Source organism: Phyllobates terribilis, unplaced genomic scaffold (genome assembly GCF_046119375.1).
Source record: "Phyllobates terribilis strain yellow unplaced genomic scaffold, ASM4611937v1 Scaffold_62__1_contigs__length_8034531, whole genome shotgun sequence".
Classification (NCBI taxonomy): Eukaryota; Metazoa; Chordata; class Amphibia; order Anura; family Dendrobatidae; genus Phyllobates; species Phyllobates terribilis.
The window spans coordinates 2,990,953-3,135,131 of NW_027362822.1; positions in this window are offsets into that span (position 1 = coordinate 2,990,953).

Genomic DNA, 144,179 nt, shown 5'->3' on the forward strand with positions numbered 1-144,179 from the left:
AAAGTTGATCCAGAGGAGGGCAAAAACCCCAAATGATTTGGCCAATCTTCACCTGAGGAAAAATTCCCTCCTGACTCTGAAACCAGCAGTCAGAATAAATCCCTGTATCAACTTACTATTTTATTTTATTTTTAAGTATATGCTGAAATCTGCCTGGCATCTAGAAATGCATCCAGTCCCCGCTTGAACTGGTGTAGTGAATCTGACATCACCGTCTCCTCACTCTGTGAATTCCATATTCTCACTGCTCTTACCGTAAAGAACCCCTCTAGTGACGCTTACCCAATCTGAGTATATTCCATTTATAACCACCCTCTGCCTTCTATCCCTTAGCCAGTTAGCTACCCACTTGCAGACATTTTCCCCCAGCCCCATCATTCTCATTTTGTATACCAACCTATTATGTGGCACGCTATCGAAAGCTTTTGAGAAGTCGAGATACACGACATCCACTGGTTCCCCCTGATCTACTCGAGAGCTAATCTCCTCGTAGAAGTCAATCAGGTTTGTTTGGCAGGAGCGATTCCTCATGAATCCATGTTGGTTCGGGATTAAAAGATTATTAGCATCAAGATGCTCCGTAATTGCCTCTTTAATGAAGCTTTCAAAAATTTTGCCCACAACGGACGTCAGACTCACCGGCCGATAGTTTCCGGCGTCACTTTTCGCTCCCTTTTTGAATATTGGCACTACATTCGCCTGTCGCCAATCAAGTGGCACAGACCCAGTCTCAACAGAGTCCTTAAATATAAGATATAACGGTCTGTCTATCACATTACTTAGTTCCCTTAGTACCCGTGGGTGTATGCCATCAGGTTCTGGTGATTTGTTTATTTTAATGTTACTGAGGCGTTTCTGTACCCCAGCTTGGGTTAGATTTGTCATACTTAGTGGAGGATTAAGCTTGTCACTTCTCATTTCTCCTGTTAGTTTGATTTCCTTTGTGAAAGTTGTCGAAAAAAAATTATTTAATAGATTAGCTTTATCCTCATCTTTCTCTATGATTTTGCCTTCCTCACTTTTTATTGGTCCAATATTATCCGATTTAATCCTTTTACTATTTATATACGTAAAGAACAGTTTGGGATTTGATCTACTTTCCCTAGCAATACGTCTCTCTGTTTCCTCCTTCGCTATTTTTATTTGTTTTTTACAGGTTCTCGTTTTTTCCTTGTAACACATTAGTGCCTCCTTACTGTTTTCCTGTTTTAATCTCTTGAATGCCTCTTTTTTGCTATTTAACGCCCCTTTTACGTTCTTGTTCAACCATATTGGTTTCCTCTTATTTCTGGCCCTTTTATTCCCATACGGTATATACCTCTCGCACTGAGTATTCAGAATTCTTTTGAAGGTTTCCCATTTACTATTCGTATTCCTTTGATTAAGAACTTTGTCCCAGTCAATAAGTTGAAGGCTTTCTTTCAGCTGATCAAACTTCGCCCTCCTAAAGTTTAATGTTTTTGTTGTTCCCTTATTGATAACCCTACTGAAGGGCATTTTGAAGTCGATAATATTATGGTCGCTATTACCTAGGTGCCCCCCTATCTGTACCTCAGTTATTCTATCAGGCCTATTAGTCAATATTAAGTCCAACACGGCCTTCCCTCTCGTTGGTTCCTGCACTAGTTGGGAGAGATAATTATCCTTAATATTTGTCAAGAACCTTTTTCCTTTCTGAGATCTACAGGTTTCTGTTTCCCAGTCAATATCCGGGTAGTTGAAATCCCCCATTACAATCACTTCATTATGTTTTGCTACTTTGTCTATTTGTCCTAATAGCAGATTCTCATTCTCCTCTGTTATATTGGGTGGCTTATAGCAGACCCCCAGTAATATTTTATTATTATTTTTAGTTCCCTCTATCTCTACCCACATGGACTCGACCCCCTCTTCTCCCTCTCCTATATCTTCCCTTAGTCTGGGTTTTAGACATGACTTTACATATAAGCAGACTCCTCCGCCTTTCCCCTGTTTCCGGTCCCTTCTAAATAAACTATAATCTAATAAATTTACCGCCCAGTCGTAGCTATCGTCTAGCCAAGTCTCTGTTATACCTACGATGTCATACCTCTCCTCCCATATAAGCGCCCGCAGCTCATCCGCCTTATTGGTCAGGCTTCTTGCGTTGGTCAGCATGCAAGATAAAACTTTGGGGTTATTTAGCATCCTATTCTTCTCTAACGATCTAACTGTACTATCCCCACCCCCCTCTCCACCCTCATTATATTCACTTCTCCCCTTCCCCCTTGCTTGCCTCACATCCCACCTATTTCCTTGGTTTCCCCCCCCGTCTCTAGTTTAAAAACTCCTCCAACCTATTAGCTATCTTCTTCCCCAGCACCGCTGCACCCTCCCCATTGAGGTGCAGCCCGTCCCTACGGTAGAGCCTGTATATGACCGCGAAGTCGGCCCAGTTCTCCATGAACCCAAACCCTTCCACCAACTCTTTAGCCACTTATTCACCTCCCTAACTTCCTGTTGGCGCTCCTGTGTGGCTCGCGGGATTGGTAGTATTTCTGAGAAAACTACCTTGGAGGTCCTTGCCCTAAGCTTCCTACCTAGGTCCCTGAAATCATTTTTAAGGACCCTCCATCTACCACTCACTTTGTCATTGGTGCCGATGTGGACCATGACCGCTGGGTCTTCGCCAGCCCCACCCAGTAACCTGTCAACCCGATCCGCGATGTGCCGGACTCGAGCGCCAGGGAGGCAGCACACCGTTCGGCGATCCCGGTCTTTGTGACAGATTGCCCTGTCTGTCCCCCTAATAATAGAGTCACCCACTACCAGAACCTGTCTTGCCTGCCCTACACTTCCCCCCTCCCCCTCATTACTGGAGCATACACTCCCCCGGCGGTCAGAGGATCTGTCATGCTCCAATAATGCCGGTTCTGAACCAGCCTTCTTATACTTCTTCCCTCTATCCCTCCTTACTGTTATCCAGCTCCCTGGCTGTTCAGCCTGCACTTCCCCTCTATGCTCCACCCCCAGTATTGACCCATTGAGTGTCTGCTCGGTGAGCAGCAAACTCCGTTCTATGTTGTCGATGCTCCTCAGTACCGCTATCTGAGCACTTAGATCCAGAATTTGGGCTTCCAAGTGCACGATATGCTCACATCTCTCGCAGCAGTATGGATCCTCGAGTGGGTGCTCACGGAATGCATACATTGCGCAAGATGTACACTGCACGGCTCCGTCCAACATGGACGTCATTCTAAATATGGGGATACAGTCAGTATATATATACAAGTACAAAACACAATTATTTATATATAGGTGTATGGACGGGGATCAATTAGGGATGTGCAAGTGTATCAATTAGATATTGGCAGGGGATCAGTTAAGTATGGACGGGGGATCAATTAAGCATCAAGTATGGACGGGGGAATCAGCTAAGTAGGTTAGGTGGATTAATTAAGTAAAAAGTAAAGTAAAGAAAGAATGAAATACAGTCAGCAATTCAGTCCTAAGTCCTCCCTTCCAAACTCCCTGAATCCAAAGTCACTGAAAAACAAGTCACACACTTACTTTCGTTCGCACTTACGCTCCGGACACACGCAGCTCGTTCACACTCGCAAACTAAGAGATTTAAAGTGTTTTTTTTTTTTTTTTCCTTTTCCAGCAATGTACCCTTCACCTCAATGCACTTCCAAAGGACTTTATGCCCAACCAGCTGCCCCTTATAAACCCTTAATTATGACCCCTTCCCCTTAATTAACCCCTTGTGAGTAAATCTACACCTCAGGATTTTAGTGCAATGTAGTTAACCTTTAAATACACAGGTAGTAAACTAAGAAACTAAAACTGTAGTGAGAAAATAGATTTTAAAAAGCCCAATAAATCTAAACAGGTAGAAAAGCACTCAGCAGATCACAATGCAGCACTCACCGCAATTCACACAGGTATTTTCTGCAGGATTCCCAATACCTCTTCACGCAATTCACACAGGTATTTTCTGCAGGATTCCCAATACCTCTTCACGCAATTCACACAGGTATTTTCTGCAGGATTCCCAATACCTCTTCACGCAATTCACACAGGTATTTTCTGCAGGATTCCCAATACCTCTTCACCTTCACCTCAATGCACTTCCAGTTCTAGGCTTTATCAGGTAAGTTTTGGCAAACTCCAGCCTGGCTTTTTTATGTCTCGGGGTAAGAAGTGGGGTCTTCCTGGGTATCCTACCATACAGTCCCTTTTCATTCAGACGCCGACGGATAGTACGCGTTGACACTGTTGTACCCTCAGACTGCAGGGCAGCTTGAACTTGTTTGGATGTTAGTCGAGGTTCTTTATCCACCATCCGAACAATCTTGCGTTGAAATCTCTCGTCAATTTTTCTTTTCCGTCCACATGTAGGGAGGTTAGCCACAGTGCCATGGGCTTTAAATTTCTTGATGACACTGCGCACGGAAGACACAGGAACATTCAGGTCTTTGGAGACGGACTTGTAGCCTTCAGATTGCTCATGCTTCCTCACAATTTGGTTTCACAAGTCCTCAGACAATTCTTTGGTCTTCTTTCTTTTCTCCATGCTCAATGTGGTATACACAAGGACACAGGACAGAGGTTGAGTCAACTTTAATCCATGTTAACTGGCTGCAAGTGTGATTTAGTTATTGCCAACACCTGTTAGGTGCCACAGGTAAGTTACAGGTGCTGTTAATTACACGAATTAGAGAAGCATCACATGATTTTTCAAACAGTGCCAATACTTTTGTCCATCCCCTTTTTTAGGTTTGATGTGGAATTATATCCAATTTGGCTTTAGGACAATTCTATTTGTGTTTTTTCATTGAAGACAAATTAAATGAAGATAATAATACCAAAGAATTTGTGATTGCAATCATTTTCAGGAAGAAACTGAGTATTATCTGACAGAATTGCCGGGGTGCCAATACTTTTGGCCACCACTGTATTTCATGCGGCAGAAGTTAGCCTCCAGCAATGGAAGAGGGAACCGAGAAAGTGTAGAAAATGCTCTATCATGGCAGCAGTGGTAAGAGACATTGGAAATGCACGATCAAACCTATCATATCATAGGATTATCTATCATCTATCTATCCTTATATTCTCTATTTCATATCTATCTATCCATCTATCTATCCATATATGTATCTATCTATCTTTCTATCTATCCATGTATGATGGATGGATAGATAGATGGATAGATGAATAAATAGATGGATAGATAGATGGATAGATAGATAAATAGATAGATAGATAGTGTAGGGATTTGTACTCACTGAGCCGCGTTGGAGGTAGGCACAGGTTCACACAGTGATGCAGTCCACGGGTTCAAACAAACTGGTGGCTTATTTTAGTGTCCATACACCAGTTAAGAAACAAAAGTTACAGCCTTTTCCTGGCACAAAAAGGAATAACAGAACAAAGCTCAAAATAACAAGTCCATGCAGCACGGCTTCAGCCGTTTAAACAAGGTGCTTTTCTCTGCCTCCTGCAGAGTCTAAGAAGCACCTGCAAGGTCTGCTCACCTTGCCCAGCAAACACAGACAGACAGAGACAGGCGCAGCTGTCTTAAATTAGCCTTCCAAGACCTGGACTGGAGGTAAGTGAGCAGCTGTTCCCCCCAGCTCTTTCAGCTGCTCATAAAACCCGGCCCTGTAATCCGGACCCATTAAATTCCTCTCAGCACTATGTGTGCTGGAGCCTGCTTCTCCGGATCCTACATCACCGAAGCATGGCACTTCGAGGACACATACCTCCCGTCCACGATCTGTCCGGCAGCAACCTTACATACACCCCCCCTCTGTCCAAAGCCGTAGGGCTTGGCACCTTCTGTCACCATACAATAAATCCTTGACAAGGCAGCGGCATTCCCATGTTGTTTCCCAGGTCTATGCTCTACCCGGAAACTAAAATCTTGTAGAGCCAGGAACCACCTAGTCACTCTGGCATTGTTTCCCTTCTTTTCTCGCATCCACCTCAATGGGGCATGGTCTGACACTAACCTGAACCTTCTACCTAATAGGTAATACCTCAGAGTGTCTAACGCCCATTTAATGGCCAAACATTCTTTTTCTACAATGGAGTAGTCCTTCTCACAAGCGGAGAGCTTCAGACTGAGGTATTTTACAGGGTGTTCTTCTCCGTTAATCTCCTGGGACAAGACTGCTCCCAGCCCGACATCCGATGCATCCATCTGGACCACAAACTCCTTGGAGAAGCTGGGTGCCACCAAGACTGGTTGTTTACAGAGGACCAGTTTCAATTCCTGGCAGGTCGCTTCTGCTTCCGGGGACCACTTGGCCATAGCTGACTTCATCCCTTTCAGAAGATCCATCAGTGGGGCTGCTATCAGGGCAAAGTTAGGGACAAATCTTCGATAGTAGCCCACAATGCCTAGAAACGCCCTGACCTGCTTCTTCGAGAGGGGCTGTGGCCAGTTCAAGATCGCCTCGACCTTATTTATTTGTGGTTTTATTTCCCCTCTACCAACCACGTACCCTAGGTACTTGGCTTCCTCCATCCCCATGGCACATTTCTTCGGGTTGATAGTAAAGCCCGCCTTCCTTAGGGCATCAAGTATGGCTTGAACTTTGTCCAGATGACTTTCCCAGTCCTGGCTAAATATGACGATAGCATCTAGGTAGGCCGCTGCATACTGTTTGTGGGGTGCTAAGATCCGGTCCATGGCTCTCTGGAAGGTGGCCGGAGCTCCCTTCAACCCAAACGGCATCCTGACGTATTGGCGTCGAGAAGGCTGTCTTCTCCTTAGCCTCTTTGGACAGGGGAATTTGCCAATATCCTTTGGTGAGGTCCAGAGTGGTGATGTACCGAGCGGGTCCTAGCCTTTCGATAAGCTCATCTACCCTAGGCATTGGGTAGGCGTCGAACTTTGAGACCTCCTTCAGCTTCCTATAGTCGTTGCAAAACCGCCATTCCCCATCTGGTTTCGGCACTAAGACTATAGGACTGGACCATCCACTTTTGGACTCTTCAATGACTCCCAGGTTTAGCATCCGCCTTACTTCTTTAGAGATCACCTCTCTGCGGGCTTCGGGGATCCGGTATGGTTTTAGATTGACGCGAACATGAGGCTCTGTGAGAACCTCATGCTCTATGACCTGAGTGAGTCCTGGCAACTCCGAAAACATGTCTTTATTTCGCTGTAACAACTCTTTGCACTGTTGCTTTTGGGCATGTGACAGTGACTCTGCCACCTTGACCTCTTTCACATCGGCCTCAGCCTCAGCCACTAAACAGGGAGCTTCCGCAGGCTCTCTATCTTGCCATGGCTTAATCAAGTTAACATGGTAAATTTGGTAGGGCTTCCTCTTCCCTGGTTGGTGGATCTTAAAGTTGACTTCCCCCACTTTCTCTACCACCTCATAGGGGCCCTGCCACTTGGCCATGAACTTGCTCTCCACTGTGGGACTAGCACAAGCACTCGATCTCCTGGGTTGAACGATCTCACCCTGGCCGACCTATTATACACCCTGGACTGTGCCTCTTGTGCCTTGAGGAGGTGCTCCCTCACAATGGGCATCACATGGGCAATCCTCTCTTGCATCTGGGCAACGTGCTCCACCACTCTCCTATAGGGAGTGGTCTCAGCTTCCCAGGACTCTTTCTCCACCTCCAGGAGTCCTGAGGGTGTCGTCCATAGAGTGGTTCAAACGGGGAGAAACCTGTGGAAGCTTTGGGAACTTCCCTCATGGCGAACAACATATAGTCCCAGTCTCGGCCATCCTTTTCCACTGCTTTCCTCAACATTGCTTTCAAGGTTTTGTTAAACCTCTCTACCAGTCCGTCCGTCTGGGGAGAGTACACGGAGGTTCTCAGTTGTGCAATCTGCAGTGTCTTGCACAATTCTCTCATGACCTTCGACATAAATGGAGTTCCTTGGTCTGTTAGGATCTCGTTAGGCAACCCGGTTCTTGAAAACATGTGGACTAACTCCCGGGCTATACACCTGGTGGAGGAGTTTCGTAGTGGTACGGCCTCCAGATACCATGTAGCATAATCTAATACCACCAGGATATACTGATGCCCTTGGGCGGACTTGACCAGAGGCCCCACTAGATCCATTGCTATGCGTTCGAATGGAACCTCGATGACTGGTAGTGGCACTAGGGGACTGCGGAAGTGGGCCACTGGGGAGGTTATCTGGCATGTGGGGCAGGAACGACAATAACTCTATATTTCTCTATAGCAACCTGGCCAGTAGAATCTTTGGAGGATCCGTTCTTGAATCTTGTCTGCACCCAGGTGACCACCCAACACATGAGAATGAGCCATGTCTAACACCCTGCGTCTATAGGGCCCTGGCACCAGCAACTGTTCTATTACCTCACCCCTTGGCTTGGTTATTCTGTACAGCAAATCCCCATTCACAGCAAAATGAGGGAACCGAGTGTCAGCCCCCGGTTCCTGAGGCACCCCATTTAACACAGTAACATTTTCAAAGGCCCCTTTCAGAGTTAAATCCCTGAGTTGGGCAGTTCCAAAGTTTCCCTCGGACACCTCCAGCTCAGGGATATTGGACTCAGGGGATGCTACTTCATCCTCATTGCCCACCAGCACACACATGGGAAACTCATCTACTATGTTCTGCGGGTAAGTTTCCTTAGGGGCGATCTGGCTGTCGTCCAAGCAACCAGGTGTCCCCGCTTTCCCCCACATTTCCCAGAATAATGCAAAGTAACGTCCAATTATTATGGGATGCAATAGGTCCTTAACGACCGCCACTTCATGAGATGTGGTGCCACAGTCTGTGTTTACATCCACCTGGGCCACAGGATAGTTCTTAGCGTCCCCATGGATACACCGGACATCCACCACCTTCCCAGAAACCAGCCGATGAGGGAGTGTGGCCCTTATCAGGGTCACCAAACTTCCTGAGACCAATAGTCCAGAGACTTGTGCCCCGTTAACTGACACTGAGCATGCCTGAGGGCCCTCGCCATGTTGACGAACCGCGCTGCAGGCGGGGTAGGCAAAATAAGAGCAACGCCGGCCCATGTTACAGTCCATTGGTTCAGAGGTTATGGGACACTGGGAGGCAATATGGCCAGGGGTATGACATCTCCAACACACTATATTATGGGGTGGGACCTTGGGCAGCAACTCAGACCCCTCCTGAACTCTAGGATGCCCCCCAGGTGTGGCGCTAGCTCGCTTCTTTTGGGTGTCCGCCACCTTTTGGGAACCCCAGTATTGAGAGGCTACGACCCCTTGTTTTCCCAACGGACTCTCAACCGCCTGGTATCTTTCCACCAACCCCACCAAGTCATCAGCATTATAGGGATCTCCTTGGGCAACCCAGGATTTTACCGACTTCGGGAGAGAGTGTATAAACCTGTCTATAACGACCTCTATCTCATATCATAGGACTATCTATCATCTATCTATTATCTATATGACGCGCCCCCTGGGCCATGGGGCACCCGGGACCGGACTTCAGGGCAATGCTGGGAGTAGTAGTGGCGACCCGGTCCCGTGGCTCAGGGTGGCCAGACCAATATTGTGGCAGTCTCTGTATCAGTATAATGCAATGTCCGACTACGCCACCCGTGGATTGCGGTCAATAAGAACCTCCGCTGCTGAGCAGACCTCTGAGGCTGATGTTGTGAGGGCAGCAGAGTGTAGTATAACTCCCCACGGGAGGAGTATAGCCTCAGGCTAGTGAGTGTGGATGATAGGAGTGATGGTGCACGAGCGCAGCAGGAACGACTCAGAGGCTTTGCAGTGCAGTTCAGGGTCTTTACTGATGGTGATAAGGCAGACCCTCCCGGGAGTACTGGCTAGCATAAGAGGCCTGGTCAGTCTGTGAGCAAACTGGAGTTCCCCTGGCCAGGTGGAGTTGTAGGCCTCCCTGACTATCTGCACTCTTCCTGGCTACCTTGCTGTAAGCGAGTGGAAGTAGCCCACGTCCCTGAGTGTTCCGTGTGGTGCTCACCTGTATGGCTGGTGACTTGGGGCCTTCTGATGGCCCCCGCTCCTCGATTGCAGTGCTGGTCCCTTGCTCGTGACTGAGCCTCCGGGCTTCTATGGCCAGGGGACTTGAAATCCCCTGCCGGCGGGTTTCTGCTGCTGGGTATATATAAGTCCCCGCAACCTCGGACTCCTGTGTCCGGTTCTCAGAGTCTTCTGCCAGGACGAACTCCGCTTAGCTCAAGTCCCTGGTCTTCAGCTCCTGCTCCTACAGAGCTCCTCGCTGTTACTTTCCCTGTGTCTGGAACTAACTCCAGGCTCTGACTTCACTAACCCCGCCCCAGATCCAGTTTATATAGGGCAGGTTCCTCCCCTATCTGGTCTGGGACAGGAGGTGTTGCATGTTTAAGGGCTCCGAACCAGGAAACCTCCCACTTGCTCTCAGACATAATATTTCTATTACAGTGGTAACCAGACCCTGGGGTGCCACATATCCATCTATCTATCTCATATCTATCTATCTATCAATCTCATATCTATCTATCTTCTCCACTTTTTATCTGGTCTCAGGTATGACTTTCATATTACCCACGACTGTTACTTGCCACAGGTGAGTTTTAACGAGCATCACATGCTTGAAGCAAAGTTGTTTTTCCACAATTTTGGAAAAGTGCCAACAATTTTGTCCGGCCCATTTTTGGAGTTTTGTGTGAAATTATGTCCAATTTGCCTTTTTTTCCCATTTTTTTGTGCTGTTTCAATACACACAAAGGAAATAAATATTATAACAAATGTATAACAAAACATGTGTAATTGTAATAATTTTCTGGGAGAAATACTTCACTTTCTGGAACAATCTCAAGGTTGCTAAACACTTCCGGCCATGACTGTGTGTATATATGGGCCCTCAATAAACCATCCCTCTCAACGAAAAGGCCACAGCAAGGGTCAGGAATCGGTGGCCTTCCCTCTCCGAATCTTAGGGAGAGACGGTTGTGCTTCCAGCATCCACCTAGGCTGCCACCCCAGTGGAACTAATAGCAGGGTTGCCAACTGTCCAGAAATTCTTGGACAGTCCATAAAAATAGGGCACTTTTTTCCCTGTCTGTAAAAAAAAATGTGATGCGTCCATAATCTTTCTGAAGCTGGAGAGACTTGTTCAGATGGAGGGAGATGTAGGGGCATCATATTGTGTATAGGGAGATGTAGGGGCATCATATTGTGTATAGGTATCATATTGTGTATCTGCATGTGTGGGGACATCATACGGTGTATATGGAGCTGTGAGCACATCATACTGTATTTAGGGAACAATGAGGGAATCATACTGTATACAAGGAGCTGTGGAAACATAATGCTGTGTAAAGGGTCTGTGGGGTCATCATCTAATATACAGTACAGACCAAAAGTTTGGACACACCTTCTCATTTAAAGATTTTTCTGTATTTTCATGACTATGAAAATTGTACATTCACACTGAAGGCATCAAAACTATGAATTAACACATGTGGAATTATATACTTAACAAAAAAAGTGTGAAACAACTGAAAATATGTCTTATATTCTAGGTTCTTCAAAGTAGCCACCTTTTGCTTTGATGACTGCTTTGCACACTCTTGGCATTCTCTTGATGAGCTTCAAGAGGTAGTCACCGGAAATGGTTTTCACTTCACAGGTGTGCCCTGTCAGGTTTAATAAGTGGGAGTTCTTGCCTTATAAATGGGGTTCGGATCATCAGCTGTGTTGTGCAGAAGTCTGGTGGATACACAGCTGATAGTCCTACTAAATAGACTGTTAGAATTTGTATTATGGCAAGAAAAAAGCAGCTAAGTAAAGAAAAATGAGTGGCCATCATTACTTTAAGAAATGAAGGTCAGTCAATGCAAAAAATTGGTAAAACTTTGAAAGTGTCCCCAAGTGCAGATGCAAAAACCATCAAGCGCTGCAAGAAACTGGCTCACATGAGGACTGCCCCAGGAAAGGAAGACCAAGAGTCACCTCTGCTTCTGAGGATAAGTTTATCCGAGTCACCAGCCTCAGAAACCGCAGGTTAACAGCAGCTCAGATTAGAGACCAGGTCAATGCCACACAGAGTTCTAGCAGCAGACACATCTCTTCAACAACTGTTAAGAGGAGACTTTGTGCAGCAGGCCTTCATGGTAAAATAGCTGCTAGGAAACCACTGCTAAGGACAGGCAACAAGCAGAAGAGACTTATTTGGGCTAAAGAACACAAGGAATGGACATTAGACCAGTGGAAATCTGTGCTTTGGTCTGATGAGTCTAAATTTGAGATCTTTGGTTCCAACCACCGTGTCTTTGTGCGATGCAGAAAAGGTGAACGGATGGACTCTACATGTCTGATTCCCACCGAGAAGCATGGAGGAGGAGGTGTGATGGTGTGGGGGTGCTTTGCTGGTGACAGTGTTGGGGATTTATTCAAAATTGAAGGCATACTGAACCAGCATGGCTACAACAGCATCTTGCAGCGGCATGCTATTCCATCCGGTTTGCGTTTAGTTGGACCATCATTTATTTTTCAACAGGACAATGACCCCAAACACACCTCCAGGCTGTGTAAGGGCTATTTGACCAAGAAGGAGAATGATGGGGTGCTACGCCAGATGACCTGGCCTCCACAGTCACCAGACCTGAACCCAATCGAGATGATTTGGGGTGAGCTGGACCGCAGAGTGAAGGCAAAAGGGCCAACAAGTGCTAAGCATCTCTGGGAACTCCTTCAAGATTGTTGGAAGACCATTTCCATTGACTACCTCTTGAAGCTCATCAAGAGAATGCCAAGAGTGTGCAAAGCAGTCATCAAAGCAAAAGGTGGCTACTTTGAAGAACCTAGAATATAAGACATATTTTCAGTTGTTTCACACTTTTTTGTTAAGTATATAATTCCACATGTGTTAATTCATAGTTTTGATGCCTTCAGTGTGAATGTACAATTTTCATAGTCATGAAAATACAGAAAATCTTGAAATGAGAAGGTGTGTCCAAACTTTTGGTCTGTACTGTATATAATCGTCTTATCCCGTCTGTCTGTCTGTCCTTCTGTCCAGGAAATCCTGCGTCGCTGATTGGTCCAGCCGCGGCCAATCAGCGACGCGGGATTTCAGAAAAAGATGGCGGCCGTTAGCAGCTCATCTGCCGCATGGAGGTCAGCGGCGATGCAGCCGGGAGATGACCGGCGCTAGCCGCTCATCTCCCGGCTGCTCGCAGCAGAAGTACCGCGACCGGCGGCGCCGCTGACCTCCATGCGGCTACCGTCGGGAGATCAATGGCTAGGGCCGCTGATCTCCCGACGGCAAGTGTGAAGCGAGGACCGGGGAGCGGCGCCGCCAGTCGGGATACTTCGGCTGTGAGCAGCCGGCCATCTCCCGGTTCCATGCAGCGGAAGTACCCGCACAGGTAGCGTCGCTGCCCGGTCCTCAGTAATACGATTCGCTGATTGGTCGGAATCAGCGATATTGGCGCCGCGACCAATCAGCAATACTGGCGCCAAATTTAAACACCGCTCTGCTGATTGGTCGTGGCCGGCGGCCGCGACCAATCAGCGATTTTGGCGCCACATTTAAACACCACTCTGTTGATTGCGCCTGGTCGGCCGCATACAGATTCTAGAATACCCGATGCGTTAGAATCGGGCCACCATCTAGTACTGTATATAAAGAGCTGTGGGAGCCATCACACTATATATAGAGACCTGTGAAAAGCTTATATGTTGATCCAGAGGAAGTAAAAAAAAACCATGAGGCAGATGCTGCTTGCCCAAAATTAGGGGAAAAATTCCTTCCCGACTCCACATATGGCAATCAGACTAGTTGCTTGGATCAACGTCCCATAACAAAATCTAGTATGAATAACCTGTAATGTTATTCAAGAAAGTCACACAGGACCTCCTTGAACTTTTTTTTAGAGAATTAAGTATTACAAGGTCATGTGGTAGAGAGTTCCATACCTCACACAATAAAACATTGCCATCTAACTTCCTTTAGACAAAGCGAATTAGGAGCTTGATGCTAGAGTAGTTGAATTAAAACTGAAAAAAATTATTAACACAGCAAAAAAGAGGAACAGTATTTATTCTCCAACCCAGGTCTCAAAACTAATGCACTAATCAGGATGAAGCAAACCATATAATAAAGGCAGGGGCAGCACAGGTGCAAAATACTGATGAGACAACCAACTCATAACCTACCAATTCTTGGAGGGGGTCATTGCTTAGTATTAAAACTGCACACAAAAAATGGCTTGTATAGGTCACTGGTCACACACAGATTGTTAGGGGAATGGTTGCAAACAACTTTATTAAATAATGGAAAGCAAACGAACCCGGGGTCCGTGATGCAGCCTGGAGGACTGCGGACGAACACCTTCCGGGTAAGAAGGTAAAACAACCAACTGAAATAACAATCCCCCCCGTGTTACTGCACACCGGAACGGGAATAGGGATTCGCACTATCTCCGTTAACTGCACGAGAGATGTGCGACAAATAATGGAGCCGTAGCCCTGTTAACTGCACAGAGGCTACGCAGCAGGCGCTCGGATGCGTGTGTGATTCACGCCGGCTTATACGTGCTCCCAGCCGGCTTGCTACCGGACTGAGGAGTATCTCTCCACGTGGTTAACAGGCGGTGCCGGGAATACGAAGTCCGCAGTCTGCTCGGGGTGTATAGCGACCCCCTTGTTGGAGCCAGACTGTCAGACGAAGCTACCTGCCTCCCTCCATCTAAGGCTGTCTATCCCCTGCTAAACCTGCCTGTCAGAAGCTATAACAGCAAAAGCACACGTGGAGCCGAAACGACCAAGCGTCCACACAATAACACCAACTCAGCTCAATGATCAGAGTGCGCAGCCATGTTTGTGGGCGTGCTATTTAAATATTAAGCCCTGCCCATCGTCACATTATTGGTGACGTCACCCGCGACCAATCAGGCGGTGCCAGGTCACCGGATCAGCTGACTCCCAAACCACCAATCACGGTCCGCCATGTCACGGGCATGCTCAGTGCAGTGTATCCTGGACTTAGGCTGTAACAGCCCTGTTTCCCTCCGCAACCTATCCTTCATGTTGCTAGGAACAAAGACCCGAGAGACAGCTTGTACATCTCGTGCACCAGCTAGGCGTTGGGACCAATGACGATGCTGAGCAGCATCTGGACCGGAATGGGAGACCACAGAATCCACTGATGATTCTGAACCCATTTCGGATCCAGAAAACACCTGACGCCTAACACAGATAGTGCTCAATATAGGGCTTACAGCCTATTAGTGACCCTCATACTGTTAGATTAGGCAGGCTGCATTGCACTATCTAAGTGCACCCCATGAGGACAGACCCCCTAGTTTACAAATCCAGCATTGATGGGCTTGTCTGAACCCTGAATAAAAATAACATGCAAAATCTATATATGAGGTTCTGGTAGATATTTTGGCGCTGGTCACACACAGTGTCTGGTTTACAGCCTATTAGTGACGCCCATACTATTAGATTAGGCGGGCTATGCTCCCCTCATACACCTTACCACGGTGTGTAGTGTGACATGGAGCTAAACCCCCTGTCTTCTTAAGAATAAGGCTGCGAAAAACCTTCTCTTTATTGATAGTAGAGAAACCTCCATACAGTAGATGCGGAAAACATACGATGAACCCCAGTATTGTACCACATAGATAGGGCTCTTACCGGCTAAGCTTGGAGCAGGCTGTGTGCACAGAGCCCAAGATACAAAACTGTAGGGATGTGGACTGTCTTACCCTGTTCCTGCCCCTGAAGACAACAAACGCGTCATGTGAATACTGTCTTGCGGTTTTATATGTAAAAGTGATATGTGTCTTATGTAATGTATAATGGTGATGTAACAGCATGTGAAGTGTTAATGCATAATGTGAGTATAGCATAAGATAAGCTTAGGATACCATAAGACATAAGTATAACATAAACCCTAAAATACAAATTTTATTAAATCTCTTTAAAATCGGGACATGCGGCATAAAGATGATCCGCATCAGTATTGCACTTTATCAAGATAAGTTCCTTTTATTGTTTAGTCTTGTGATCATTTATGTCATTGATACCTCTATGGGTGATTAATTCCAGGGCTGGCTAGGGTTATCCAGGGATAGCCGCCGTGGAGCGGGGCACCACAGTGTCAACATTAACTAGGGTGTCACCCTCCACTATAAGGCAGGTAATCAGCATCTAGGGTGTTGAACAGGGCTGATTGTAGCCTTTGTTTGGATGCCCGAATGTATCCTTTGGCTTGGAGGTCCAAAGATATTAGGAACGTTCTTGGGTGTTTTTATAAATTTGCACATTGTCACTTTATTCACTGTTGTCACTTTAATCATTTAGTACACACTGAGGATTGATTGTTTGATGTGATATCTGTACCAGTTTCTGGTAGACTGTCAGATCTTTGGTCTATGTAAATACGAATAAGGGACTTTTAGGGTCTAAGGGCAGCTGCCGTTCAGCAAGGGTGCCATTGTCATCTATATGTAGGATGCCCATCTCCGTTGACATGCAGGTTCAGGCTAGGGTATCTATAGGGTGAGTTTTATTGAAGTACAGTGGGTACGGAAAGCATTCAGACCCCTTTAAATTTTTCACTCTTTGTTTCATTGCAGCCATTTGGTAAATTCTAAAAAGTTCATTTTTTTCTCATTAAAGTCCACTCTGCACCCCATCTTGACTGAAAAAAACAGAAATGTAGAAATTTTTGCAAATTTATTAAAAAAGGAAAACTGAAATATCACATGGTCATAAGTATTCAGACCCTTTGCTCATATTTAAGTCACATGCTGTCCATTTCCTTGTGATCCTCCTTGAGATGGTTCTACTCTTTCATTGGAGTCCAGCTGTGTTTAATTAAACTGATAGGACTTGATTTGGAAAGGCACACACCTGTCTATATAAGACCTCACAGCTCACAGTGCATGTCAGACCAAATGACCAGTATTGAGTAGAAGCCCCCTTTTGAGCTAGTGCATCCATGAGTCTTCTTGGGAATGATGCAACAAGTTTTTCACACCTGGATTTGGGGTTCCTCTGCCATTCTTCCTTGCAGATCCTCTCCAGTTCTGTCAGGTTGGATGGTGAACGTTGGTGGACAGCCATTTTCAGGTCTCTCCAGAGATGTTCAATTGGGTTTAGGTCAGGGCTCTGGCTGGGCCAGTCTAGAATGGTCACAGAGTTGTTCTGAAGCCACTCCTTTGTTATTTTAACTGTGTGCTTAGGGTCATTGTCTTGTTGGAAGGTGAACCTTCGGCCAAGTCTGAGGTCCAGAGCACTCTGGAAGAGGTTTTCATCCAGGATATCTGTGTACTTGGCCGCATTCATGTTTCTTTCAATTCCAACCAGTCGTCCTGTCCCTGCAGCTGAAAAACACCCCCATGATGCTGCCACCACCATGTTTCACTGTTGGGATTGTATTGGGCAGGTGATGAGCAGTGCCTGGTTTTTTCCACACATACCCCTTAGAATTATCACCAAAAAGTTCTATCTTAGTCTCATCAGACCAAAGAATCTTATTTCTCATAGACTGGGAGTCCTTCATGTGTTTTTAAGCAAACTCTGTGCAGGCTTTCATATGTCTTGCACTGAGGAGAGGCTTCCGTTGGGCCACTCTGCCATAAAGGCTCGACTTGTGGAGGGCTGCAGTGATAGTTGACTTTATGCAACTTTCTCCCATCTCCCTACTGCATCTTTGGAGCTGAGCCACAGTGATCTTGGGGTTCATCTTTACCTCTCTCACCAAGGCTCTTCTCCCACGATTGCTCAGTTTAGCTGGACGGCCAGGTCTAGGAAGACTTCTGGTGGTCCCAAACTTCTTCCACTTAAGGATTATGGAGGCCACTGTGTTCTTAGGACCCTTGACTAATGCAGAAATTCTTTTGTAAACTTGGCCAGATCTGTGCCTTGCCACAATTCTGTCTCTAAGCTCCTTGGGCAGTGTCAGGATGCCAGGTTTAATTTTACTTTGCCAGTTGTTTTTCCCTTAGCCAAGATGGCTTCCATTGCCTCACTGGGGTCATGTGTTTCCTGCCTGTGGACCTACTTAAACTGCATGTGTTGCAATCATGCCTTGCCTGAGTATTGTGTGCTTTTAGCTTTCTACTCACCTGTGCTAGCCCTCTGAATAGAGTCTTGCTGACCTTGTGTTTACTCCTAGTCATCCGCTGAAAGGATTGCTGCCTGAATCCTCTGCTAAGGGGACTTCTGCTGAAAGGAACCACTGGCTGTTGTTCACTCACGCTGGGATCTCTGAACTTTTGTCTTCCTGAAGAAAACTTCTCCTGGATCTCTACACCTCTGGTATAGTCACCATCTTGCTCTGTGTTTAAATACCCGGCTCCAGCTCTGCTTAAGACATCGCTGTTTCCTCCGCTGCACCTCCTGCATTCTTCAATATCCAGATCCATATTCCAGTTTGTCTTCTCTTCTGCACTACGTGAGTCCACAATCAACTGAGGAATGCCTACGTCTGCTTACTATCCTTATTTCTGTTTGCATATTACTGTACCTAAGTAAACTTGGACTATCGTTAACGTTTACATACCCTAATAGTAATGAAGGCCGTGCCTTACAGATTAGGTTCTAAGAAGTATTGTTTGGAATGAACTTACCTTCATAAACTGTTTGCTGTGATCTTTTGCACTTGAGTTTAAAATAGACTTTCACACTACTCTTGTCTCAGTCTCTGCTTTTGGCCCACGCCATTGGACTTCAGGGTATCTACTAACATCGTAACAGGCAGTTCCTTTGAGCTCATGATTCTCATTTGGTCTGACATGCACTGTGAGCTGTGAGGTCTTATATAGACAGGTGTGTGCCTTTCCAAATCAAGTCCTATCAGTTTAATTAAACACAGCTGGACTCCAATGAAAGAGTAGAACCATCTCAAGGAGGATCACAAGGAAATGGACAGCATGTGACTTAAATATGAGCAAAGGGTCTGAATACTTATGACCATGTGATATTTCAGTTTTCCTTTTTTAATAAATTTGCAAAAATTTCTACATTTCTGTTTTTTTTTCAGTCAAGATGGGGTGCAGAGTGTACTTTAATGAGAAAAAAAAAAGAACTTTTTAGAATTTACCAAATGGCTGCAATGAAACAAAGAGTGAAAGATGTAAAGGGGTCTGAATGTTTCCGTACCCACTGTATATAGTACTCAATGTTCCAGGCAGTGGGAGGCATTACTGGGATCCAGAGCAGTCGCTCCAGTCACGTCCAGAGCCTAAGGTCTGGCATAGGAGCTGCCGGACACTTTGTGTGCTCTGAAGTACAAAGGAAGATGGACAGGGACCTGCATAGATGGAAGTTGAAGGCCAGTCCCGGGTGCACTGCAGAGGTGGACGAGAAATACAGGATGAGCTAGCAACAGGGCTGAAGAGGAGTTATGCTAAGAAGGAGGATAATGTGAATTGCTGTGCCTTATCCTGTCTGTACCCACCTGTTGAACTAGAACTGTCAAGTATATGTTTGACTGTTACAAAGAACTTCGTGTTCCCTAAATTGTGTGCGGCGGCTTCTGAGGAAAGAAGCCTGAAGGCAGTGGAGGCCTGCGGCCTACAAGAGAGTGTGCTGCACCCCACACCCTAGAGCACACTGGGACTGGGACACCCATTGTCTGTAAAGTGCCAGAGCGAAATCAGACCGACGTTCAGTCACGACTACCGCTCTGTGCCACTTTACAAGATGAGTGATAAGGGAACTTCTCCATCAGAAGAGACGAGGAAATAATGGTCGCTGCCCAAACTGTGACAAGAACAGGACCACAATGCAACAAGAACTGTCTCACAATGCTCTTGGAACTTTCCCATAATGCATTGCAAATTGAAACTAGAGCAAATACATTAAATCACTAGCAGACAGTGCAGTTATCAAACAATAAAAAAGAGACAGGATTCAAATGCAAGCAACATAATGTCAGAACTGATATACACATAAAGTGACTAGATTCCCTGGATAGCTAAATTTCCTGCTGAGGCAAGAACACGGGCTGCCCAGCACTATTTAAGTGCACCCCATGAAGATAGACACTCTAATTTACAAGGCCATAACATATAGGTGCATCTCACAAAATTAGAATATCATCAAAAAGTTAATTTATTTCAGTTCTTCAATGCAAAAAGTGAACCTCATATATTATATAGAGTCATTACAAACACAGTGATCTATTTCAAGTGTTTATTTCTGTTAATGTTGATGATTATGGCTTATAGCCAATGAAAACACAAAAGTCATTAACTCAGTAAATTAAAATAATTAACAAAAAACACCTGCAAAGACTTCCTAAGCATTTAAAAAGGTCCCTTAGTCTGTTTTAGTAGGCTCCACAATCATGACAATCATGATGAAGACTGCTGGCTTGACAGATGTCCAGAGTTCCAATTTTCATTTGAAATCAAGGTCCCAGAGTCTGGAAGAAGAGTGGAGAGGCCACAATCCAAGCTGCTTGAGGTCTAGTGTGAAGTTTCCACAATCAGTGATGGTTTGGGGAGCCGTGTCATCTGCTGGTGTAGGTCCACTGTGTTTTTTCAACACAAAAGTCAGCGCAGCCGTCTACCAGGAAATTTTAGAGCACTTCATGCTTCCCTCTGCCACAGTATCAAGCTACCAGGGGGGCAAAGGGGGCGGTGGCCCCGGGCCCCTCGCTCTTAGGGGGCCCATCCAGGGCTACGCCAGTGTAACTGTATCTAGCATGCCCCTGGTGCCAGCATCGGGCCCCACTGCCCGCCACCGCCGCAAGTTTACTGATGAGAGAGGGAGCGCGGATCTCTCTCCCATTAGTCCCTTCTGTGACTGACGTCTCTGACATCATCACTTGGCGCCCAGCCCGCTGTGCTGAAGATGTGTGCGTGCTGGGTGCTCTGAGCAGCGAGGGAACCAGGAGGAGAGATGAGTACTGTTTATTTATTTTTTGCCGGGTGGGGGGCGGCATTATATTACAGACTCTGCCTATGGGAAGGGGGAGGTGCATTATACTATAGACTCTGCCTATGGGGGAGCATTATCCTAAAGACTCTGCCCAAAGAGAGGGGGGGCATTATACTAAAGACTCTGCCTATGGGGAGGGGGGGCATTATACTACAGACTGTCTATGGGGAGCGGGGGAGCATTATACTAAAGCCTCTGTCTATGGGGGGGCATTCTACTACAGACTCTGCCTATGGGGGACATTATACTACAGACTCTGTTTATGAGCAGGGGAGAGCAGTAGACTACAGACTCTGCCTATGGGGGGACATTGTACTACAGACTCTGCCTATAAGAGGGGGAGCATTATACTACAGACTCTGCCTATGGGGGGTGCATTTTACTACAGACTCTGCCTATAGGTGGGGCATTATACTACAGACGCTGCCTATGAGATGGGGGGGGCATTATATCACAGACTCTGCCTATGAGGAGGGGGGGCACATTATACTACAGACTCTGCCTATGGGGGCGCATTATACTATACGAAGGACTATGGGGAGTGCATTATACTATATTGAGGACTATCTGGTGCATTATACTATATGTACTCTATTTATACAGTGTGGGAGATAATGTGGGTTCTTTGAACAGTGTGGGGGCCATCATACAGTGTGGGAGATAATGTGGGATCTTTGTATGGTGTGGAGGCCATCATACAGTGTTGGAGCCATCAGCTTGTGGGCTACTAAGGGGTCAGTATACTGTGTGGGGGTACTATACAGTGAGGGGGAATTATATAGTGAATAGGAGAACATCATACTGGTTAGAGCGGAGCTCTAGATGGGGGGAGACTCAGGACATTATTAAATCTTAGGTGGGCACTTATTGTTATAGGGGAACTCAGGTTATCGTGACTGTCGAAGGGGCACTATTACTTTCTAGGGGGCACAATGTGGGCACTGTTTTCTAGGACACTTGCACACGGCATTACTTTATTTTAGAGGTTTGTTTTACCATCTAGAGGGCACACAGTAGGTGCAGTAATAGGGACACATTTTGCAGCAGAGGCTCAGTATTGGGGTATCAGCAGGATGAGAAGTTTGTGCAGGTTGGGGATAGATGTGGTCAGTGCCTGAAATGTAAGGAGTCAAATGTGTCTTTGTTGTGATCTCTGCATACCTGAGACTCTGAGTCCTGGCTGGAGAAGTAGTCGTGTCGGTCTGGGCCAGATGGAAAAGACGGGAAAAGTGAACAATTTAATCAGAAAGAACGTCAGCTGTAAGGTACTATATAAAACTGAGCTGTGATCTCTTATATGTTCTGCAGGACTGGCATCTATCAATATATGTCACCATATGGCGGTAATATCAGTGCTGGTCTTTGTATAGAGATTATTTTTAGTAACAGCGCGGTCATCTGCTGAGGTTTTCCTACATCAACTATCTGGGTGCGCCGCTATAGTTGGAATCAGGGTTACCTGGTTAGAGGCCTACTCAGAAGTTTCGGCCCCCTGAACCAAAACCTTAGCTACGCCAAGCTTTTTGGAGATGGAAATTTCATTCTCCAGCAGGACTTGGCCCCTGTCCACACTGACAAAAGTACTAATACCTGGTTTAAAACAACAGTATCACTGTGCTTGATTGGCAGCAAACTCACCTGACCTTAACCCCATAAAGAATCTATGGGGTATTGTCAAGAGGAAAATGAGAGACACCAGACCCAACAATGCAGACGACCTGAAGGCTTCTATCAAAGCCACCTGGGCTTCCATAACCCCTCAGCAGTGCCACAGGCTGATCCCTCCATGCCACATTGCCGCATTGATGCAGTAATTGATGTAAAAGGAGCCCCGACCAAGTATTGAGGGCATTTATTGAACATACATTTCAGTAGGATAACATTTTGGATTTTGAAAACATTTTTCAAGCTGTTGTTATAAGGTATTCTAATTAATTGAAATAATGACTTTTGAGTTTTCATTGGCTGTAAGCCATAATCATCAACATTAACAGAAATAAACACGTGAAATAGATCACTCTGTGTGTAATGGCTCTATATAATATATGAGTTTCACGTTTTGTATTGAAGAACTGAAATAAATTAACTTTTCTGGTGATATTCTAATTTTGTGAGATACACCTGTAGATGGGCTTGGCTGCACCCTGAATAAAAATAGCATGTAAAAAATATATATGATATATATGAGGTATTGGTCGATATTTTGGCCAAAATATACAAGCTCGCAACCTGCTCAAGGGTCCTCATACTTGCGAGTCCCTACACTAACATTAAAAGCAAAGTCACAAAAACAAGGAATTAAAGTTCCCACCAAAATTCAAGAATTAACACAGCAAATACAGCAACAATAATTACAAGGATGCAGCAAACCCATATAATGAAGAAGTCAGCAACACAGGTGCAAAATATTGATGAGACAACCACTCACAACCTACCAATTCATGGAGGGGGTAATAGCTTAGTATTAAAACTGCACACAAATAAGCCTTGTATAGGGCACTGGTCACACATAGGTAGTGCACAATGTCTGGCTTACAGCCTATTAGTGAAGCCCAAACTATTAGATTAGGCGGGCTGCCCAGCACTTTTTAAGTACACCCCATGAAGACAGACACCCTAGTTTACAAGGCCAACATTGATGGGTCTGGCTGCACCCTGAATAAAAATAACGTGCAAAAAATATATATGATATATATGAGGTATTAGTAAATATTTTGGCCAAAATACACAAGCTCGCAACCCGCGTCAAGGGTCCTCATACTTGCGAGTCCCTACACTAACATTAAAAGCAAAGACAAATTTAAATTCCCACCAAAATTCAAGAATTAACACAGGAAAAAAGGGCAACAGTGTTTACCTGCCTAGGTCTCAGTACTAATCATACCATATAATAACGATGACAGCAACACAGGTGCAAAATACTGATGTGACAACCACTCACATATTACCAATTAATGGAGGGGGTGATTACATAGTATTAAAACTGCACACAAAATTATATGGGATTGCTACATCCTAATAGTGCATTAGTTCTGAGATCTGGGCAGGTAAATGCTATATTAATAATTGATTTTTTGGGGAAAGTTAAATTCTCTTTTGTTGGCTTTACTTTTAATCTAACTGAAATACACATAAGCTTTTTTCCTAAACATTAGGATCTGTTTAGAGCCATCAGCTCAAAAAGGCTTCCTTTGACAGACTTGGCATAAGCAGGTCAAAAGGAACCCTGATCTTTACCATTACACCCCTTTACAGGAATGGAGACTTACCACATGCTCAGGGTTGCATCTACAGAGTAGCTGCTGGCCAGAGGAGCGAGCTTGAGGCTATAACTCTAACTAAAGCTTTTTTATTACTAAATGATGGGTTCTGTCTAAGGCCATTGGCTCAAAAAGACTTCCTCGGACAGACTTGGCGCAAGCTACTCCATTCTGCAGATCCCAAGGGAACCCTGGCCTTTACCATTACACCCCTGTACAGGGATAGATACTTACCATAGGCCCAGGGTTGCATCTACAGAGTAGCTGCTGGCCGGAGGAGCGAGCTTGAGGCTATAGTGGTTGATTCAACTCTAACTAAAGCTTTTTTTTCCTAAATACTGGGATCTGTTTAAGGCTGTTGGCTCAAACAGACTTCCTCGGACAGACTTGGCGCAAGCTACTCCATTCTGCAGATCCCAAGGGAACCCTGGTTTTTACCATTACACCCCTGTACAGGGATAGATACTTACCATAGGCCCAGGGTTGCATCTACAGAGTAGCTGCTGGCCGGAGGAGTGCGCTTGAGTAGTTGAGTCAATCCTAACTAAAGAAAAACCTATCTAATGACACTTTCTTGTTAGGACCTGTCTGAGGCCTATGGCTCAAAAAAGCAACTTTGGAAAAACTTGGCAAAAGCCAGTCTATCCTACAGGTTCCAAAGTAACTCTGACCTTCACTCTTACAGCCCTGTACAGTGATAAAGACTTATTACAGGGCCTTGATTGCATCTACATAGTAGATGCTGACTGGAGGGGCAAACTTAAGGTTAGAATGGTTCAGCCAACCCTAACTATTGCTACTTTCTTAAATGTTAGGATATTTCTGAGGCCGTTGGCTCAAACAGGCTTCCTTGGACAGACTTGGCGCAAAACACACCATTTCTGATGTTTCCAAATGAAGCCTGGGCTTCACCCTTGAACCTCTATACAGGGACCGTTTCATAGTTTTAAGGTTGAAAGACACAAGTCCATCAAGTTCAACCTAAAAGCTAATGTGTTGATCCAGAGGAAGGCAAAAACCCCATGAGGCAGATGCTAATTGCCCCATATTAGGGGAAAAATTCCTTCCCGACTCCACATACGGCAATCAGACTAGTTCCCTGGATCAACGTCCCATAACAAAATCTAGTACGGATCACCTGCAATTTTATATTATTCAAGAAAGGCACACACATGCCCTCCTTGAATTTTTTTTAGAAAATTAAGTATTTCAATTTCATGTGGTAGAGAGTTTCATAACCTCATTGCTCACACAATAAAAATTTGCCAACGAACTTCCTTTAGACAAAGTGAATTAGGATCTTTATGCTAGAGTAATTGAATTAACTCTAACTGAAATAGATTAATGCTTTTTTCCTAAATGTTGAAATTTGTTTAAATCCATCAGCTCAAAAAGGCTTTCTCGGACAGACTTGGCGCAAGCTACTCCATTCTGCAGATCCCAAGGGAACCCTGGCCTTTACCATTACACCCCTGTACAGGGATAGATACTTACCATAGGCCCAGGGCTGCATCTACAGAGTAGCTGCTGGCCGGAGGAGCGAGCTTGAGGCTATAGTGGTTGATTCAACTCTAACTAAAGCTTTTTTTTCCTAAATACTGGGATCTGTTTAAGGCTGTTGGCTCAAACAGACTTCCTCGGACAGACTTGGCGCAAGCTACTCCATTCTGCAGATCCCAAGGGAACCCTGGTTTTTACCATTACACACCTGTACAGGGATAGATACTTACCATAGGCCCAGCGTTGCATCTACAGAGTAGCTGCTGGCCGGAGGAGTGCGCTTGAGGCTTGAGTAGTTGAATCAATCCTAACTAAAGAAAAACCTATCTAATGACACTTTCTTGTTAGGACCTGTCTGAGGCCTATGGCTCAAAAAAGCTTCTTTGGAAAGACTTGGCAAAAGCCAGTCTATCCTACAGGTTCCAAAGGAACTCTGGCCTTCACTCTTACAGCCCTGTACAGTGATAAAGACTTATTACAGGGCCTTGATTGCATCTACATAGTAGATGCTGACTGGAGGGGCAAACTTAAGGCTAGAATGGTTCAGCCAACCCTAACTATTGCTACTTTCTTAAATGTTAGGATATTTCTGAGGCCGTTGGCTCAAACAGGCTTCCTTGGACAGACTGGGCGCAAAACACACCATTTCTGATGTTTCCAAATGAACCCTGGGCTTCACCCTGGAACCTCTATACAGGGACCGTTTCATAGTTTTAAGGTTGAAAGACACAAGTCCATCAAGTTCAACCTAAAAGCTAATGTGTTGATCCAGAGGAAGGCAAAAACCCCATGAGGCAGATGCTAATTGCCCCATATTAGGGGAAAAATTCCTTCCCGACTCCACATATGGCAATCAGACTAGTTCCCTGGATCAACGTCCCATAACAAAATCTAGTACGGATAACCTGCAATTTTATATTATTCAAGAAAGGCACACACATGCCCTCCTTGAATTTTTTTTAGAAAATTAAGTATTTCAATTTCATGTGGTAGAGAGTTCCATAACCTCATTGCTCACACAATAAAAATTTGCCAACTAACTTCCTTTAGACAAAGTGAATTAGGATCTTTATGCTAGAGTAATTGAATTAACTCTAACTGAAATAGATTAATGCTTTTTTCCTAAATGTTGAAATTTGTTTAAATCCATCAGCTCAAAAAGGCTTTCTCAGACAGACTTGGCGCAAGCTACTCCATTCTGCAGATCCCAAAGGAACCCTGGCCTTTACCATTACACCCCTGTACAGGGATAGATACTTACCATAGGCCCAGGGTTGCATCTACAGAGTAGCTGCTGGCCGGAGGAGCGAGCTTGAGGCTATAGTGGTTGATTCAACTCTAACTAAAGCTTTTTTTTCCTAAATACTGGGATCTGTTTAAGGCTGTTGGCTCAAACAGACTTCCTCGGACAGACTTGGCGCAAGCTACTCCATTCTGCAGATCCCAAGGGAACCCTGGTTTTTACCATTACACCCCTGTACAGGGATAGATACTTACCATAGGCCCAGGGTTGCATCTACAGAGTAGCTGCTGGCCGGAGGAGTGCGCTTGAGGCTTGAGTAGTTGAGTCAATCCTAACTAAAGAAAAACCTATCTAATGACACTTTCTTGTTAGGACCTGTCTGAGGCCTATGGCTCAAAAAAGCTTCTTTGGAAAAACTTGGCAAAAGCCAGTCTATCCTACAGGTTCCAAAGGAACTCTGACCTTCACTCTTACATCCCTGTACAGTGATAAAGACTTATTACAGGGCCTTGATTGCATCTACATAGTAGATGCTGACTGGAGGGGCAAACTTAAGGTTAGAATGGTTCAGCCAACCCTAACTATTGCTACTTTCTTAAATGTTAGGATATTTCTGAGGCCGTTTGCTCAAACAGGCTTCCTTGGACAGACTTGGCGCAAAACACACCATTTCTGATGTTTCCAAATGAACCCTGGGCTTCACCCTTGAACCTCTATACAGGGACCGTTTCATAGTTTTAAGGTTGAAAGACACAAGTCCATCAAGTTCAACCTAAAAGCTAATGTGTTGATCCAGAGGAAGGCAAAAACCCCATGAGGCAGATGCTAATTGCCCCATATTAGGGGAAAAATTCCTTCCCGACTCCACATATGGCAATCAGACTAGTTCCCTGGATCAACGTCCCATAACAAAATCTAGTACGGATAACCTGCAATTTTATATTATTCAAGAAAGGCACACACATGCCCTCCTTGAATTTTTTTTAGAAAATTAAGTATTTCAATTTCATGTGGTAGAGAGTTTCATAACCTCATTGCTCACACAATAAAAATTTGCCAACTAACTTCCTTTAGACAAAGTGAATTAGGATCTTTATGCTAGAGTAATTGAATTAACTCTAACTGAAATAGATTAATGCTTTTTTCCTAAATGTTGAAATTTGTTTAAATCCATCAGCTCAAAAAGGCTTTCTCGGACAGACTTGGCGCAAGCTACTCCATTCTGCAGATCCCAAGGGAACCCTGGCCTTTACCATTACACCCCTGTACAGGGATAGATACTTACCATAGGCCCAGGGCTGCATCTACAGAGTAGCTGCTGGCCGGAGGAGCGAGCTTGAGGCTATAGTGGTTGATTCAACTCTAACTAAAGCTTTTTTTTCCTAAATACTGGGATCTGTTTAAGGCTGTTGGCTCAAACAGACTTCCTCGGACAGACTTGGCGCAAGCTACTCCATTCTGCAGATCCCAAGGGAACCCTGGTTTTTACCATTACACCCCTGTACAGGGATAGATACTTACCATAGGCCCAGGGTTGCATCTACAGAGTAGCTGCTGGCCGGAGGAGTGCGCTTGAGGCTTGAGTAGTTGAATCAATCCTAACTAAAGAAAACCCTATCTAATGCCACTTTCTTGTTAGGACCTGTCTGAGGCCTATGGCTCAAAAAAGCTTCTTTGGAAAGACTTGGCAAAAACCAGTCTATCCTACAGGTTCCAAAGGAACTCTGGCCTTCACTCTTACAGCCCTGTACAGCGATAAAGACTTATTACAGGGCCTTGATTGCATCTACATAGTAGATGCTGACTGGAGGGGCAAACTTAAGGCTAGAATGGTTCAGCCAACCCTAACTATTGCTACTTTCTTAAATGTTAAGATATTTCTGAGGCCGTTGGCTCAAACAGGCTTCCTTGGACAGACTGGGCGCAAAACACACCATTTCTGATGTTTCCAAATGAACCCTGGGCTTCACCCTTGAACCTCTATACAGGAACCGTTTCATAGTTTTAAGGTTGAAAGACACAAGTCCATCAAGTTCAACCTAAAAGCTAATGTGTTGATCCAGAGGAAGGCAAAAACCCCATGAGGCAGATGCTAATTGCCCCATATTAGGGGAAAAATTCCTTCCCGACTCCACATATGGCAATCAGACTAGTTCCCTGGATCAACGTCCCATAACAAAATCTAGTACGGATAACCTGCAATTTTATATTATTCAAGAAAGGCACACACATGCCCTCCTTGAATTTTTTTTAGAAAATTAAGTATTTCAATTTCATGTGGTAGAGAGTTTCATAACCTCATTGCTCACACAATAAAAATTTGCCAACTAACTTCCTTTAGACAAAGTGAATTAGGATCTTTATGCTAGAGTAATTGAATTAACTCTAACTGAAATAGATTAATGCTTTTTTCCTAAATGTTGAAATTTGTTTAAATCCATCAGCTCAAAAAGGCTTTCTCGGACAGACTTGGCGCAAGCTACTCCATTCTGCAGATCCCAAGGGAACCCTGGCCTTTACCATTACACCCCTGTACAGGGATAGATACTTACCATAGGCCCAGGGCTGCATCTACAGAGTAGCTGCTGGCCGGAGGAGCGAGCTTGAGGCTATAGTGGTTGATTCAACTCTAACTAAAGCTTTTTTTTCCTAAATACTGGGATCTTTTTAAGGCTGTTGGCTCAAACAGACTTCCTCGGACAGACTTGGCGCAAGCTACTCCATTCTGCAGATCCCAAGGGAACCCTGTTTTTTACCATTACACCCCTGTACAGGGATAGATACTTACCATAGGCCCAGGGTTGCATCTACAGAGTAGCTGCTGGCCGGAGGAGTGCGCTTGAGGCTTGAGTAGTTGAATCAATCCTAACTAAAGAAAAACCTATCTAATGCCACTTTCTTGTTAGGACCTGTCTGAGGCCTATGGCTCAAAAAAGCTTCTTTGGAAAGACTTGGCAAAAGCCAGTCTATCCTACAGGTTCCAAAGGAACTCTGGCCTTCACTCTTTCAGCTCTATACAGCGATAAAGACTTATTGCAGGGCCTTGATTGCATCTACATAGTAGATACTGACTGGAGGGGCAAACTTAAGGCTAGAATGGTTCAGCCAACTCTAACTATTGCTACTTTCTTAAATGTTAGGATATTTCTGAGGCCGTTGGCTCAAACAGGCTTCCTTGGACAGACTGGGCGCAAAACACACCATTTCTGATGTTTCCAAATGAACCCTGGGCTTCACCCTCGAACCTCAATACATGGACAGTTTCATAGTTTTAAGGTTGAAAGACACAAGTCCATCAAGTTCAACCTAAAAGCTAATGTGTTGATCCAGAGGAAGGCAAAAACCCCATGAGGCAGATGCTAATTGCCCCATATTAGAGGAAAAATTCCTTCCCGACTCCACATATGGCAATCAGACTAGTTCCCTGGATCAACGTCCCATAACAAAATCTAGTACGGATAACCTGCAATTTTATATTATTCAAGAAAGGCACACATATGCCCTCCTTGAATTTTTTTTAGAAAATTAAGTATTTCAAGTTCATGTGGTAGAGAGTTCCATAACCTCATTGCTCTCACAATAAAAATTTGCCAACTAACTTCCTTTAGACAAAGTGAATTAGGATCTTTATGCTAGAGTAATTGAATTAACTCTAACTGAAATAGATTAATGCTTTTTTCCTAAATGTTGAAATTTGTTTAAATCCATCAGCTCAAAAAGGCTTTCTCGGACAGACTTGGCGCAAGCTACTCCATTCTGCAGATCCCAAGGGAACCCTGGCCTTTACCATTACACGCCTGTACATGGATAGATACTTACCATAGGCCCAGGGCTGCATCTACAGAGTAGCTGCTGGCCGGAGGAGCGAGCTTGAGGCTATAGTGGTTGATTCAACTCTAACTGAAGCTTTTTTTTTTCCTAAATACTGGGATCTGTTTAAGGCTGTTGGCTCAAACAGACTTCCTCGGACAGACTTGGCGCAAGCTACTCCATTCTGCAGATCCCAAGGGAACCCAGGTTTTTACCATTACACCCCTGTACAGGGATAGATACTTACCATAGGCCCAGGGTTGCATCTACAGAGTAGCTGCTGGCCGGAGGAGTGCGCTTGAGGCTTGAGTAGTTGAATCAATCCTAACTAAAGAAAAACCTATCTAATGCCACTTTCTTGTTAGGACCTGTCTGAGGCCTATGGCTCAAAAAAGCTTCTTTGGAAAGACTTGGCAAAAGCCAGTCTATCCTACAGGTTCCAAAGGAACTCTGGCCTTCACTCTTACAGCCCTGTACAGCGATAAAGACTTATTACATGGCCTTGATTGCATCTACATAGTAGATGCTGACTGGAGGGGCAAACTTAAGGCTAGAATGGTTCAGCCACCCTAACTATTGCTACTTTCTGAAATGTTAGGATATTTCTGAGGCCGTTGGCTCAAACAGGCTTCCTTGGACAGACTGGGCACAAAACACACCATTTCTGATGGTTCCAAATGAACCCTGGGCTTCACCCTTGAACCTCAATACAGGGACAGTTTCATAGTTTTAAGGTTGAAAGACACAAGTCCATCAAGTTCAACCTAAAAGCTAATGTGTTGATCCAGAGGAAGGCAAAAACCCCATGAGGCAGATGCTAATTGCCCCATTTTAGGGGAAAAATTCCTTCCCGACTCCACATATGGCAATCAGACTAGTTCCCTGGATCAACGTCCCATAATAAAATCTATTACCACTAACCTGAAATGTTATATTATTCAAGGAACATTTTTCATCAAGCAGTTTTCTCCGGAAATGTGTTGCACAACTGTTTGAATCTCAGTAAATTCCTGCACAACTTACATTTAAATACTCTGACCTTTTTACACCCACTCTTTTAACTTCTTAAATAGTGAACAGAGCTTATCTGGACCGCTTGTGGCTTAGCTTTACCTGAAAACTTATTACAAATTAGGCTGGAAAAGTGGTGTAAAATAGGACTGAAATTGACTCCATCTTTTGACTGGAGTACATTTCTTGAGGTGTAGTACGTCAGCTTTAAGGGGATATTTCAATAAATGAATGACCCTGGCTGCAGGTATAAAGAATCAAACTGTGCTGTCCTGACCCATTCCTGGGATTGTGTATGGCACTGTCATCACCTCAATACTGCCGCAGCCAACAAATGTAATCAGACGGACTGCCCAGCTGAGCGCACTGAGCTGCTGCAGCTCTGAGATGGTGGAACCTCTTTTTTTTAATTAAATGACCTGCAGCTAGGGACATTCATTTATTGAAAGGGAACAACCCCTTTAAGGATGAGTCAAGTTCATTAAGAGGTTTAGTCTTTTTAATGAATTTGGTGCACGTTCCTCCAATAGGCGCTTCATGAATGCTGGTATAGAAATCCACCAGCCTTGATGAATCGGCCACCATAGGTTTACATGGCATGAGCATATACAGAACAGTTGTGTAGTATACGTTACCAGGCCCTCATGATGCTCTTGGTCCTGGATGGCCTTCCACAGTCTGCTTTCTTGCTTCATCATCTTGAAGGGCTCCACTTTCTTTTCTTCTGGCTGGCATGGTGCGGCTCTATCATCCTGCTCCTTTAACACGAAGGGACGACTGTAAAGCTGCCAGGAGCGTTTTTTTATCCCCTTAGATCATTGTGACACCACAAAGTGATGACATAGACAAGTGGGTGAGGTGCCTTTATTCAGTCATCGGGTGTGGTCAGAAGAAATTAGCATATTCCGTGATGTTACTACAATGAGAACAGACATGAACATTCTATTCGGAACCCGACCGCCATTATCAGCGGAACCTTCACTGCTGTCAGATTGGCACTAAAAACAAAAAGAGACCGCGGTGAACCTGGACAGTAACAATCTACAGGGACAGTGACTGCTAAGCGGACTTCATGTCAGATGTTATGCAGTTTTGTCAGATAAAAAAACAATAAAATATATAAAAGACAGGCTCCAATAAACCTTAAACACTGGGCTGTAGTCACAGATTCTCCTTCCACCTGCAGCACATTACTCCCCTGCCTAACCCTCCCCGTCCTGCAGCATATTTCTCACCGCTTAATTCTCCCACTCCTGCAGCACATCACTCCCCTGTCTAAACCTCCCCCTCTTGCGGCACATTGCTCCCGTCTAATCCTCCCCTCCTTGCAGCACATTGTGCCCTTTCTAAATCTCCCCCTTCCTGCACCACATCACCCACTGCCAAATCCCCTCTTGCACCACATCGCCCACTGCCAAATCCTGCACTTCCTGCAGCATATCGCTCCCTGCCTAATCCTCTCCTATTGCATTACATCACTCCCCTGCATAAGCCACCTCTTCCTGCAGCACATCGCTTCCCTGCCTAAGCCTCCCCCTCCTGCATTACATCACTCCCCTGCCTAATCCTCCTCTTCCTGCAGCACAGCGCTCCCTGCCTAATCCTCCTCTTCCTGCAGCACATCGCTCCCCTGACCCCCTCTTACGTGACATCTTTTCTATCAGTTACATTTGTGAAGTAACTGCTGTCTCCTGTGAGCAGTGGAGAGCGAAGCTGAGAGCCAGGAGGCTCTGCCCCTCTGCCCCTTCTTGCCACATCATCATCCATCTACATCAGGGCTGTCAAACTCAAATATATAGAGGGCCAAAAGGAAGAGTTTAACTCAGAAAAATAAGTCAACACTTTATCAGATGTTTCTGTGAAAACTTGAGTACAACAAATAAGATTTTGTTATTTTCCCTCAGTTATAAAAAAAATAGTTATGAGAAAAGTGTGACAAAAAGGAGTCATAAAATGCACCAAAATGAAATATCACAATTTATGGCTCAAATTGAGGTGAAGCAAGGAAGAGGTTGAGCTTAGCTAATGAGATGCATCAAACATACAGGTGCTTCTCACAAAATTAGAATATCATCAAAAAGTTTATTTATTTCAGTTCTTCAATCCAAAAAGTGAAACTCATATATTATACAGAGTCATTACAGAGTGATCTATTTCAAGTGTTTATTTCTGTTAATGTTGATAATGATGGCTTACAGCCAATGAAAACACAAAAGTCATTATCTCAGTAAATTAGAATAATTAACAAAAAACACCTGCAAAGGCTTCTTACGCATTTAAAAAGGTCCCTTTGTCTGTTTCAGTAGGCTCCACAATCATGGGGAAGACTGATGACTTGACAGATGTCCAGAAGGCAGTCATTGACACACTCCACAAGGAGTGTAAACCACAAAAGGTCATTGCTAAAGAAGCTGGCTGTTAACAGAGTGCTGTATCCAAGCATATTTATGGAAAGTTGAGTGGAAAGAAAAAGTGTGGTAGGAAGAGGTGCACAAGCAACCGGGATAACCGCAGCCTTGAAAAGATTGTTAAGGAAAGGCCATTCAAACATTTGGGGAAGATTCACAAGGAGTGGACTGCTGCTGGAGTCATTGCTTCAAGAGCCATCACACACAGACGTATCCAGGACATGGGCTACAAGTGTCACATTCCTTGTGTCGAGCCACTCATGACCAATAGACAACGCCAGAAGCATCTTACCTGGGCCAAGGAGAAAAACACCTGGACTGTTGCTCAGTGGTCCAAGGTGTTGTTTTCCGATGAAAGTAAATGTTGCATTTAATTTGGAAATCAAGGTCCCAGAGTCTGGAGGAAGAGTGGAGAGGCCACAATCCAAGCTGCTTGAGGTCTCATGTGAAGTTTCCACAATCGGTGATGGTTTGGGGAGCCATGTCATCTGCTGGTGTAGGTCCACTGTGTTTTATCAAGACCAAAGTCAGCGCACCCGTCTACCAGGACATTGTAGAGCCCTTCATGCTTCCCTCTGCCCACAAGCTTTTTGGAGATGGAAATGTCATTTTCCAGCAGGACTTGGCCCCTGTCCACACTGCCAAAAGTACCAATACCTGGTTTACACAACAGTATCACTGTGCTTGATTGGCAGTAAACTCACCTGACCTTAACCCCATAGAGAATCTATTATAGAGAATCTATGGGGTATTGTCAAGAGAAAGATGAGAGACACCAGACCCAACAATGCAGACGAGCTGAAGGCTTCTATCAAAGCCACCTGGGCTTCCATAACCCCTCAGCAGTGTCACAGGCTGATCGCCTCCATGCCACATTGCCGCATTGATGCAGTAATTGATGCAAAAGGAGCCCCGACCAAGTATTGAGGGCATTTACTGAACAGACATTTCAGTAGGATAACATTTCAGATTTTAAAAACATTTTTCAAGCTGGTGTTATAAAGTATTCTAATTTACTGAGATAATAACATTAACAGAAATAAACACTTGAAATAGATCACTCTGTCTGTAATGACTCTATATAATATGAGTTTTACTATTTGTATTGAAGAACTGAAATAAATGAACTTTTTGATGATATTCTAATTTTGTGAGAAGCACCTATAGTATGCTATATGCCCAATTTTAACAAATGTACTGCAATTTTTCCTGAATGTGTTCAGAAATGTACAGATGTGTAAGCAGACAAATGCAGAGACTTAGGCTATGTGCCCACGATGCACAAAAGCTCCGGATTTTTCCTGAGCGTTTCTGCATCTCGCTGGCAGAAAAAACGCATGCGGATTGTACATGCGGATTGTACATGCGGATTGTACACGCGGATTGTACACGCGGATTGTACACGCGGATTGCACATGCGGATTGTATATGCGGATTGTACACGCGGATTGTACATGCGGATTGTACATGCGGATTGTATATGCGGATTGTACACGCGGATTGTACATGCGGATTGTACACGCGGATTGTACATGCGGATTGTATATGTGGATTGTACATGCGGATTGTATATGTGGATTGTACATGCGGATTGTACATGCGGATTGTACATGCGGATTGTACACGCGGATTGTACACGCGGATTGTACATGCGGATTGTACATGCGGATTGTATATGCGGATTGTACACGCGGATTGTACATGCGGATTGTATATGCGGAATGTACATGCGGATTGTATATGCGGATTGTACATGCGGATTGTACACGCGGATTGTACATGCGGATTGTACATGCGGATTGTATATGCGGATTGTACACGCGGATTGTACATGCGGATTGTATATGCGGATTGTACATGCGTTTTTCCTGCCAGGGACATGCAGAAGTGAAGCGTTCTTCACATGCATTTCCACATGCGGGTTGACAAGCGCTTTACAAGCGATTTTAGCATCACTTGGAAAGTGCTTGTCAACTTGGTCACACTATAGAAATCCATGAAAACGGCATGGATTTATATAGTGTGACCCCAACGACTGGTTAAAAATAAAAAAATAAATCTATACTTACCTTCCGATGGCCCCCGCAGTCTTGCTTCGCTCCGTCCTGGCTGCCGGCAGATCGCGGTACACTGAAGGACCTGCCGTCACATGACTATGACGTCAGCGCAGGTCCTTCAGTCCATCGCGAGCTGCCGGCATGGGAGGACGAGCGCAGCGGGGGCCGTCAGAAGGTAAATATAACATTTATTTTTTATTTTATTCTTTATTTTGACAGGTTCTATGGTACCCGGGTCCGGAGGAGAGTCTCCCATCCTCCACACCCGGGTACCATCCGCACATTGAACGCATGTATTCCGCATGTGCTTATCTAGTGAAGCGGAATCCATTTGTTCCAATGCAAGTCAATGGCCAGGAAAACGCTGCGCTTCCGCAAAATAATTGGTAGTGCTGCGTTTTTTTCCGCAATGATAATCCGCAGCGGAAATTTCCGCAGCATGTGCACAGCACATGCGGACTATCATTGGGGAACATGGCAGACCTTCTAACATGCGTCTTTAAGCGTTTCTGCAGCGTTTTTGCCATGCGGAAACGCTTAAAATACGCGTCGTGGGCACACAGCCTTAGGCCATGTGCCCACGTAGCGTTTTTGTAGCGTTTTTGCGGCGTTTTTACGGCCGCGAAAACGCTTGTAAAACAGTCTGCCATGCAAAGCCATGTGAATTCGGATGTGCTGTGCACATGATGCGCTAATTTGCGCGCCGAATTCGCATTACTTTGCAAAACGCAGCATGACCATTTCTACTGCGATTACGCTGAAGCTTATTCGCGATGCGTGTGGTATCTGGGAGGAAGACGAGACTACAACTCCTCTTCATCCCGGCTACCACGCGGTGAAAAAAAGAAATAAAAAAGTTAAAAATAAACAAAACCTGTATATTCACCTCTCCGGCGGCCCCCGGTCTGCTCTCCGGTCTCCTCCGGTCTGCTGTCTGTACTGTCAGGACCTGCGGTGACGTCATTTAGTCAGGTGATGGTCGCATGACCGCTGACGTCGGCATCAGGTGATGGTCGCGTGGCCATCAGCTGACTAAATGACGTCACCGCAGGTCCTGACCGTACACTGCGGGACGCTGAAGAGAGAAGACGCGGCCGGGAGCAGACCGGAGGAGACCGGAGAGCAGACCGGGGGCCGCCGGACAGGTGAATATACCGTTGTTTTTTTTTATTTATTAACGTTTTCTTTTTTTTACTATAGATGCTGCATTTAAAGCATCTAAGTTGTTCACACATTATAGATCCATTTCGGTTGCATGGATTTATATTGTGTGATCAACTTGTCAAGCACTTTTCCAAGTGATGCTCAAAATCGCTTGGAAAATTGCTTGAAAAAATGCATGTGAAAACGCTTCTCTCTAGCAGAAAAAACGCATGTAAATCTGCATCAAATCTGCTAGGTGTGCACACAGCCTTATAGCTGGTTTTGCTCTGAGCTGAGATGTCCGGGCTGAATAATGCTCTGGGAGCAGAACCCATCAGCAGAATCTGTCTGTTTCCTGCCTTGTAGCAGTGGATCCCGGCTATTTAGCTCACAGAGCATTGTCTACACAAGATACAATTGTATCCAATTTTCAGCTGGGAACAGGACTATGGACAAGTTTTGCAGCAACTGCATTTGTGATAGGAAATGTTGATCAATCTAGATTTTCTTCAGTGTTCTTATTCATTGCAGAAAATCTTAAAAAAGCCGAGGAATGTGGGCAACATGGTGGGTCAATGATTAACGCTGTGGGGCTGGGTTCATATAATAGCAAGGACAACATCTGCAAGGAGTTTGTATGTTCTCCCCGTGTTTGTGTGGGTTTCCTCCGGGTTCTCCGGTTTCCTCCCACACTCCAAAGACATACTGATAGGGAATTCATATTGTGAGCCCCAATGGGGACAGTGATGATAATGTCTGTAAGGTGCTACAAAATCTAACGGCGCTATATAAGAGAGTAAAATAAATATATAACTAAATAAAATGAATGTATTAAAAGGCTAAGATTGCAAAGAGCTTGTAAAAACAAGAAACTTTGCAATTTCCTTCTTATTCAAAATCTTCTCTGTTCTCAAGAAGGAAAAGATTTTTAATTCTGCAGTGTACAGCTCATTGCTATGGTTACTGACCACCTGAGAAGTGGCCGGTCTCCTTGGCAAGAAGCGCTCACTTGCAGACTGGTGGACTTCAGTGCCCCTGTGCCTGTCCCATTCTGCAGAGGCAAAGCCGCCTCTGCCCGCAGAATGCAAGAGGGCACAATTCAGACAAGCGGCTCAGCCAAGCCACCGGCCAGAACTGTAAATCTTCAGCTTCTGATGAGAGGAACACAAGACCACCCCTTTAATAAAGGAGTAGAGCAGAACTCATACAGTGATTAGTGGGGGTCTGACACCTGAAATCCCCAGACATCAGCTACTTCTGCAAGATGATGTACACAGTGTTAAGAGCTGGAATAGCACAGCTCCACACACTGTGCAATGGCTGGTTTCAGGTACTACAGCTCAGATCACAATCATTTCAATAGGAGCTGCAGTACCAAGATCGGCCACTACACAGTGTACAGCGCTGTGCTGTTTGGTCTCTACGCTGAGTATTTCCAGCTGCTGTCTTATTGGTGAGGGGGCCGTGTGTTGGAACCTCACTGATCTGATATTGATGACCAGGGTCGGACTGCGGTGTCTGGGGCCCACAGGGGAAATTAACTCTAGGGGCCCACCTACAGCAAGATGCAAATATCTGTTATCCGCTCTCGCTGTTATAGTGGAGCATTGACTGGCGGCTCCTGCACATCTACTGGGCGACACTCTAACTGGGATGGACATGTTTGCATTAAAGGGCTTCTTTGGTTAAAACTAGTGTTGAGCGAGTATGTTCTGTTAACCCTTTCGGCGAGTATGCTCGGGCCGAGCTCCGAGTATTTATAGCTGCTCGGTGATATGGTTGAATCGCTCCCGTGTGCATGATTTGCGACTGTTTGACGGTTTTAATACATGTGAGGAATGTGTAAGAAATAGACATTCCTCACATGTATTAACCCCTTAAGCCGCGGAGCATTTTCCGTTTTTGCATTTTCGCTTTTTGCTCCACTTGTTCCCAGAGCCATAGCGTTTTTATTTTTTAGTCAATATGGTCATGTTAGGGCTTATTTTTTGCGGGACGAGTTGTACTTTTTAACGCCATTACTAGTTTTACCATGCCGTGTACGGGAAAACGGGAAAAAAATTCCAAGCGCCGTGAAATTGCAAAAAAAAGTGCAATACCACTGAGGTTTTTTTTTATTTTTTTTACCACGTTCACTGAATGCTAAAACTGACCTGCCCTTATTATTCTCCATGTCATTAAGAGCTCGTAGACACCAAACATGTATAGGTTCTTTTTTATTTAAGTGATGAAAAAAAATTCCAAAGTTTGGTAAAAAAAAAAAAAAATGGTGCCATTTTCCGAGACCCGTAGCGTCTCCATTTTTCGGGATCTGGGGCAGGGTGAGGGCTTATTTTTTGTGAACCGAGCTGAAGTTTTTATAGATGCTATTTTGGGGTAGATCCGATGTTTTGATCGCCCGTTATTGCATTTTATTGCAATTTTACGGTGACCAAAAAACGTAATTCTGGCGTTTAGAATTTTTTTCTCATTACGCCATTTACCGATCGCATTAATTCTATTTTTATATTGATAGATCAGGCGATTCTGAACGCGGCAATGCCAAATATGTGTATGTGGGGTTTATTTTATGATTTTAGGGGGTGATTTAAACTTTTACATTTTTTTATTTTTTTTCATATTTTTAAAAATTTTTTTTTTTCACTTTTTGCTTGCTTCTGTAGTCTCCATAGGAGACTTGAAGCAGCAACTGTCCGATCGCCTCTGCTACATACAGGGGACCAGCAGTTCCCCTGTATGCTGCAGAAATGGTCCTGTCCTATGAGCGCCGACCACTAGATGGCGCTCATAGCGACAGGATCATTACAACCACTGGTGTCTGCTGCAGACCCAGGGTTGTCATGACCACACATCGCCGACCCGCGATCATGTGACGGGGTCGCCGATGGGCGGGGTAAGTGACGCGCTTCCAGGAAGCGCGCATTAAATGCCGCTGTCGGAGATTGACAGCGGCATTTAATATGTTAACAGCCGCTGGTGGATCGCGATTCCACCCGCGCCTGTTGCGGGCACATGTCAGCTGTAAGAATCAGCTGACATGTGCTTGGTTCAGTGCGGGCTCAGCGCCGGAGCCCTCACTGAACCGGAGGATAACGACATGCGCGTACTAATACGTGACATGTCGTTAAGGGGTTAAAGCTGTCAAACAGTTGTAAATCATGCACACGGGAGCGATTCAACCATATCACCGAGCAGCTGTAAATACTCGGAGCTCGGGCCGAGCATACTCGGACAGAACATACTCGCTCAACACTAGTTAAAACAAGTTATCACCGATCCATGGGCTCTACAGGATAGGTGATCACTTATTGAGCATTTGTGTCCGAACATTGGAAAACGCACCTATCGGAAGAATGGGGAAGTTTTATCCCTGACAGAACACTTATCCCTATTTTAAAATGCTGCGGCAGGTGGGACGTCTGACCGCAGCTCTATTCATTCTCTTAGAGACTTGCAAAAAAGAGCAGCGCTCACAGCCACTGAGAGAATGAATGGATCAGTGGTCGCATCTCACATGCCGCTCCAGTCTAATGGGGAGAAAAGCTCCACATTCTGCCGGTGTGTGCAAGCAGTCAGACCCCCACCAATCAATATTATCAATGATCCTGTGGAGAGGTGATTACTTGTTTTCACCGGAGAACCCCTGTAAGTGCATCTCTGCCGCTCTGGTCCAAGTATTTAATCGCTAAGGCCACGGCCCTACTATCAGTATTCGGTCAGTGTCCAGTCAGTATTTTTTCTCAGGAGTGGGAGCCAAAACAGGTGATGAACAATCAGAAAAAAGGTATAATAGAAACAAGTCACCAATTCTGCATTAATCAACCATTCCTGGTTTCGGCAGCCACTCCTGAGAAAAATACTGACCAAATACTGATGGTGGGGCTGTGGCCTAATGGAAAAAAATCTTTTCCTAGTTAAGATCAGCGAGAATAAAATGACCGCCATACACAACACAGTCCACTATATCAACACCAATAATACCACATACAAAAGGGACAAATATCGCCACACCTTGACTAGATCACATATTACCACTACATAGTGACCGAATAATACCACATACAAGGAACAAATATGGCCAAACTATGACCAGACCATATATTACCACCCCAAGGTGACCAAATACTACAATACTGATCATGAATACAAAACCACAATACTAACAACACTGTTATTACCACCAGCAACATTATACACAGGAGCTCTGTATATAGTGTCAGTGTACAGGTAACACAGTGATCACCAGTGACATTATAGACAGGAGCTCTGTATATAGTGTATAGGTAATACAGTGATCACCAGTGACATACACAGGAGCTCTGTATATACTATATACACACGTGGTCAAAATTGTTGGTACCCCTCGTTTAATGAAAGAAAAACCCACAATGGTCACAGAAAAAACTTGAATCTGACAAAAGTAATAATAAATTAAAAATCGATGAAAATGAACAAATGAAAGACAGACATTGCTTTTCTGCTTCCACAGAATAAAAAAAAAATAATAAACTGATAAAACAGGCCTGGACAGAAATGATGGTTCTTCTTAACTTTATATTTTGCTGAACAACCTTTTGAGGCAATCACTGCAATCAAACGACTCCTGTAACTGTCAATGAGACTTCTGCACCTCTCCACAGGTATTTTGGCCACTCCTCATGAGCAAACTGCTCCAGTTGTCTCATGGTTGAAGGTTGCCTTTTCCAGACGGCATGTTTCAGCTCTTTCCAAAGATACTCAATAGGATTTAGGTCAGGGCTCATAGAAGCCACTTCAGAATAGTCCAATGTTTTCCTCTTAGCCATTGTTGGGTGTTTTTAGCTGTGTGTTTTGGGTCATAATACTGTTGCAAGACCCATGACCTGCGACTGAGACCACGCTTTCTGACACTGGGCAGCACATTTCTCTCTAGAATCCCTTGATAGTCTTGAGATTTCATTGTACCCTGCACAGATTCAAGACACCCTGTGCCAGATGCGGCAGACCAGCCCCAAAACATAAAAGAGACTCCTCCATGTTTCACAGTAGGGACAGTGTTCTTATCTTGATATGCTTCATTTTTCCATCTGTGAACATAGATCTGATGTGCCTTGCCAAAAACTTCCATTTTTGTCTCATCTGTCCATAGGGCATTCTCCTAAAAGCTTTGTGACTTGTGAACATGTAGTTTGGCAAATTCCAGTCTGGCTTTTTTATGATTTTTTATGACCCCGTTTCCTGCCGTCTTCTGCCGCCTTCCCGACATCCGCAGCTGCTTCCCGCCATCGGACGCCATCTTCAGGACGCCGCGCGGGAAGAAGAGGGACGTGGACGTCAAAACCGCGCGAGATCCGAAGCTCCGCCCCACGCACCGACGCTGCGCAAGGTCCTGGAAGGGAGAGAGAGCGACGCTGACGTCATCAGGACGCGACGCCAGGTCCTCGTCCATAGCAGCAGCAGCGGAGCCGCGGCCTACAGAAGAGGATCGTCGGAAGGTAGGCCACGCGTAACTAGGGGGGGAGGAAGATGACGAACACAGAGGCGCCCACTACCACCAACGCAACTGCAGCAGCGGTGATGCCCTTTTCCTTGCCCTACATCCCTGGAGCGGCCTGGCTGCCCAAATACTCAGGGGAGCCCCATGCCCTAACTGACTTCAAGGAAAGGCTATACAGTTTCTTCCACGTTTACCCCCTGACAGAGGAACAGAAGGTCAGCATATTAACAGGGCAGTTAACTGGCGCAGCCCAGCGGGAGGTAAAATCATGGCCCACTGAGGAGAAAAGGACTGTGAAGGGTATTCTGGCCCGGCTGCGGGGTACCTTTGACACACGTACCTCCGCTGAGATTAAAATGAGGTTCTATGGATGTAAGCAGCGGGCACAGGACAGCATCAGAGACTATGCCCTAAATCTGCAGGAAGCCTTGAGGGCTATTCAACAAACTGACCCTGGCAGTGTGCAGGAAACGGATAAGCTGCTAATTCATAGAAGGTCTGCTGTCTAGCGCCCACAGGGCCCAACTGCGCCTCATGTTCTTTCAGAACCTCGACCTGACCTTTGCCCAATTTAAGGACAGGGCCATAAGGGTGCTCCGTGAATCTGCAACCAGTGGCGCTATAAACCCCCGGCGCCCTGCTATCACTTACCACCAGGAGGCGGCGCCCTCCTCTATGGACTCCGTGGAGGCTGATGCACAGGCCCTGAACCAAGCCCCGTCGAAAGATCTGCACCAACAAGTCCAGGAGCTGACCAGGAGCGTCGCGGCGTTGACCAGGACCGTCCAGGCGTTGCAAGTGGACCTGTCAAGACCCATCGAGCTGGCTTCAAGTCCGGAGGATGTCCCATGGCGTCGACAGAGGAGGATCCCGTCGTTCCGAGGGAGGCCCACAGATCGCTACGCAGAGGATGGACAGCCCATTTGCCGTCGATGCAACCAGCCCGGACACATTTCCAGGTACTGTAATTTAAACGGGTCCAACCTGGGGCAGAGGGCCAACCCCCAGGCATAAGATCACCAGGCCCTTACAATTGGCGTAATAAGTACGTTGGGGGGCGCCCGGTTTTACCCGTGGTGCTGGACGGTATGCCCATGAGCGCCTTGCTGGATACTGGGTCACAAGTAACCACTATCCCTTATGTACTTTTTAAGCAGTATTGGACTGATGCTGATATCACACGGTATCCAGACGGTAACTTGAGCATCATCGCCAGTAATGGCTTACCCGTGCCGCAGATGGGGTTCAAGGAGATGACCATTAAGATTGGTAAAGTTGAACTACCGGCACAGGGAGTGATTATTGTGGACATTGACCGTCGTGAAAGTCACCCTAAAATAACTGTGGGTACTAATGTAATTGAAAATTGTCTTTCAGAGGTAATTGTAATCTTACAACAGTTGGCGGTGAATGCTAGTTCCAGCCAACAGAGAGTCCTCAACAAGGAGATAAAGGCCCTGATGAGACGGCAGCAGGTAGAACTGTCTGGTGGTGAGATCGGTAGCGTAAGACTGAGTGACCCATTCCCCATTTCCATGCCTCCCAAAAGTGAAATGATGATCTGGTGTCGGACTGCAATCGGGTTGAGAGGTAGAGACTACCAAGCCATGGTAGAACCCGTGTACTCAGACAGCAGGCCCACCATTTTGACAGCCCGGGGGGTGGTTGATGTCCGTCATGGGAGGGTGCCCGTCCGCATCCTCAACATTGGGGAGAGGGAGGTACACTTACCCAGGTACGCTACACTCGCCAAGCTGTTTGTGGTCGAACACAAAGCTATCAGGGCCGTGGAACCCTTGCCTCCATCTCCTCAGGCGGAGGGTAATGGCTCCCAGAAACAAAAGGAGGACTGGTGCCAGAAACTCCACGTGGGTGCTGACTCCACTCCCCTGCACCAAAAACAAGGAGTCTACCGGGTGGTACAGGAGTACGAGAGAGTCTTTAGTAAGCACCCGCTAGACTTCGGCAGAGTAAAGGGGATAGAACACCACATCCCCACAGGGAGCCACCCACCGATAAAAGAGAGGCACAGACCTGTACCTCCTGCACATTATCAGAACGCAAGGGGCATGCTAAGAGAGATGAAAGAAGCTGGGGTTATTAGAGACAGCTGTAGCCCCTGGGCAGCCCCCTTGGTTCTGGTCAAAAAGAAAGACGGCACCATGAGAATGTGCGTCGACTATAGACAAATCAACTGTATCACTCACAAAGACGCATATCCGCTGCCTAGAATAGAGGAGTCTTTAGCCGCACTAAAATCAGCTAACTTCTTTTCTACTTTGGACCTTACTAGCGGGTACTGGCAGGTTCCTGTGGCAGAGGCTGACAAGGAGAAGACCGCCTTCACCACCCCGATGGGACTGAGCGAATTCAACTGCATGCCTTTTGGGCTCTGCAACGCACCAGGGACCTTCCAGCGGCTGATGGAATGCTGTCTAGGGCACCGAAACTTCGAGACGGTCCTCCTTTACCTGGACGACGTGATTGTCTATTCGAAGACCTACGAGGACCATCTGAAGCACCTGGCCGAGGTGTTCGAAGCCCTGGCAGGCTAAGGCCTGAAGGTGAAACCATCGAAGTGTCACCTGCTGAAACCAAAGGTCCAGTACCTAGGGCACGTGGTAAGCGCGGAAGGAGTAGCTCCCGACCCTGACAAGGTCACGGCAATCAAGAGCTGGCCAAGCCCCTCGAACATCAAAGAGGTGAGACAGTTTCTCGGGTTGGTAGGCTACTACCGAAGATTCATCCCCGGGTTCACCAAGATGGCAGCTCCTATGCAGGACCTCCTGATCGGACAGTCTAAGTCCAGGAGGCAAAAGCCGCCCTTCAAGTGGGATAAACCGGAAGAGGAGTCCTTCCGCCAGCTAAAGATGGCCCTCACAGGGGATGAGATCCTGGCCTACCCTGATTATGGCCAGCCTTTCATTCTCCACACAGATGCCAGTAATGTGGGACTGGGAGCCGTATTGTCCCAAAACCAACAGGGCAGAGAACGGGACATACGCCAGCCGGAAGCTGAGGCCCACCGAGAGGAACCCAGAGAATTACAGCTCCTTCAAGCTAGAATTCTTGGCGGTGGTGTGGGCCGTGACGGAACGCTTCAAGCATTACCTGGCCTCCGCAAAGTTCACCGTGTACACGGACAACAACCCGTTGACACACCTGGACAATGCAAGACTGGGTGCCCTGGAACAGCGGTGGATGGCCCGTCTCTCCAACTATGACTTCGTGATCAAGTACCGGGCAGGCAAAACCAACTCCAACGCGGACGCCCTATCAAGGATGCCTCACTTACCTGAAGGTGACGAAGACCCAGAAGAGCTGGAGGAGGTAGAACTCCCCGCGTTTCACCGGTATGGAGCCGCTCAACACTCTCACCGCGTGAAGGAGGAGGATCTAACAACTGTGATGATGAATCCCCTACCTCACCACAGCTGGGCCGAGACCCAAGATAGTGACCCTGCAGTCCGCCTGGTGAAAGATCTGCTGACCCGGGAAGACGCCTGCTTAGATCCAGATGCCCCAGAGGAAGCCAAGCAGCTATGGAAGGAGAAGAGCAAGCTGTTCCTCTACGAAGGCAAGTTGTGCAGAAGGATTGTCAACCACCGGACGCACGAGCTGACCTGGCAAGTCGTGGTCCCAAGGAGGGATGCAGCTATGGTCCTGGGGGCTTACCATGACAGAGCGGGACACTTCGGTTGGAAGAAACTGGAGTTCCTACTAAGAGGAAGATTCTTTTGGGTCGGCATGAGAGGAGCTGTAGAAAAATGGTGCAGAGACTGTGGCCCTTGTCACCTAAGGAGGAAGGACCGTGCCAGCCAGAAGACACCCTTGAGGCCCATCATCACCACGCAGCCTCTTGAGCTGGTAGCTCTGGACCATGTCAAATTGGCTCCCAGCCGGTCAGGATACATCTATGCCCTGACAATCGTGGACCACTATTCCCGTTTTCTAGTGGTGGTCCCGGTAAAGGACTTGACAGCCCAAACAGCGGCCAGAGCCTTCCAGCAATATTTCTGCCGTCCACACGGGTATCCGGAACAGGTCCTGACAGACCAGGGTCCAGCGTTCGAGGCTGAAATCTTCCAGGAGTTCTGCAACCTCTATGGCTGTAAGAAGATTCGTACAACGCCTTACCACCCCCAAACCAACGGGATGTGTGAGAAGATGAACAATATAGTCATTGATCTCCTGAAGACGTTGCCCCTGGAGGAACGCAGCCTGTGGCCAGAAAAACTGCCGGACCTGATAGACCTATACAACAATATCCCGGTGAATGCTACAAACTGCACCCCTGCTTACCTGATGCGAGCTAGACCAGGAAAGCTGCCCGTAGACCTGGAGATGGGAGTCCTAATACCTGAGGACACCTCCCCGGATGCGGACTGGGATACGGAAAGGCAACTGCAGTACAAGAAGGTACAGGAGAGTGTGGAGAAGAGCCTGGCCCAGGTGAGAGAGAAGCAAGAAAGACTCTTCAATCAACACGCCCCTGCTAGTCCCCTAGAACCTGGTGAGCAAGTCCTAAAGCGAAAAAGAAGGCTACATAAGTTGGACGACCAGTGGGAAAGGGAACCCTACACCGTACTGCAGTCTCACCACGACAACCCAAAGGTGTGCGTAATCACCAAGGACGGAGGAGAAACCACTAGTGTCGTCTCCAGAGACCATCTCAAAAGGTGCCCCGAGCAACTCCGTAGTGCAGAAGAGGATCAGAGTGACCTTGAACCCGCAGAGGACAAGGAAGAAATGATCAGCACCGTTCTCGGAGAGTTTCCTCAGTCCTGGATTCGCATAAATGATGCCATAGTGGTACCTGTCCTGCATTTCCTGCAACCGGCACAGCAACAACCAACACCAGAGCCGGAAGGTGAAGAGGAGCAAGCAGTTCCAGAGGCAGAAGAGCCTGTACCAGCAGCCCAGGAGAGTCAACCCTCTGCTGACAGTGAGCCTGCCATGCCTGCGGTAAGCCAAAGGACCCGCAGACAGCTGCCTGCCCTACCTGTACACCCAGCTGGTAGCTGCACCCCTAACGCTAGTGGGGAAAGCCAAGTCAGTCCACCACCAGACAGTGGGCTACGTAGGTCAACCAGGAGCACAAAGGGACAGATACCCGCTCGCTGGAGAATATAGAGTGTACTAAAATTGTAAATAACCCTGTTGCCAAATGTTGAATTGTTTGCAAAGTTACATGCATGTTTGTTAATACTCTGTTTCAGTTTCTTGCAGCTACCGTAAGGACTCACAGGTTATGGACTTTTTATAACCGGGACCTTGTATGGACTGCGTTCAGAGCCTAACCCAGGAATGAACTAAGACTGTGAAGGACTTGGGGTAGGACAGACCCCCACCTGGTTAAGGCTCCCCGTTGTGCTGGTGATATGGACACCCGGTCACAGGCCACACTGTGACCTTAAGAACTCAATTTGTGTGTCGTCTGTCTATTAATGTTTTATTGTTATGCATATTGTCTTTGTTTACTGTTTAGTCCCGGAGTACTAAATTTCACTAGGGGGGAATGTGTCACCCTGGCCTGGATGCCACAAGTGTAATTAAAGCTGTGTCTGAGAGCAGGGGGGAGGTTCTCTAGTCAGGGGAACATTAGCATGCAATGCCTCCTGTCTCAGGCCAGTAGGGGGAGCAGGCTGCCCCTATAAAAGCTGGTGCTGGGGGCAGGGTTAGAGAGAACCCAGATGACCTGTCTCAGGACTGAGACGTGTCTCAGCAGAGCAGGGACAGACAGTTGCACTGCACCTAAGAGGAAGTGTGGCAGGAGGAGAGCCACAAGCCAGAGACAAGAGGCGAAGCAAGCCTGTCTTGGCAGATAACAGACTTAATCTACCAGACTTTGGTGTCTGAGGCTGGAAGGATTCCACATCCCCCAGCAGAGAACCTGTCCGCAAGGGACTGTATATTCCTTGGCCTAAGAAGCCTGGAGGCCCTGCCACAACAGAAGGGACCAGTAAAGCCATACAAGGCTGGGAGCAGAAAGGAACCCACGTCGCAGGCCATACAGGCGAGAAAACACGGAAAGCTCGGAAACGTGGGCTGTTACCCTATCAGGAGGAGATAGCCAGAAGGAGCGCAGAAAGCACGGTAGGCCTACACCCTCACCCTGACCAGGGCCAATTTCCCCGTTGCTCTCAGACATCCAGGTCCCCTCCTAGCCGGGACTGTTTGTGGGTCAGTTTACCTGTTTAGTAAAGACCCTGGACTGCAACCTGTTGTCTGTGTGCTCCTTGCTCCTCCAGCACTATCAGCACTGGGACTCCCACTACCATCACTCCCAACATCCATTATACTGCCGTGGGGCCGCACTCTTCCCGTGGAGAGTCACACTACCCTAGCTGCACACCTCATCAGCCCCAGCGGTCTGCATGCAGCGGCGGTTCCTAATAACCGCAATCCACGGGTGGCGTAGTCGGACATTATCAGCAGAACATAGCAGACTACCATTGGCCTGACCACCCTGAGCCACGGAACCGGGTCGCCACTACTACCCCCATCGTCTCCCTATTGCCCGGATCCGAGTGCCCCACGGCCCAGGGGGCGAGTCACATGTAATACACTGACTCACCAGTGACGTCTCTAGGTGAAGTCCTTCATCTTCGCTTTTCTTCTTCATCTGGCACAGACGGCCATCACTTCTTCCAGCCAGGAATCATCTCTGCAGAAAATAACACACAGTTATCAATAACTGATCTCTTCTAGGCAATATTCCCACTCCACCCCCCGACTTCTACACTACACCAGTTGAAGAAAAAAAGCGATATAGTGCCGCCCTGCACAGTAACAGGAGCCCGCTTTTGTCCTATCCCATGGAAAACAATTTCCTAAAAAGTAAATTATATTACAGAAGTAATAATGTCTCTAATTGGACTCTAAAATAATAATGTTCCTCACTGGCCACCATAAACTAATAAAGTATGTTCCTCAATCTGGCCCCAAACAGTAATTAAGTCCCTTGTTCAGCCTGGCACCCCCATATATCCATCCTGGCCCCCCCTTCCCTGCATATATCCATCCTGACACCCCCCATATATCCCTTCTGGCCCCCATATGTCCAGTGTGACCCCTCCATATATTTATCCTAGCCCACGTGTATCGAGCCTGCCCCCTCCCATATACCCATCCTAGTCCCCCATGTGGCCCTCCTGTTCCCCCCATATATCCATCCTGGCCTCCATGTGTCCAGCCTGCCCCCCCACATATCCATCCTGGCCTCCATGTTTCCAGCCTGCCCCCCCATATATCTGTCCTGGCCTCCATGTGTCCAGCCTGCCCCCTCCCATATATCTGTCCTAAAGCCCCATGTGTCAAGCCTGCCCCCCATATATCCATCCTGGCCTCCATGTGTCCAGCATGCCCCCCCTACATATCCTTCCTGGCCTCCATGTGTCCAGCCTGCCCCCCACAATATATCCATCCTGGCCTCCATGTTTCCAGCCTGCCCCCCATATATCCATCCTACCCTTCCCCCCTGCATATATACATCCTGACACCCCCCCATATATCCATACTGGCCCCCATATGTCCAGCGTGGCCCCTCCATATATTTATCCTAGCCCACGTGTATCGAGCCTGCCCCTCCACATATCTATCCTAGCCCCCCATGTGTCCAGCCTGCCCCCCACATATCCATCCTGGCCATCATGTGTCCAGCCTGCCCCGCCCCCCATATATCCGGCCCCCCCATATATCCATCCCCCTCACATATCCATCCTGGCCTCCATGTGTCCAGCCTGCCCCACCATATAGCCATCCTGCCCACCCTTTCCCATGTGTCCAGCCAGGCTCCCCCTTATGTGTCCAGCCAGGCTCCCCCCCTTGTGTGTCCAGCCAGGGTTACCCCTTGTGTGTCCAGCCAGGCTCTCACCCTTGTGTGTCCAGCCAGGGTTCCCCCTTGTGTGTCCAGCCAGGGTTCCCCCTTGTGTGTCCAGCCAGGGTTCCCTCTTGTGTGTCCAGTCAGGGCTTCCCCTTGTGTGTCCAGCCAGGGCTCCCCCTTGTGGGTCCAGCCAGGGTTCCCCCTTGTGTGTCCATCCAGCTCCCCCCCTGTGTGTCCAGCCAGGGCTCCCCCTTGTGTGTCCAGTCAGGGCTCCCCCTTGTGTGTCCAGCCAGGGCTCCCCCTTGTGTGTCCAGCCAGGGCTCCCCCTTGTGTGTCCAGCCAGGGTTCCCTCTTGTGTGTCCAGTCAGGGCTCCCCCTTGTGTGTCCAGTCAGGGCTCCCCCTTGTGTGTCCAGTCAGGGCTCCCCCTTGTGTGTCCAGCCAGGGCTTCCCCTTGTGTGTCCAGCCAGGGCTCCCGCTTGTGTGTCCAGCCAGGGCTCCCCCTTGTGTGTCCAGCAAGGCCCCCCTTGTGTGTCCATCCGGGCCCCCCCTTGTGTGTCCAGCCAGGGTCCCCCCTTGTGTGTCTAGCCGGGCCCCCCCTTGTGTGTCCAGCCAGGGGCCCATCCCATTCTGCATCCACTCATATACACACAGACACACACACAGACACCTCTTACCTTTCTGCTCTCCCGTGCGGTGTCCTCCTTCTCCGGTGACGTCATACGCCGGCCGAGGAAGGGAGACGCGCAGCTTCAGCTGCTTCACTGGGACGTGTGTCGCGGCGGTTCAGGTAATGAACGCCGCGTGCGCGCGTCCCTGCATACACTGTGCCTGCGCTTTTAAAGGGTCCGTGCCCCTTAAAACCGCAGGTTTTTTTATTTTTTCATTCTCTTCCCCCCTCTCCTCTGCAGAAGGGTACCCCGCCAGCCCAGTCCCACCCTGTTGATGACTTATCCTAAAATCGGTCATTAATATATAAGTCCTGGACAGTCCCGTTAAGCTTGTTTTACCTAGTTATAAAAGCCCTTTAAGTCCTCATTATAAGGTAAGGTATGAATGGATCTAATTAAATTCTCCAAAGAGAACTATTTATACATTTTAGTCACTGTGAGCTTTCTACAAGATATTGCGGGCAGTATATAGCGAATATACGGACACAGAGCCATTCGCCGGCTCAGATTGTCAATAAGCACCTTGTAAATATGAGACCTTGACATCATAGGTTACTTGGCTTAATATGAAATTGTCCCTCATGTGTACCGCATTGTGGGCAGGGACTATATGTACATCACTGCAGAATATGTTGGCAATAAAAAGTCAACAGAAATGAATATCATGCAGATCCTCACCAGGACTCCAGCAGTGTCACCATCCTGCCACCATACAGCTATAGAAGGACAATAAACCTGCAGGGTTCTCCCCTCAGTTATTTTTTCCTTTAATTTTATTATCTGTTTCTTACTCACAGTGAAAGAACAGTCATCAGATATTTTATTGTTCACTTTTTATTTTACAGTCTCAGCTCTGAAGAATAGAACGTCTTATGAATAAATGACAGCTCACTTATTACAGTGGTGGCCAAAAGTATTGGCACCCCTGCAATTCTGACAGATAATACTCATTTTCTTCCTGAAAATGATTGCAATCACAAATTCTTTGGTATTATTATCTTCATTTAATTTGCTTGCAAGGAAAAAACACAAAAGAGAATGAAGCAAAAATCAAATCATTGATCATTTCACACAAAACTCCAAAAATGGGCCAGACAAAAGTATTGGCACCCTCAGCCTAATACTTGGTTGCACAACCTTTAGCCAAAATAACTGCGAACAGCCACTTCCGGTAACCATCAATGAGTTTCTTACAATGCTCTGCTGGAATTGTAGACCATTCTTCTTTGGCAAACTGCTCCAGGTCCCTGATATTTGAAGGGTGCCTTCTCCAAACTGCCATTTTGTGATCTCTCCACAGGTGTTCTATGGGATTCAGGTCTGGACTCATTGCTGGCCACCTTAGAAGTCTCCAGTGCTTTCTCTAAAACCATTTTATAGTGCTTTTGCAAGTGTGTTTTGGGTCATTGTCCTGCTGGAAGACCCATGACCTCTAAGGGCGACCCAGCTTTCTCACACTGGGCCCTACATTATGCTGCAAAATTTGTTGGTAGTCTTCAGACTTCATAATGCCATGCACACGGTCAAGCAGTCCAGTGCCAGAGGCAGCAAAGCAACCCCAAAACATCAGGGAACCTCCGCCATGTTTGACTGTAGGGACCATGTTCTTTTCTTTGAATGCCTCTTTTTTTTTCCTGTACACTCTATGTTGATGGTTTTTCCCAAAAAGCTCGACTTTTGTCTCATCTGACCAGAGAACATTCTTCCAAAACATAGTAACATAGTTTGTAAACATAGTTAGTAAAGCCGAATAAAGACTTGCGTCCGTCAAGTTCGACCTGTTAGTTCTGTAATTGGTAAAGTTGATCCAGAGGAGGGCAAAAACCCCAAATGATTTGGCCAATCTTCACCTGAGGAAAAATTCCCTCCTGACTCTGAAACCAGCAGTCAGAATAAATCCCTGTATCAACTTACTATTTTATTTTATTTTTAAGTATATGCTGAAATCTGCCTGGTATCTAGAAATGCATCCAGTCCCCACTTGAACTGGTGTAGTGAATCTGACATCACCATCTCCTCACTCTGTGAATTCCATATTCTCACTGCTCTTACCGTAAAGAACCCCTCTAGTGACGCTTACCCAATCTGAGTATATTCCATTTATAACCACCCTCTGCCTTCTATCCCTTAGCCAGTTAGCTACCCACTTGCAGACATTTTCCCCCAGCCCCATCATTCTCATTTTGTATACCAACCTATTATGTGGCACGCTATCGAAAGCTTTTGAGAAGTCGAGATACACGACATCCACTGGTTCCCCCTGATCTACTCGAGAGCTAATCTCCTCGTAGAAGTCAATCAGGTTTGTTTGGCAGGAGCGATTCCTCATGAATCCATGTTGGTTCGGGATTAAAAGATTATTAGCATCAAGATGCTCCGTAATTGCCTCTTTAATGAAGCTTTCAAAAATTTTGCCCACAACGGACGTCAGACTCACCGGCCGATAGTTTCCGGCGTCACTTTTCGCTCCCTTTTTGAATATTGGCACTACATTCGCCTGTCGCCAATCAAGTGGCACAGACCCAGTCTCAACAGAGTCCTTAAATATAAGATATAACGGTCTGTCTATCACATTACTTAGTTCCCTTAGTACCCGTGGGTGTATGCCATCAGGTCCTGGTGATTTGTTTATTTTAATGTTACTGAGGCGTTTCTGTACCCCAGCTTGGGTTAGATTTGTCATACTTAGTGGAGGATTAAGTTTGTCACTTCTCATTTCTCCTGTTAGTTTGATTTCCTTTGTGAAAGTTGTCGAAAAAAAATTATTTAATAGATTAGCTTTATCCTCATCTTTCTCTATGATTTTGCCTTCCTCACTTTTTATTGGTCCAATATTATCCGATTTAATCCTTTTACTATTTATATACGTAAAGAACAGTTTGGGATTTGATCTACTTTCCCTAGCAATATGTCTCTCTGTTTCCTCCTTCGCTATTTTTATTTGTTTTTTGCAGGTTCTCGTTTTTTCCTTGTAACACATTAGTGCCTCCTTACTGTTTTCCTGTTTTAATCTCTTGAATGCCTCTTTTTTGCTATTTAACGCCCCTTTTACGTTCTTGTTCAACCATATTGGTTTCCTCTTATTTCTGGCCCTTTTATTCCCATACGGTATATACCTCTCGCACTGAGTATTCAGAATTCTTTTGAAGACTATTCGTATTCCTTTGATTAAGAACTTTGTCCCAGTCAATAAGTTGAAGGCTTTCTTTCAGCTGATCAATCTTAGCCCTCCTAAAGTTTAATGTTTTTGTTGTTCCCTTATTGATAACCCTACTGAAGGGCATTTTGAAGTCGATAATATTATGGTCGCTATTACCTAGGTGCCCCCCTATCTGTACCTCAGTTATTCTATCAGGCCTATTAGTCAATATTAAGTCCAACACGGCCTTCCCTCTCGTTGGTTCCTGCACTAGTTGGGAGAGATAATTATCCTTAATATTTGTCAAGAACCTTTTTCCTTTCTGAGATCTACAGGTTTCTGTTTCCCAGTCAATATCCGGGTAGTTGAAATCCCCCATTACAATCACTTCATTATGTTTTGCTACTTTGTCTATTTGTCCTAATAGCAGATTCTCATTCTCCTCTGTTATATTGGGTGGCTTATAGCAAACCCCCAGTAATATTTTATTATTATTTTTAGTTCCCTCTATCTCTACCCACATGGACTCGACCCCCTCTTCTCCCTCTCCTATATCTTCCCTTAGTCTGGGTTTTAGACATGACTTTACATATAAGCAGACTCCTCCGCCTTTCCCCTGTTTCCGGTCCCTTCTAAATAAACTATAATCTAATAAATTTACCGCCCAGTCGTAGCTATCGTCTAGCCAAGTCTCTGTTATACCTACGATGTCATACCTCTCCTCCCATATAAGCGCCCGCAGCTCATCCGCCTTATTGGTCAGGCTTCTTGAGTTGGTCAGCATGCAAGATAAAACTTTGGGGTTATTTAGCATCCTATTCTTCTCTAACGATCTAACTGTACTATCCCCACCCCCCTCTCCACCTTCATTATATTCACTTCTCCCCTTCCCCCTTGCTTGCCTCACATCCCACCTATTTCCTTGGTTTCCCCCCCCCCGTCTCTAGTTTAAAAACTCCTCCAACCTATTAGCTATCTACTTCCCCAGCACCGCTGCACCCTCCCCATTGAGGTGCAGCCCGTCCCTACGGTAGAGCCTGTATCCGACCGCGAAGTCGGCCCAGTTCTCCATGAACCCAAACCCTTCTGCCTTGCACCAACTCTTTAGCCACTTATTCACCTCCCTAACTTCCTGTTGGCGCTCCTGTGTGGCTCGCGGGATTGGTAGTATTTCTGAGAAAACTACCTTGGAGGTCCTTGCCCTAAGCTTCCTACCTAGGTCCCTGAAATCATTTTTAAGGACCCTCCATCTACCACTCACTTTGTCATTGGTGCCGATGTGGACCATGACCGCTGGGTCTTCGCCAGCCCCACCCAGTAACCTGTCAACCCGATCCGCGATGTGCCGGACTCGAGCGCCAGGGAGGCAGCACACCGTTCGGCGATCCCGGTCTTTGTGACAGATTGCCCTGTCTGTCCCCCTAATAATAGAGTCACCCACTACCAGAACCTGTCTTGCCTGCCCTACACTTCCCCCCTCCCCCTCATTACTGGAGCATACACTCCCCCGGCGGTCAGAGGATCTGTCATGCTCCAATAATGCCGGTTCTGAACCAGCCTTCCTATACTTCTTCCCTCTATACCTCCTTACTGTTATCCAGCTCCCTGCCTGTTCAGCCTGCACTTCCCCTCTATGCTCCACCCCCAGTATTGACCCATTGAGTGTCTGCTCGGTGAGCAGCAAACTCCGTTCTATGTTGTCGATGCTCCTCAGTACCGCTATCTGAGCACTTAGATCCAGAATTTGGGCTTCCAAGTGCACGATATGCTCACATCTCTCACAGCAGTATGGATCCTCGAGTGGGTGCTCACGGAATGCATACATTGCGCAAGATGTACACTGCACGGCTCCGTCCAACATGGACGTCATTCTAAATATGGGGATACAGTCAGTATATATATACAAGTACAAAACACAATTATTTATATATAGGTGTATGGACGGGGATCAATTAGGGATGTGCAAGTGTATCAATTAGATATTGGCAGGGGATCAGTTAAGTATGGACGGGGGATCAATTAAGTATCAAGTATGGACGGGGGAATCAGCTAAGTAGGTCAGGTGGATTAATTAAGTAAAAAGTAAAGTAAAGAAAGAATGAAATACAGTCAGCAATTCAGTCCTAAGTCCTCCCTTCCAAACTCCCTGAATCCAAAGTCACTGAAAAACAAGTCACACACTTACTTTCGTTCGCACTTACGCTCCGGACACACGCAGCTCGTTCACACTCGCAAACTAAGAGATTTAAAGTGTTTTTTTTTTTTTTCCTTTTCCAGCAATGTACCCTTCACCTCAATGCACTTCCAAAGGACTTTATGCCCAACCAGCTGCCCCTTATAAACCCTTAATTATGACCCCTTCCCCTTAATTAACCCCTTGTGAGTAAATCTACACCTCAGGATTTTAGTGCAATGTAGTTAACCTTTAAATACACAGGTAGTAAACTAAGAAACTAAAACTGTAGTGAGAAAATAGATTTTAAAAAGCCCAATAAATCTAAACAGGTAGAAAAGCACTCAGCAGATCACAATGCAGCACTCACCGCAATTCACACAGGTATTTTCTGCAGGATTCCCAATACCTCTTCACGCAATTCACACAGGTATTTTCTGCAGGATTCCCAATACCTCTTCACGCAATTCACACAGGTATTTTCTGCAGGATTCCCAATACCTCTTCACGCAATTCACACAGGTATTTTCTGCAGGATTCCCAATACCTCTTCACCTTCACCTCAATGCACTTCCAGTTCTAGGCTTTATCAGGTAAGTTTTGGCAAACTCCAGCCTGGCTTTTTTATGTCTCGGGGTAAGAAGTGGGGTCTTCCTGGGTATCCTACCATACAGTCCCTTTTCATTCAGACGCCGACGGATAGTACGGGTTGACACTGTTGTACCCTCAGACTGCAGGGCAGCTTGAACTTGTTTGGATGTTAGTCGAGGTTCTTTATCCACCATCCGCACAATCTTGCGTTGAAATCTCTCGTCAATTTTTCTTTTCCGTCCACATGTAGGGAGGTTAGCCACAGTGCCATGGGCTTTAAATTTCTTGATGACACTGCGCACGGAAGACACAGGAACATTCAGGTCTTTGGAGACGGACTTGTAGCCTTCAGATTGCTCATGCTTCCTCACAATTTGGTTTCACAAGTCCTCAGACAATTCTTTGGTCTTCTTTCTTTTCTCCATGCTCAATGTGGTATACACAAGGACACAGGACAGAGGTTGAGTCAACTTTAATCCATGTTAACTGGCTGCAAGTGTGATTTAGTTATTGCCAACACCTGTTAGGTGCCACAGGTAAGTTACAGGTGCTGTTAATTACACGAATTAGAGAAGCATCACATGATTTTTCAAACAGTGCCAATACTTTTGTCCATCCCCTTTATTAGGTTTGATGTGGAATTATATCCAATTTGGCTTTAGGACAATTCTATTTGTGTTTTTTCATTGAAGACAAATTAAATGAAGATAATAATACCAAAGAATTTGTGATTGCAATCATTTTCAGGAAGAAACTGAGTATTATCTGACAGAATTGCCGGGGTGCCAATACTTTTGGCCACCACTGTATTTCATGCGGCAGAAGTTAGCCTCCAGCAATGGAAGAGGGAACCGAGAAAGTGTAGAAAATGCTCTATCATGGCCGCAGTGGTAAGAGACATTGGAAATGCACGATCAAACCTATCATATCATAGGATTATCTATCATCTATCTATCCTTATATACTCTATTTCATATCTATCTATCCATCTATCTATCCATATATGTATCTATCTATCTTTCTATCTATCCATGTATGATGGATGGATAGATAGATGGATAGATGAATAAATAGATGGATAGATAGATGGATAGATAGATAAATAGATAGATAGATAGTGTAGGGATTTGTACTCACTGAGCCGCGTTGGAGGTAGGCACGGGTTCACACAGTGATGCAGTCCACGGGTTCAAACAAACTGGTGGCTTATTTTAGTGTCCATACACCAGTTAAGAAACAAAAGTTACAGCCTTTTCCTGGCACAAAAAGGAATAACAGAACAAAGCTCAAAATAACAAGTCCATGCAGCACGGCTTCAGCCGTTTAAACAAGGTGCTTTTCTCTGCCTCCTGCAGAGTCTAAGAAGCACCTGCAAGGTCTGCTCACCTTGCCCAGCAAACACAGACAGACAGAGACAGGCGCAGCTGTCTTAAATTAGCCTTCCAAGACCTGGACTGGAGGTAAGTGAGCAGCTGTTCCCCCCAGCTCTTTCAGCTGCTCATAAAACCCGGCCCTGTAATCCGGACCCATTAAATTCCTCTCAGCACTATGTGTGCTGGAGCCTGCTTCTCCGGATCCTACATCACCGAAGCATGGCACTTCGAGGACACATACCTCCCGTCCACGATCTGTCCGGCAGCAACCTTACATACACCCCCCCTCTGTCCAAAGCCGTAGGGCTTGGCACATTCTGTCACCATACAATAAATCCTTGACAAGGCAGCGGCATTCCCATGTTGTTTCCCAGGCCTATGCTCTACCCGGAAACTAAAATCTTGTAGAGCCAGGAACCACCTAGTCACTCTGGCATTGTTTCCCTTCTTTTCTCGCATCCACCTCAATGGGGCATGGTCTGACACTAACCTGAACCTTCTACCTAATAGGTAATACCTCAGAGTGTCTAACGCCCACTTAATGGCCAAACATTCTTTTTCTACAATGGAGTAGTCCTTCTCACAAGCGGAGAGCTTCAGACTGAGGTATTTTACAGGGTGTTCTTCTCCGTTAATCTCCTGGGACAAGACTGCTCCCAGCCCGACATCCGATGCATCCATCTGGACCACAAACTCCTTGGAGAAGCTGGGTGCCACCAAGACTGGTTGTTTACAGAGGACCAGTTTCAATTCCTGGCAGGTCGCTTCTGCTTCCGGGGACCACTTGGCCATAGCTGACTTCATCCCTTTCAGAAGATCCATCAGTGGGGCTGCTATCAGGGCAAAGTTAGGGACAAATCTTCGATAGTAGCCCATAATGCCTAGAAACGCCCTGACCTGCTTCTTCGAAAGGGGCTGTGGCCAGTTCAAGATCGCCTCGACCTTATTTATTTGTGGTTTTATTTCCCCTCTACCAACCACGTACCCTAGGTACTTGGCTTCCTCCATCCCCATGGCACATTTCTTCGGGTTGATAGTAAAGCCCGCCTTCCTTAGGGCATCAAGTATGGCTTGAACTTTGTCCAGATGACTTTCCCAGTCCTGGCTAAATATGACGATAGCATCTAGGTAGGCCGCTGCATACTGTTTGTGGGGTGCTAAGATCCGGTCCATGGCTCTCTGGAAGGTGGCCGGAGCTCCCTTCAACCCAAACGGCATCCTGACGTATTGGCGTCGAGAAGGCTGTCTTCTCCTTAGCCTCTTTAGACAGGGGAATTTGCCAATATCCTTTGGTGAGGTCCAGAGTGGTGATGTACCGAGCGGGTCCTAGCCTTTCGATAAGCTCATCTACCCTAGGCATTGGGTAGGCGTCGAACTTTGAGACCTCCTTCAGCTTCCTATAGTCGTTGCAAAACCGCCATTCCCCATCTGGTTTCGGCACTAAGACTATAGGACTGGACCATCCACTTTTGGACTCTTCAATGACTCCCAGGTTTAGCATCCGCCTTACTTCTTTAGAGATCACCTCTCTGCGGGCTTCGGGGATCCGGTATGGTTTTAGATTGACGCAAACATGAGGCTCTGTGAGAACCTCATGCTCTATGACCTGAGTGAGTCCTGGCAACTCCGAAAACATGTCTTTATTTCGCTGTAACAACTCTTTGCACTGTTGCTTTTGGGCATGTGACAGTGACTCTGCCACCTTGACCTCTTTCACATCGGCCTCAGCCTCAGCCACTAAACAGGGAGCTTCCGCAGGCTCTCTATCTTGCCATGGCTTAATCAAGTTAACATGGTAAATTTGATAGGGCTTCCTCTTCCCTGGTTGGTGGATCTTAAAGTTGACTTCCCCCACTTTCTCTACCACCTCATAGGGGCCCTGCCACTTGGCCATGAACTTGCTCTCCACTGTGGGACTAGCACAAGCACTCGATCTCCTGGGTTGAACGATCTCACCCTGGCCGACCTATTATACACCCTGGACTGTGCCTCTTGTGCCTTGAGGAGGTGCTCCCTCACAATGGGCATCACATGGGCAATCCTCTCTTGCATCTGGGCAACGTGCTCCACCACTCTCCTATAGGGAGTGGTCTCAGCTTCCCAGGACTCTTTCTCCACCTCCAGGAGTCCTGAGGGTGTCGTCCATAGAGTGGTTCAAACGGGGAGAAACCTGTGGAAGCTTTGGGAACTTCCCTCATGGCGAACAACATATAGTCCCAGTCTCGGCCATCCATTTCCACTGCTTTCCTCAACATTGCTTTCAAGGTTTTGTTAAACCTCTCTACCAGTCCGTCCGTCTGGGGAGAGTACACCGAGGTTCTCAGTTGTGCAATCTGCAGTGTCTTGCACAATTCCCTCATGACCTTCGACATAAATGGAGTTCCTTAGTCTGTTAGGATCTCGTTAGGCAACCCGGTTCTTGAAAACATGTGGACTAACTCCCGGGCTATACACCTGGTGGAGGAGTTTCGTAGTGGTACGGCCTCCAGATACCATGTAGCATAATCTAATACCACCAGGATATACTGATGCCCTTGGGCGGACTTGACCAGAGGCCCCACTAGATCCATTGCTATGCATTCGAATGGAACCTCGATGACTGGTAGTGGCACTAGGGGACTGCGGAAGTGGGCCACTGGGGAGGTTATCTGGCATGTGGGGCAGGAACGACAATAACTCTATATTTCTCTATAGCAACCTGGACAGTAGAATCTTTGGAGGATCCGTTCTTGAATCTTGTCTGCACCCAGGTGACCACCCAACACATGAGAATGAGCCATGTCTAACACCCTGCGTCTATAGGGCCCTGGCACCAGCAACTGTTCTATTACCTCACCCCTTGGCTTGGTTATTCTGTACAGCAAATCCCCATTCACAGCAAAATGAGGGAACCGAGTGTCAGCCCCCAGTTCCTGAGGCACCCCATTTAACACAGTAACATTTTCAAAGGCCCCTTTCAGAGTTAAATCCCTGAGTTGGGCAGTTCCAAAGTTTCCCTCGGACACCTCCAGCTCAGGGATATTGGACTCAGGGGATGCTACTTCATCCTCATTGCCCACCAGCACACACATGGGAAACTCATCTACTATGTTCTGCGGGTAAGTTTACTTAGGGGCGATCTGGCTGTCGTCCAAGCAACCAGGTGTCCCCGCTTTCCCCCACATTTCCCAGAATAATGCAAAGTAACGTCCAATTATTATGGGATGCAATAGGTCCTTAACGACCGCCACTTCATGAGATGTGGTGCCACAGTCTGTGTTTACATCCACCTGGGCCACAGGATAGTTCTTAGCGTCCCCATGGATACACCGAACATCCACCACCTTCCCAGAAACCAGCCGATGAGGGAGTGTGGCCCTTATCAGGGTCACCAAACTTCCTGAGACCAATAGTCCAGAGACTTGTGCCCCGTTAACTGACACTGAGCATGCTTGAGGGCCCTCGCCATGTTGACGAACCGCGCTGCAGGCGGGGTAGGCAAAATAAGAGCAACGCCGGCCCATGTTACAGTCCATTGGTTCAGAGGTTATGGGACACCGGGAGGCAATATGGCCAGGGGTATGACATCTCCAACACACTATATTATGGGGTGGGACCTTGGGCAGCAACTCAGACCCCTCCTGAACTCTAGGATGCCCCCCAGGTGTGGCGCTAGCTCGCTTCTTTTGGGTGTCCGCCACCTTTTGGGAACCCCAGTATTGAGAGGCTACGACCCCTTGTTTTCCCAACGGACTCTCAACCGCCTGGTATCTTTCCACCAACCCCACCAAGTCATCAGCATTATAGGGATCTCCCTGGGCAACCCAGGATTTTACCGACTTCGGGAGAGAGTGTATAAACCTGTCTATAACGACCTCTATCTCATATCATAGGACTATCTATCATCTATCTATTATCTATATGACGCGCCCCCTGGGCCATGGGGCACCCGGGACCGGACTTCAGGGCAATGCTGGGAGTAGTAGTGGCGACCCGGTCCCGTGGCTCAGGGTGGCCAGACCAATATTGTGGCAGTCTCTGTATCAGTATAATGCAATGTCCGACTACGCCACCCGTGGATTGCGGTAAAATAAGAACCGCCGCTGCTGAGCAGACCTCTGAGGCTGATGTTGTGAGGGCAGCAGAGTGTAGTATAACTCCCCACGGGAGGAGTATAGCCTCAGGCTAGTGAGTGTGGATGATAGGAGTGATGGTGCACGAGCGCAGCAGGAACGACTCAGAGGCTTTGCAGTGCAGTTCAGGGTCTTTACTGATGGTGATAAGGCAGACCCTCCCGGGAGTACTGGCTAGCATAAGAGGCCTGGTCAGTCTGTGAGCAAACTGGAGTTCCCCTGGCCAGGTGGAGTTGTAGGCCTCCCCGACTATCTGCACTCTTCCTGGCTACCTTGCTGTAAGCGAGTGGAAGTAGCCCACATCCCTGAGTGTTCCGTGTGGTGCTCACCTGTATGGCTGGTGACTTGGGGCCTTCTGATAGCCCCCGCTCCTCGATTGCAGTGCTGGTCCCTTGCTCGTGACTGAGCCTCCGGGCTTCTATGGCCAGAGGACTTGAAATCCCCTGCCGGCGGGTTTCTGCTGCTGGGTATATATAAGTCCCCGCAACCTCGGACTCCTGTGTCCGGTTCTCAGAGTCTTCTGCCAGGACGAACTCCGCTTAGCTCAAGTCCCTGGTCTTCAGCTCCTGCTCCTACAGAGCTCCTCGCTGTTACTTTCCCTGTGTCTGGAACTAACTCCAGGCTCTGACTTCACTAACCCCGCCCCAGATCCAGTTTATATAGGGCAGGTTCCTCCCCTATCTGGTCTGGGACAGGAGGTGTTGCATGCTTAAGGGCTCCGAACCAGGAAACCTCCCACTTGCTCTCAGACATAATATTTCTATTACAGTGGTAACCAGACCCTGGGGTGCCACATATCCATCTATCTATCTCATATCTATCTATCTATCAATCTCATATCTATCTATCTTCTCCACTTTTTATCTGGTCTCAGGTATGACTTTCATATTACCCACGACTGTTACTTGCCACAGGTGAGTTTTAACGAGCATCACATGCTTGAAGCAAAGTTGTTTTTCCACAATTTTGGAAAAGTGCCAACAATTTTGTCCGGCCCATTTTTGGAGTTTTGTGTGAAATTATGTCCAATTTGCCTTTTTTTCCCATTTTTTTGTGCTGTTTCAATACACACAAAGGAAATAAATATTATAACAAATGTATAACAAAACATGTGTAATTGTAATAATTTTCTGGGAGAAATACTTCACTTTCTGGAACAATCTCAAGGTTGCTAAACACTTCCGGCCATGACTGTGTGTATATATGGGCCCTCAATAAACCATCCCTCTCAACGAAAAGGCCACAGCAAGGGTCAGGAATCGGTGGCCTTCCCTCTCCGAATCTTAGGGAGAGACGGTTGTGCTTCCAGCATCCACCTAGGCTGCCACCCCAGTGGAACTAATAGCAGGGTTGCCAACTGTCCAGAAATTCTTGGACAGTCCATAAAAATAGGGCACCTTTTTCCCTGTCCGTAAAAAAAAATGTGATGCGTCCATAATCTTTCTGAAGCTGGAGAGACTTGTTCAGATGGAGGGAGATGTAGGGGCATCATATTGTGTATAGGGAGATGTAGGGGCATCATATTGTGTATAGGTATCATATTGTGTATCTGCATGTGTGGGGACATCATACGGTGTATATGGAGCTGTGAGCACATCATACTGTATTTAGGGAACAATGAGGGAATCATACTGTATACAAGGAGCTGTGGAAACATAATGCTGTGTAAAGGGTCTGTGGGGTCATCATCTAATATACAGTACAGACCAAAAGTTTGGACACACCTTCTCATTTAAAGATTTTTCTGTATTTTCATGACTATGAAAATTGTACATTCACACTGAAGGCATCAAAACTATGAATTAACACATGTGGAATTATATACTTAACAAAAAAAGTGTGAAACAACTGAAAATATGTCTTATATTCTAGGTTCTTCAAAGTAGCCACCTTTTGCTTTGATGACTGCTTTGCACACTCTTGGCATTCTCTTGATGAGCTTCAAGAGGTAGTCACCGGAAATGGTTTTCACTTCACAGGTGTGCCCTGTCAGGTTTAATAAGTGGGAGTTCTTGCCTTATAAATGGGGTTCGGATCATCAGCTGTGTTGTGCAGAAGTCTGGTGGATACACAGCTGATAGTCCTACTAAATAGACTGTTAGAATTTGTATTATGGCAAGAAAAAAGCAGCTAAGTAAAGAAAAATGAGTGGCCATCATTACTTTAAGAAATGAAGGTCAGTCAATGCAAAAAATTGGTAAAACTTTGAAAGTGTCCCCAAGTGCAGATGCAAAAACCATCAAGCGCTGCAAGAAACTGGCTCACATGAGGACTGCCCCAGGAAAGGAAGACCAAGAGTCACCTCTGCTTCTGAGGATAAGTTTATCCGAGTCACCAGCCTCAGAAATCGCAGGTTAACAGCAGCTCAGATTAGAGACCAGGTCAATGCCACACAGAGTTCTAGCAGCAGACACATCTCTTCAACAACTGTTAAGAGGAGACTTTGTGCAGCAGGCCTTCATGGTAAAATAGCTGCTAGGAAACCACTGCTAAGGACAGGCAACAAGCAGAAGAGACTTATTTGGGCTAGACCAGTGGAAATCTGTGCTTTGGTCTGATGAGTCTAAATTTGAGATCTTTGGTTCCAACCACCGTGTCTTTGTGCGATGCAGAAAAGGTGAACGGATGGACTCTACATGTCTGGTTCCCACCGAGAAGCATGGAGGAGGAGGTGTGATGGTGTGGGGGTGCTTTGCTGGTGACACTGTTGGGGATTTATTCAAAATTGAAGGCATACTGAACCAGCATGGCTACAACAGCATCTTGCAGCGGCATGCTATTCCATCCGGTTTGCGTTTAGTTGGACCATCATTTATTTTTCAACAGGACAATGACCCCAAACACACCTCCAGGCTGTGTAAGGGCTATTTGACCAAGAAGGAGAATGATGGGGTGCTACGCCAGATGACCTGGCCTCCACAGTCACCAGACCTGAACCCAATCGAGATGATTTGGGGTGAGCTGGACCGCAGAGTGAAGGCAAAAGGGCCAACAAGTGCTAAGCATCTCTGGGAACTCCTTCAAGATTGTTGGAAGACCATTTCCATTGACTACCTCTTGAAGCTCATCAAGAGAATGCCAAGAGTGTGCAAAACAGTCATCAAAGCAAAAGGTGGCTACTTTGAAGAACCTAGAATATAAGACATATTTTCAGTTGTTTCACACTTTTTTGTTAAGTATATAATTCCACATGTGTTAATTCATAGTTTTGATGCCTTCAGTGTGAATGTACAATTTTCATAGTCATGAAAATACAGAAAAATCTTGAAATGAGAAGGTGTGTCCAAACTTTTGGTCTGTACTGTATATAATCGTCTAATCCCGTCTGTCTGTCTGTCCTTCTGTCCAGGAAATCCTGCGTCGCTGATTGGTCCAGCCGCGGCCAATCAGCGACGCGGGATTTCAGAAAAAGATGGCGGCCGTTAGCAGCTCATCTGCCGCACGGAGGTCAGCGGCGATGCAGCCGGGAGATGACCGGCGCTAGCCGCTCATCTCCTGGCTGCTCGCAGCAGAAGTGCCGCGACCGGCGGCGCCGCTGACCTCCATGCGGCTACCGTCAGGAGATCAATGGCTAGGGCCGCTGATCTCCCGACGGCAAGTGTGAAGCGAGGATCGGGGAGCGGCGCCGCCAGTCGGGATACTTCGGCTGTAAGCAGCCGGCCATCTCCCGGTTCCTTGCAGCGGAAGTACCCGCACAGGTAGCGTCGCTGCCCGGTCCTCAGTAATACGATTCGCTGATTGGTCGGAATCAGCGATATTGGCGCCGCGACCAATCAGCGATTTTGGCGCCACATTTAAACACCACTCTGTTGATTGCGCCTGGTCGGCCGCATACAGATTCTAGAATACCCGATGCATTAGAATCGGGCCACCATCTAGTACTGTATATAAAGAGCTGTGGGAGCCATCACACTATATATAGAGACCTGTGAAAAGCTTATGTGTTGATCCAGAGGAAGTCAAAAAACCCCATGAGGCAGATGCTGCTTGCCCAAAATTAGGGGAAAAATTCCTTCCCGACTCCACATATGGCAATCAGACTAGTTGCTTGGATCAACGTCCCATAACAAAATCTAGTATGAATAACCTGTAATGTTATTCAAGAAAGTCACACAGGACCTCCTTGAACTTTTTTTTAGAGAATTAAGTATTACAAGGTCATGTGGTAGAGAGTTCCATACCTCACACAATAAAACATTGCCATCTAACTTCCTTTAGACAAAGCGAATTAGGAGCTTGATGCTAGAGTAGTTGAATTAAAACTGAAAAAAATTATTAACACAGCAAAAAAGAGGAACAGTATTTATTCACCTGCCCAGGTCTCAAAACGAATGCACTAATCAGGATGAAGCAAACCATATAATAAAGGCAGGGGCAGCACAGGTGCAAAATACTGATGAGACAACCAACTCATAACCTACCAATTCTTGGAGGGGGTCATTGCTTAGTATTAAAACTGCACACAAAAAATGGCTTGTATAGGTCACTGGTCACACACAGATTGTTAGGGAAATGGTTGCAAACAACTTTATTAAATAATGGAAAGCAAACGAACCCGGGGTCCGTGATGCAGCCTGGAGGACTGCGGACGAACACCTTCCGGGTAAGAAGGTAAAACAACCAACTGAAATAACAATCCCCCCCATGTTACTGCACACCGGAACGGGAATAGGGATTCGCACTATCTCCGTTATCTGCACGAGAGATGTGCGACACATAATGGAGCCGTAGCCCTGTTAACTGCACAGAGGCTACGCAGCAGGCGCTCGGATGCGTGTGTGATTCACGCCGGCTTATACGTGCTCCCAGCCAGCGTGCTACCGGCCTGAGGAGTATCTCTCCACGTGGCTAACAGGCGGTGCCGGGAATACGGAGTCCGCAGTCTGCTCGGGGTGTATAGCGACCCCATTGTTGGAGCCAGAGTGTCAGACGAAGCTACCTGCCTCCCTCCATCTAAGGCTGCCTATCCCCTGCTAAACCTGCCTGTCAGAAGCTATAACAGCAAAAGTACACGTGGAGCCGAAACGACCAAGCGTCCACACAATAACACCAACTCAGCTCAATGATCAGAGTGCGCCGCCATGTTTGTGGGCGTGCTATTTAAATATTAAGCCCTGCCCATCGTCACATTATTGGTGACGTCACCCGCGACCAATCAGGCGGTGCCTGGTCACCGGATCAGCTGACTCCCAAACCACCAATCACGGTCCGCCATGTCACGGGCATGCTCAGTGCAGTAAATCCTGGACTTAGGCTGTAACAGCCCTGTTTCCCTCCGCAACCTATCCTTCATGTTGCTAGGAACAAAGACCCGAGAGACAGCTTGTACATCTCGTGCACCAGCTAGGCGTTGGGACCGATGATGATGCTGAGCAGCATCTGCCCTGGCTGGACTGGAATGGGAGACCACAGAATCCACTGATGATTCTGAACCCATTTCAGATCCAGAAAACACCTGACACCTAACACAGATAGTGCTCAATATAGGGCTTGCAGCCTATTAGTGACCCTCATACTGTTAGATTAGGCAGGCTGCAAAGCACTATCTAAGTGCACCCCATGAGGACAGACCCCCTAGTTTACAAATCCAGCATTGATGGGCTTGTCTGAACCCTGAATAAAAATAACGTGCAAAATCTATATATGAGGTTCTGGTAAATATTTTGGCGCTGGTCACGCACAGTGTCTGGTTTACAGCCTATTAGTGACGCCCATACTATTAGATTAGGCGGGCTATGCTCCCCTCATACACCTTACCACGGTGTGTAGTGTGACATGGAGCTAAACCCCCTGTCTTCTTAAGAATAAGGCTGCGAAAACCCTTCTCTTTATTGATAGTAGAGAAACCTCCATACAGTAGATGCGGAAAACATACGATGAACCCCAGTATTGTACCACATAGATAGGGCTCTTACCGGCTAAGCTTGGAGCAGGCTGTGTGCACAGAGCCCAAGATACAAAACTGTAGGGATGTGGACTGTCTTACCCTGTTCCTGCCCCTGAAGACAACAAACACCTCATGTGAATACTGTCTTGCGGTTTTATATCTAAAAGTGATATGTGTCTTATGTAATGTATAATGGTGATGTAACAGCATGTGAAGTGTTAATGAATAATGTGAGTATAGCATAAGATAAGCTTAGGATACCATAAGACATAAGTATAACATAAACCCTAAAATACAAATTTTATTAAATCTCTTTAAAATCGGGACATGCGGCATAAAGATGATCCGCATCAGTATTGCACTTTATCAAGATAAGTTCCTTTTATTGTTTAGTCTTGTGATCATTTATGTCATTGATACCTCTATGGGTGATTAATTCCAGGGCTGGCTAGGGTTATCCAGGGATAGCCGCCGTGGAGCGGGGCGCCACAGTGTCAACATTAACTAGGGTGTCACCCTCCACTATAAGGCAGGTAATCAGCATCTAGGGTGTTGAACAGGGCTGATTGTAGCCTTTGTTTGGATGCCCGAATGTATCCTTTGGCTTGGAGGTCCAAAGATATTAGGAACGTTCTTGGGTGTTTTTATAAATTTGCACATTGTCACTTTATTCACTGTTGTCACTTTAATCATTTAGTACACACTGAGGATTGATTGTTTGATGTGATATCTGTACCAGTTTCTGGTAGACTGTCAGATCTTTGGTCTATGTAAGTACGAATAAGGGACTTTTAGGGTCTAGGGGCAGCTGCCGTTCAGCAAGGGTGCCATTGTCATCTATATGTAGGATGCCCATCTCCGTTGACATGCAGGTTCAGGCTAGGGTATCTATAGGGTGAGTTTTATTGAAGTACTGTGGGTACGGAAAGCATTCAGACCCCTTTAAATTTTTCACTCTTTGTTTCATTGCAGCCATTTGGTAAATTCTAAAAAGTTCATTTTTTTTCTCATTAAAGTACACTGTGCACCCCATGTTGACTGAAAAAAACAGAAATGTAGAAATTTTTGCAAATTTATTAAAAAAGGAAAACTGAAATATCACATGGTCATAAGTATTCAGACCCTTTGCTCATATTTAAGTCACATGCTGTCCATTTCCTTGTGATCCTCCTTGAGATGGTTCTACTCTTTCATTGGAGTCCAGCTGTGTTTAATTAAACTGATAGGACTTGATTTGGAAAGGCACACACCTGTCTATATAAGACCTCACAGCTCACAGTGCATGTCAGACCAAATGACCAGTATTGAGTAGAAGCCCCCTTTTGAGCTAGTGCATCCATGAGTCTTCTTGGGAATGATGCAACAAGTTTTTCACACCTGGATTTGGGGTTCCTCTGCCATTCTTCCTTGCAGATCCTCTCCAGTTCTGTCAGGTTGGATGGTGAATGTTGGTGGACAGCCATTTTCAGGTCTCTCCAGAGATGTTCAATTGGGTTTAGGTCAGGGCTCTGGCTGGGCCAGTCTAGAATGGTCACAGAGTTGTTCTGAAGCCACTCCTTTGTTATTTTAACTGTGTGCTTAGGGTCATTGTCTTGTTGGAAGGTGAACCTTCGGCCAAGTCTGAGGTCCAGAGCACTCTGGAAGAGGTTTTCATCCAGGATATCTGTGTACTTGGCCGCATTCATGTTTCTTTCAATTCCAACCAGTCGTCCTGTCCCTGCAGCTGAAAAACACCCCCATGATGCTGCCACCACCATGTTTCACTGTTGGGATTGTATTGGGCAGGTGATGAGCAGTGCCTGTTTTTTTCCACACATACCCCTTAGAATTATCACCAAAAAGTTCTATCTTAGTCTCATCAGACCAAATAATCTTATTTCTCATAGACTGGGAGTCCTTCATGTGTTTTTAAGCAAACTCTGTGCAGGCTTTCATATGTCTTGGACTGAGGAGAGGCTTCCGTTGGGCCACTCTGCCATAAAGGCTCGACTTGTGGAGGGCTGCAGTGATAGTTGACTTTATGCAACTTTCTCCCATCTCCCTACTGCATCTTTGGAGCTCAGCCACAGTGATCTTGGGGTTCATCTTTACCTCTCTCACCAAGGCTCTTCTCCCACGATTGCTCAGTTTAGCTGGACGGCCAGGTCTAGGAAGACTTCTGGTGGTCCCAAACTTCTTCCACTTAAGGATTATGGAGGCCACTGTGTTCTTAGGACCCTTGACTAATGCAGAAATTCTTTTGTAAACTTGGCCAGATCTGTGCCTTGCCACAATTCTGTCTCTAAGCTCCTTGGGCAGTGTCAGGATGCCAGGTTTAATTTTACTTTGCCAGTAGTTTTTCCCTTAGCCAAGATGGCTTCCATTGCCTCACTGGGGTCATGTGTTTCCTGCCTGTGGACCTACTTAAACTGCATGTGTTGCAATCATGCCTTGCCTGAGTATTGTGTGCTTTTAGCTTTCTACTCACCTGTGCTAGCCCTCTGAATAGAGTCTTGCTGACTTTGTGTTTACTCCTAGTCATCCGCTGAAAGGATTGCTGCCTGAATCCTCTGCTAAGGGGACTTCTGCTGAAAGGAACCGCTGGCTGTTGTTCACTCACGCTGGGATCTCTGAACTTTTGTCTTCCTGAAGAAAACTTCTCCTGGATCTCTACACCTCTGGTATAGTCACCATCTTGCTCTGTGTTTAAATACCCGGCTCCAGCTCTGCTTAAGACATCGCTGTTTCCTCCGCTGCACCTCCTGCATTCTTCAATATCCAGATCCATATTCCAGTTTGTCTTCTCTTCTGCACTACGTGAGTCCACAATCAACTGAGGAATGCCTACGTCTGCTTACTATCCTTATTTCTGTTTGCATATTACTGTACCTAAGTAAACTTGGACTATCGTTAACGTTTACATACCCTAATAGTAATGAAGGCCGTGCCTTACAGATTAGGTTCTAAGAAGTATTGTTTGGAATGAACTTACCTTCATAAACTGTTTGCTGTGATCTTTTGCACTTGAGTTTAAAATAGACTTTCACACTACTCTTGTCTCAGTCTCTGCTTTTGGCCCACGCCATTGGACTTCAGGGTATCTACTAACATCGTAACAGGCAGTTCCTTTGAGCTCATGATTCTCATTTGGTCTGACATGCACTGTGAGCTGTGAGGTCTTATATAGACAGGTGTGTGCCTTTCCAAATCAAGTCCTATCAGTTTAATTAAACACAGCTGGACTCCAATGAAAGAGTAGAACCATCTCAAGGAGGATCACAAGAAATGGACAGCATGTGACTTAAATATGAGCAAAGGGTCTGAATACTTATGACCATGTGATATTTCAGTTTTCCTTTTTTAATAAATTTGCAAAAATTTCTACATTTCTGGTTTTTTTCAGTCAAGATGGGGTGCAGAGTGTACTTTAATGAGAAAAAAAATGAACTTTTTAGAATTTACCAAATGGCTGCAATGAAACAAAGAGTGAAAGATGTAAAGGGGTCTGAATGCTTTCCGTACCCACTGTATATAGTACTCAATGTTCCAGGCAGTGGGAGGCATTACTGGGATCCAGAGCAGTCGCTCCAGTCACGTCCAGAGCCTAAGGTCTGGCATAGGAGCTGCCGGACACTTTGTGTGCTCTGAAGTACAAAGGAAGATGGACAGGGACCTGCATAGATGGAAGTTGAAGGCCAGTCCCGGGTGCACTGCAGAGGTGGACGAGAAATACAGGATGAGCTAGCAACAGGGCTGAAGAGGAGTTATGCTAAGAAGGAGGATAATGTGAATTGCTGTGCCTTATCCCATCTGTACCCACCTGATGAACTTGAACTGTCAAGTATATGTTTGACTGTTACAAAGAACTTCGTGTCCCCTAAATTGTGAGCGGCGGCTTCTGAGGACAGAAGCCTGAAGGCAGTGGAGGCCTGCGGCCTACAAGAGAGTGTGCTGCACCCCACACCCTAGAGCACACTGGGACTGGGACACCCATTGTCTGTAAAGTGCCAGAGCGAAATCAGACCGACGTTCAGTCACGACTACCGCTCTGTGCCACTTTACAAGATGAGTGATAAGGGAACTTCTCCATCAGAAGAGAAGAGGAAATAATGGTCGCTGCCCAAACTGTGACAAGAACAGGACCACAATGCAACAAGAACTGTCTCACAATGCTCTTGGAACTTTCCCATAATGCATTGCAAATTGAAACTAGAGCAAATACATTAAATCACTAGCAGACAGTGCAGTTATCAAACAATAAAAAAGAGACAGGATTCAAATGCAAGCAACATAATGTCAGAACTGATATACACATAAAGTGACTAGATTCCCTGGATAGCTAAATTCGCTGCTGAGGCAAGAACACGGGCTGCCCAGCACTATTTAAGTGCACCCCATGAAGATAGACACTCTAATTTACAAGGCCATAACATATAGGTGCATCTCACAAAATTAGAATATCATCAAAAAGTTAATTTATTTCAGTTCTTCAATGCAAAAAGTGAACCTCATATATTATATAGAGTCATTACAAACACAGTGATCTATTTCAAGTGTTTATTTCTGTTAATGTTGATGATTATGGCTTATAGCCAATGAAAACACAAAAGTCATTAACTCAGTAAATTAAAATAATTAACAAAAAACACCTGCAAAGACTTCCTAAGCATTTAAAAAGGTCCCTTAGTCTGTTTTAGTAGGCTCCACAATCATGACAATCATGATGAAGACTGCTGGCTTGACAGATGTCCAGAGTTCCAATTTTCATTTGAAATCAAGGTCCCAGAGTCTGGAAGAAGAGTGGAGAGGCCACAATCCAAGCTGCTTGAGGTCTAGTGTGAAGTTTCCACAATCAGTGATGGTTTGGGGAGCCGTGTCATCTGCTGGTGTAGGTCCACTGTGTTTTTTCAACACCAAAGTCAGCGCAGCCGTCTACCAGGAAATTTTAGAGCACTTCATGCTTCCCTCTGCCACAGTATCAAGCTACCAGGGGGGCAAAGGGGGCGGTGGCCCTGGGCCCCTCGCTCTTAGGGGGCCCATCCAGGGCTACGCCAGTGTAACTGTATCTAGCATGCCCCTGGTGCCAGCATCGGGCCCCACTGCCCGCCACCGCCGCAAGTTTACTGATGAGAGAGGGAGCGCGGATCTCTCTCCCATTAGTCCCTTCTGTGACTGACGTCTCTGACATCATCACTTGGCGCCCAGCCCGCTGTGCTGAAGATGTGTGCGTGCTGGGTGCTCTGAGCAGCGAGGGAACCAGGAGGAGAGATGAGTACTGTTTATTTATTTTTTGCCGGGTGGGGGGCGGCATTATATTACAGACTCTGCCTATGGGAAGGGGGAGGTGCATTATACTACAGACTCTGCCTATGGGGGAGCATTATCCTAAAGACTCTGCCCACAGAGAGGGGGGGCATTATACTAAAGACTCTGCCTATGGGGAGGGGGGGCATTATACTACAGACTGTCTATGGGGAGGGGGGGAGCATTATACTAAAGCCTCTGTCTATGGGGGGGCATTCTACTACAGACTCTGCCTATGGGGGGGATTTTACTACAGACTCTGTTTATGAGCAGGGGAGAGCAGTAGACTACAGACTCTGCCTATGGGGGGACATTGTACTACAGACTCTGCCTATAAGAGGGGGAGCATTATACTACAGACTCTGCCTATGGGGGGTGCATTTTACTACAGAGTCTGCCTATAGGTGGGGCATTATACTACAGACGCTGCCTATGAGATGGGGGGGGCATTATATCACAGACTCTGCCTATGAGGAGGGGGGGCACATTATGCTACAGACTCTGCCTATGAGATGGGGGGGCATTATACTAAAGATTCTGCCTATGATGAGGGGGGAGGATTATACTACAGACTCTGACTATGAGGAGGGGAGAGCATTATACTACAGACTCTGCCTATGGGGGGGCATTATACTGCAGACTCTGCCTATGGGGGGGCATTATACTACAGACTCTGCCTATAAGGAGGGGGGGAGCATTATACTACAGACTCTGCCTATGGGGGGGACATTGTACTACAGACTCTGCCTATAAGAGGGGGAGCATTATACTACAGACTCTGCCTATGGGGGGTGCATTTTACTACAGACTCTGCCTATAGGTGGTGCATTATACTACAGACGCTGCCTATGAGATGGGGGGGGGGCATTATACCACAGACTCTGCCTATGAGGAGGGGGGGCACATTACACTACAGACTCTGCCTATGAGATGGGGGGGGGCATTATACTACAGATTCTGCCTATGAGGAGGGGGGGGCATTATACTACAGACTCTGCCTATGAGGAGGGGGGAGCATTATACTACAGACTCTGCCTATGGGGGGGGCATTATACTGCAGACTCTGCCTATGGGGGGGCATTATACCACAGACTCTGCCTATGAGGAGGGGGGGAGCATTATACTACAGACTCTGCCTATGGGGGGGAGCTTTATACTACAGACTCTGTCAATGGGGGGAGCATTTTACTACAGACTCTGCCTATAGGGGCGCATTATACTATACGAAGGACTATGGGGAGTGCATTATACTATATTGAGGACTATCTGGTGCATTATACTATATGTAGGCTATTTATACAGTGTGGGAGATAATGTGGGTTCTTTGAACAGCGTGGGGGCCATCATACAGTGTGGGAGATAATGTGGGGTCTTTGTATAGTGTGGAGGCCATCATACAGTGTTGGAGCCATCAGCTTGGGGGCTACTAAGGGGTCAGTATACTTTGTGGGGGTACTATACAGTGAGGGGGAATTATATCGTGAATAGGAGAACATCATACTGGTTAGAGCGGAGCTCTACATGGGGGGAGACTCAGGACATTATTAAATCTTAGGTGGGCACTTTTTGTTATAGGGGAACTCAGGTTATCGTGACTGTCGAAGGGGCACTATTACTTTCTAGGGGGCACAATGTGGGCACTGTTTTCTAGGACACTTGCACACGGCATTACTTTATTTTAGAGGTTTGTTTTACCATCTAGAGGGCACACAGTAGGTGCAGTAATAGGGACACATTTTGCAGCAGAGGCTCAGTATTGGGGTATCAGCAGGATGAGAAGTTTGTGCAGGTTGGGGATAGATGTGGTCAGTGCCTGAAATGTAAGGAGTCAAATGTGTCTTTGTTGTGATCTCTGCATACCTGAGACTCTGAGCCCTGGCTGGAGAAGTTGTCGTGTCGGTCTGGGCCAGATGGAAAAGACGGGAAAAGTGAACAATTTAATCAGAAAGAACGTCAGCTGTAAGGTACTATATATAACTGAGCTGTGATCTCTTATATGTTCTGCAGGACTGGCATCTATCAATATATGTCACCATATGGCGGTAATATCAGTGCAGGTCTTTGTATAGAGATTATTTTTAGTAACAGCGCGGTCATCTGCTGAGGTTTTCCTACATCCACTATCTGGGTGCGCCGCTATAGTTGTAATCAGGGTTACCTGGTTAGAGGCCCACTCAGAAGTTTCGGCCCCCTGAACCAAAACCTTAGCTACGCCAAGCTTTTTGGAGATGGAAATGTCATTTACCAGCAGGACTTGGCCCCTGTCCACACTGCCAAAAGTACTAATACCTGGTTTACACACAACAGTATCACTGTGCTTGATTTGCAGCAAACTCGCCTGACCTTAACCCCATAAAGAATCTATGGGGTATTGTCAAGAGGAAAATGAGAGACACCAGACCCAACAATGCAGACGAGCTGAAGGCTTCTATCAAAGCCACCTGGGCTTCCATAACCCCTCAGCAGTGCCACAGGCTGATCGCCTCCATGTCACATTGCCGCATTGATGCAGTAATTGATGTAAAAGGATCCCCGACCAAGTATTGAGGGCATTTATTGAACATACATTTCAGTAGGACAACATTTTGGATTTTGAAAACATTTTTCAAGCTGTTGTTATAAGGTATTCTAATTAATTGAAATAATGACTTTTGAGTTTTCATTGGCTGTAAGCCATAATCATCAATATTAACAGAAATAAACACGTGAAATAGATCACTCTGTGTGTAATGGCTCTATATAATATATGAGTTTCACGTTTTGTATTGAAGAACTGAAATAAATTAACTTTTCTGGTGATATTCTAATTTTGTGAGATGCACCTGTAGATGGGCTTGGCTGCACCCTGAATAAAAATAGCATGTAAAAAATATATATGATATATATGAGGTATTGGTCGATATTTTGGCCAAAATATACAAGCTCGCAACCTGCTCAAGGGTCCTCATACTTGCGAGTCCCTACACTAACATTAAAAGCAAAGTCACAAAAACAAGGAATTAAAGTTCCCACCAAAATTCAAGAATTAACACAGCAAATACAGCAACAATAATTACAAGGATGCAGCAAACCCATATAATGAAGAAGTCAGCAACACAGGTGCAAAATATTGATGAGACAACCACTCACAACCTACCAATTCATGGAGGGGGTGATTGCTTAGTATTAAAACTGCACACAAATAAGCCTTGTATAGGGCACTGGTCACACATAGGTAGTGCACAATGTCTGGCTTACAGCCTATTAGTGAAGCCCAAACTATTAGATTAGGCGGGCTGCCCAGCACTTTTTAAGTACACCCCATGAAGACAGACACCCTAGTTTACAAGGCCAACATTGATGGGTCTGGCTGCACCCTGAATAAAAATAACGTGCAAAAAATATATATGATATATATGAGGTATTAGTAAATATTTTGGCCAAAATACACAAGCTCGCAACCCGCGTCAAGGGTCCTCATACTTGCGAGTCCCTACACTAACATTAAAGCAAAGACAAATTTAAATTCCCACCAAAATTCAAGAATTAACACAGGAAAAAAGGGCAACAGTGTTTACCTGCCTAGGTCTCAGTACTAATCATACCATATAATAACGATGACAGCAATACAGGTGCAAAATACTGATGCGACAACCACTCACATATTACCAATTAATGGAGGGGGGTGATTACATAGTATTAAAACTGCACACAAAATTATATGGGATTGCTACATCCTAATAGTGCATTAGTTCTGAGATCTGGGCAGGTAAATGCTATATTAATAATTGATTTTTTGAGGAAAGTTAAATTCTCTTTTGTTGGCTTTACTTTTAATCTAACTGAAATACACATAAGCTTTTTTCCTAAACATTAGGATCTGTGTAGAGCCATCAGCTCAAAAAGGCTTCCTTTGACAGACTTGGCATAAGCAGGTCAAAAGGAACCCTGATCTTTACCATTACACCCCTTTACAGGAATGGAGACTTACCACATGCTCAGGGTTGCATCTACAGAGTAGCTGCTGGCCAGAGGAGCGAGCTTGAGGCTATAACTCTAACTAAAGCTTTTTTATTACTAAATGATGGGTTCTGTCTAAGGCCATTGGCTCAAAAAGGCTTCCTCGGACAGACTTGGCGCAAGCTACTCCATTCTGCAGATCCCAAGGGAACCCTGGCCTTTACCATTACACCCCTGTACAGGGATAGATACTTACCATAGGCCCAGGGTTGCATCTACAGAGTAGCTGCTGGCCGGAGGAGCGAGCTTGAGGCTATAGTGGTTGATTCAACTCTAACTAAAGCTTTTTTTTCCTAAATACTGGGATCTGTTTAAGGCTGTTGGCTCAAACAGACTTCCTCGGACAGACTTGGCGCAAGCTACTCCATTCTGCAGATCCCAAGGGAACCCTGGTTTTTACCATTACACCCCTGTACAGGGATAGATACTTACCATAGGCCCAGGGTTGCATCTACAGAGTAGCTGCTGGCCGGAGGAGTGCGCTTGAGGCTTGAGTAGTTGAGTCAATCCTAACTAAAGAAAAACCTATCTAATGACACTTTCTTGTTAGGACCTGTCTGAGGCCTATGGCTCAAAAAAGCTTCTTTGGAAAAACTTGGCAAAAGCCAGTCTATCCTACAGGTTCCAAAGGAACTCTGACCTTCACTCTTACAGCCCTGTACAGTGATAAAGACTTATTACAGGGCCTTGATTGCATCTACATAGTAGATGCTGACTGGAGGGGCAAACTTAAGGTTAGAATGGTTCAGCCAACCCTAACTATTGCTACTTTCTTAAATGTTAGGATATTTCTGAGGCCGTTGGCTCAAACAGGCTTCCTTGGACAGACTTGGCGCAAAACACACCATTTCTGATGTTTCCAAATGAACCCTGGGCTTCACCCTTGAACCTCTATACAGGGACCGTTTCATAGTTTTAAGGTTGAAAGACACAAGTCCATCAAGTTCAACCTAAAAGCTAATGTGTTGATCCAGAGGAAGGCAAAAACCCCATGAGGCAGATGCTAATTGCCCCATATTAGGGGAAAAATTCCTTCCCGACTCCACATATGGCAATCAGACTAGTTCCCTGGATCAACGTCCCATAACAAAATCTAGTACGGATAACCTGCAATTTTATATTATTCAAGAAAGGCACACACATGCCCTCCTTGAATTTTTTTTAGAAAATTAAGTATTTCAATTTCATGTGGTAGAGAGTTTCATAACCTCATTGCTCACACAATAAAAAGTTGCCAACTAACTTCCTTTAGACAAAGTGAATTAGGATCTTTATGCTAGAGTAATTGAATTAACTCTAACTGAAATAGATTAATGCTTTTTTCCTAAATGTTGAAATTTGTTTAAATCCATCAGCTCAAAAAGGCTTTCTCGGACAGACTTGGCGCAAGCTACTCCATTCTGCAGATCCCAAGGGAACCCTGGCCTTTACCATTACACCCCTGTACAGGGATAGATACTTACCATAGGCCCAGGGCTGCATCTACATAGTAGCTGCTGGCCGGAGGAGCGAGCTTGCGGCTATAGTGGTTGATTCAACTCTAACTAAAGCTTTTTTTTCCTAAATACTGGGATCTGTTTAAGGCTGTTGGCTCAAACAGACTTCCTCGGACAGACTTGGCGCAAGCTACTCCATTCTGCAGATCCCAAGGGAACCCTGGTTTTTACAATTACACCCCTGTACAGGGATAGATACTTACCATAGGCCCAGAGTTGCATCTACAGAGTAGCTGCTGGCCGGAGGAGTGCGCTTGAGACTTGAGTAGTTGAATCAATCCTAACTAAAGAAAAACCTATCTAATGCCACTTTCTTGTTAGGACCTGTCTGAGGCCTATGGCTCAAAAAAGCTTCTTTGGAAAGACTTGGCAAAAGCCAGTCTATCCTACAGGTTCCAAAGGAACTCTGGCCTTCACTCTTACAGCCCTGTACAGCGATAAAGACTTATTACAGGGCCTTGATTGCATCTACATAGTAGATGCTCACTGGAGGGGCAATCTTAAGGCTAGAATGGTTCAGCCAACCCTAACTATTGCTACTTTCTTAAATGTTAAGATATTTCTGAGGCCGTTGGCTCAAACAGGCTTCCTTGGACAGACTGGGCGCAAAACACACCATTTCTGATGTTTCCAAATGAACCCTGGCCTTCACCCTTGAACCTCTATACAGGGACCGTTTCATAGTTTTAAGGTTGAAAGACACAAGTCTGTCAAGTTCAACCTAAAAGCTAATGTGTTGATCCAGAGGAAGGCAAAAACCCCATGAGGCAGATGCTAATTGCCCCATATTAGGGGAAAAATTCCTTCCCGACTCCACATATGGCAATCAGACTAGTTCCCTGGATCAACGTCCCATAACAAAATCTAGTACGGATAACCTGCAATTTTATATTATTTAAGAAAGGCACACACATGCCCTCCTAGAATTTTTTTTAGAAAATTAAGTATTTCAATTTCATGTGGTAGAGTTTCATAACCTCATTGCTCACACAATAAAAATTTGCCAACTAACTTCCTTTAGACAAAGTGAATTAGGATCTTTATGCTAGAGTAATTGAATTAACTCTAACTGAAATAGATTAATGCTTTTTTCCTAAATGTTGAAATTTGTTTAAATCCATCAGCTCAAAAAGGCTTTCTCGGACAGACTTGGCGCAAGCTACTCCATTCTGCAGATCCCAAGGGAACCCTGGTTTTTACCATTACACCCCTGTACAGGGATAGATACTTACCATAGGCCCAGAGTTGCATCTACAGAGTAGCTGCTGGCCGGAGGAGTGCGCTTGAGGCTTGAGTAGTTGAATCAATCCTAACTAAAGAAAAACCTATCTAATGCCACTTTCTTGTTAGGACCTGTCTGAGGCCTATGGCTCAAAAAAGCTTCTTTGGAAAGACTTGGCAAAAGCCAGTCTATCCTACAGGTTCCAAAGGAACTCTGGCCTTCACTCTTACAGCCCTGTACAGCGATAAAGACTTATTACAGGGCCTTGATTGCATCTACATAGTAGATGCTGACTGGAGGGGCAAACTTAAGGCTAGAATGGTTCAGCCAACCCTAACTATTGCTACTTTCTTAAATGTTAAGATATTTCTGAGGCCGTTGGCTCAAACAGGCTTCCTTGGACAGACTGGGCGCAAAACACACCATTTCTGATGTTTCCAAATGAACCCTGGGCTTCACCCTTGAACCTCTATACAGGGACCGTTTCATAGTTTTAAGGTTGAAAGACACAAGTCCATCAAGTTCAACCTAAAAGCTAATGTGTTGATCCAGAGGAAGGCAAAAACCCCATGAGGCAGATGCTAATTGCCCCATATTAGGGGAAAAATTCCTTCCCGACTCCACATATGGCAATCAGACTAGTTCCCTGGATCAACGTCCCATAACAAAATCTAGTACGGATAACCTGCAATTTTATATTATTCAAGAAAGGCACACACATGCCCTCCTTGAATTTTTTTTAGAAAATTAAGTATTTCAATTTCATGTGGTAGAGAGTTTCATAACCTCATTACTCACACAATAAAAATTTGCCAACTAACTTCCTTTAGACAAAGTGAATTAGGATCTTTATGCTAGAGTAATTGAATTAACTCTAACTGAAATAGATTAATGCTTTTTTCCTAAATGTTGAAATTTGTTTAAATCCATCAGCTCAAAAAGGCTTTCTCGGACAGACTTGGCGCAAGCTACTCCATTCTGCAGATCCCAAGGGAACCCTGGCCTTTACCATTACACCCCTGTACAGGGATAGATACTTACCATAGGCCCAGGGCTGCATCTACAGAGTAGCTGCTGGCCGGAGGAGCGAGCTTGAGGCTATAGTGGTTGATTCAACTCTAACTAAAGCTTTTTTTTCCTAAATACTGGGATCTGTTTAAGGCTGTTGGCTCAAACAGACTTCCTCGGACAGACTTGGCGCAAGCTACTCCACTCTGCAGATCCCAAGGGAACCCTGGTTTTTACCATTACACCCCTGTACAGGGATAGATACTTACCATAGGCCCAGGGTTGCATCTACAAAGTAGCTGCTGGCCGGAGGAGTGCGCTTGAGGCTTGAGTAGTTGAATCAATCCTAACTAAAGAAAAACCTATCTAATGCCACTTTCTTGTTAGGAGCTGTCTGAGGCCTTTGGCTCAAAAAAGCTTCTTTGGAAAGACTTGGCAAAAGCCAGTCTATCCTACAGGTTCCAAAGGAACTCTGGCCTTCACTCTTTCAGCTCTGTACAGCGATAAAGACTTATTGCAGGGCCTTGATTGCATCTACATAGTAGATACTGACTGGAGGGGCAAACTTAAGGCTAGAATGGTTCAGCCAACCCTAACTATTGCTACTTTCTTAAATGTTAGGATATTTCTGAGGCCGTTGGCTCAAACAGGCTTCCTTGGACAGACTGGGTGCAAAACACACCATTTCTGATGGTTCCAAATGAACCCTGGGCTTCACCCTTGAACCTCAATACATGGACAGTTTCATAGTTTTAAGGTTGAAAGACACAAGTCCATCAAGTTCAACCTAAATGCTAATGTGTTGATCCAGAGGAAGGCAAAAACCCCATGAGGCAGATGCTAATTGGCCCATATTAGGGGAAAAATTCCTTCCCGACTCCACATATGGCAATCAGACTAGTTCCCTGGATCAACGTCCCATAACAAAATCTAGTACGGATAACCTGCAATTTTATATTATTCAAGAAAGGCACACATATGCCCTCCTTGAATTGTTTTTAGAAAATTAAGTATTTCAAGTTCATGTGGTAGAGAGTTCCATAACCTCATTGCTCACACAATAAAAATTTGCCAACTAACTTCCTTTAGACAAAGTGAATTAGGATCTTTATGCTAGAGTAATTGAATTAACTCTAACTGAAATAGATTAATGCTTTTTTCCTAAATGTTGAAATTTGCTTAAATCCATCAGCTCAAAAAGGCTTTCTCGGACAGACTTGGCGCAAGCTACTCCATTCTGCGGATCCCAAGGGAACCCTGGCCTTTACCATTACACGCCTGTACATGGATAGATACTTACCATAGGCCCAGGGCTGCATCTACAGAGTAGCTGCTGGCCGGAGGAGCGAGCTTGAGGCTATAGTGGTTGATTCAACTCTAACTAAAGATTTTTTTTTTCCTAAATACTGGGATCTGTTTAAGGCTGTTGGCTCAAACAGACTTCCTCGGACAGACTTGGCGCAAGCTACTCCATTCTGCAGATCCCAAGGGAACCCAGGTTTTTACCATTACACCCCTGTACAGGGATAGATACTTACCATAGGCCCAGGGTTGCATCTACAGAGTAGCTGCTGGCCGGAGGAGTGCGCTTGAGACTTGAGTAGTTGAATCAATCCTAACTAAAGAAAAACCTATCTAATGCCACTTTCTTGTTAGGACCTGTCTGAGGCCTATGGCTCAAAAAAGCTTCTTTGGAAAGACTTGGCAAAAGCCAGTCTATCCTACAGGTTCCAAAGGAACTCTGGTCTTCACTCTTACAGCCCTGTACAGCGATAAAGACTTATTACATGGCCTTGATTGCATCTACATAGTATATGCTGACTGGAGGGGCAAACTTAAGGCTAGAATGGTTCAGCCACCCTAACTATTGCTACTTTCTGAAATGTTAGGATATTTCTGAGGCCGTTGGCTCAAACAGGCTTCCTTGGACAGACTGGGCGCAAAACACACCATTTCTGATGGTTCCAAATGAACCCTGGGCTTCACCCTTGAACCTCAATACAGGGACCGTTTCATAGTTTTAAGGTTGAAAGACACAAGTCCATCAAGTTCAACCTAAAAGCTAATGTGTTGATCCAGAGGAAGGCAAAAACCCCATGAGGCATATGCTAATTGCCCCATTTTAGGGGAAAAATTCCTTCCCGACTCCACATATGGCAATCAGACTAGTTCCCTGGATCAACGTCCCATAATAAAATCTATTACCACTAACCTGAAATGTTATATTATTCAAGGAACATTTTTCATCAAGCAGTTTTCACCGGAAATGTGTTGCACAACTGTTTGAATCTCAGTAAATTCCTGCGCAACTTACATTTAAATACTCTGACCTTTTTACACCCACTCTTTTAACTTCTTAAATAGTGAACAGAGCTTATCTGGACCGCTTGTGGCTTAGCTTTACCTGAAAACTTATTACAAATTAGGCTGGAAAAGTGGTGTAAAATAGGACTGAAATTGACTCCATCTTTTGACTGGAGTACATTTCTTGAGGTCTAGTACGTTAGCTTTAAGGGGATATTTCAATAAATGAATGACCCTAGCTGCAGGTATAAAGAATCAAACTGTGCTGTCCTGACCCATTCCTGGGATTGTGTATGGCACTGACATCACCTCAATACTGCCGCAGCCAACAAATGTAATCAGACGGACTGCCCAGCTGAGCGCACTGAGCTGCTGCAGCTCTGAGATGGTGGAACCTCTTTTTTTTAATTAAATGACCTGCAGCTAGGGACATTCATTTATTGAAAGGGAACAACCCCTTTAAGGATGAGTCAAGTTCATTAAGAGGTTTAGTCTTTTTAATGAATTTGGTGCACGTTCCTCCAATAGGCGCTTCATGAATGCTGGTATAGAAATCCACCAGCCTTGATGAATCGGCCACCATAGGTTTACATGGCATGAGCATATACAGAACAGTTGTGTAGTATACGTTACCAGGCCCTCATGATGCTCTTGGTCCTGGATGGCCTTCCACAGTCTGCTTTCTTGCTTCATCATCTTGAAGGGCTCCACTTTCTTTTCTTCTGGCTGGCATGGTGCGGCTCTATCATCCTGCTCCTTTAACACGAAGGGACGAATGACTGTAAAGCTGCCAGGAGCGTTTTTTTATCCCCTTAGATCATTGTGACACCACAAAGTGATGACATAGACAAGTGGGTGAGGTGCCTTTATTCAGTCATCGGGTGTGGTCAGAAGAAATTAGCATATTCCGTGATGTTACTACAATGAGAACAGACATGAACATTCTATTCGGAACCCGACCGCCATTATCAGCGGAACCTTCACTGCTGTCAGATTGGCACTAAAAACAAAAAGAGACAGCGGTGAACCTGGACAGTAACAATCTACAGGGACAGTGACTGCTAAGCGGACTTCATGTCAGATGTTATGCAGCTTTGTCAGAAAAAAAAACAATAAAATATATAAAAGACAGGCTCCAATAAACCTTAAACACTGGGCTGTAGTCACAGATTCTCCTTCCACCTGCAGCACATTGCTCCCCTGCCTAACCCTCCCCGTCCTGCAGCATGTTTCTCACCGCTTAATTCTCCCACTCCTGCAGCACATCACTCCCCTGTCTAAACCTCCCCCTCTTGCGGCACATTGCTCCCGTCTAATCCTCCCCTCCTTGCAGCACATTGTGCCCTTTCTAAATCTCCCCCTTCCTGCACCACATCACCCACTGCCAAATCCCCTCTTGCACCACATCGCCCACTGCCAAATCCTGCCCTTCCTGCAGCATATCGCTCCCTGCCTTATCTTCTCCTATTGCATTACATCACTCCCCTGCATAAGCCACCTCTTCCTGCAGCACATCGCTTCCCTGCCTAAGCCTCCCCCTCCTGCATTACATCACTCCCCTGCCTAATCCTCCTCTTCCTGCAGCACAGCGCTCCCTGCCTAATCCTCCTCTTCCTGCAGCACATCGCTCCCTGCATGATTCTCCCTATCCTGCATTACATCACTCCCCTGCATAATCCTCCTCTTCCTGCAGCACACCACTCCCCTGGCTAATCTTCCCCCTCCTGCAGCACATCGCTCCCCTGACCCCCTCTGACGTGACATCTTTTCTATCAGTTACATTTGTGAAGTAACTGCTGTCTCCTGTGAGCAGTGGAGAGCGAAGCTGAGAGCCAGGAGGCTCTGCCCCTCTGCCCCTTCTTGCCACATCATCATCCATCTACATCAGGGCTGTCAAACTCAAATATATAGAGGGCCAAAAGGAAGAGTTTAACTCAGAAAAATAAGTCAACACTTTATCAGATGTTTCTGTGAAAACTTGAGTACAACAAATAAGATTTTGTTATTTTCCCTCAGTTATAAAAAAATAGTTATGAGAAAAGTGTGACAAAAAGGAGTCATAAAATGCACCAAAATGAAATATCACAATTTATGGCTCAAATTGAGGTGAAGCAAGGAAGAGGTTGAGCTTAGCTAATGAAATGCATCAAACATACAGGTGCTTCTCACAAAATTAGAATATCATCAAAAAGTTTATTTATTTCAGTTCTTCAATCCAAAAAGTGAAACTCATATATTATACAGAGTCATTACAGAGTGATCTATTTCAAGTGTTTATTTCTGTTAATGTTGATAATGATGGCTTACAGCCAATGAAAACACAAAAGTCATTATCTCAGTAAATTAGAATAATTAACAAAAAACACCTGCAAAGGCTTCTTACGCATTTAAAAAGGTCCCTTTGTCTGTTTCAGTAGGCTCCACAATCATGGGGAAGACTGATGACTTGACAGATGTCCAGAAGGCAGTCATTGACACACTCCACAAGGAGTGTAAACCACAAAAGGTCATTGCTAAAGAAGCTGGCTGTTAACAGAGTGCTGTATCCAAGCATATTTATGGAAAGTTGAGTGGAAAGAAAAAGTGTGGTAGGAAGAGGTGCACAAGCAACCGGGATAACCGCAGCCTTGAAAAGATTGTTAAGGAAAGGCCATTCAAACATTTGGGGAAGATTCACAAGGAGTGGACTGCTGCTGGAGTCATTGCTTCAAGAGCCACCACACACAGACGTATCCAAGACATGGGCTACAAGTGTCACATTCCTTGTGTCGAGCCACTCATGACCAATAGACAACGCCAGAAGCATCTTACCTGGGCCAAGGAGAAAAACACCTGGACTGTTGCTCAGTGGTCCAAGGTGTTGTTTTCCGATGAAAGTAAATTTTGCATTTAATTTGGAAATCAAGGTCCCAGAGTCTGCAGGAAGAGTGGAGAGGCCACAATCCAAGCTGCTTGAGGTCTCGTGTGAAGTTTCCACAATCGGTGATGGTTTGGGGAGCCATGTCATCTGCTGGTGTAGGTCCACTGTGTTTTATCAAGACCAAAGTCAGCGCACCCGTCTACCAGGACATTGTAGAGCCCTTCATGCTTCCCTCTGCTCACAAGCTTTTTGGAGATGGAAATGTCATTTTCCAGCAGGACTTGGCCCCTGTCCACACTGCCAAAAGTACCAATACCTGGTTTACACAACAGTATCACTGTGCTTGATTGGCAGCAAACTCACCTGACCTTAACCCCATAGAGAATCTATTATAGAGAATCTATGGGGTATTGTCAAGAGAAAGATGAGAGACACCAGACCCAACAATGCAGACGAGCTGAAGGCTTCTATCAAAGATTCCTGGGCTTCCATAACACCTCAGCAGTGTCACAGGCTGATCGCCTCCATGCCACATTGCCGCATTGATGCAGTAATTGATGCAAAAGGAGCCTGGCCAAGTATTGAGGGCATTTACTGAACATATATTTCAGTAGGACAACATTTCAGATTTTAAAAACATTTTTCAAGCTGGTGTTATAAAGTATTCTAATTTACTGAGATAATAGCATTAACAGAAATAAACACTTGAAATAGATCACTCTGTCTGTAATGACTCTATATAATATGAGTTTTACTTTTTGTATTGAAGAACTGAAATAAATTAACTTTTTGATGATATTCTAATTTTGTGAGAAGCACCTGTAGTATGCTATATGCCCAATTTTAACAAATGTACTGCAATTTTTCCTGAATGTGTTCAGAAATGTACAGATGTGTAAGCAGACAAATGCAGAGACTTAGGCTATGTGCCCACGATGCAGAAATGCTCCGGATTTTTCCTGAGCGTTTTTGCATCTCCCTGGCAGAAAAAACGCATGCGGATTGTACATGCGGATTGTACATGCGGATTGTACATGCGGATTGTATATGCGGATTGTACATGCGGATTGTACATGCGGATTGTACATGCGGATTGTATATGCGGATTGTACATGCGGATTGTACATGCGGATTGTACATGCGGATTGTACATGCGGATTGTATATGCGGATTGTATATGCGGATTGTACATGCGGATTGTATATGCGGATTGTACATGCGGATTGTACATGCAGATTGTACATGCGGATTGTACATGCGGATTGTATATGCGGATTGTATATGCGGATTGTACATGCGGATTGTACATGCAGATTGTACATGCGGATTGTACATGCGGATTGTATATGCGGATTGTATATGCGGATTGTATATGCGGATTGTACATGCGGATTGTACATGCGGATTGTACATGCGTTTTTCCTGCCAGGGACATGCAGAAGTGAAGCGTTCTTCACATGCATTTCCGCATGCGGGTTGACAAGCGCTTTACAAGCGATTTTAGCATCACTTGGAAAGTGCTTGTCAATTTGGTCACACTATAGAAATCCATGAAAACGGCATGGATTTATATAGTGTGACCCCAAAGACTGGTTAAAAATAAAAAAATCTACTGTATAATTGTCTTTTCCCATCTGTCTGTCTGTCTGTTTGTCCGTCTGTCCTGGAAATCCCGCGTCTCTCATTGGTCCGGCAGCGGCCAATCAGCGCCGCGGGATTTCTGAAAAAAGATGGCGGCCGTTAGCGGCTCATCTGCGGGACGGAGCTCAGCGGCGATGCAGCCGGGAGATGAGCGCCGCGAGGCGCTCATCTCCCGGCCGGTACCACCAGAAGGACATCGACCGCCGGACCCATCTGCGGGACGGAGATACAGCCGGGAGCCAAAATCGTGTAGCCAAGATCGGTGATTGGTCGCGGCCGATATTTAAATTTGGCGCCCAAATCGGTGATTGGTCGCGGGCAGCGTCCGCGACCAATCAGTACAGTAGTGTTTAACTTTTGCGGCAAGATCAGTGATTGGTCGCGGGCCAAGACCGCGACCAATCACCGATTTGTGCGGCACATTTAAATAGCGGCCGCGACCAATTGGATGTCAGCGCCGCTCCCCGGTCCTCCCTTCACCCCCTAGCCGCATGGATGTCAGCGCCGCTCCCCGGTCCTCCCTTCACACCCTAGCCGCTGATGTCCCCACAGTATCTGCATGGTGTTACAAAGGTCCGGACATTTGTGTTAAAAATCGCTGATTGGTCGCCGACGCTATTTAAATGTGGCGCCAAAATCGGTGATTGGTCGCGCCCAGCGTCGGCGACCAATCAGCGATTTTTAACACAATTGTCCGGACCTTTGTAACACCATGCGGATACTGTGGGGACATCAGCGGCTAGGGTGTGAAGGGAGGACCGGGGAGCGGCACTGACATCCAATTGGTCGCAGCCGCTATTTAAATGTGCCGCACAAATCGGTGATTGGTCGCGGTCTTGGCCCGCGACCAATCACTGATCTTGCCGCAAAAGTTAAACACTACTGTGATGATTGGTCGCGGACGCTGCCCGCGACCAATCACCGATTTGGGCGCCAAATTTAAATATCGGCCGCGACCAATCACCGATCTTGGCTCCACATTTAAACACCGCTGTACTGATTGGTCGCGGACGCTATTTAAATGTGGCGCCAAAATCGGTGATTGGTCGCGCCAAGCGTCGGCGACCAATCAGCACAGCGGTGTTTAAATGTGGAGCCAAGATCGGTGATTGGTCGCGGCCGATATTTAAATTTGGCGCCCAAATCGGTGATTGGTCGCGGGCAGCGCCAGCGACCAATCACCGATTTTTAACACAAATGTCCGGACCTTTGTAACACCATGCGGATACTGTGGGGACATCAGCGGCTAGGGTGTCAAGGGAGGACCGGGGAGCGGCGCTGCGGGTCCGGATACTTCAGCTGCGAGCAGTCGCTCATCTCCCGGCTTCTCGCAGCGGAAGTAGCCGCACAGGCAGCGGCGCTCCCCGGTCCTCACTAATACGATTCCGCTCCCCGGTCCTCACCAATACGATTCGCTGATTGGTCTCGCTCTCCACACGCGACCAATCAGTGATCTTGGCGCTAAAGTTAAACACCGCTCTGCTGATTGGTCGCGGCCGCTGCCCGTGACCAATCACCGATTTGGGCGCCACATTTAAATAGCGGCCGCGACCAATCACCGATCTTGCCGCCACATTTAAACACTGCTGTGCTGATTGGTCGCGGACGCCAGACGAGACCAATCAGCGATTTTGGCGCCAAATTTAAACCCGCTCCGCTAGTTGGTCGCAGATGCCGGCCGCGACTAATCAGCATTACTGGCGCCAAATTTAAACACCGCTCTGCTGATTGATCGCGGTCGCTGGCCGGGATCAATCAGCAGTATTGGCGCCAAATTTAAACACCGCTCTGCTGATTAGTCGCGGTCGCCGTCCGCGACCAATCAGCAATATTGGCGCAAAATTTAAACACCGCTCTGCTGATTGGTCGCGGTTGCCGTCCGCGACCAATCAGCAGTATTGGCGCCAAATTTAAACCCCGCTATGCTGATTGGTCGCGGTTGCTGGCCGCGACCAATCAGCAGTATTGGCGCCAAATTTAAACACCGCTCTGCTGATTGGTCGCGGTGGCCAGCCGCGACCAATCAGCGATTTTGGCGCCAAATTTAAACACCGCTCTGCTGATTGGTCGCGGGCGGCGATTGCGACCAATCAGCATTATTGGCGCCAAATTTAAACCCCGCTTTGCTGATTGGTCGAGACAGCCGGCCGCCACCAATCAGCAATTTTGGCGCCAAACTTAAACCCCGCTCTGCTGATTGGTCGCGGTTGCCGGCCGCGACTAATCAGTATTGTTGGCGCCAAATTGCCGGCCGCGACTAATCAGCATTATTGCCGCCAAATTTAAACACCGCTCTGCTGAATGGTCGTGGCCGTGACCAGTCACCACTATTGGCGCCAAATTTAAACACCGCTTTGCTGATTGGTCGCGACCGGCGGCTGCAACCAATCAGCATTATTGGCGCAAAATTTAAACCCCGCTCTGCTGATTGGTCACGTTCGCTGGCCGCGACCAATCAGCATTATTGGCGCAAAATTTAAACCCCGCCCTGCTGATTAGTCGCGACTGCCGGCCGTGACCAATCAGCGATATAGCCGCCAAATTTCAACACCGCTTTGCTGATTGGTCGCAGTTGTTGGCCGCGACCAATCAGCGATTTTGGCGCCAAATTTAAACACCGCTCTGCTGATTGCGCCCGGTCTGCCGCATACATATTCTAGAATACCCGATGCGTTAGAATCAGGCCACCATCTTTAAATCTCTACTTAACTTCCGATGGCCCCCGCAGTCTTGCTTCGCTCCGTCCTGGCTGCCGGCAGATCGCGGTACACTGAAGGACCTGCTGTCACATGACTATGACGTCAGCGCAGGTCCTTCAGTCCATCGCGAGCTGCCGGCATGGGAGGACGAGCGCAGCGGGGGCCGTCAGAAGGTAAATATAACATTTATTTTATATTTTATTCTTTTTTTTGACAGGTTCTATGGTACCCGGGTCCGGAGGAGAGTCTCCCATCCTCCACACGCGGGTACCATCCGCACATTGAACGCATGTATTCCGCATGTGCTTATCTAGTGAAGCGGAATCCATTTGTTCCAATGCAAGTCAATGGCGGCGAAAAAGCAGCGCTTACGCGAAATAATTGGTAATGCTGCGTTTTTTTCCGCAATGATAATCCGCAGTGGAAATTTCCGCAGCATGTGCACAGCACATGCGGACTATCATTCGGGAACATGGCAGACCTTCTAACATGCGTTTTTAAGCGTTTCTGCAGCGTTTTTGCCATGCCGAAGCGCTTAAAAAACGCATTGTGGGCACACAGCCTTAGGCCATGTGCCCACGTAGCATTTTTGTAGCATTTTTGCGGCATTTTTACGGCCGCGAAAACGTTTGTAGAACAGTCTGCCATGCAAAGCCATGTGAATTCGGATGTGCTGTGCACATGATGCGCTAATTTGCGCGCCGAATTCGCATTACTTTGCAAAACGCAGCATGACCATTTCTACTGCGATTACGCTGAAGCTTATTCGCAATGCGTGTGGTACCTGGGAGGAAGACGAGACTACAACTCCTCTTCATTCCGGCTACCACGCGGTGAAAAAAAGAAATAAAAAAGTTAAAAACAAACAAAACCTGTATATTCACCTCTCCGGCGGCCCCCGGTCTGCTCTCCGGTCTCCTCCGGTCTGCTGTCTGTACTGTCAGGACCTGCGCTGACGTCATTTAGTCAGGTGATGGTCGCATGACCGCTGACGTCGGCATCAGGTGATGGTCGCGTGACCATCAGCTGACTAAATGACGTCACCGCAGGTCCTGACCGTACACTGCAGGACGCTGAAGAGAGAAGACGCGGCCGGGAGCAGACCGGAGGAGACCGGAGAGCAGACCGGGGGCCGCCGGAGAGGTGAATATACCGTTGTTTTTTTTTATTTATTAACGTTTTCTTTTTTTTACTATAGATGCTGCATTTAAAGCATCTAAGTTGTTCACACATTATAGATCCATGTCGGTTGCATGGATTTATATTGTGTGATCAACTTGTCAAGCACTTTTCCAAGTGATGCTCAAAATTGCTTGGAAAAGTGCTTGAAAAAACGCATGTGAAAACGCTTCTCTCTGGCAAAAAAAACGCATGTAAATCTGCATCAAATCTGCTAGGTGTGCACACAGCCTTATAGCTGGTTTTGCTCTGAGCTGAGATGTCCGGGCTGAATAATGCTCTGGGAGCAGAACCCATCAGCAGAATCTGTCTGTTTCCTGCCTTGTAGCAGTGGATCCCGGCTATTTAGCTCACAGAGCATTGTCTACACAAGATACATTTGTATCCAATTTTCAGCTGGGAACAGGACTATGGACAAGTTTTGCAGCAACTGCATTTGTGATAGGAAATGTTGATCAATCTAGATTTTCTTCAGTGTTCTTATTCATTGCAGAAAATCTTAAAAAAGCCGAGGAATGTGGGCAACATGGTGGGTCAATGATTAACGCTGTGGGGCTGGGTTCATATAATAGCAAGGACAACATCTGCAAGGAGTTTGTATGTTCTCCCCGTGTTTGTGTGGGTTTCCTCCGGGTTCTCCGGTTTCCTCCCACACTCCAAAGACATACTGATAGGGAATTCATATTGTGAGCCCCAATGGGGACAGTGATGATAATGTCTGTAAGGTGCTACGAAATCTAACGGCGCTATATAAGAGAGTAAAATAAATATATAACTAAATAAAATGAATGTATTAAAAGGCTAAGATTGCAAAGAGCTTGTAAAAACAAGAAACTTTGCAATTTCCTTCTTATTCAAAATCTTCTCTGTTCTCAAGAAGGAAAAGATTTTTAATTCTGCAGTGTACAGCTCATTGCTATGGTTACTGACCACCTGAGAAGTGGCCGGTCTCCTTGGCAAGAAGCGCTCACTTGCAGACTGGTGGACTTCAGTGCCCCTGTGCCTGTCCCATTCTGCAGAGGCAAAGCCGCCTCTGCCCGCAGAATGCAAGAGGGCACAATTCAGACAAGCGGCTCAGCCAAGCCACCGGCCAGAACTGTAAATCTTCAGCTTCTGATGAGAGGAACACAAGACCACCCCTTTAATAAAGGAGTAGAGCAGAACTCATACAGTGATTAGTGGGGGTCTGACACCTGAAATCCCCAGACATCAGCTACTTCTGCAAGATGATGTACACAGTGTTAAGAGCTGGAATAGCACAGCTCCGCACACTGTGCAATGGCTGGTTTCAGGTACTACAGCTCAGATCACAATCATTTCAATAGGAGCTGCAGTACCAAGATCGGCCACTACACAGTGTACAGCGCTGTGCTGTTTGGTCTCTACGCTGAGTATTTCCAGCTGCTGTCTTATTGGTGAGGGGGCCGTGTGTTGGAACCTCACTGATCTGATATTGATGACCAGGGTCGGACTGCGGTGTCTGGGGCCCACAGGGGAAATTAACTCTAGGGGCCCACCTACAGCAAGATGCAAATATCTGTTATCCGCTCTCGCTGTTATAGTGGAGCATTGACTGGCGGCTCCTGCACATCTACTGGGCGACACTCTAACTGGGATGGACATGTTTGCATTAAAGGGCTTCTTTGGTTAAAACTAGTGTTGAGCGAGTATGTTCTGTTAACCCTTTCGGCGAGTATGCTCGGGCCGAGCTCCGAGTATTTATAGCTGCTCGGTGATATGGTTGAATCGCTCCCGTGTGCATGATTTGCGACTGTTTGACGGTTTTAATACATGTGAGGAATGTGTAAGAAATAGACATTCCTCACATGTATTAACCCCTTAAGCCGCGGAGCATTTTCCGTTTTTGCATTTTCGCTTTTTGCTCCACTTGTTCCCAGAGCCATAGCGTTTTTATTTTTTGGTCAATATGGCCATGTTAGGGCTTATTTTTTGCGGGACGAGTTGTACTTTTCAACGCCATTACTAGTTTTACCATGCCGTGTACGGGAAAACGGGAAAAAAATTCCAAGCGCCGTGAAATTGCAAAAAAAGTGCAATACCACTGAGGTTTTTTTTAATTTTTTTTTACCACGTTCACTGAATGCTAAAACTGACCTGCCATTATTATTCTCCAGGTCATTAAGAGTTCAAAGACACCAAACATGTATAGGTTCTTTTTTATTTAAGTGATGAAAAAAAAATCCAAAGTTTGGTAAAAAAAAAAAAAAAAAAAAAAAAAATGGTGCCATTTTCCGAGACCCGTAGCGTCTCCATTTTTCGGGATCTGGGGCAGGGTGAGGGCTTATTTTTTGTGAACCGAGCTGAAGTTTTTATAGATGCTATTTTGGGGTAGATCCGATGTTTTGATCGTCCGTTATTGCATTTTATTGCAATTTTACGGTGACCAAAAAACGTAATTCTGGCGTTTAGAATTTTTTTCTCATTACGCCATTTACCGATCGCATTAATTCTATTTTTATATTGATAGATCAGGCGATTCTGAACGCGGCAATACCAAATATGTGTATGTGGGGTTTATTTTATGATTTTATTTTGAATGGGGCGAAAGGGGGGTGATTTAAACTTTTAAATTTTTTTATTTTTTTTCATATTTTTTAAAACTTTTTTTTTCACTTTTTGCTTGCTTCTGTACTCTACATAGGAGACTTGAAGCAGCAACTGTCCGATCACCTCTGCTACATACAGGGAACCAGCAGATCCCCTGTATGCAGCAGAAATGGTCCTGTCCTATGAGCACCGACCACTAGATGGCGCTCATAGCAATTCCACCCGCGCCTGTTGCGGGCACATGTCAGCTGTAAGAATCAGCTGACATGTGCTTGGTTCAGTGCGGGCTCAGCGCCGGAGCCCTCACTGAACCGGAGGATAACGACATGCGCGTACTAATACGTGACATGTCGTTAAGGGGTTAAAGCTGTCAAACAGTTGCAAATCATGCACACGGGAGCGATTCAACCATATCACCGAGCAGCTGTAAATACTCGGAGCTCGGGCCGAGCATACTCGGACAGAACATACTCGCTCAACACTAGTTAAAACAAGTTATCACCGATCCATGGGCTCTACAGGATAGGTGATCACTTATTGAGCATTTGTGTCCGAACATTGGAAAACGCACCTATCGGAAGAATGGGGAAGTTTTATCCCTGACAGAACACTTATCCCTATTTTAAAATGCTGCGGCAGGTGGGACATCTGACCGCAGCTCTATTCATTCTCTTAGAGACTTGCAAAAAAGAGCAGCGCTCACAGCCACTGAGAGAATGAATGGATCAGTGGTCGCATCTTACATGCCGCTCCAGTCTAATGGGGAGAAAAGCTCCACATTCTGCCGGTGTGTGCAAGCAGTCAGACCCCCACCAATCAATATTATCAATGATCCTGTGGAGAGGTGATTACTTGTTTTCACCGGAGAACCCCTGTAAGTGCATCTCTGCCGCTCTGGTCCAAGTATTTAATCGCTAAGGCCACGGCCCTACTATCAGTATTCGGTCAGTATCCAGTCAGTATTTTTTCTCAGGAGTGGGAGCCAAAACAGGTGATGAACAATCAGAGAAAAGGTATAATAGAAACAAGTCACCAATTCTGCATTTATCAACCATTCCTGGTTTCGGCAGCCACTCCTGAGAAAAATACTGACCAAATACTGATGGTGGGGCTGTGGCCTAATGGAAAAAAATCTTTTCCTAGTTAAGATCAGCGAGAACAAAATGACCGCCATACACAGCACAGTCCACTATATCAACACCAATAATACCACATACAAAAGGGACAAATATCGCCACACCTTGACTAGATCACATATTACCACTACATAGTGACTGAATAATACCACATACAAGGAACAAATATGGCCAAACTATGACCAGACCATATATTACCACCCCAAGGTGACCAAATACTACAGTACTGATCATGAATACAAAACCACAATACTAACAACACTGTTATTACCACCAGCGACATTATACACAGGAGCTCTGTATATAGTGTCAGTGTACAGGTAACACAGTGATCACCAGTGACATTATAGACAGGAGCTCTGTATATAGTGTATAGGTAATACAGTGATCACCAGTGACATACACAGGAGCTCTGTATATACTATATACACACGTGGTCAAAATTGTTGGTACCCCTCGTTTAATGAAAGAAAAACCCACAATGGTCACAGAAAAAACTTGAATCTGACAAAAGTAATAATAAATTAAAAATCGATGAAAATGAACAAATGAAAGACAGACATTGCTTTTCAACCCTGCTTCCACAGAATTTAAAAAAAATTAAACTCTTGAAATAGGCCTGGACAGAAATGATGGTACCCCTGAAAATAATGTGACAAAAGGGACATGTTAAATCAAGTTGTGTCCACTAATTAGCATCACAGGTGTCTACAATCTTGTAATCAGTCAGTGGGCCTGTATATAGGGCTACAGATACTCACTGTGCTGTTTGGTGACATGGTGTGTACCACACTCAACATGGACCAAAGGAAGCAAAGGAAAGAGTTGTCTCAGGAGATTAGAAAGAAAATTATAGACAAGCATGTTAAAGGTAAAGGTTATAAGACCATCTCCAAGCAGCTTGATGTTCCTGTAACTACAGTTGCACATATTATTCAGAAATTTAAGATCCATGGGACTGTAGCCAACCTCCCTGGACGTGGCCGCAGGAGGAAAATTGATAACAAATCAAAGAGACGAATAATATGAATGGTAACAAAAGAGCCCAGGAAAACTTCTAAAGAGATTAAAGGTGAACTTCAAGCTCAAGGAACATCAGTGTCAGATCGCACCATCCGTCGTTGTTTGATCTAAAGTGGACTTCATGGGAGACGACCAAGGAGTACACCATTGTTGAAAAAAAATCATAAAAAAGCCAGACTGGAATTTGCCAAACTACATGTTCACAAGTCACAAAGCTTTTAGGAGAATGCCCTATGGACAGATGAGACAAAAATGGAAGTTTTTGGCAAGGCACATCAGATCTATGTTCACAGATGGAAAAATGAAGCATATCAAGATAAGAACACTGTCCCTACTGTGAAACATGGAGGAGTCTCTTTTATGTTTTGGGGCTGGTCTGCCGCATCTGGCACAGGGTGTCTTGAATCTGTGCAGGGTACAATGAAATCTCAAGACTATCAAGGGATTCTAGAGAGAAATGTGCTGCTCAGTGTCAGAAAGCGTGGTCTCAGTCGCAGGTCATGGGTCTTGCAACAGTATTATGACCCAAAACACACAGCTAAAAACACCCAACAATGGCTAAGAGGAAAACATTGGACTATTCTGAAGTGACCTTCTATGAGCCCTGACCTAAATCCTATTGAGCATCTTTGGAAAGAGCTGAAACATGACGTCTGGAAAAGGCAACCTTCAACCATGAGACAACTGGAGCAGTTTGCTCATGAGGAGTGACCAAAATACCTGTGGAGAGGTGCAGAAGTCTCATTGACAGTTACAGGAGTCGTTTGATTGCAGTGATTGCCTCAAAAGGTTGTTCAGCAAAATATAAAGTTAAGAAGAACCATCATTTCTGTCCAGGCCTGTTTCATCAGTTTATTTTATTTTTTTTATTCTGTGGAAGCAGAAAAGCAATGTCTGACTTTCATTTGTTCATTTTCATAGATTTTTAATTTATTATTACTTTTGTCAGATTCAAGTTATTTCTGTGACCATTGTGGGTTTTTCTTTCATTAAACGAGGGGTACCAACAGTTTTGACCACGTGTGTAGTGTAAGTGTACATGTGTGTCACCCTGGCCTGGATGCCACAAGTGTAATTAAAGCTGTGTCTGAGAGCAGGGGGGAGGTTCTCTAGTCAGGGGAACATTAGCATGCAATGCCTCCTGTCTCAGGCCAGTAGGGGGAGCAGGCTGCCCCTATAAAAGCTGGTGCTGAGGGCAGGGTTAGAGAGAACCCAGATGACCTGTCTCAGGACTGAGACGTGTCTCAGCAGAGCAGGGACAGACAGTTGCACTGCACCTAAGAGGAAGTGTGGCAGGAGGAGAGCCACAAGCCAGAGACAAGAGGCGAAGAGAGCCTGTCTTGGCAGATAACAGACTTAATCTACCAGAGTTTGGTGTCTGAGGCTGGAAGGATTCCACATCCCCCAGCAGAGAACCAGTCCGCAAGGGACTGTATATTCCTTGGCCTAAGAAGCCTGGAAAAAGACTTTTGTAACTTACCTGTGGCAAAGTTTCCCGCCGTCCGGAGTCGTTTCCCGCCATCCGGAGCCGATTCCCGCCATCGGACGCCATCTTGGACCGTTTCCCGCCGTCTTCTGCCGCCTTCCCACCATCCGCAGCTGCTTCCCGCCATCGGACGCCATCTTCAGGACGCCGCGCGGGAAGAAGATGGGCGTGGACGTCAAAACCGCGCGAGATCCGAAGCTCCGCCCCACGCACCGACGCTGCGCAAGGTCCTGGAAGGGAGAGAGAGCGACGCTGACGTCATCAGGACGCGACGCCAGGTCCTCGTCCATAGCAGCAGCAGCGGAGCCGCGGCCTACAGAAGAGGATCGTCGGAAGGTAGGCCACGCGTAACTAGGGGGGGGAGGAAGATGACGGACACAGAGGCGCCCACTACCACCAACGCAGCTGCAGCAGCGGTGATGCCCTTTTCCTTGCCCTACATCCCTGGAGCGGCCTGGCTGCCCAAATACTCAGGGGAGCCCCATGCCCTAACTGACTTCAAGGAAAGGCTATACAGTTTGTTCCACGTTTACCCCCTGACAGAGGAACAGAAGGTCAGCATATTAACAGCGCAGTTAACTGGCGCAGCCCAGCGGGAGGTAAAATCATGGTCCACTGAGGAGAAAAGGACTGTGAAGGGTATTCTGGCCCGGCTGCGGGGTACCTTTGACACACGTACCTCCGCTGAGATTAAAATGAGGTTCTATGGATGTAAGCAGCGGGCACAGGACAGCATCAGAGACTATGCCCTAAATCTGCAGGAAGCCTTGAGGGCTATTCAACAAACTGACCCTGGCAGTGTGCAGGAAACGGATAAGCTGCTAACAGAACAATTCATAGAAGGTCTGCTGTCTAGCGCCCACAGGGCCCAACTGCGCCTCATGTTCTTTCAGAACCCCGACCTGACCTTTGCCCAATTTAAGGACAGGGCCATAAGGGTGCTCCGTGAATCTGCAACCAGTAGCGCTATAAACCCCCGGCGCCCTGCTATCACTTACCACCAGGAGGCGGCACCCTCCTCTATGGACTCCGTGGAGGCTGATGCACAGGCCCTGAACCAAGCCCCGTCGAAAGATCTGCACCACCAAGTCCAGGAGCTGACCAGGAGCGTCGCGGCGTTGACCAGGACCGTCCAGGCGTTGCAAGTGGACCCGTCAAGACCCATCAAGCTGGCTTCAAGTCCGGAGAATGTCCCATGGCGTCGACAGAGGAGGATCCCGTCGTTCCGAGGGAGGCCCACAGACCGCTACGCAGAGGATGGACAGCCCATTTGCCGTCGATGCAACCAGCCCGGACACATTTCCAGGTACTGTAATTTAAACGGGTCCAACCTGGGGCAGAGGGCCAACCCCCAGGCATAAGATCACCAGGCCCTTACAATTGGCGTAATAAGTACGTTGGGGGGCGCCCGGTTTTACCCGTGGTGCTGGACGCTATCCTCATGAGCGCCTTGCTGGATACTGGGTCACAAGTAACCACTATCCCTTATGTACTTTTTAAGCAGTATTGGACTGATGCTGATATCACACGGTATCCAGACGGTAACTTGAGCATCATCGCCAGTAATGGCTTACCCGTGCCGCAGAGGGGGTTCAAGGAGATGACCATTAAGATTGGTAAAGTTGAACTACCGGCACAGGGAGTGATTATTGTGGACATTGACCGTCATGAAAGTCACCCTAAAATAACTGTGGGTACTAACGTGATTGAAAATTGTCTTTCAGAGGTAATTGTAATCTTACAACAGGTGGCGGTGAATGCTAGTTCCAGCCAACAGAGAATCCTCAACAAGGAGATAAAGGCCCTGATGAGACGGCAGCAGGTAGAACTGTCTGGTGGTGAGATCGGTAGCGTAAGACTGAGTGACCCATTCCCCATTTCCATGCCTCCCAAAAGTGAAATGATGATCTGGTGTCGGACTGCAATCGGGTTGAGAGGTAGAGACTACCAAGCCATGGTAGAACCCATGTACTCAGACAGCAGGCCCACCATTTTAACAGCCCGGGGGGTGGTTGATGTCCGTCATGGGAGGGTGCCCGTCCGCATCCTCAACATTGGGGAGAGGGAGGTACACTTACCCAGGTATGCTACACTTGCCAAGCTGTTTGTGGTCGAACACAAAGCTATCAGGGCCGTGGAACCTTTGCCTCCATCTCCACAGGCGGAGAGTAATGGCTCCCAGAAACAAAAGGAGGACTGGTGCCAGAAACTCCACGTGGGTGCTGACTCCACTCCCCTGCACCAAAAACAAGGAGTCTACTGGGTGGTACAGGAGTACGAGAGAGTCTTTAGTAAGCACCCGCTAGACTTCGGCAGAGTAAAGGGGATAGAACACCACATCCCCACAGGGAGCCACCCACCGATAAAAGAGAGGCACAGACCTGTACCCCCTGCACATTATCAGAACGCAAAGGGCATGCTAAGAGAGATGAAAGAAGCTGGGGTTATTAGAGACAGCTGTAGCCCCTGGGCAGCCCCCTTGGTTCTGGTCAAAAAGAAAGACGGCACCATGAGAATCTGCGTCGACTATAGACAAATCAACCGTATCACTCACAAAGACGCATATCCGCTGCCTAGAATAGAGGAGTCTTTAGCCGCGCTAAAATCAGCTAACTTCTTTTCTACTTTGGACCTTACTAGCGGGTACTGGCAGGTTCCTGTGGCAGAGGCTGACAAGGAGAAGACCGCCTTCACCACCCCGATGGGACTGAGCGAATTCAACTGCATGCCTTTCGGGCTCTGCAACGCACCAGGGACCTTCCAGCGGCTGATGGAATGCTGTCTAGGGCACCGAAACTTCGAGACGGTCCTCCTTTACCTGGACGACGTGATCGTCTATTCGAAAACCTACGAGGACCATCTGAAGCACCTGGCCGAGGTGTTCGAAGCCCTGGCAGGCTATGGCCTGAAGGTGAAACCATCGAAGTGTCACCTGCTGAAACCAAAGGTCCAGTACCTAGGGCACGTGGTAAGCGCGGAAGGAGTGGCCCCCGACCCTGACAAGGTCACGGCAATCAAGAGCTGGCCAAGCCCCTCGAACATCAAAGAGGTGAGACAGTTTCTCGGGTTGGTAGGCTACTACCGAAGATTCATCCCCGGGTTCACCAAGATGGCAGCTCCTATGCAGGACCTCCTGATCGGACAGTCTAAGTCCAGGAGCCAAAAGCCGCCCTTCAAGTGGGATAAACCGGAAGAGGAGTCCTTCCGCCAGCTAAAGATGGCCCTCACAGGGGATGAGATCCTGGCCTACCCTGATTATGGCCAGCCTTTCATTCTCCACACAGATGCCAGTAATGTGGGACTGGGAGCCGTATTGTCCCAAAACCAACAGGGCAGATAACAGGTGATCGCATACGCCAGCCGGAAGCTGAGGCCCACCGAAAGGAACCCGGAGAATTACAGCTCCTTCAAGCTAGAATTCTTGGCGGTGGTGTGGGCCGTGACGGAACGCTTCAAGCATTACCTGGCCTCCGCAAAGTTCACCGTGTACACGGACAACAACCCGTTGACACACCTGGACAATGCAAGACTGGGTGCCCTGGAACAGCGGTGGATGGCCCGTCTCTCCAACTATGACTTCGTGATCAAGTACCGGGCAGGCAAAACCAACGCCAACGCGGACGCCCTATCAAGGATGCCTCACTTACCTGAAGGTGACGAAGACCCAGAAGAGCTGGAGGAGGTAGAACTCCCCGCGTTTCACCGGTATGGAGCCGCTCAACACTCTCACCACGTGAAGGAGGAGGATCTAACAACTGTGATGATGAATCCCCTACCTCACCACAGCTGGGCCGAGACCCAAGATAGTGACCCTGCAGTCCGCCTGGTGAAAGATCTGCTGACCCGGGAAGACGCCCGCTTAGATCCAGATGCCCCAGAGGAAGCCAAGCAGCTATGGAAGGAGAAGAGCAAGCTGTTCCTCTACGAAGGCAAGTTGTGCAGAAGGATTGTCAACCACCGGACGCACGAGCTGACCTGGCAAGTCGTGGTCCCAAGGAGGGATGCAGCTATGGTCCTGGGGGCTTACCATGACAGAGCGGGACACTTCGGTTGGAAGAAACTGGAGTTCCTACTAAGAGGAAGATTCTTTTGGGTCGGCATGAGAGGAGCTGTAGAAAAATGGTGCAGAGACTGTGGCCCTTGTCACCTAAGGAGGAAGGACCGTGCCAGCCAGAAGACACCCTTGAGGCCCATCGTCACCACGCAGCCTCTTGAGCTGGTAGCTCTGGACCACGTCAAATTGGCTCCCAGCCGGTCAGGATACATCTATGCCCTGACAATCGTGGACCACTATTCCCGTTTTCTAGTGGTGGTCCCGGTAAAGGACTTGACAGCCCAAACAGCGGCCAGAGCCTTCCAGCAATATTTCTGCCGTCCACACGGGTATCCGGAACAGGTCCTGACAGACCAGGGTCCAGCGTTCGAGGCTGAAATCTTCCAGGAGTTCTGCAACCTCTATGGCTGTAAGAAGATTCGTACAACGCCTTACCACCCCCAAACCAACGGGATGTGTGAGAAGATGAACAATATAGTCATTGATCTCCTGAAGACGTTGCCCCTGGAGGAACGCAGCCTGTGGCCAGAAAAACTGCCGGACCTGATAGACCTATACAACAATATCCCGGTGAATGCTACAAACTGCACCCCGGCTTACCTGATGCGAGCTAGACCAGGAAAGCTGCCCGTAGACCTGGAGATGGGAGTCCTAATACCTGAGGACACCTCCCCGGATGCGGACTGGGATACGGAAAGGCAACTGCAGTACAAGAAGGTACAGGAGAGTGTGGAGAAGAGCCTGGCCCAGGTGAGAGAGAAGCAAGAAAGACTCTTCAATCAACACGCCCCTGCTAGTCCCCTAGAATCTGGTGAGCAAGTCCTAAAGCGAAAAAGAAGGCTACATAAGTTGGACGACCAGTGGGAAAGGGAACCCTACACCGTACTGCAGTCTGACCACGACAACCCAAAGGTGTGCGTAATCACCAAGGACGGAGGAGAAACCACTAGTGTCGTCTCCAGAGACCATCTCAAAAGGTGCCCTGAGCAACTCCGTAGTGCAGAAGAGGATCAGAGTGACCTTGAACCCGCAGAGGACAAAGAAGAAATGATCAGCACCGTTCTCGGAGAGTTCCCTCAGTCCTGGACTCGCATAAATGATGCCATAGTGGTACCTGTCCTGCATTTCCTGCAACCGGCACAGCAACAACCAACACCAGAGCCGGAAGGTGAAGAGGAGTAAGCAGTTCCAGAGGCAGAAGAGCCTGTACCAGCAGCCCAGGAGAGTCAACCCTCTGCTGACAGTGAGCCTGCCATGCCTGCGGTAAGCCAAATGACCCGCAGACAGCTGCCTGCCCTACCTGTACACCCAGCTGGTAGCTGCACCCCTAACGCTAGTGGGGAAAGCCAAGTCAGTCCACCACCAGACAGTGGGCTACGTAGGTCAACCAGGAGCACAAAGGGACAGATACCCGCTCGCTGGAGAATATAGAGTGTACTAAAATTGTAAATAACCCTGTTGCCAAATGTTGAATTGTTTGCAAAGTTACATGCATGTTTGGTAATACTCTGTTTCAGTTTCTTGCAGCTACCGTAAGGACTCACAGGTTATGGACTTTTTATAACCGGGACCTTGTATGGACTGCGTTCAGAGCCTAACCCAGGAATGAACTAAGACTGTGAAGGACTTGGGGTAGGACAGACCCCCACCTGGTTAAGGCTCCCCGTTGTGCTGGTGATATGGACACCCGGTCACAGGCCACACTGTGACCTTAAGAACTCAATTTGTGCGTCGTCTGTCTATTAATGTTTTATTGTTATGCATATTGTCTTTGTTTACTGTTTAGTCCCGGAGTACTAAATTTCACTAGGGGGGAATGTGTCACCCTGGCCTGGATGCCACAAGTGTAATTAAAGCTGTGACTGAGAGCAGGGGGGAGGTTCTCTAGTCAGGGGAACATTAGCATGCAATGCCTCCTGTCTCAGGCCAGTAGGGGGAGCAGGCTGCCCCTATAAAAGCTGGTGCTGGGGGCAGGGTTAGAGAGAACCCAGATGACCTGTCTCAGGACTGAGACGTGTCTCAGCAGAGCAGGGACAGACAGTTGCACTGCACCTAAGAGGAAGTGTGGCAGGAGGAGAGCCACAAGCCAGAGACAAGAGGCGAAGCAAGCCTGTCTTGGCAGATAACAGACTTAATCTACCAGACTTTGGTGTCTGAGGCTGGAAGGATTCCACATCCCCCAGCAGAGAACCAGTCCGCAAGGGACTGTATATTCCTTGGCGTAAGAAACCAGACAATGTGAACTGAGGTCTAAGATGGCAGACATACAAGAAAAGGAGGCATGTTCACACTAGCAAAAAAGAAGCAAGACAAAAATATATCTCATACCCTACCATAATTATATATAAATGTAAAGTAAAATTGCATAATAAATATAGGGTACTTAGTGAACTATTTTTGATCAAAAAAAGTATACAAGCCGTCCCACCAGCGGCAAGGTGACCCTAAATTGGGACGGTACCTATACTGCCTATATTAAAAACCTTACTGTATATCAAAGTTGAAGTAATGCATATAAAAGGGTAGACAAATAGGACCGGGTCCCAACTCCAGACCACCTAGGCCCGTGGTAAGCTACATATATACCAATCAGCTCAACAAAGGGCATGCCACACCCTTAAATTGCACAGAATGCAAACAAGTCAAAAAACCAGACAATGTGAACTGAGGTCTAAGATGGCAGACATACAAGAAAAGGAGGCATGTTCACACTAGCAAAAAAGAAGCAAGACAAAAATATATCTCATACCCTACCATAATTATATATAAATGTAAAGCAAAATTGCATAATAAATATAGGGTACTTAGTGAACTATTTTTGATCAAAAAAAGTATACAAGCCGTCCCACCAGCGGCAAGGTGACCCTAAATTGGGACGGTACCTATACTGCCTATATTAAAAACCTTACTGTATATCAAAGTTGAAGTAATGCATATAAAAGGGTAGACAAATAGGACCGGGTCCCAACTCCAGACCACCTAGGCCCGTGGTAAGCTACATATATACCAGTCAGCTCAACAAAGGGCATGCCACACCCTTAAATTGCACAGAATGCAAACAAGTCAAAAAAACAGACAATGTGAACTGAGGTCTAAGATGGCAGACATACAAGAAAAGGAGGCATGTTCACACTAGCAAAAAAGAAGCAAGACAAAAATATATCTCATACCCTACCATAATTATATATAAATGTAAAGCAAAATTGCATAATTAATATAGGGTACTTAGTGAACTATTTTTGATCAAAAAAAGTATACAAGCCGTCCCACCAGCGGCAAGGTGACCCTAAATTGGGACGGTACCTATACTGCCTATATTAAAAACCTTACTGTATATCAAAGTTGAAGTAATGCATATAAAAGGGTAGACAAATAGGATCGGGTCCCAACGCCAGACCACCTAGGCCCGTGGTAAGCTACATATATACCAATCAGCTCAACAAAGGGCATGCCACACCCTTAAATTGCACAGAATGCAAACAAGTCAAAAAACCAGACAATGTGAACTGAGGTCTAAGATGGCAGACATACAAGAAAAGGAGGCATGTTCACACTAGCAAAAAAGAAGCAAGACAAAAATATATCTCATACCCTACCATAATTATATATAAATGTAAAGCAAAATTGCATAATAAATATAGGGTACTTAGTGAACTATTTTTGATCAAAAAAAGTATACAAGCCGTCCCACCAGCGGCAAGGTGACCCTAAATTGGGACGGTACCTATACTGCCTATATTAAAAACCTTACTGTATATCAAAGTTGAAGTAATGCATATAAAAGGGTAGACAAATAGGACCGGGTCCCAACTCCAGACCACCTAGGCCCGTGGTAAGCTACATATATACCAATCAGCTCAACAAAGGGCATGCCACACCCTTAAATTGCACAGAATGCAAACAAGTCAAAAAACCAGACAATGTGAACTGAGGTCTAAGATGGCAGACATACAAGAAAAGGAGGCATGTTCACACTAGCAAAAAAGAAGCAAGACAAAAATATATCTCATACCCTACCATAATTATATATAAATGTAAAGCAAAATTGCATAATAAATATAGGGTACTTAGTGAACTATTTTTGATCAAAAAAAGTATACAAGCCGTCCCACCAGCGGCAAGGTGACCCTAAATTGGGACGGTACCTATACTGCCTATATTAAAAACCTTACTGTATATCAAAGTTGAAGTAATGCATATAAAAGGGTAGACAAATAGGACCGGGTCCCAACTCCAGACCACCTAGGCCCGTGGTAAGCTACATATATACCAATCAGCTCAACAAAGGGCATGCCACACCCACAGGGTAGATTGGTATATATGTAGCTTACCACGGGCCTAGGTGGTCTGGAGTTGGGACCCGGTCCTATTTGTCTACCCTTTTATATGCATTACTTCAACTTTGATATACAGTAAGGTTTTTAATATAGGCAGTATAGGTACCGTCCCAATTTAGGGTCACCTTGCCGCTGGTGGGACGGCTTGTATACTTTTTTTGATCAAAAATAGTTCACTAAGTACCCTATATTTATTATGCAATTTTGCTTTACATTTATATATAATTATGGTAGGGTATGAGATATATTTTTGTCTTGCTTCTTTTTTGCTAGTGTGAACATGCCTCCTTTTCTTGTATGTCTGCCATCTTAGACCTCAGTTCACATTGTCTGTTTTTTTGACTTGTTTGCATTCTGTGCAATTTAAGGGTGTGGCATGCCCTTTGTTGAGCTGATTGGTATATATGTAGCTTACCACGGGCCTAGGTGGTCTGGAGTTGGGACCCTGTCCTATTTGTCTACCCTTTTATATGCATTACTTCAACTTTGATATACAGTAAGGTTTTTAATATAGGCAGTATAGGTACCGTCCCAATTTAGGGTCACCTTGCCGCTGGTGGGACGGCTTGTATACTTTTTTTGATCAAAAATAGTTCACTAAGTACCCTATATTTATTATGCAATTTTGCTTTACATTTATATATAATTATGGTAGGGTTTGAGATATATTTTTGTCTTGCTTCTTTTTTGCTAGTGTGAACATGCCTCCTTTTCTTGTATGTCTGCCATCTTAGACCTCAGTTCACATTGTCTGGTTTTTTGACTTGTTTGCATTCTGTGCAATTTAAGGGTGTGGCATGCCCTTTGTTGAGCTGATTGGTATATATGCAGCTTACCACGGGCCTAGGTGGTCTGGAGTTGGGACCCGGTCCTATTTGTCTACCCTTTTATATGCATTACTTCAACTTTGATATACAGTAAGGTTTTTAATATAGGCAGTATAGGTACCGTCCCAATTTAGGGTCACCTTGCCGCTGGTGGGACGGCTTGTATACTTTTTTTGATCAAAAATAGTTCACTAAGTACCCTATATTTATTATGCAATTTTGCTTTACATTTATATATAATTATGGTAGGGTTTGAGATATATTTTTGTCTTGCTTCTTTTTTGCTAGTGTGAACATGCCTCCTTTTCTTGTATGTCTGCCATCTTAGACCTCAGTTCACATTGTCTGGTTTTTTGACTTGTTTGCATTCTGTGCAATTTAAGGGTGTGGCATGCCCTTTGTTGAGCTGATTGGTATATATGTAGCTTACCACGGGCCTAGGTGGTCTGGAGTTGGGACCCGGTCCTATTTGTCTACCCTTTTATATGCATTACTTGAACTTTGATATACAGTAAGGTTTTTAATATAGGCAGTATAGGTACCGTCCCAATTTAGGGTCACCTTGCCGCTGGTGGGACGGCTTGTATACTTTTTTTGATCAAAAATAGTTCACTAAGTACCCTATATTTATTATGCAATTTTGCTTTACATTTATATATAATTATGGTAGGGTATGAGATATATTTTTGTCTTGCTTCTTTTTTGCTTGGCGTAAGAAGCCTGGAGGCCCTGCCACAACAGAAGGGACCAGTAAAGCCATACAAGGCTGGGAGCAGAAAGGAACCCACGTCGCAGGCCATACAGGCGAGAAAACACGGAAAGCTCGGAAACGTGGGCTGTTACCCTATCAGGAGGAGATAGCCAGAAGGAGTGCAGAAAGCACAGTAGGCCTACACCCTCACCCTGACCAGGGCCAATTTCCCCGTTGCTCTCAGACATCCAGGTCCCCTCCTAGCCGGGACTGTTTGTGGGTCAGTTTACCTGTTTAGTAAAGACCCTGGACTGCAACCTGTTGTCTGTGTGCTCCTTGCTCCTCCAGCACAATCAGCACTGGGACTCCCACTACCATCACTCCCAACATCCATTATACTGCCCTGGGGCCGCACTCTTCCCGTGGAGAGTCACACTACCCTAGCTGCACACCTCATCAGCCCCAGCGGTCTGCATGCAGCGGCGGTTCCTAATAACCGCAATCCACGGGTGGCGTAGTCGGACATTATCAGCAGAACATAGCAGACTACCATTGGCCTGACCACCCTGAGCCACAGAACCGGGTCGCCACTACTACCCCCATCGTCTCCCTATTGCACGGATCCGAGTGCCCCACGGCCCAGGGGGCGAGTCACATGTAATACACTGACTCACCAGTGACGTCTCTAGGTGAAGTCCTTCATCTTCGCTTTTCTTCTTCATCTGGCACAGACGGCCATCACTTCTTCCAGCCAGGAATCATCTCTGCAGAAAATAACACACAGTTATCAATAACTGATCTCTTCTAGGGAATATTCCCACTCCACCCCCCGACTTCTACACTACACCAGTTGAAGAAAAAAAGCGATATAGTGCCGCCCTGCACAGTAACAGGAGCCCGCTTTTGTCCTATCCCATGGAAAACAATTTCCTAAAAAGTAAATTATATTACAGAAGTAATAATGTCTCTAATTGGACTCTAAAATAATAATGTTCCTCACTGGCCACCATAAACTAATAAAGTATGTTCCTCAATCTGGCACCAAACAGTAATTAAGTCCCTTGTTCAGCCTGGCACCCCCATATATCCATCCTGGCCCCCCCCTTCCCTGCATATATCCATCCTGACACCCCCCATATATCCCTTCTGGCCCCCATATGTCCAGTGTGACCCCTCCATATATTTATCCTAGCCCACGTGTATCGAGCCTTCCCCCTCCCATATACCCATCCTAGTCCCCCATGTGGCCCTCCTGTTCCCCCCATATATCCATCCTGGCCTCCATGTGTCCAGCCTGCCCCCCCACATATCCATCCTGGCCTCCATGTTTCCAGCCTGCCCCCCCATATATCTGTCCTGGCCTCCATGTGTCCAGCCTGCCCCCTCCCATATATCTGTCCTAAAGCCCCATGTGTCAAGCCTGCCCCCCCCATATATCCATCGTGGCCTCCATGTGTCCAGCATGCCCCCCCTACATATCCATCCTGGCCTCCATGTGTCCAGCCTGCCCCCCCCAATATATCCATCCTGGCCTCCATGTTTCCAGCCTGCCCCCCATATATCCATCCTGGCCTCCATGTGTCCAGCCTGCCCCCTCATATATCCATCCTGCCCTTCCCCCCTGCATATATCCATCCTGACACCCCCCCATATATCCATACTGGCCCCCATATGTCCAGCGTGGCCCCTCCATATATTTATCCTAGCCCACGTGTATCGAGCCTGCCCTCCCACATACCTATCCTAGCCCCCCATGTGTCCAGCCTGCCCCCCACATATCTATCCTGGCCATCATGTGTCCAGCCTGCCCCGCCCCCCATATATCCGGCCCCCCATATATCCATCCCCCTCACATATCCATCCTGGCCTCCATGTGTCCAGCCTGCCCCACCATATAGCCATCCTGCCCACCCTTTCCCATGTGTCCAGCCAGGCTCCCCCTTATGTGTCCAGCCAGGCTCCCCCCCTTGTGTGTCCAGCCAGGGTTCCCCCTTGTGTGTCCAGCCAGGCTCACACCCTTGTGTGTCCAGCCAGGGTTCCCCCTTGTGTGTCCAGCCAGGGTTCCCCCTTGTGTGTCCAGCCAGGGTTCCCCCTTGTGTGTCCAGCCAGGGTTCCCTCTTGTGTGTCCAGTCAGGGCTTCCCTTGTGTGTCCAGCCAGGGCTCCCCCTTGTGGGTCCAGCCAGGGTTCCCCCTTGTGTGTCCATCCAGCTCCCCCCTTGTGGGGGCCCATCCCATTCTGCATCCACTCATATACACACAGACACACACACAGACACCTCTTACCTTCCTGCTCTCCCGTGCGGTGTCCTCCTTCTCCGGCGGCTGAGTTGCGCGCCTCCTTCACTGCAGGCGCATGACGATGACGTCATACGCCGGCCGGGGAAGGGAGACGCGCAGCTTCAGCTGCTTCACTGGGACGTGTGTCGCGGCGGTTCAGGTAATGAACGCCGCGTGAGCGCGTCCCTGCATACACTGTGCCTGCGCTTTTAAAGGGCCCGTGCCCCTTAAAACCGCAGGTTTTTTTATTTTTTCATTCTCTTCTCCCCCTCTCCTCTGCAGAAGGGTACCCCGCCAGCCCAGTCCCTCCCTGTTGATGACTTATCCTAAAATCGGTCATTAATATATAAGTCCTGGACAGTCCCGTTAAGCTTGTTTTACCTAGTTATAAAAGCCCTTTAAGTCCTCATTATAAGGTAAGGTATGAATGGATCTAATTAAATTCTCCAAAGAGAACTATTTATACATTTTAGTCACTGTGAGCTTTCTACAAGATATTGCGGGCAGTATATAGCGAATATACGGACACAGAGCCATTCGCCGGCTCAGATTGCCAATAAGCACCTTGTAAATATGAGACCTTGACATCATAGGTTACTTGGCTTAATATGAAATTGTCCCTCATGTGTACCGCATTGTGGGCAGGGACTATATGTACATCACTGCAGAATATGTTGGCAATAAAAAGTCAACAGAAATGAATATCATGCAGATCCTCACCAGGACTCCAGCAGTGTCACCATCCTGCCACCATACAGCTATAGAAGGACAATAAACCTGCAGGGTTCTCCCCTCAGTTATTTTTTCCTTTAATTTTATTATCTGTTTCTTACTCACAGTGAAAGAACAGTCATCAGATATTTTATTGTTCACTTTTTATTTTACAGTCTCAGCTCTGAAGAATAGAACGTCTTATGAATAAATGACAGCTCACTTATTACAGTGGTGGCCAAAAGTATTGGCACCCCTGCAATTCTGACAGATAATACTCAGTTTCTTCCTGAAAATGATTGCAATCACAAATTCTTTGGTATTATTATCTTCATTTAATTTGCTTGCAAGGAAAAAATACAAAAGAGAATGAAGCAAAAATCAAAACCTTGATCATTTCACACAAAACTCCAAAAATGGGCCAGACAAAAGTATTGGCACCCTCAGCCTAATACTTGGTTGCACAACCTTTAGCCAAAATAACTGCGAACAACCGCTTCCGGTAACCATCAATGAGTTTCTTACAATGCTCTGCTGGAATCGTAGACCATTCTTCTTTGGCAAACTGCTCCAGGTCCCTGATATTTGAAGGGTGCCTTCTCCAAACTGCCATTTTGTGATCTCTCCACAGGTGTTCTATGGGATTCAGGTCTGGACTCATTGCTGGCCACCTTAGAAGTCTCCAGTGCTTTCTCTAAAACCATTTTATAGTGCTTTTGGAAGTGTGTTTTGGGTCATTGTCCTGCTGGAAGACCCATGACCTCTAAGGGCGACCCAGCTTTCTCACACTGGGCCCTACATTATGCTGCAAAATTTGTTGGTAGTCTTCAGACTTCATAATGCCATGCACACGGTCAAGCAGTCCAGTGCCAGAGGCAGCAAAGCAACCCCAAAACATCAGGGAACCTCCGCCATGTTTGACTGTAGGGACCATGTTCTTTTCTTTGAATGCCTCTTTTTTTTTCCTGTACACTCTATGTTGATGGTTTTTCCCAAAAAGCTCGACTTTTATCTCATCTGACCAGAGAACATTCTTCCAAAACATAGTAACATAGTTTGTAAACATAGTTAGTAAAAGCCGAATAAAGACTTGCGTCCATCAAGTTCGACCTGTTAGTTCTGTAATTGCTAAAGTTGATCCAGAGGAAGGCAAAAACCCCAAATGATTTGGCCAATCTTCACCTGAGGAAAAATTCCCTCCTGACTCTGAAACCAGCAGTCAGAATAAATCCCTGTATCAACTTACTATTTTATTTTATTTTTAAGTATATGCTGAAATCTGCCTGGTATCTAGAAATGCATCCAGTCCCCGCTTGAACTGGTTTAGTGAATCTGACATTACCGTCTCCTCACTCAGTGAATTCCATATTCTCACTGCTCTTACCGTAAAGAACCCCTTCCTATGCTGGTGCTGAAACCTTTTCTCTTCCAGTCTTAGTGAATGCCCTCTTGTTACCGTAATATCCCTCCTTTTGAACAAATCCCTGGCAAGGTCTCTATACTGTCCCCTAACATATTTGTACACATTTATTATGTCCCCCCTCAACCTTCTCTTTTCCAGGCTGAATAGTCCTAGTTTTGCCAACCTCTCTGGGTATTGCAGTCCCTCCATTCCCTTTATTAATTTTGTTGCCCTCCTTTGTACCTTTTCAAGCTCATTTATATCCTTTCTATATATTGGGGCCCATAACTGAGCACAGTATTCCAAGTGTGGTCTGACCAGTGCTTTGTACAGTGGAAGAACAATGTTCTCATCCTTTGCAGCTATACCTCTTCTGATACATCCCATTACCCTGTTTGCCCTTACAGCAGCGGCCTGACTTTGGGCACTCCAATTTAGTTTGCCATCAATCAAGATGCCCAAGTCCTTCTCCATCTCTGAATTCCCCAATGATTTCCCATTCAGTGAGTACTGGTGACTTCCATTTTTCCTTCCCATATGTATGACCTTACATTTCTCCTCGTTAAACCTCATTTGCCATTTAATGCTCCACCTACCCAGCTTATCCAAATCCCTCTGTAGGTCTTCACTATCCTCTTTTGTATTAATTGTTTTACATAACTTTGTGTCATCTGCAAATATTGATATTTTACTATTTATCCCGTTGACTATGTCGTTAATAAAGATATTAAATAACATTGGGCCTAGTACAGACCCCTGTGGTACCCCACTAGTGACGCTTACCCAATCTGAGTATATTCCATTTATAACCACCCTCTGCCTTCTATCCTTTAGCCAGTTAGCTACCCACTTGCAGACATTTTCCCCCAGCCCCATCATTCTCATTTTGTATACCAACCTATTATGTGGCACGCTATCGAAAGCTTTTGAGAAGTCGAGATACACGACATCCACTGGTTCCCCCTGATCTACTCGAGAGCTAACCTCCTCGTAGAAGTCAATCAGGTTTGTTTGGCAGGAGCGATTCCTCATGAATCCATGTTGGTTCGGGATTAAAAGATTATTAGCATCAAGATGCTCCATAATTGCCTCTTTAATGAAGCTTTCAAAAATTTTGCCCACAACGGACGTCAGACTCACCGGCCGATAGTTTCCGGCGTCACTTTTCGCTCCCTTTTTGAATATTGGCACTACATTCGCCTGTCGCCAATCAAGTGGCACAGACCCAGTCTCAACAGAGTCCTTAAATATAAGATATAACGGTCTGTCTATCACATTACTTAGTTCCCTTAGTACCCGTGGGTGTATGCCATCAGGTTCTGGTGATTTGTTTATTTTAATGTTACTGAGGCGTTTCTGTACCCCAGCTTGGGTTAGATTTGTCATACTTAGTGGAGGATTAAGTTTGTCACTTCTCATTTCTCCTGTTAGTTCGATTTCCTTTGTGAAAGTTGTCGAAAAAAAATTATTTAATAGATTAGCTTTATCCTCATCTTTCTCTATGATTTTGCCTTCCTCACTTTTTATCGGTCCAATATTATCCGATTTAATCCTTTTACTATTTATATACGTAAAGAACAGTTTGGGATTTGATCTACTTTCCCTAGCAATACGTCTCTCTGTTTCCTCCTTCGCTATTTTTATTTGTTTTTTGCAGGTTCTCGTTTTTTCCTTGTAACACATTAGTGCCTCCTTACTGTTTTCCTGTTTTAATCTCTTGAATGCCTCTTTTTTGCTATTTAACGCCCCTTTTACGTTCTTGTTCAACCATATTGGTTTCCTCTTATTTCTGGCCCTTTTATTCCCATACGGTATATACCTCTCGCACTGAGTATTCAGAATTCTTTTGAAGGTTTCCCATTTACTATTCGTATTCCTTTGATTAAGAACTTTGTCCCAGTCAATAAGTTGAAGGCTTTCTTTCAGCTGATCAAACTTCGCCCTCCTAAAGTTTAATGTTTTTGTTGTTCCCTTATTGATAACCCTACTGAAGGGCATTTTGAAGTCGATAATATTATGGTCGCTATTACCTAGGTGCCCCCCTATCTGTACCTCAGTTATTCTATCAGGCCTATTAGTCAATATTAAGTCTAACACGGCCTTCCCTCTCGTTGGTTCCTGCACTAGTTGGGAGAGATAATTATCCTTAATATTTGTCAAGAACCTTTTTCCTTTCTGAGATCTACAGGTTTCTGTTTCCCAGTCAATATCCGGGTAGTTGAAATCCCCCATTACAATCACTTCATTATGTTTTGCTACTTTGTCTATTTGTCCTAATAGCAGATTCTCATTCTCCTCTGTTATATTGGGTGGCTTATAGCAGACCCCCAGTAATATTTTATTATTATTTTTAGTTCCCTCTATCTCTACCCACATGGACTCGACCCCCTCTTCTCCCTCTCCTATATCTTCCCTTAGTCTGGGTTTTAGACATGACTTTACATATAAGCAGACTCCTCCGCCTTTCCCCTGTTTCCGGTCCCTTCTAAATAAACTATAATCTAATAAATTTACCGCCCAGTCGTAGCTATCGTCTAGCCAAGTCTCTGTTATACCTACGATGTCATACCTCTCCTCCCATATAAGCGCCCGCAGCTCATCCGCCTTATTGGTCAGGCTTCTTGCGTTGGTCAGCATGCAAGATAAAACTTTGTGGTTATTTAGCATCCTATTCTTCTCTAACGATCTAACTGTACTATCCCCACCCCCCTCTCCACTTTCATTATATTCACTTCTCCCCTTCCCCCTTGCTTGCCTCACATCCCACCTATTTCCTTGGTTTCCCCCCCCGTCTCTAGTTTAAAAACTCCTCCAACCTATTAGCCATCTTCTTCCCCAGCACCGCTGCACCCTCCCCATTGAGGTGCAGCCCGTTCCTACGGTAGAGCCTGTAGCCGACCGCGAAGTCGGCCCAGTTCTCCATGAACCCAAACCCTTCTGCCTTGCACCAACTCTTTAGCCACTTATTCACCTCCCTAACCTCCTGTTGGCGCTCCTGTGTGGCTCGCGGGATTGGTAGTATTTCTGAGAAAACTACCTTGGAGGTCCTTGCCCTAAGCTTCCTACCTAGGTCCCTGAAATAATTTTTAAGGACCCTCCATCTACCACTCACTTTGTCATTGGTGCCGATGTGGACCATGACCGCTGGGTCTTCGCCAGCCCCACCCAGTAACCTGTCAACCCGATCCGCGATGTGCCGGACTCGAGCGCCAGGGAGGCAGCACACCGTTCGGCGATCCCGGTCTTTGTGACAGATTGCCCTGTCTGTCCCCCTAATAATAGAGTCACCCACTACCAGAACCTGTCTTGCCTGCCCTACACTTCCCCCCTCCCCCTCATTACTGGAGCATACACTCCACCGGCGGTCAGAGGATCTGTCGTGCTCCAATAATGCCGGTTCTGAACCAGCCTTCCTATACTTCTTCCCTCTATACCTCCTTACTGTTATCCAGCTCCCTGCCTGTTCAGCCTGCACTTCCCCTCTATGCTCCACCCCCAGTATTGACCCATTGAGTGTCTGCTCGGTGAGCAGCAAACTCCGTTCTATGTTGTCGATGCTCCTCAGTACCGCTATCTGAGCACTTAGATCCAGAATTTGGGCTTCCAAGTGCACGATATGCTCACATCTCTCGCAGCAGTATGGATCCTCGAGCGGGTGCTCACGGAATGCATACATTGCGCAAGATGTACACTGCACGGCTCCGTCCAACATGGACGTCATTCTAAATATGGGGATACAGTCAGTATATATATACAAGTACAAAACACAATTATTTATATATAGGTGTATGGACGGGGATCAATTAGGGATGTGCAAGTGTATCAATTAGATATCGGCTGGGGATCAGTTAAGTATGGACGGGGGATCAATTAAGTATCAAGTATGGACGGGGGAATCAGCTAAGTAGGTCAGGTGGATTAATTAAGTAAAAAGTAAAGTAAAGAAAGAATGAAATACAGTCAGCAATTCAGTCCTAAGTCCTCCCTTCCAAACTCCCTGAATCCAAAGTCACTGAAAAACAAGTCACACACTTACTTTCGTTCGCACTTACGCTCCGGACACACGCAGCTCGTTCACACTCGCAAACTAAGAGATTTAAAGTGGTTTTTTTTTTTTGTTTTTTTTTTCCTTTTCCAGCAATGTACCCTTCACCTCAATGCACTTCCAAAGGACTTGATGCCCAACCAGCTGCCCATTATAAACCCTTAATTATGACCCCTTCCCCTTAATTAACCCCTTGTGAGTAAATCTACACCTCAGGATTTTAGTGCAATGTAGTTAACCCTTAAATACACAGGTAGTAAACTAAGAAACTAAAACTGTAGTGAGAAAATAGATTTTTAATAGCCCAATAAATCTAAACAGGTAGAAAAGCACTCAGCAGATCACAATGCAGCACTCACCGCAATTCACACAGGTATTTTCTGCAGGATTCCCAATACCTCTTCACTGAAAAACAAGTCACACACTTACTTTCGTTCGCACTTACGCTCCGGACACACGCAGCTCGTTCACACTCGCAAACTAAGAGATTTAAAGTGTTTTTTTTTTTTTCCTTTTCCAGCAATGTACCCTTCACCTCAATGCACTTCCAAAGGACTTTATGCCCAACCAGCTGCCCCTTATAAACCCTTAATTATGACCCCTTCCCCTTAATTAACCCCTTGTGAGTAAATCTACACCTCAGGATTTTAGTGCAATGTAGTTAACCCTTAAATACACAGGTAGTAAACTAAGAAACTAAAACTGTAGTGAGAAAATAGATTTTAAAAAGCCCAATAAATCTAAACAGGTAGAAAAGCACTCAGCAGATCACAATGCAGCACTCACCGCAATTCACACAGGTATTTTCTGCAGGATTCCCAATACCTCTTCACGCAATTCACACAGGTATTTTCTGCAGGATTCCCAATACCTCTTCACGCAATTCACACAGGTATTTTCTGCAGGATTCCCAATACCTCTTCACCTTCACCTCAATGCACTTCCAGTTTTAGGCTTTATCAGGTAAGTTTTGGCAAACTCCAGCCTGGCTTTTTTATGTCTCGGGGTAAGAAGTGGGGTCTTCCTGGGTATCCTACCATACAGTCCCTTTTCATTCAGACGCCGACGGATAGTACGGGTTGACACTGTTGTAGCCTCGGACTGCAGGGCAGCTTGAACTTGTTTGGATGTTAGTCGAGGTTCTTTATCCACCATCCGCACAATCTTGCGTTGAAATCTCTCGTCAATTTTTCTTTTCCGTCCACATGTAGGGAGGTTAGCCACAGTGCCATGGGCTTTAAACTTCTTGATGACACTGCGCACGGAAGACACAGGAACATTCAAGTCTTTGGAGACGGACTTGTAGCCTTCAGATTGCTCATGCTTCCTCACAATTTGGTTTCACAAGTCCGCAAACAGTTCTTTGGTCTTCTTTCTTTTCTCCATGCTCAATGTGGTACACACAAGGACACAGGACAGAAGTTGAGTCAACTTTAATCCATGTTAACTGGCTGCAAGTGTGATTTAGTTATTGCCAACACCTGTTAGGTGCCACAGGTGCTCTTTCAGCTGCTCATAAAACCCGGCCCTGTAATCCGGACCCATTAAATTCCTCTCAGCACTATGTGTGCTGGAGCCTGCTTCTCCGGATCCTACATCACCGAAGCATGGCACTTCGAGGACACATACCTCCCGTCCACGATCTGTCCGGCAGCAACCTTACATACACCCCCCCTCTGTCCAAAGCCGTAGGGCTTGGCACCTTCTGTCACCATACAATTAACCCTTGACAAGGCAGCGGCATTCCCATGTTGTTTCCCAGGCCTATGCTCTACCCGGAAACTAAAATCTTGTAGAGCCAGGAACCACCTAGTCACTCTGGCATTGTTTCCCTTCTTTTCTCGCATCCACCTCAATGGGGCATGGTCTGACACTAACCTGAACCTTCTACCTAATAGGTAATACCTCAGAGTGTTTAACGCCCACTTAATGGCCAAACATTCTTTTTCTACAATGGAGTAGTCCTTCTCACAAGCGGAGAGCTTCAGACTGAGGTATTTTACAGGGTGTTCTTCTCCGTTAATCTCCTTGGACAAGACTGCTCCCAGCCCGACATCCGATGCATCCATCTGGACCACAAACTCCTTGGAGAAGCTGGGTGCCACCAAGACTGGTTGTTTACAGAGGACCAGTTTCAATTCCTGGCAGGTCGCTTCTGCTTCCGGGGACCACTTGGCCATAGCTGACTTCATCCCTTTCGGAAGATCCATCAGTGGGGCTGCTATCAGGGCAAAGTTAGGGACAAATCTTCGATAGTAGCCCACAATGCCTAGAAACGCCATGACCTGCTTCTTCGAGAGGGGCTGTGGCCAGTTCAAGATCGCCTCGACCTTATTTATTTGTGGTTTTATTTCCCCTCTACCAACCACGTACCCTAGGTACTTGGCTTCCTCCATCCCCATGGCACATTTCTTCGGGTTGATAGTAAAGCCCGCCTTCCTTAGGGCATCAAGTATGGCTTGAACTTTGTCCAGATGACTTTCCCAGTCCTGGCTAAATATGACGATGGCATCTAGGTAGGCCGCTGAATACTGTTTGTGGGGTGCTAAGATCCGGTCCATGGCTCTCTGGAAGGTGGCCGGAGCTCCCTTCAACCCAAACGGCATCCTGACGTATTGGCGTCGAGAAGGCTGTCTTCTCCTTAGCCTCTTTGGACAGGGGAATTTGCCAATATCCTTTGGTGAGGTCCAGAGTGGTGATGTACCGAGCGGGTCCTAGCCTTTCGATAAGCTCATCTACCCTAGGCATTGGGTAGGCGTCGAACTTTGAGACCTCGTTCAGCTTCCTATAGTCGTTGCAAAACCGCCATTCCCCATCTGGTTTCGGCACTAAGACTATAGGACTGGACCATCCACTTTTGGACTCTTCAATGACTCCCAGGTTTAGCATCCGCCTTACTTCTTTAGAGATCACCTCTCTGCGGGCTTCGGGGATCCGGTATGGTTTTAGATTGACGCGAACATGAGGCTCTGTGAGAACCTCATGCTCTATGACCTGAGTGAGTCCTGGCAACTCCGAAAACATGTCTTTATTTCGCTGTAACAACTCTTTGCACTGTTGCTTTTGGGCATGTGACAGTGACTCTGCCACCTTGACCTCTTTCACATCGGCCTCAGCCTCAGCCATTAAACAGGGAGCTTCCGCAGGCTCTCTATCTTGCCATGGCTTAATCAAGTTAACATGGTAAATTTGGTAGGGCTTCCTCTTCCCTGGTTGGTGGATCTTAAAGTTGACTTCCCCCACTTTCTCTACCACCTCATAGGGGCCCTGCCACTTGGCCATGAACTTGTCTCCACTGTGGGACTAGCACAAGCACTCGATCTCCTGGGTTGAACGATCTCACCCTGGCCGACCTATTATACACCCTGGACTGTGCCTCTTGTGCCTTAAGGAGGTGCTCCCTCACAATGGGCATCACATGGGCAATCCTCTCTTGCATCTGGGCAACGTGCTCCACCACTCTCCTATAGGGAGTGGTCTCAGCTTCCCAGGACTCTTTCTCCACCTCCAGGAGTCCTGAGGGTGTCGTCCATAGAGTGGTTCAAACGGGGAGAAACCTGTGGAAGCTTTGGGAACTTCCCTCATGGCGAACAACATATAGTCCCAGTCTCGGCCATCCTTTTCCACTGCTTTCCTCAACATTGCTTTCAAGGTTTTGTTAAACCTCTCTACCAGTCCGTCCGTCTGGGGAGAGTACATGGAGGTTCTCAGTTGTGCAATCTGCAGTGTCTTGCACAATTCCCTCATGACCTTCGACATAAATGGAGTTCCTTGGTCTGTTAGGATCTCGTTAGGCAACCCAGTTCTTGAAAACATGTGGTCTAACTCCCGGGCTATACACCTGGTGGAGGAGTTTCGTAGTGGTACGGCCTCCAGATACCATGTAGCATAATCTAATACCACCAGGATATACTGATGCACTTGGGCGGACTTGACCAGAGGCCCCACTAGATCCATTGCTATGCGTTCGAATGGAACCTCGATGACTGGTAGTGGCACTAGGGGACTGCGGAAGTGGGCCACTGGGGAGGTTATCTGGCATGTGGGGCAGGAACGACAATAACTCTATATTTCTCTATAGCAACCTGGCCAGTAGAATCTTTGGAGGATCCGTTCTTGAATCTTGTCTGCACCCAGGTGACCACCCAACACATGAGAATGAGCCATGTCTAACACCCTGCGTCTATAGGGCCCTGGCACCAGCAACTGTTCTATTACCTCACCCCTTGGCTTGGTTATTCTGTACAGCAAATCCCCATTCACAGCAAAATGAGGGAACCGAGTGTCAGCCCCCGGTTCCTGAGGCACCCCATTTAACACAGTAACATTTTCAAAGGCCCCTTTCAGAGTTAAATCCCTGAGTTGGGCAGTTCCAAAGTTTCCCTCGGACACCTAAAGCTCAGGGATATTGGACTCAGGGGATGCTACTTCAGCCTCATTGCCCACCAGCACACACATGGGAAACTCATCTACTATGTTCTGCGGGTAAGTTTCCTTAGGGGCGATCTGGCTGTCGTCCAAGCAACCAGGTGTCCCCGCTTTCCCCCACATTTCCCAGAATAATGCAAAGTAACGTCCAATTATTATGGGATGCAATAGGTCCTTAACGACCGCCACTTCATGAGATGTGGTGCCACAGTCTGTGTTTACATCCACCTGGGCCACAGGATAGTTCTTAGCGTCCCCATTGATACACCGGACACCCACCACCTTCCCAGAAACCAGCCGATGAGGGAGTGTGGCCCTTACCAGGGTCACCAAACTTCCTGAGACCAATAGTCCAGAGACTTGTGCCCCGTTAACTGACACTGAGCATGCCTGAGGGCCCTCGCCATGTTGACGAACCGCGCTGCAGGCGGGGTAGGCAAAATAAGAGCAACGCCGGCCCATGTTACAGTCCATTGGTTCAGAGGTTATGGGACACCGGGAGGCAATATGGCCAGGGGTATGACATCTCCAACACACTATATTATGGGGTGGGACCTTGGGCAGCAACTCAGACCCCTCCTGAACTCTAGGATGCCCCCCAGGTGTGGCGCTAGCTCCCTTCTTTTGGGTGTCCGCCACCTTTTGGGAACCCCAGTATTGAGAGGCTACGACCCCTTGTTTTCCCAACGGACTCTCAACCGCCTGGTATCTTTCCACCAACCCCACCAAGTCATCAGCATTATAGGGATCTCCCTGGGCAACCCAGGATTTTACCGACTTCGGGAGAGAGTGTATAAACCTGTCTATAACGACCTCTATCTCATATCATAGGACTATCTATCATCTATCTATTATCTATATGACGCGCCCCCTGGGCCATGGGGCACCCGGGACCGGACTTCAGGGCAATGCTGGGAGTAGTTGTGGCGACCTGGTCCCGTGGCTCAGGGTGGCCAGACCAATATTGTGGCAGTCTCTGTATCAGTATAATGCAATGTCCGACTACGCCACCCGTGGATTGCGGTCAATAAGAACCGCCGCTGCTGAGCAGACCTCTGAGGCTGATGTTGTGAGGGCAGCAGAGTGTAGTATAACTCCCCACGGGAGGAGTATAGCCTCAGGCTAGTGAGTGTGGATGATAGGAGTGATGGTACACGAGCGCAGCAGGAACGACTCAGAGGCTTTGCAGTGCAGTTCAGGGTCTTTACTGATGGTGATAAGGCAGACCCTCCCGGGAGTACTGGCTAGCATGAGAGGCCTGGTCAGTCTGTGAGCAAACTGGAGTTCCCCTGGCCAGGTGGAGTTGTAGGCCTCCCCGACTATCTGCACTCTTCCTGGCTACCTTGCTGTAAGCGAGTGGAAGTAGCCCACGTCCCTGAGTGTTCCGTGTGGTGCTCACCTGTATGGCTGGTGACTTGGGGCCTTCTGATAGCCCCCGCTCCTCGATTGCAGTGCTGGTCCCTTGCTCGTGACTGAGCCTCCGGGCTTCTATGGCCAGAGGACTTGAAATCCCCTGCCGGCGGGTTTCTGCTGCTGGGTATATATAAGTCCCCGCAACCTCGGACTCCTGTGTCCGGTTCTCAGAGTCTTCTGCCAGGACGAACTCCGCTTAGCTCAAGTCCCTGGTCTTCAGCTCCTGCTCCTACAGAGCTCCTCGCTGTTACTTTCCCTGTGTCTGGAACTAACTCCAGGCTCTGACTTCACTAACCCCGCCCCAGATCCAGTTTATATAGGGCAGGTTCCTCCCCTATCTGGTCTGGGACAGGAGGTGTTGCATGTGTAAGGGCTCCGAACCAGGAAACCTCCCACTTGCTCTCAGACATAATATTTCTATTACAGTGGTAACCAGACCCCTGGGGTGCCACATATCCATCTATCTATCTCATATCTATCTATCTATCAATCTCATATCTATCTATCTTCTCCACTTTTTATCTGGTCTCAGGTATGACTTTCATATTACCCACGACTGTTACTTGCCACAGGTGAGTTTTAACGAGCATCACATGCTTGAAGCAAAGTTGTTTTTCCACAATTTTGGAAAAGTGCCAACAATTTTGTCCGGCCCATTTTTGGAGTTTTGTGTGAAATTATGTCCAATTTGCCTTTTTTTCCCATTTTTTTGTGCTGTTTCAATACACACAAAGGAAATAAATATTATAACAAATGTATAACAAAACATGTGTAATTGTAATAATTTTCTGGGAGAAATACTTCACTTTCTGGAACAATCTCAAGGTTGCTAAACACTTCCGGCCATGACTGTGTGTATATATGGGCCCTCAATAAACCATCCCTCTCAACGAAAAGGCCACAGCAAGGGTCAGGAATCGGTGGCCTTCCCTCTCCGAATCTTAGGGAGAGACGGTTGTGCTTCCAGCATCCACCTAGGCTGCCACCCCAGTGGAACTAATAGCAGGGTAGCCAACTGTCCAGAAATTCTTGGACAGTCCATAAAAATAGGGCACTTTTTTCCCTGTCCGTAAAAAAAATGTGATGCGTCCATAATCTTTCTGAAGCTGGAGAGACTTGTTCAGATGGAGGGAGATGTAGGGGCATCATATTGTGTATAGGGAGATGTAGGGGCATCATATTGTGTATAGGTATCATATTGTGTATCTGCATGTGTGGGGACATCATACGGTGTATATGGAGCTGTGAGCACATCAATACTGTATTTAGGGAACAATGAGGGAATCATACTGTATACAAGGAGCTGTGGAAACATAATGCTGTGTAAAGGGTCTGTGGGGTCATCATCTAATATACAGTACAGACCAAAAGTTTGGACACACCTTCTCATTTAAAGATTTTTCTGTATTTTCATGACTATGAAAATTGTACATTCACACTGAAGGCATCAAAACTATGAATTAACACATGTGAAATTATATACTTAACACAAAAAGTGTGAAACAACTGAAAATATGTCTTATATTCTAGGTTCTTCAAAGTAGCCACCTTTTGCTTTGATGACTGCTTTGCACACTCTTGGCATTCTCTTGATGAGCTTCAAGAGGTAGTCACCGGAAATGGTTTTCACTTCACAGGTGTGCCCTGTCAGGTTTAATAAGTGGGAGTTCTTGCCTTATAAATGGGGTTCGGATCATCAGCTGTGTTGTGCAGAAGTCTGGTGGATACACAGCTGATAGTCCTACTAAATAGACTGTTAGAATTTGTATTATGGCAAGAAAAAAGCAGCTAAGTAAAGAAAAATGAGTGGCCATCATTACTTTAAGAAATGAAGGTCAGTCAATGCAAAAAATTGGTAAAACTTTGAAAGTGTCTCCAAGTGCAGATGCAAAAACCATCAAGCGCTGCAAGAAACTGGCTCACATGAGGACTGCCCCAGGAAAGGAAGACCAAGAGTCACCTCTGCTTCTGAGGATAAGTTTATCTGAGTCACCAGCCTCAGAAATCGCAGGTTAACAGCAGCTCAGATTAGAGACCAGGTCAATGCCACACAGAGTTCTAGCAGCAGACACATCTCTTCAACAACTGTTAAGAGGAGACTTTGTGCAGCAGGCCTTCATGGTAAAATAGCTGCTAGGAAACCACTGCTAAGGACAGGCAACAAGCAGAAGAGACTTATTTGGGCTAAAGAACACAAGGAATGGACATTAGACCAGTGGAAATCTGTGCTTTGGTCTGATGAGTCTAAATTTGAGATCTTTGGTTCCAACCACCGTGTCTTTGTGCGATGCAGAAAAGGTGAACGGATGGACTCTACATGTCTGGTTCCCACCGAGAAGCATGGAGGAGGAGGTGTGATGGTGTGGGGGTGCTTTGCTGGTGACACTGTTGGGGATTTATTCAAAATTGAAGGCATACTGAACCAGTATGGCTACAACAGCATCTTGCAGCGGCATGCTATTCCATCCGGTTTGCGTTTAGTTGGACCATCATTTATTTTTCAACAGGACAATGACCCCAAACACACCTCCAGGCTGTGTAAGGGCTATTTGACCAAGAAGGAGAATGATGGGGTGCTACGCCAGATGACCTGGCCTCCACAGTCACCAGACATGAACCCAATCGAGATGATTTGGGGTGAGCTGGACCGCAGAGTGAAGGCAAAAGGGCCAACAAGTGCTAAGCATCTCTGGGAACTCCTTCAAGATTGTTGGAAGACCATTTCCATTGACTACCTCTTGAAGCTCATCAAGAGAATGCCAAGAGTGTGCAAAGCAGTCATCAAAGCAAAAGGTGGCTACTTTGAAGAACCTAGAATATAAGACATATTTTCAGTTGTTTCACACTTTTTTGTTAAGTATATAATTCCACATGTGTTAATTCATAGTTTTGATGCCTTCAGTGTGAATGTACAATTTTCATAGTCATGAAAATACAGAAAAATCTTGAAATGAGAAGGTGTGTCCAAACTTTTGGTCTGTACTGTATATAATCGTCTAATCCCGTCTGTCTGTCTGTCCTTCTGTCCAGGAAATCCTGCGTCGCTGATTGGTCCAGCCGCGGCCAATCAGCGACGCGGGATTTCAGAAAAAGATGGCGGCCGTTAGCAGCTCATCTGCCGCACGGAGGTCAGCGGCGATGCAGCCGGGAGATGACCGGCGCTAGCCGCTCATCTCCCGGCTGCTCGCAGCAGAAGTACCGCGACCGGCGGCGCTGCTGACCTCCATGCGGCTACCGTCGGGAGATCAATGGCTAGGGCCGCTGATCTCCCGACGGCAAGTGTGAAGCGAGGACCGGGGAGCGGCGCCGCCAGTCGGGATACTTCGGCTGTGAGCAGCCGGCCATCTCCCGGTTCCTCGCAGCGGAAGTACCCGCACAGGTAGCGTCGCTGCCCGGTCCTCAGTAATACGATTCGCTGATTGGTCAGAATCAGCGATATTGGCGCCGCGACCAATCAGCGATACTGGCGCCAAATTTAAACACCGCTCTGCTGATTGCGCCTGGTCGGCCGCATACAGAATCTAGAATACCCGATGCGTTAGAATCGGGACACCATCTAGTACTGTATATAAAGAGCTGTGGGAGCCATCACACTATATATAGAGACCTGTGAAAAGCTAATGTGTTGATCCAGAGGAAGTAAAAAAAACCCATGAGGCAGATGCTGCTTGCCCAAAATTAGGGGAAAAATTCCTTCCCGACTCCACATATGGCAATCAGACTAGTTGCTTGGATCAACGTCCCATAACAAAATCTAGTATGAATAACCTGTAATGTTATTCAAGAAAGTCACACAGGACCTCCTTGAACTTTTTTTTAGAGAATTAAGTATTACAAGGTCATGTGGTAGAGAGTTCCATACCTCACACAATAAAACATTGCCATCTAACTTCCTTTAGACAAAGCGAATTAGGAGCTTGATGCTAGAGTAGTTGAATTAAAACTGAAAAAAATTATTAACACAGCAAAAAAGAGGAACAGTATTTATTCACCTGCCCAGGTCTCAAAACGAATGCACTAATCAGGATGAAGCAAACCATATAATAAAGGCAGGGGCAGCACAGGTGCAAAATACTGATGAGACAACCAACTCATAACCTACCAATTCTTGGAGGGGGTCATTGCTTAGTATTAAAACTGCACACAAAAAATGGCTTGTATAGGTCACTGGTCACACACAGATTGTTAGGGGAATGGTTGCAAACAACTTTATTAAATAATGGAAAGCAAACGAACCCGGGGTCCGCGATGCAGCCTGGAGGACTGCGGACGACCACCTTCCGGGTAAGAAGGTAAAACAACCAACTGAAATAACAATCCCCCCCGTGTTACTGCACACCGGAACGGGAATAGGGATTCGCACTATCTCCGTTAACTGCACGAGAGATGTGCGACACATAATGTAGCCGTAGCCCTGTTAACTGCACAGAGGCTACGCAGCAGGCGCTCGGATGCGTGTGTGATTCACGCCGGCGTATACATGCTCCCAGCCAGCGTGCTACCGGACTGCGGAGTATCTCTCCACGTGGCTAACAGGCGGTGCCGGGAATACGGAGTCCGCAGTCTGCTCGGGGTGTATAGCGACCCCCTTGTTGGAGCCAGACTGTCAGACGAAGCTACCTGCCTCCCTCCATCTAAGGCTGTCTATCCCCTGCTAAACCTGCCTGTCAGAAGCTATAACAGCAAAAGCACACGTGGAGCCGAAACGACCAAGCGTCCACACAATAACACCAACTCAGCTCAATGATCAGAGCGCGCCGCCATGTTTGTGGGCGTGCTATTTAAATATTAAGCCCTGCCCACCGTCACATTATTGGTGACGTCACCCGCGACCAATCAGGCGGTGCCAGGTCACCGGATCAGCTGACTCCCAAACCACTAATCACGGTCCGCCATGTCACGGGCATGCTCAGTGCAGTGTATCCTGGACTTAGGCTGTAACAGCCCTGTTTCCCTCCGCAACCTATCCTTCATGTTGCTAGGAACAAAGACCCAAGAGACAGCTTGTACATCTCGTGCACCAGCTAGGCGTTGGGACCAATGACGATGCTGAGCAGCATCTGCCCTGGCTGGACTGGAATAGGAGACCACAGAATCCACTGATGATTCTGAACCCATTTCAGATCCAGAAAACACCTGACGCCTAACACAGATAGTGCTCAATATAGGGCTTACAGCCTATTAGTGACCCTCATACTGTTAGATTAGGCAGGCTGCAAAGCACTATCTAAGTGCACCCCATGAGGACAGACCCCCTAGTTTACAAATCCAGCATTGATGGGCTTGTCTGAACCCTGAATAAAAATAACATGCAAAATCTATATATGAGGTTCTGGTAGATATTTTGGCGCTGGTCACGCACAGTGTCTGGTTTACAGCCTATTAGTGACGCCCATACTATTAGATTAGGCAGGCTATGCTCCCCTCATACACCTTACCACGGTGTGTAGTGTGACATGGAGCTAAACCCCCTGTCTTCTTAAGAATAAGGCTGCGAAAAACCTTCTCTTTATTGATAGTAGAGAAACCTCCATACAGTAGATGCGGAAAACATACGATGAACCCCAGTATTGTACCACATAGATAGGGCTCTTACCGGCTAAGCTTGGAGCAGGCTGTGTGCACAGAGCCCAAGATACAAAACTGTAGGGATGTGGACTGTCTTACCCTGTTCCTGCCCCTGAAGACAACAAACACCTCATGTGAATACTGTCTTGCGGTTTTATATCTAAAAGTGATATGTGTCTTATGTAATGTATAATGGTGATGTAACAGCATGTGAAGTGTTAATGCATAATGTGAGTATAGCATAAGATAAGCTTAGGATACCATAAGACATAAGTATAACATAAACCCTAAAATACAAATTTTATTAAATCTCTTTAAAATCGGGACATGCGGCATAAAGATGATCCGCATCAGTATTGCACTTTATCAAGATAAGTTCCTTTTATTGTTTAGTCTTGTGATCATTTATGTCATTGATACCTCTATGGGTGATTAATTCCAGGGCTGGCTAGGGTTATCCAGGGATAGCCGCCGTGGAGCGGGGCACCACAGTGTCAACATTAACTAGGGTGTCACCCTCCACTATAAGGCAGGTAATCAGCATCTAGGGTGTTGAACAGGGCTGATTGTAGCCTTTGTTTGGATGCCCGAATGTATCCTTTGGCTTGGAGGTCCAAAGATATTAGGAACGTTCTTGGGTGTTTTTATAAATTTGCACATTGTCACTTTATTCACTGTTGTCACTTTAATCATTTAGTACACACTGAGGATTGATTGTTTGATGTGATATCTGTACCAGTTTCTGGTAGACTGTCAGATCTTTGGTCTATGTAAGTACGAATAAGGGACTTTTAGGGTCTAGGGGCAGCTGCCGTTCAGCAAGGGTGCCATTGTCATCTATATGTAGGATGCCCATCTCCGTTGACATGCAGGTTCAGGCTAGGGTATCTATAGGGTGAGTTTTATTGAAGTACAGTGGGTACGGAAAGCATTCAGACCCCTTTAAATTTTTCACTCTTTGTTTCATTGCAGCCATTTGGTAAATTCTAAAAAGTTCATTTTTTTCTCATTAAAGTACACTCTGCACCCCATGTTGACTGAAAAAAACAGAAATGTAGAAATTTTTGCAAATTTATTAAAAAAGGAAAACTGAAATATCACATGGTCATAAGTATTCAGACCCTTTGCTCATATTTAAGTCACATGCTGTCCATTTCCTTGTGATCCTCCTTGAGATGGTTCTACTCTTTCATTGGAGTCCAGCTGTGTTTATTTAAACTGATAGGACTTGATTTGGAAAGGCACACACCTGTCTATATAAGACCTCACAGCTCACAGTGCATGTCAGACCAAATGACCAGTATTGAGTAGAAGCCCCCTTTTGAGCTAGTGCATCCATGAGTCTTCTTGGGAATGATGCAACAAGTTTTTCACACCTGGATTTGGGGTTCCTCTGCCATTCTTCCTTGCAGATCCTCTCCAGTTCTGTCAGGTTGGATGGTGAACGTTGGTGGACAGCCATTTTCAGGTCTCTCCAGAGATGTTCAATTGGGTTTAGGTCAGGGCTCTGGCTGGGCCAGTCTAGAATGGTCACAGAGTTGTTCTGAAGCCACTCCTTTGTTATTTTAACTGTGTGCATAGGGTCATTGTCTTGTTGGAAGGTGAACCTTCGGCCAAGTCTGAGGTCCAGAGCACTCTGGAAGAGGTTTTCATTCAGGATATCTGTGTACTTGGCCACATTCATGTTTCTTTCAATTCCAACCAGTCGTCCTGTCCCTGCAGCTGAAAAACACCCCCATGATGCTGCCACCACCATGTTTCACTGTTGGGATTGTATTGGGCAGGTGATGAGCAGTGCCTGGTTTTCTCCACACATACCCCTTAGAATTATCACCAAAAAGTTCTATCTTAGTCTCATCAGACCAAAGAATCTTATTTCTCATAGACTGGGAGTCCTTCATGTGTTTTTAAGCAAACTCTGTGCAGGCTTCCATATGTCTTGCACTGAGGAGAGGCTTCCGTTGGGCCACTCTGCCATAAAGGCTCGACTTGTGGAGGGCTGCAGTGATAGTTGACTTTATGCAACTTTCTCCCATCTCCCTACTGCATCTTTGGAGCTCAGCCACAGTGATCTTGGGGTTCATCTTTACCTCTCTCACCAAGGCTCTTCTCCCACGATTGCTCAGTTGAGCTGGACGGCCAGGTCTAGGAAGACTTCTGGTGGTCCCAAACTTTTTCCACTTAAGGATTATGGAGGCCACTGTGTTCTTAGGACCCTTGACTAATGCAGAAATTCTTTTGTAAACTTGGCCAGATCTGTGCCTTGCCACAATTCTGTCTCTAAGCTCCTTTGGCAGTGTCAGGATGCCAGGTTTAATTTTACTTTGCCAGTAGTTTTTCCCTTAGCCAAGATGGCTTCCATTGCCTCACTGGGGTCATGTGTTTCCTGCCTGTGGACCTACTTAAACTGCATGTGTTGCAATCATGCCTTGCCTGAGTATTGTGTGCTTTTAGCTTTCTACTCACCTGTGCTAGCCCTCTGAATAGAGTCTTGCTGACTTTGTGTTTACTCCTAGTCATCCGCTGAAAGGATTGCTGCCTGAATCCTCTGCTAAGGGGACTTCTGCTGAAAGGAACCGCTGGCTGTTGTTCACTCACGCTGGGATCTCTGAACTTTTGTCTTCCTGAAGAAAACTTCTCCTGGATCTCTACACCTCTGGTATAGTCACCATCTTGCTCTGTGTTTAAATACCCGGCTCCAGCTCTGCTTAAGACATCGCTGTTTCCTCCGCTGCACCTCCTGCATTCTTCAATATCCAGATCCATATTCCAGTTTGTCTTCTCTTCTGCACTACGTGAGTCCACAATCAACTGAGGAATGCCTACGTCTGCTTACTATCCTTATTTCTGTTTGCATATTACTGTACCTAAGTAAACTTGGACTATCGTTAACGTTTACATACCCTAATAGTAATGAAGGCCGTGCCTTACAGATTAGGTTCTAAGAAGTGTTGTTTGGAATGAACTTACCTTCATAAACTGTTTGCTGTGATCTTTTGCACTTGAGTTTAAAATAGACTTTCACACTACTCTTGTCTCAGTCTCTGCTTTTGGCCCACGCCATTGGACTTCAGGGTATCTACTAACATCGTAACAGGCAGTTCCTTTGAGCTCATGATTCTCATTTGGTCTGACATGCACTGTGAGCTGTGAGGTCTTATATAGACAGGTGTGTGCCTTTCCAAATCAAGTCCTATCAGTTTAATTAAACACAGCTGGACTCCAATGAAAGAGTAGAACCATCTCAAGGAGGATCACAAGGAAATGGACAGCATGTGACTTAAATATGAGCAAAGGGTCTGAATACTTATGACCATGTGATATTTCAGTTTTCCTTTTTTAATAAATTTGCAAAAATTTCTACATTTCTGTTTTTTTTCAGTCAAGATGGGGTGCACAGTGGACTTTAATGAGAAAAAAAATGAACTTTTTAGAATTTACCAAATGGCTGCAATGAAACAAAGAGTGAAAGATGTAAAGGGGTCTGAATGCTTTCCGTACCCACTGTATATAGTACTCAATGTTCCAGGCAGTGGGAGGCATTACTGGGATCCAGAGCAGTCGCTCCAGTCACGTCCAGAGCCTAAGGTCTGGCATAGGAGCTGCCGGACACTGTGTGTGCTCTGAAGTACAAAGGAAGATGGACAGGGACCTGCATAGATGGAAGTTGAAGGCCAGTCCCGGGTGCACTGCAGAGGTGGACGAGAAATACAGGATGAGCTAGCAACAGGGCTGAAGAGGAGTTATGCTAAGAAGGAGGATAATGTGAATTGCTGTGCCTTATCCCATCTGTACCCACCTGATGAACTTGAACTGTCAAGTATATGTTTGACTGTTACAAAGAACTTCGTGTTCCCTAAATTGTGAGCGGCGGCTTCTGAGGACAGAAGCCTGAAGGCAGTGGAGGCCTGCGGCCTACAAGAGAGTGTGCTGCACCCCACACCCTAGAGCACACTGGGACTGGGACACCCATTGTCTGTAAAGTGCCAGAGCGAAATCAGACCGACGTTCAGTCACGACTACCGCTCTGTGCCACTTTACAAGATGAGTGATAAGGGAACTTCTCCATCAGAAGAGAAGAGGAAATAATGGTCGCTGCCCAAACTGTGACAAGAACAGGACCACAATGCAACAAGAACTGTCTCACAATGCTCTTGGAACTTTCCCATAATGCATTGCAAATTGAAACTAGAGCAAATACATTAAATCACTAGCAGACAGTGCAGTTATCAAACAATAAAAAAGAGAGAGGATTCAAATGCAAGCAACATAATGTCAGAACTGATATACACATAAAGTGACTAGATTCCCTGGATAGCTAAATTCGCTGCTGAGGCAAGAACACGGGCTGCCCAGCACTATTTAAGTGCACCCCATGAAGATAGACACTCTAATTTACAAGGCCATAACATATAGGTGCATCTCACAAAATTAGAATATCATCAAAAAGTTAATTTATTTCAGTTCTTCAATGCAAAAAGTGAACCTCATATATTATATAGAGTCATTACAAACACAGTGATCTATTTCAAGTGTTTATTTCTGTTAATGTTGATGATTATGGCTTATAGCCAATGAAAACACAAAAGTCATTAACTCAGTAAATTAAAATAATTAACAAAAAACACCTGCAAAGACTTCCTAAGCATTTAAAAAGGTCCCTTAGTCTGTTTTAGTAGGCTCCACAATCATGACAATCATGATGAAGACTGCTGGCTTGACAGATGTCCAGAGTTCCAATTTTCATTTGAAATCAAGGTCCCAGAGTCTGGAAGAAGAGTGGAGAGGCCACAATCCAAGCTGCTTGAGGTCTAGTGTGAAGTTTCCACAATCAGTGATGGTTTGGGGAGCCGTGTCATCTGCTGGTGTAGGTCCACTGTGTTTTTTCAACACCAAAGTCAGCGCAGCCGTCTACCAGGAAATTTTAGAGCACTTTATGCTTCCCTCTGCCACAGTATCAAGCTACCAGGGGGGCAAAGGGGGCGGTGGCCCCGGGCCCCTCGCTCTTAGGGGGCCCATCCAGGGCTACGCCAGTGTAACTGTATCTAGCATGCCCCTGGTGCCAGCATCGGGCCCCACTGCCCGCCACCGCCGCAAGTTTACTGATGAGAGAGGGAGCGCGGATCTCTCTCCCATTAGTCCCTTCTGTGACTGACGTCTCTGACATCATCACTTGGCGCCCAGCCCGCTGTGCTGAAGATGTGTGCGTGCTGGGTGCTCTGAGCAGCGAGGGAACCAGGAGGAGAGATGAGTACTGTTTATTTATTTTTTGCCGGGTGGGGGGCGGCATTATATTACAGACTCTGCCTATGGGAAGGGGGAGTTGCATTATACTACAGACTCTGCCTATGGGGGAGCATTATCCTAAAGACTCTGCCCACAGAGAGGGGGGGCATTATGCTAAAGACTCTGCCTATGGGGAGGGGGGGCATTATACTACAGACTGTCTATGGGGAGGGGGGGAGCATTATACTAAAGCCTCTGTCTATGGGGGGGCATTCTACTACAGACTCTGCCTATGGGGGGCATTATACTACAGACTCTGTTTATGAGCAGGGGAGAGCAGTAGACTACAGACTCTGCCTATGGGGGGACATTGTACTACAGACTCTGCCTATAAGAGGGGGAGCATTATACTACAGACTCTGCCTATGGGGGGTGCATTTTACTACAGACTCTGCCTATAGGTGGGGCATTATACTACAGACGCTGCCTATGAGATGGGGGGGGCATTATATCACAGACTCTGCCTATGAGGAGGGGGGGCACATTATACTACAGACTCTGCCTATGGGGGCGCATTATACTATACGAAGGACTATGGGGAGTGCATTATACTATATTGAGGACTATCTGGTGCATTATACTATATGTACTCTATTTATACAGTGTGGGAGATAATGTGGGTTCTTTGAACAGTGTGGGGGCCATCATACAGTGTGGGAGATAATGTGGGATCTTTGTATGGTGTGGAGGCCATCATACAGTGTTGGAGCCATCAGCTTGTGGGCTACTAAGGGGTCAGTATACTGTGTGGGGGTACTATACAGTGAGGGGGAATTATATAGTGAATAGGAGAACATCATACTGGTTAGAGCGGAGCTCTACATGGGGGGAGACTCAGGACATTATTAAATCTTAGGTGGGCACTTATTGTTATAGGGGAACTCAGGTTATCGTGACTGTCGAAGGGGCACTATTACTTTCTAGGGGGCACAATGTGGGCACTGTTTTCTAGGACACTTGCACACGGCATTACTTTATTTTAGAGGTTTGTTTTACCATCTAGAGGGCACACAGTAGGTGCAGTAATAGGGACACATTTTGCAGCAGAGGCTCAGTATTGGGGTATCAGCAGGATGAGAAGTTTGTGCAGGTTGGGGATAGATGTGGTCAGTGCCTGAAATGTAAGGAGTCAAATGTGTCTTTGTTGTGATCTCTGCAGACCTGAGACTCTGAGCCCTGGCTGGAGAAGTTGTCGTGTCGGTCTGGGCCAGATGGAAAAGACGGGAAAAGTGAACAATTTAATCAGAAAGAACGTCAGCTGTAAGGTACTATATATAACTGAGCTGTGATCTCTTATATGTTCTGCAGGACTGGCATCTATCAAAAGAATAGTCTATTCTCATCAGATCTATATCCACAGGTCAGGGAATTTATCTGAGCTGCATGATAGTGTAGGGGGGAATGAGAATCTACCCTAGGAATATGCATAATATGGCAGCATTATAATAAGGGAGAACTGTGTCAGCACCCTTAGCTGTAGCGGATCATATAGAGTATAGCCGCAGTGTTCGGCTGTTTGAGTCGGACACATCAAACACGTGTGCAGCTACGAGACAGCGGACTGCTCAACACTGCAGCGATCAGCTGTTTGTGCTGGGCATGCCGGCACGTGCGTGCAGGGAATGAGACAGGGGATAATATATTATTCCTCACTCGGGCGATCAATTGTACAGCTGGACAGGCTGAATCACAGTGTGATCGTTAACCTCTGACATGTGAGGAGCCGCTCGGTGCAGCGGACGGCCCCTCAGTGTAACAGAGGAGACAATCGCTTGTCAGTGTGATCTCCTCCTGCTAATGATTTTGAACAGTGCCGGCTCATTAATAGCAGCCTAAATACACGTACTGTGCAATTGTGTGATTGAACAGAAGGCGAGTGCTGATTTCTGACATCTCCCATTGTTAATATTTAAAACAACTGGATTTAAGCGAGCCTATACATATATACATATATATGTCTGTCAGGTGGTGAATAGTAATGCCCTATGGCAGATTGATACATGTACAATTTGCTATTATAGCAACTATATGTGTCTTTAGTTGTTCCACCTGACATTCATATTTAGGCTATTCCAATATATGGGGTTAACATATATATATAACCTCGGTCCTACATTAGAGGGACTTGACTGAGGTGTCCCATAATTTGCCCTACACTACATCCAGCCAGATCTATTAGTGGGTACCACTTTTTCAACTAGTAAGTGGTTACCTTATATGCATCTATAGATGCATGAGTAATTTCACATTTATAGGATTTTAACTAATCAATAAAGTTTATGTATTTTAATTTAATTTTCTTATATCCACACTTTTCCAACTCTCCCCTTTCCCTATCTCATAGGACTGGCATCTATCAATATATGTCACCATATGGCGGTAATATCAGTGCTGGTCTTTGTATAGAGATTATTTTTAGTAACAGCGCGGTCATCTGCTGAGGTTTTCCTACATCAACTATCTGGGTGCGCCGCTATAGTTGGAATCAGTGTTACCTGGTTAGAGGCCCACTCAGAAGTTTCGGCCCCCTGAACCAAAACCTTAGCTACGCCAAGCTTTTTGGAGATGGAAATTTCATTTTCCAGCAGCACTTGGCCCCTGTCCACACTGACAAAAGTACTAATACCTGGTTTAAAACAACAGTATCACTGTGCTTGATTGGCAGCAAACTCACCTGACCTTAACCCCATAAAGAATCTATGGGGTATTGTCAAGAGGAAAATGAGAGACACCAGACCCAACAATGCAGACGACCTGAAGGCTTCTATCAAAGCCACCTGGGCTTCCATAACCCCTCAGCAGTGCCACAGGCTGATCCCTCCATGCCACATTGCCGCATTGATGCAGTAATTGATGTAAAAGGAGCCCCGACCAAGTATTGAGGGCATTTATTGAACATACATTTCAGTAGGATAACATTTTGGATTTTGAAAACATTTTTCAAGCTGTTGTTATAAGGTATTCTAATTAATTGAAATAATGACTTTTGAGTTTTCATTGGCTGTAAGCCATAATCATCAACATTAACAGAAATAAACACGTGAAATAGATCACTCTGTGTGTAATGGCTCTATATAATATAAGAGTTTCACGTTTTGTATTGAAGAACTGAAATAAATTAACTTTTCTGGTGATATTCTAATTTTGTGAGATGCACCTGTAGATGGGCTTGGCTGCACCCTGAATAAAAATAGCATGTAAAAAATATATATGATATATATGAGGTATTGGTCGATATTTTGGCCAAAATATACAAGCTCGCAACCTGCTCAAGGGTCCTCATACTTGCGAGTCCCTACACTAACATTAAAAGCAAAGTCACAAAAACAAGGAATTAAAGTGCCCACCAAAATTCAAGAATTAACACAGCAAATACAGCAACAATAATTACAAGGATGCAGCAAACCCATATAATGAAGAAGTCAGCAACACAGGTGCAAAATATTGATGAGACAACCACTCACAACCTACCAATTCATGGAGGGGGTGATTGCTTAGTATTAAAACTGCACACAAATAAGCCTTGTATAGGGCACTGGTCACACATAGGTAGTGCACAATGTCTGGCTTACAGCCTATTAGTGAAGCCCAAACTATTAGATTAGGCGGGCTGCCCAGCACTTTTTAAGTACACCCCATGAAGACAGACACCCTAGTTTACAAGGCCAACATTGATGGGTCTGGCTGCACCCTGAATAAAAATAACGTGCAAAAAATATATATGATATATATGAGGTATTAGTAAATATTTTGGCCAAAATACACAAGCTCGCAATCCGCGTCAAGGGTCCTCATACTTGCGAGTCCCTACACTAACATTAAAAGCAAAGACAAATTTAAATTCCCACCAAAATTCAAGAATTAACACAGGAAAAAAGGGCAACAGTGTTTACCTGCCTAGGTCTCAGTACTAATCATACCATATAATAACGATGACAGCAACACAGGTGCAAAATACTGATGTGACAACCAGTCACATATTACCAATTAATGGAGGGGGGTGATTACATAGTATTAAAAATGCACACAAAATTATATGGGATTGCTACATCCTAATAGTGCATTAGTTCTGAGATCTGGGCAGGTAAATGCTATATTAATAATTGATTTTTTGGGGAAAGTTAAATTCTCTTTTGTTGGCTTTACTTTTAATCTAACTGAAATACACATAAGCTTTTTTCCTAAACATTAGGATCTGTTTAGAGCCATCAGCTCAAAAAGGCTTCCTTTGACAGACTTGGCATAATCAGGTCAAAAGGAACCCTGATCTTTACCATTACACCCCTTTACAGGAATGGAGACTTACCACATGCTCAGGGTTGCATCTACAGAGTAGCTGCTGGCCAGAAGAGCGAGCTTGAGGCTATAACTCTAACTAAAGCTTTTTTATTACTAAATGATGGGTTCTGTCTAAGGCCATTGGCTCAAAAAGACTTCCTCGGACAGACTTGGCGCAAGCTACTCCATTCTGCAGATCCCAAGGGAACCCTGGCCTTTACCATTACACCCCTGTACCGGGATAGATACTTACCATAGGCCCAGGGTTGCATCTACAGAGTAGCTGCTGGCCGGAGGAGCGAGCTTGAGGCTATAGTGGTTGATTCAACTCTAACTAAAGCTTTTTTTTCCTAAATACTGGGATCTGTTTAAGGCTGTTGGCTCAAACAGACTTCCTCGGACAGACTTGGCGCAAGCTACTCCATTCTGCAGATCCCAAGGGAACCCTGGTTTTTACCATTACACCCCTGTACAGGGATAGATACTTACCATAGGCCCAGGGTTGCATCTATAGAGTAGCTGCTGGCCGGAGGAGTGCGCTTGAGGCTTGAGTAGTTGAGTCAATCCTAACTAAAGAAAAACCTATCTAATGACACTTTCTTGTTAGGACCTGTCTGAGGCCTATGGCTCAAAAAAGCTTCTTTAGAAAAACTTGGCAAAAGCCAGTCTATCCTACAGGTTCCAAAGGAACTCTGACCTTCACTCTTACATCCCTGTACAGTGATAAAGACTTATTACAGGGCCTTGATTGCATCTACATAGTAGATGCTGACTGGAGGGGCAAACTTAAGGTTAGAATGGTTCAGCCAACCCTAACTATTGCTACTTTCTTAAATGTTAGGATATTTCTGAGGCCGTTGGCTCAAACAGGCTTCCTTGGACAGACTTGGCGCAAAACACACCATTTCTGATGTTTCCAAATGAACCCTGGGCTTCACCCTTGAACCTCTATACAGGGACCGTTTCATAGTTTTAAGGTTGAAAGACACAAGTCCATCAAGTTCAACCTAAAAGCTAATGTGTTGATCCAGAGGAAGGCAAAAACCCCATGAGGCAGATGCTAATTGCCCCATATTAGGGGAAAAATTCCTTCCCGACTCCACATATGGCAATCAGACTAGTTCCCTGGATCAACGTCCCATAACAAAATCTAGTACGGATAACCTGCAATTTTATATTATTCAAGAAAGGCACACACATGCCCTCCTTGAATTTTTTTTAGAAAATTAAGTATTTCAATTTCATGTGGTAGAGAGTTTCATAACCTCATTGCTCACACAATAAAAATTTGCCAACTAACTTCCTTTAGACAAAGTGAATTAGGATCTTTATGCTAGAGTAATTGAATTAACTCTAACTGAAATAGATTAATGCTTTTTTCCTAAATGTTGAAATTTGTTTAAATCCATCAGCTCAAAAAGGCTTTCTCGGACAGACTTGGCGCAAGCTACTCCATTCTGCAGATCCCAAGGGAACCCTGGCCTTTACCATTACACCCCTGTACAGGGATAGATACTTACCATAGGCCCAGGGCTGCATCTACAGAGTAGCTGCTGGCCGGAGGAGCGAGCTTGAGGCTATAGTGGTTGATTCAACTCTAACTAAAGCTTTTTTTTCCTAAATACTGGGATCTGTTTAAGGCTGTTGGCTCAAACAGACTTCCTCGGACAGACTTGGCGCAAGCTACTCCATTCTGCAGATCCCAAGGGAACCCTGGTTTTTACCATTACACACCTGTACAGGGATAGATACTTACCATAGGCCCAGGGTTGCATCTACAGAGTAGCTGCTGCCCGGAGGAGTGCGCTTGAGGCTTGAGTAGTTGAATCAATCCTAACTAAAGAAAAACCTATCTAATGCCACTTTCTTGTTAGGACCTGTCTGAGGCCTATGGCTCAAAAAAGCTTCTTTGGAAAGACTTGGCAAAAGCCAGTCTATCCTACAGGTTCCAAAGGAACTCTGGCCTTCACTCTTACAGCCCTGTACAGTGATAAAGACTTATTACAGGGCCTTGATTGCATCTACATAGTAGATGCTGACTGGAGGGGCAAACTTAAAGTTAGAATGGTTCAGCCAACCCTAACTATTGCTACTTTCTTAAATGTTAGGATATTTCTGAGGCCATTGGCTCAAACAGGCTTCCTTGGACAGACTTGGCGCAAAACACACCATTTCTGATGTTTCCAAATGAACCCTGGGCTTCACCCTTGAACCTCTATACAGGGACCGTTTCATAGTTTTAAGGTTGAAAGACACAAGTCTGTCAAGTTCAACCTAAAAGCTAATGTGTTGATCCAGAGGAAGGCAAAAACCCCATGAGGCAGATGCTAATTGCCCCATATTAGGGGAAAAATTCCTTCCCGACTCCACATATGGCAATCAGACTAGTTCCCTGGATCAACGTCCCATAACAAAATCTAGTACGGATAACCTGCAATTTTATATTATTTAAGAAAGGCACACACATGCCCTCCTTGAATTTTTTTTAGAAAATTAAGTATTTCAATTTCATGTGGTAGAGAGTTTCATAACCTCATTGCTCACACAATAAAAATTTGCCAACTAACTTCCTTTAGACAAAGTGAATTAGGATCTTTATGCTAGAGTAATTGAATTAACTCTAACTGAAATAGATTAATGCTTTTTTCCTAAATGTTGAAATTTGTTTAAATCCATCAGCTCAAAAAGGCTTTCTCGGACAGACTTGGCGCAAGCTACTCCATTCTGCAGATCCCAAGGGAACCCTGGCCTTTACCATTACACCCCTGTACAGGGATAGATACTTACCATAGGCCCAGGGCTGCATCTACAGAGTAGCTGCTGGCCGGAGGAGCGAGCTTGAGGCTATAGTGGTTGATTCAACTCTAACTAAAGCTTTTTTTTCCTAAATACTGGGATCTGTTTAAGGCTGTTGGCTCAAACAGACTTCCTCGGACAGACTTGGCGCAAGCTACTCCATTCTGCAGATCCCAAGGGAACCCTGGTTTTTACCATTACACCCCTGTACAGGGATAGATACTTACCATAGGCCCAGGGTTGCATCTACAGAGTAGCTGCTGGCCGGAGGAGTGCGCTTGAGGCTTGAGTAGTTGAATCAATCCTAACTAAAGAAAAACCTATCTAATGCCACTTTCTTGTTAGGACCTGTCTGAGGCCTATGGCTCAAAAAAGCTTCTTTGGAAAGACTTGGCAAAAGCCAGTCTATCCTACAGGTTCCAAAGGAACTCTGGCCTTCACTCTTACAGCCCTGTACAGTGATAAAGACTTATTACAGGGCCTTGATTGCATCTACATAGTAGATGCTGACTGGAGGGGCAAACTTAAGGCTAGAATGGTTCAGCCAACCCTAACTATTGCTACTTTCTTAAATGTTAAGATATTTCTGAGGCCGTTGGCTCAAACAGGCTTCCTTGGACAGACTGGGCGCAAAACACACCATTTCTGATGTTTCCAAATGAACTCTGGGCTTCACCCTTGAACCTCTATACAGGGACCGTTTCATAGTTTTAAGGTTGAAAGACACAAGTCCATCAAGTTCAACCTAAAAGCTAATGTGTTGATCCAGAGGAAGGCAAAAACCCCATGAGGCAGATGCTAATTGCCCCATATTAGGGGAAAAATTCCTTCCCGACTCCACATATGGCAATCAGACTAGTTCCCTGGATCAACGTCCCATAACAAAATCTAGTACGGATAACCTGCAATTTTATATTATTCAAGAAAGGTACACACATGCCCTCCTTGAATTTTTTTTAGAAAATTAAGTATTTCAATTTCATGTGGTAGAGAGTTTCATAACCTCATTGCTCACACAATAAAAATTTGCCAACTAACTTCCTTTAGACAAAGTGAATTAGGATCTTTATGCTAGAGTAATTGAATTAACTCTAACTGAAATAGATTAATGCTTTTTTCCTAAATGTTGAAATTTGTTTAAATCCATCAGCTCAAAAAGGCTTTCTCGGACAGACTTGGCGCAAGCTACTCCATTCTGCAGATCCCAAGGGAACCCTGGCCTTTACCATTACACCCCTGTACAGGGATAGATACTTACCATAGGCCCAGGGCTGCATCTACAGAGTAGCTGCTGGCCGGAGGAGCGAGCTTAAGGCTATAGTGGTTGATTCAACTCTAACTAAAGCTTTTTTTTCCTAAATACTGGGATCTGTTTAAGGCTGTTGGCTCAAACAGACTTCCTCGGACAGACTTGGCGCAAGCTACTCCATTCTGCAGATCCCAAGGGAACCCTGTTTTTTACCATTACACCCCTGTACAGGGATAGATACTTACCATAGGCCCAGGGTTGCATCTACAGAGTAGCTGCTGGCCGGAGGAGTGCGCTTGAGGCTTGAGTAGTTGAATCAATCCTAACTAAAGAAAAACCTATCTAATGCCACTTTCTTGTTAGGACCTGTCTGAGGCCTATGGCTCAAAAAAGCTTCTTTGGAAAGACTTGGCAAAAGCCAGTCTATCCTACAGGTTCCAAAGGAACTCTGGCCTTCACTCTTTCAGCTCTGTACAGCGATAAAGACTTATTGCAGGGCCTTGATTGCATCTACATAGTACATACTGACTGGAGGGGCAAACTTAAGGCTAGAATGGTTCAGCCAACCCTAACTATTGCTACTTTCTTAAATGTTAGGATATTTCTGAGGCCGTTGGCTCAAACAGGCTTCCTTGGACAGACTGGGCGCAAAACACACCATTTCTGATGTTTCCAAATGAACCCTGGGCTTCACCCTTGAACCTCAATACATGGACAGTTTCATAGTTTTAAGGTTGAAAGACACAAGTCCATCAAGTTCAACCTAAAAGCTAATGTGTTGATCCAGAGGAAGGCAAAAACCCCATGAGGCAGATGCTAATTGCCCCATATTAGAGGAAAAATTCCTTCCCGACTCCACATATGGCAATCAGACTAGTTCCCTGGATCAACGTCCCATAACAAAATCTAGTACGGATAACCTGCAATTTTATATTATTCAAGAAAGGCACACATATGCCCTCCTTGAATTTTTTTTTAGAAAATTAAGTATTTCAAGTTCATGTGGTAGAGAGTTCCATAACCTCATTGCTCACACAATAAAAATTTGCCAACGAACTTCCTTTAGACAAAGTGAATTAGGATCTTTATGCTAGAGTAATTGAATTAACTCTAACTGAAATAGATTAATGCTTTTTTCCTAAATGTTGAAATTTGTTTAAATCCATCAGCTCAAAAAGGCTTTCTCGGACAGACTTGGCGCAAGCTACTCCATTCTGCAGATCCCAAGGGAACCCTGGCCTTTACCATTACACGCCTGTACATGGATAGATACTTACCATAGGCCCAGGGCTGCATCTACAGAGTAGCTGCTGGCCAGAGGAGCGAGCTTGAGGCTATAGTGGTTGATTCAACTCTAACTGAAGCTTTTTTTTTTCCTAAATACTGGGATCTGTTTAAGGCTGTTGGCTCAAACAGACTTCCTCGGACAGACTTGGCGCAAGCTACTCCATTCTGCAGATCCCAAGGGAACCCAGGTTTTTACCATTACACCCCTGTACAGGGATAGATACTTACCATAGGCCCAGGGTTGCATCTACAGAGTAGCTGCTGGCCGGAGGAGTGCGCTTGAGGCTTGAGTAGTTGAATCAATCCTAACTAAAGAAAAACCTATCTAATGCCACTTTCTTGTTAGGACCTGTCTGAGGCCTATGGCTCAAAAAAGCTTCTTTGGAAAGACTTGGCAAAAGCCAGTCTATCCTACAGGTTCCAAAGGAACTCTGGCCTTCACTCTTACAGCCCTGTACAGTGATAAAGACTTATTACAGGGCCTTGATTGCATCTACATAGTAGATGCTGACTGGAGGGGCAAACTTAAGGCTAGAATGGTTCAGCCAACCCTAACTATTGCTACTTTCTTAAATGTTAAGATATTTCTGAGGCCGTTGGCTCAAACAGGCTTCCTTGGACAGACTGGGCGCAAAACACACCATTTCTGATGTTTCCAAATGAACTCTGGGCTTCACCCTTGAACCTCTATACAGGGACCGTTTCATAGTTTTAAGGTTGAAAGACACAAGTCCATCAAGTTCAACCTAAAAGCTAATGTGTTGATCCAGAGGAAGGCAAAAACCCCATGAGGCAGATGCTAATTGCCCCATATTAGGGGAAAAATTCCTTCCCGACTCCACATATGGCAATCAGACTAGTTCCCTGGATCAACGTCCCATAACAAAATCTAGTACGGATAACCTGCAATTTTATATTATTCAAGAAAGGTACACACATGCCCTCCTTGAATTTTTTTTAGAAAATTAAGTATTTCAATTTCATGTGGTAGAGAGTTTCATAACCTCATTGCTCACACAATAAAAATTTGCCAACTAACTTCCTTTAGACAAAGTGAATTAGGATCTTTATGCTAGAGTAATTGAATTAACTCTAACTGAAA